Source organism: Ictidomys tridecemlineatus, chromosome 2, assembly GCF_052094955.1.
Source record: "Ictidomys tridecemlineatus isolate mIctTri1 chromosome 2, mIctTri1.hap1, whole genome shotgun sequence".
Taxonomy (NCBI): Eukaryota; Metazoa; Chordata; class Mammalia; order Rodentia; family Sciuridae; genus Ictidomys; species Ictidomys tridecemlineatus.
Genome location: NC_135478.1, coordinates 80,413,737 through 80,520,755, shown reverse-complemented (window position 1 = coordinate 80,520,755; position 107,019 = coordinate 80,413,737). Strand labels below are relative to the sequence as shown.

The window sequence follows — 107,019 nt, the reverse complement described above, 5'->3', positions numbered from 1 at the left end:
TTCTTGCTATTGGTTTCGATTCTCAATTTCTAGAGTTTCCCTTTTATGACGTTTAGAAACTGAAATTGGCTTGAGTTTGACCTTATAGAAGCACCTCCCTGAGAGATTAGGGTTGGATGGAATCATCAGTTTAATTGTCCCAACTGGTTAAAAGGAAACAGAAACTTGGAAGGAGAAGAGCCTTGCTTGTGGTTGAGTAAAGAAGGAGACCTCGGGAATTAGTGGGGATGACTTTGAATTCCAGTGTGCCCTTCACCAGATTCGTAACCTCACTGAACCTCACTGTCTTTATTCATAAGGTAGGTTTAATGATAATACCTACCTTGCCGGACACAGTGGCATGTGCCTGTAATCCCAGTGATTTGGGAGGCTAAGGCAGGAGGATTGCAAGTTGGAGGCCCAGCCTCTCCTGCCCCACAGGGCTGGCTCCCAGAGCAGTGGGTGGGTTCCTGGGGTCCAGTGCCATGTGTGCTCAGTCACAAAAAGGGTATGACAACCTGGCAGGAAGCCAGGCAGAATTTCTTTCGGGTCACAAGTGTTGGCAGACACCGGTTTGACATGATTCATAAAGAGTAAGAATCAGGTCCAAAGGGCACAGCGGAGATAAAGGCGGAGCGGCCTGAAGAACCCGGATGTGTCAGGGACTTAGGCACTGGATGTGCCTTGGTGTGGGGCTGAGGTGGGGAGAGGGGCTTGAGGGTGGAGGCGAGGAACGGTCCTGGAGTGCCACTCACTCATCTGCTCACTTAACAGGTGATTTCTGAACACCTACTATGTGCCAGGCAGGTGCTGGGGATGCAGAACAAAAAGTCCCTGCGTGCAGGGCGCCTGGTGGTGGAGACAGACAACAAGCAGGCCGAGTCGGTGAAACTATAGTGAATCCAAGGGGATGAAAGCCAAGCAGGAAAAGAAAGGGTTGTTTTAATCCGCTTGCTACAGTGACTAAAAGACCTGCAAGAACAATGAGAGGAGGAAAAGTTTATTTTAGGGCTCAGGATTTCAGAGGTCTCAGTCCCTAGACAGCTGGTTCCACTCCTTGGGGCTTGAGGACATCATGGTGGAAGAGTTGGTGGAGGGAAGCAGCTCACATGGTGATCAGAAAGGAGAGAGAGAGAGAGAGAGAGAGAGAGAGAGAGAGAGAGAGAGAGATCGATCTCCACTTTGCCAGACCCCACAGGCCCCTGCCCAGGGACCGACCTTCTTCAACCACACCGACCTACAGTTAAGGCTCTCCCAACCCAGGCATTTCTCCTCCAAGCCTCTTGCATTGAATCCCATGTGAGCTTTTGGGGGACACCCCACATCCAAACCATCACAAGTGTTCAGTCCTCTATGAAGTGGTCAGGGAAGGCTTATGGAAAGGAGCTATTTGAACAAGACAGTGAAGTGAAGAGCGAACCATAGGTATATGGTTTGTTCCCGGCAGAACAAAGAGCAAGTGCAAAGACCCTGTGGTGGTAAATGTGCTGGGTGAGTTTAAAGACCATCATTGTGCCTGGAATGGAGCTCAAGGGAGGAGATGAACGAGGATTAGGGCTGAGTAGTAAAGAGCAGGGAGGCAAATGGTTTTGGATTTTTTTTTTTTTTTGATACCAGGAATTGAACCCAAGGGTGCTTAACAACTGAGCCATGTCCCCAGCCCTTTAAGTTTTTATTTTGATATCGGGTTTCACTAAGCCACTTAGGGCCTCTTAAATTGCTGAGGCTGGCCTCAAACTTGTGATCCTCCTGCTTCAGCCTCCCAAGTTGCTGGGATTACAGGCAGGTGCCACTGCCCCTGGCATGGTATTGGATATTGAAGGCTACCATTAAGACTTTGTTTTTCTTCTGAATGAAATGGGGAGCCATTGGAGAGTTTTGAACAGAGGGAAGGACATGATCTGATTTTCATATCAACAGGATCCATCCCACTGGCTGTGAAGGGAGAATTAGATTAAAAGCAGGGGTTGAGAGGGGAGGTGAGAGGGGAATCAGAGGGGAGTCAGAGGGTTAGTGCTACTGTACAGGCAGGACATATGGTGGCTTGGATCAGAGTGGTAGCAGAGAAGGTAGGGAGAGTAGTGTGATTTAAACAGAGAAAAAACTGGAATATATCCATATACCATCAATTAGCTCTCACAATTATCAGCCTATGGAATCTTTTGATGATACACCATCCACATCTTTCCTTCGGTATTGTTTGGAATGGAACCCCAGGTTCCTCATTTTGATGGATCTACTTTGAGTCTAAGGCTAGGTCTTGTGGATGGATAGAGAGTAATCAATAGTGAGGGGAAGATCAGAGTTAAGATGTGTTCTAAGTCTGTGGGCTTTAGCAATCAGAAGGATGGAATTGTTCTTTTTTTTTTTTGTACTGAGGAGTGAACCCAGGGGAGCTTAACCACTGAGCCCCGTCCCCAGCCCTATTTTGTATTTTACTTAGAGACAGGGTCTCACTGAGTTACTTAGTGCCTCTCTGGGGCTGAGGCTGGCTTTGAACTCGAGATCCTCCTGCCTCAGCCTCCCCAGCCACTGGGATGACAGGAGTGCACCCCCGTGTCTGGCTCTGGAATTGCTCTTAATTTAGGGGGAAAATGTGGGGCAAGGGTGGTGTGTGGGTGTGACGATCAAGAGCTGTTTGGAACTGACCTGAGGTGCCCACTAGAGATCCAGGTGGAGACGTGGACGAGAGTTGGATGAAGGAGTTGTGATTTCAGGTCTGGACTTGAGATACAAATTCAGGAGTCACCAGCAAACAGGTATTTAAGGCCACGAGACTGAAGGAGAGAAGGAGTGTAGAGCAAGGAGGGAAAGGGACCAAGCACTGAGCCCCTAAGCCTTCAATGTCATGCAGAAGTTGAGAGTTGCAGAGCTAGCAGAGAAGAAGGAGAAAGAGTGGTGTGGAAGCTAAATGATGACTCCGTTTTCAAAAAGAGGAAATGAACCACTGGGTCAACCCAGGTGAACGGGCTCTGAGTCTATCCTGGGGACAGTGGTAGATGACAAGAGTGACTCGTGACAAAGTTAGAATCGGGAAAAATTGGTCTGGCTGCTTCTGTGGTGAGGATGGATTTTAGGGGGGCAAGAGCAGATGCAGAAAGGTGGGTCCAGACCCTGTCCTGTGGTCCAGGCGAGAGGCACTGGTGGCCTGGGTTAGGCTGGAAGCAATGGAGCTCAAGAGAGAGGCTTGGATCCTAGCTCCCTTTGAAGGAATTGTGGACGGGAAAGGGGTGTGTGTGTGTGTGTGTGTGTGTGTGTGTGTGTGTGTTTTGATATTAGGGATTGAACCCAGGGGTGCTTAACCACTGAGCAACATCCCCAGACCTTTTTTATATTTTAGAGACAGGATCTCGCTAAATTGCTTAGGGGGTCTCACTAAATTGCTGAGGTTGGCTTTGGACTCAAGATCCTCCTGTCTCAGCCTCCTAAACTGCTGGGATTACAGGTGTGTGCTACTGAGCCCGGGTAGGTGTGTGCAGTTTTATGGGAGATGTGGAAGCAGAATCCAGGTTAGAATGAGTTTAGGAGAAGTGGGGTGAAGGGGGGGGGTGGAAACCAGAAGTGCAGATAATCCTTTCAAGAAGTTCGTCAACCATGACAGTATTTCAATGTAAGCTTTCAAACTGGCTAACCCCAAATGGAAAGCATCATGTTTTTAAAAATGTAATACATTCCACAAAGTCCTCATGCTTCTACTGTTTGATCATACCATATTAAAATAATATTTTAATATGATTTGTAATAGTAAAATAATTTGATTTAAATTTAAGTAAAACTTAAATTGAATTATTTTAAAGTAACATTAAAATAATGTAAAAAGTAGTAGCAATTTCACAAACTTAAGTCAACAACAAAATAAGACTCTGTGGGATGAGGATATAGCTCAGTTGGTTGAGTGCTTGTCTTGCAAACACCAAGCCCTGGGTTCAATCCCTAGCACTCCCCCGCCCCACTAAGATCCCAACATTTTCATATGTTTATGGTGACAGAGGATGAACTCTGGGCTGGGGTTGTGGATCATCAGTAGAGCACTTGCCTAGCACGGGCGGGACCCGGGTTCGATCCTCAGTACCACATAGAAATAAAGGCATTGTGTTGTGCCGATCTACACCTAAAAGATAAATATTTTTAAAAAAAGATGAACTTCAAGGCAATGAAAAGTCATTCACATAAGAACCATTTAGACCTTACATATTAATTTTTTGTTCACCTTCAACAAATCTCTGAGGGTCGAACAGCTGTCAATCATTTGATCACTAATATATCAGATGCCATTTGAAAAAAAAATATAATCAGGATGATCTGAGTTTATTCACATGGTCACTAAGAGGGAAAGTTCCAATTAAATTATTTATTTATCCTAATTTGTTATACATGATGGCAGAATGCAAGTCATTTCATATCACACATATAGAGCACAATTTTTCAAGTCACTGATTGTACACAGAGTATTTTCACACTATTCGTGTCTTCATACATGTCCTTAGGGTAGTGATGTCTGACTCATTCCACCAGCATCCTACCCCCTTGCTCCCTCCTTTCCTCTCCCTCCTATTTTTTAAATAATGCCTATTTCTCATGCTAGAAGGTAGAACAAAATCCCTTCTCCCGATTCAGTATGGCAGATCAAACTTCTCATATGGCATTGACACCCCAGTCTCCAGGTAGACATATAACAGCTTGAATCAGCTCTGTCCACATAATGTTCATGTGAGCTTCTGTTTCCTATCAAACGGGAGCAGTGGTTAACAATCTAAGCTTCTTGTGATCATGAACTAAATGCCAAGCGCTCTGTGCTGATAATCCCAGAAAATACTCAAGAAGTAGCAGCACCCAGGCTCCAGAACTCATATTCTGATTGGCTTAGCCCAGGTAACGGGTTGAGTCTCTCCTGGGCCAGGTGATCTCTCCTAGTCCAGTCAGCTGGGCAGAGGGTGAAGCATTTGAAATGAAAAGATGAAAGGAACCGAAGTCTGGAACTCAGGTCAGTGTCCACTGGCGGAACCCAGAGAAGGTGGGAGAGGAAGCTCTTCCTTGAGACGGTGTACAAGAGCTCAAAAGTTCCCACTGAGGTTGTCATGGTACCCGAACTTCCCCGGAAGTTGCCCCCGGACATCATTTCCTATCCTCTAAGCCTTGAGATCCTCATGTGTAAAATGAGGAAGTGTTTTTATTTCTACTCGTTCCTCCATTTCCAGGGCAGCTGTGAGGATAAGAATCAAATGACATTGTGCCTTTGTATTAATTTTGCTGACCTGCTGAAACAGATCTTAGTCAAAGTTATTTTTTCTCCTCTGTTCTTCCTGGGGACTGAACCCAGAGGAGCTTTGCCACTGAGCCACATCCTCAGCCATTTTCACTTTTTTTTTTCTTTCTTTGAGACAGGGTCTCACTAAGTTGCTGAGGCTGGCCTCAAACTTGTGGTCCTCCTGCCTCAGCCTCCCAACTCACAAGGAACTGTGTCCCCATGCCTCGCTTTAGTCAAAGGTCTTGGGACAGAAAATATACCGATTCTGATGTATTCAATGGTGGCTGCTTACCCGACTGAGATGTTGAAGAAATTTAGGGGGAACTTGATAGGAAAAAAAAATGTCAGGACTGACATTCCCCATCTTCTCTTCTTAGGGATGGGGAAGGACCTTTGATCCTGTCTCTGGCTGTGTGTGGTTCCATTCTCTGGGCTGTTGACTCTCTTTACTAAAATATGGGCTTGGGTGGAGTTCTGCTCTTCTGTTTAACCACAGCAGGAGCTCACTGGACCTGGGTGCACTCTCCTGTGCTGCGAACCTGATTGGTGAAGGAGAGCAATGGATGGCTTCTATCCTGATCACCTTTGGCCCAGTTAGGGTTAGACAGAGAGGAAAGCATCATTGGCTATGAGCATGGAGACCAGATCCACCACTCTAGCATTGTTTTTTTTTTTTTTCCAAAAAAATATAAGACATGAGCTCAGGGGGGTACCCCAAACAATGTGGGCTCCAAGATGGCATTGGGACAAGACCCTCATAAAGACAATGGTGAAGGATTCAAACCCATACTTGGGCTCATTCCTTTACTCAGAAAGCATGGGCCAAATGTTTGCACTGGAGAGGGGCCATTCTAGGCCACGGGCACAGGAATAAAGCACAGTTTGTCAGGTTTCACTCGTAGAGGGCGACAGATGAAGGAACACAGGGAGGGTGCCCAGGTACTTCCACAGAAGTCTGATCTGGGTGAGGAGGGGAGGTAAGGGCAAGAGATGCCTTGGCCAGCTGTATGGGGCAGGTGTCAGGGGTTCCCAAACTGCAACACGCATCTTGGAAGGCTTGTGAGACGCGGCCCGCTGGGTGTCACCACCTGAGAATCTGACTCAGGTGAACTTGGGAGAGTTGCTGTGAGTTTTCCTGTCTAGGGAGTTCCCGAGTGCGGCTGGTTCTGCTGGTCTGAGGTCCACAGGTTGAGATTCATTCAATGACTTAGAAGTGTGAGCGTTAAAAGAGGGGAGAGACCCTGGGGATGTGGTGTGACGTGGTAGCTCGCTGGCCTGGCATTCTCGGGGGCACTGGGTTCCATCCTCAGCACCACATACACCTAAAATAGAGATATTGTGTCCACCAAAAATTTAAAAATAAATAAATAAAAGAGGGGAGTCATGAGAGAGGGGAGAGTTGACTCAAAGTGATGACATTTAGTGTTCTGGAATGGCAATTGTGTGGGAACATCTGGTTTGTTTTGAGTGACAAGGCAAATTGAGGGGTAGAGCAAGGGGTAAAAGTCAAGGATCCCGAATGCACAAGCAAAGGAACTTGAACTGCATTCTGAAGGTAATGAGGAGACACCGAAGGCATTTAAACAGGAGAGGGCTATGCACATATTCATATTTAGACTTCAGAAAGTGCAGAGTGGGTAGAAAGGGCTGGGATTGGGGGAAGGGACCCCAGGAGTCTACAGGGTGAGCCGCCTGACCATGGGCAGTCCTAGGGACCTTCAGCTTCTCTTAATGAGCGTGATGGTGTCACAGTCTTCTATGTCCAAGTCTTCAAGCCTGCGGCGATTCCACAGGGTCCGACCCTGGGCTTTCAGTATCTGGTCTTCTACTAAGGGTCCTCCAGCGTCCTCGATTTTCTCTTTCAAGTCACGGATGGTGTCATCAGGGTAGATGGCATAGGGTGTGCTCTGCCCATTAGCATCCTTCACAAAGACCTGGATCTCGGGAGGGATGGTCTCCAGCACGCGGACATTCACCTTAGAGAAGATCCCATAATCGGCCAGAGTCTGTTGGCTGCTGAGCAGTTGCCTCTCTCCCCCGGGCTCCTGGAAGGAGAGACGATACTGACTCTGGGGGCTACTTGCCCTATTTGTCCTCTTGATCTCTGCTTTCATCTTCCAGATGGGACTGTACGGGTTCACCGAGAGCGTCAAAGGCTTCTGACCGGTCTGTTTCACAGTCACCTGGACATCTCTTGCTCTCTGAAAGAGAAGGAGCAACCTAAGAAAGTTCTTGGGTGGACATGGCCATCTTGGCCTCCAAAGCTTCTCCCTTCTAGCTACTGATGATGTAATTTACCAAGATACTCTCAGAAGTCCAAGGAGGGGCTCTTAATAACTATGGGGGACAACAGGGCTCAGACTGTTCCAAGTGAAGGAAACTATTTGGTCCTTCTAGGCTAACAGATCCATTGGGACAAACTCTTGTCTTTTAACTCACCCAAACTCGAGGAACAACTGGTCTCAAAATCACACTCCTGCTACATGGACTATTCAAAGTCTTCACCTGTCGCCTGGTGACAATGTTTAGTATCTCCATGAGCACATCTAAGTGCTGATGTGAGGTTAAGTGATTTAACGTCGAGCTCTGGGAGACATGTTCAAGGGTATTCACTGTGATGGCAAAAGCCTGAAAGCATCTTCGAAATCTGCCCCACGGTACGGGTTACACAAATAAGACTTTTCATTCATTGAACTAGGATGTAGCTGCTGAAAAAAATTCATTGGTTCTGGGCTGGTTTTATGTTCATAGGGCAGTCCTGGTGTAGATCACTTGACCTGGCACAATGAATCTTCCCGATTTCATGCTCAGAAGTGTCTTGATTTTTTTTTTTTTTTGTATGGTTAGGCCTATTGGGTATATATGGGTGGATGGGGGAATGGTCTGTAAGATAATTTAATTTAGTAATGGAATAACCCATTGAATAACAATTCAAGTAAAGTCAAAATGCATCCGGACACAGGTGTGTGCTCGGGGGTCTGTGGTATGTCCATGGCAGTGGATGAAGTGATGGAAGAGTGGGCATTGGGAGGTGGTGTTTCATGAGACAGGGTATTGAGGTGCGCGGGAAACCTACTTTAATTCTATCTCCTTTCCAACAGTTTCCTTTGATTTTGTCTCTCAGGACCCAGGGTCCACTGGACATTCCCAGCCAATGGTGTGCGACTGGGTGATGGCTTCTCTGCAGTGGCTTAGTTATCTGCCTTGCTTCTGGTGCTGTGGGGTTGCTTTTGAGGCCAGACTCAGAATTTCCACGCAGGATACGAAGAGAGGGAATGGTGGCCAGATTTCTCTCCGAGTAGCCGGTTGGGCAAATCGGCCTCCTAGGGGAGCTCATCTTCAGAGTCCTGATCTCTGAACATGGATTCCTACTTAGTGTTAGACACCTGGGTGGGACCAGCTGTGACGACACAGCGATTGTCCTCAGGGGAGTCCCTGTGATCCTTGCTTAATTTTGGGGGAATTATTAAGTCTCTTGTATTAAGAGCAAGAATCCAGGCAGGGCCGATATTTTCCTGCCATTTTACAGGGGAATGAAACGAAGCCCAGACATTCACAGTACAAAGAGAAGAATTCTAGAGCTGATGGGTGGGGATGTCCACATGGGAGAGGGTCGCCTGTCCCACGAAGCCGTGGGTCCTGTGGCAAGAGTTGGGGAGTCTGTGTGGAGACAACCTGAGCCCTGACTTGGAATGGAAGTCCTACCTGGACATGCCAGCCGTGGCCGGGGTCCTCTGTCCTGCAGCAGGCCTTTCTCAGGCAGTAAACAGCCTCTCTGGCCATCAGGTCCCATCCTCTCCCTCTTCCCAGGTTGTTGGTGGGGTCAGCCGGGTCTAGGATAACAGGCCTGGGGGACAACAGGAAAGCAGAGCTCTGTCACACTTAGACCTGATGCACTCATGTTGTGCGTGCTTTGGTGTAGGAAGAACTATCTCTAAGATGAAAGTCTTGGTTTAGGATGACATTTGTAACCCAAGCTGGCCCAATCAGAGTGAATCTCTTGAGATTTTGCTTGGAAGGTTTCCTCTTGTACCAGAAGGTATATGTCTAAAGGAGAAGCCTAGAACTGATGTAACCATAAAGGAATGAACCTGATTTTAATGGTAAAGCCCTGGAAGGGGCAGAGCTGAACAAGTCATAGAAAGGGATTCGGATGACATAGCAAGCACCTAGATCATGCCATACCTGAAGCTTCTTTTACGTTTGGGTTTTCCAGTTGCAAAAGTCCTTTTATTTTAAGAATTATTCCAGTTGGCTTTTCTATTCCTTGAAGTGGAAAGTCAGACAATCAACACACTCACCTGTAGTCCTTCAACTTTTGTTTGATAAAGTTTCTGACGGTCTCATTTTGGAAATCATAGTACTTGGTCCAGTAAATGCAGATATCTTTATAATCTCTGAGGAGTTTCATGACAGCCACAAGCCCTTCGTCCATGTTGAAATTCTCACTTTCGTCTGTACCCCTTTCCCAGGCATAAATGGTCAGTAGCTCCAATGCATATTTTGAAGGCACTGCTTGTCCTCGGTATTTATCTTTCACGTACTGGAGAAGGTATATTGGTTGGTGTGGGGGGAGGAGAGAGGAAAGAGAGAAGGCAGGGGAGAGGGAGAGAGGGAGATTTATTATATAAGATGAGTGATCTTATATGGGCCATCAAGATTTCAATAAAAGAGGAAGTTAGGGTCACTTATGGACCTTCAGGGCCTCTGAAGTCCATTTTATTCATTTGGAATGGATGGAGCAATACACTATATTAAATATAGGAAATAATTGGAGAAAACTAAGTCACACAGACAACAGAAAACAAAATCAGAATAAACTGAAAGGCGAAGGGGAAAGAATAATATCAAATGATCAATTCCTCCAAAATGAAGTTAGACATTCATTGAAAATTTCAATTAGAATCTCAGGGTTGCCTGAAGATTCATATTAGAAGTACACATGCCTGGGAAAAGCCAGTTAATTATGAAAAAAAAAAGCTTGATTATTTGTCATCTTGGATATGTCACATAAAGCAGAGGTAACAAAAGCAGTGTGCTTTGGGCACAGTAATGAACTGAAAGGGTAAAGTTTCTAAGCTGGAAAGCTTGAATTAAAATATAAAAGATTAGGTATTATTGAGTTCCTCTGTTACACCCAGATTCCTGAGATAGTTAAGACAACGCCCTACTGGCCATTCAGCCTAGGGCCCTGTGCAGTTTGTCACAGGGCCTGAACCAATCAGTTTGAATGTGTATCCCGCTTAGGAATGACCGATCACCCCCGCCCGACCTGTTCCTGCCAATGAATGTGCCAATCACGTCTCAGAGTTGTTGTTCAATTTCCCCGCACCTCATGATGATTTGTTCTGATGTATGCAAAGCCCACCGCCCTCTCCAGAAAGTGTACTTAAGCTCTGCTTGACCTCAGCTCTGGGCTCCGGGCTGCTCTCCCTTCTTGAGTGAGCATGGGGCCCCAGCGCGCTGGAATGGATCCCCAATAAATCCCCTTTTGCAAATTGCATGGAGTCAGTCTCTTGCGTGGTCTCTTTCTCCGACGCTCTGCCGGACCCTTACAGAACAAGAGTCAAGTTCATGGAAAAAATGCACTAATGACACTACTACGTAATTCCCCCAATGTCATGTCCAATGGCAAATGCATTTGAGGACGGACTCAAAAGAAAATGATAATATAATTCAACTCGTGATTGTTAGCACAAGTTGTAGTCAGACACTCCTACGCCCAACTCTTAACCCCATGTTAGTTTCGAGTCTGTTTTCTTATCTCCAAAAAGGAGGATAATGAATAATATGTGGGAGCTGCTCTCAATGACCATACCTTCCAGTCCTGGTGCACCAGGCTCTGACCCACCCCTGCATTCCTTGTGGCTGGGGCGGTGACCCACTCAGATAGCAAGGCCAATCTTCTGAGCAGGCAGACGCCTGGAGTTGAGCTACACTTACCTGTTCCTTTGTAATCCTACCCCTTTGCCCTGTTTGGGATAGAATGTTCCATGGAAACTCCCTCTGTGTGTCCCCTTCTCTTGCTCTGCCCTTGGGTGTGGCCTTCCTAGATGTCAGTCACCTGCTGACTGTAGGTTACACAGGACTTCGGTCACACTCTTTCACTTACACTCTTTAACCCGCCTCATATCCTTAGACAGGTTGTTTCTATTTTTTTTTTCTTCTTTAAGAAATTTTAGGCTGGGCGCAGTGGTGCACACCTGTCATCCCAGTGGCTCAGGAGGCTGAGGCAGGAGGATCTCAAGTTCAAAGCCAGCCTCAGCAATGCCGAGGCACTAAACAACTCGACGAGACCCTGTCTCTAAATAAAATACAAAATAGGGCTGGGGATGGGGCTCAGTGGTCAAGGGCCCCTGAGTTTTGATCTCTTATGTGTCAACCTTCCTCTCCCCTTGTCCCACCCCTCCCAGTCCAATGCTGGCTCTTCTCACCTTCAGGTACCAGAACTTTACCAGCCTCAGGAGGTTCTTCAGTTTAAAAGGGCGGCTTTTCACAAAGTGTCTCTGCAACTGGGTGAAGCTTGGCGAGAACTCCCCGGGGTAGCCAGAGGCATTTATTAAACTTTCATAGATTTCTGGCTCTGGTTTAGAGTCTGGGCTAAAGGATCCTGAGGAGAAAAGCACCAAGTCAGGAAAACCTACCTTTAAGATAAGGAAGATGGGGAGAGGATGACCCAGCATAGCAAAGGTGTAAATTATGTCACCCAAGGCTCACCTATGGTGCTACTTCCCCCCTCTTATGCCTCAGTAAGCAGAGGCTAGATGGTGTGGTAGCTCACCCCCAAGTCACATAGATTTTAAATGATTCACATTGGCCAAAGATTGACCGTGTCTCAGGCACTGGGTCAGGCTCATGGGATCCTCAGAACAGCTCACTGAAGTAGTTGATTTAGGTGGAACCATAGGAAACTGCCCCCTTTTGCAGGTCAAACACGGTCAAATAGTGTCAGTTTCCTATGGCTCCACTCAAATTCGATATCATCTCATTTAATAGGTTGGCGTGTTCGGTCTTGGAGCTTTTAAATGATTTGCCCAAGGTCATACGAGTAATAAGTTTGGGAGTCAAAATTTTGTATCGAATGCACTGATTTAAAGATGATTCCAATTTGGTTCTGTGCAACTCCAAGTGCCTTGAATTACTCGCTTGACCTGGTGTTTCCCAGACAGGTGGGAGAGGAATCTTCTTCTTGGGTTGGGCAGGAATTTTATCATTGAGGAGAAATTCTCTTTCCCCAGGCCATATTGGGACAGGACAGCACATGCATTTATAGAAGGACTGAAATCTTCAGGATACGTATAGCTTCAGTGTCCGAAAAAGAACAATTCCATTGGTTTCTACTTCCCCACACCTCTCTCAAGACCAGGGAAAGGGGCCCTGACGAGTTTCTCTGGCCCTGATCCATCGCCATCTTTACCCAGAGCATCAAAAGCTGGGAGCACGTCCATCCGAAAGACATCAGTGCTCTTCCTGCACTGGATCTCTAAGGTCAGGGAACGAGGGATCCTGTTTCCCTCCCTGTGATGGATCACCGTGATGCTGTAGGCCAGGCTTCTGCTACAGCAGTCCAATTTCTCCTCAATGAAGTCAAGAATGTATTTTCGGACCAGTGACTGGTTTTGGAAGCTTGCAAAGCAGCTCAGGAACAGAATCATATCCAGGTCAGATCTGTGGTTCAGAGTTGTCCCTTTTCCTGAGGAGCCACCCTGTGGAGGACAAATGCCAAGCTTTACTTTTCTGCTGAGACTTGTTAACTTTGAGGCTGGGAGTGAAGCCAGAGACACTCATGTTAGGAAGTCTACAGAGACCTCCAGAGGAGCCCTTGGCCTCCTCCCCGGGTTGCAGGGTGAGCATCTCAGTCCCAAACTCAGAAATCTGAGATGCTCTAAAATCTCCAATTTTTAGTCTTGACATTGTACTACCCCCCCCCTGCCCAAAGTGTAAAACTACCTTTAGGCAGCACATATACTGAAGTTAGCTAGGCATGGTAGTGTATGCCTGTAATTCCAGCTTCTCAGGAGGCTGAGGCAGGAGGATCTGAAATTTGAGGCCAGCCTTGTGGCAACTTAGCGAGACCTCAAAATCAAATCTAACAAAGCAGTGGGATATATAGCTCAGTGATAGAGTGCTTTCCTAGCCTGTGCCAAGCCCTGGGTTCAATTCCCTGTTAAAAAAATTAATTTCGGGGGCTGGGGTTGTGGCTCAGCAGTAGAGCACTCGCCTAGCACGTGCGAGGTCCTGGGTTTGATCCTCAGCACCATATAAAAATAAAAAAAAAAATATTGTGTCCAATTACAACTAAAAATAAATATTTAAAAAAATTAATTCCTTTCAGACTAAGTGTATAAAGTATATATGAAACATATATGAATTTCATGTGTAGACTTAGGTCCCATCCCCAACATATCTCCTTATGTATATGCAAATATTCTAAAATCTGGGGGAAAAAAAACATAAAAAAATCCAAAATACTTCTGTTCCCAAGAATTTTCAATATTTAGAGGACAGTCAACTTGTACTACATCTTTTCACTGATTGAGAAAAATTAAATACCTCATGAACATTTTAAAGACATAAAAGAAATGTAAAATTCCAGCCCCCTAATGACCTTTAACTCCCTTCTCCAGAGGTAACCACAGTTACCAGTATTTTATGTGATGTTCCAAATAACTACCCAGGAGCTGGGGATGTGGCTCAGTGGTAGAGCACTTGCCTGGCATGCACGAGGCATGAGGCACTGGGTTCCATCCCCAGCATCAGGGGGGAAAAAAAAAGACCTGCCCTGTCTAACGTGGCAGCCAAAAGCCACATGTGTGTGTTTAAATTTTAATTAATTAAAATGAAATTAAAACTCAGTTCTTCAGTTACATTAGCTTTATTTCAAGTGCTCTATAGCTGCCCAAGATAGTGGCTATTAGATTTGATAACACACATACATTGTATTCTCATTATAGAAAGTTCTCCAGGACAGCTCTGGCTTGATAAACATATTTTTGTGTTTATATTTTGATTATATGCATATTTTGTATTATAAATGTGTATATGTACAATACTTGGTAGGCTTTATTTTGAAATAATTAGATTTATAGGGACCCATAAAGACAGGAGGGGTTGGAGTCTTCCCAATGGTTGTGTCTTATCTAAATAGAGTAGAATAGCAAGACCAGGAAATTGATGTGGATATGACGTATTTAGTTCGGTGAAATTTTGTTATGTGTGTAGATTCCTGTGACCATTGCTGGATCGAGATAGAGAATTATTCCTTCAGTATTAAGATCTTCCTCATGCAGCTTCTATATAATCAAATATGCTTCCCTCCCCTTCACCATCCCTCAACCCTGTAAAACACTAATCTGTTTTCCATTTATATAATCTTGAATGTTTTATACAGTTGTGTTGGTGCAGTGGTGCACACCTGCAATCTCAGGGACGCTAGAGGCTGAGACAGGGGGATGGCAACTCCCAGGCCAGCCTCAGCAACTGAGTTAGACCCTGTCTTAAAATAAAAAATAAAATGGGCCAGGGATGTAGCTCAGTGGCAGAGTACCCCTGCGTTCAATCCCAGTATTGGGGGATATAAAAAAAAAGAATGTTGTATACAGTTGTCCCTTAGTCTCTCAGGGGACTGGTTTTAGCACCCCCTCAGCAATCCAAATCCAAGGATGTTCAAGTCTCTTAATAAAACGGTGTAGTATTTGCATATACCCTATGTAATTCTCCAGTACACTTGAAATCAGCTCTAGTTTACTTATAATCCCTAATATAAGTGCTATGTAAATAGTTGTTATACTGTATCTTTTATTATTTTGTTGCTGTATTGTTTTACTGAATTATTTTTATTATTATATTGTTATTATTTAATCCCTCCTCCAATATATTTAGACCTTTGCATCTGAAAGTTCCACATGTGCAGATTCAACCAACCTTAAGTCAAAAACATTGGAAAAAAAAATATATGTACTTGTAGATGGATAGAGTACTTTATTTATTTATTTATTTATTTATTTTGAGAGAGAATCTTTTTTGTAGATGGACACAACACAATGCCTTTATTTTTATGTGGTGCTGAGAATCGAACCCGGGTCCCACCCATGCTAAGCGAGCACTCTACCGCTGAGCCACAATCCCAGCCCCCTTTATTTATTTTTTATGTGGTGCTGAGATCGACCCCAGCGCCTCCCATGTGTCAGGCAAGTGCTCTACCACTAAGCCACCGTCCCAGCCCTTTTGGCCTACTTTTATAAGCTATCAGTTCACTCTTTACTGTGCAGGGCGAAGTTCTCTGCACAGTAAAGAGTGAACTGATAGCTTATAAAAGTATATGCCTGACTTCTAACTCCTTTGCACAAGTGAGTTCTGTTGAATTTATCCTGTCTACTGTTTTTCTTTCAACAATACATATGAAAGGAAACATTTTCTAGTTATTTACAAATGTTTGAAATGTGCTTATAGTACATTAAGATGAGAATAGTGCTTGCATTTATATGACTTTTGAAGTCACTCATTTTGTAAAATAAGTTTTTGTATTTTCCTATTTTTTGTTACTGTTTTACTTGTGTAATTAAAAAATCATGGAGCAATTTTGACTTAGACACTTATGTGTCCTTGATTTATACATTTCTTTTCTTTTTTTGGTACTGGGGATTGAACCCAGAGGTACTTGACCACTGAGCAACACCCCCAATTTCCCCTTTTCTTTTTAATATATATTTTTTAGTTGTTGATAGACCTTTATTTTTTATTTACATGTGGTGCTGAGAATTGAATCCAGTGCCAGGCAAGTGCCCTAGCGCCCCCATGCCCTTTTTAGTATTTTATTTAGAGACAGGGTCTCACTGAGTTGCTTAGGGCCTTGCTAAGCTGCTGAGGCTGGCTTGGAATTTACAATCCTCCTGCCTCAGCCTCCTGAGCTGCTGGGATTATAGGTGTGGGCCACTGTGTCCAGAAATTTAGATATTTCTTGATCTGAGGACACAGAATAGTAAAAAAAAAAAAAAAGAACAGAAGGATAAGACAGAGGTGGTGATTAAATACAGCAAGAGATGTCCTTGTAAAACTTACTCACGGTCCTAGAAGACTCTCCAGGCCACTAATAGCAGAAAATCAAATGGAATTAGCATATTTGACACTAGAAATATACCACTCTCACCCCAATGATACCAGGAAAAATAGATGCAACTAAGAAAATTTCCTGCTGAAAAAGGTCAATGAAGGAAGAGAGAAAACAAATGTTGAATCATGTGCAAATGTCCCCCTTTCCTCTTAACATAGGATAGAAATGTAATTTAAAAATATGTCCTTGTTGTCATTGCTTGTTTATCAATGTTTATTCAGATAAGATCTTCAGTGTCAGTCGTATTTTATTCTAGGCATTTTCTATGCTGCTCAAAATAGGTGATGCTAATTATTTTAGGGGTGTTTTGACTTTTGGAAAGAGATTGTTGAGAAAGGAAGAGGAAAGATAAAATAACTTTTTTCTTATACAGAGGAATAATCTTCACTTGATGCATATACCTGTAAAGTGGGAAAAGGAACTTCAAGATATGGGTATTTGGGGTAACATAAATGTATATTTCCCATTGAAACAGCACATTTGAACCTGTACAGAGCTTTATTTAGAACGTATATCAAACCACCTTAAGACCCATCCTTAAGAGACTCTTGGCATTTCATTTCTGGTGTTGGTGGGGATTTCCTTTTTTTTTTTTTTTGCAGATCCTGGAAACAAAGATGGGCATATTCAGCTCTGGGGCTGAGGTCCCCTACAGTGAGGTCAGAGTAGGGAGTCCTCAGAGTCCACAAATGCAAAGCTGTATCTTTTAAAGCAACCCCAGGAGCTTGGATTTGTGTTTTGAAGGGCAGGTTGCTGATAACTGTCCTGAATCTTGGGTTTCAGCTCTTTTTTTTTAAAGATTCTTCAAAACTGCCTGTTCTTCCTCCCCAGTGCTACCCTGTCCAGTCATTCCTTTTCCAGGGAAAGCCAATTTACTTCCGTTAACGGGAGATGTCTTTCATTCTAGCAAAATGAACAAAATCTGGACTTATGGTTCCAATGTTGCGGGAAAACAGACTGGCTGAGAAGCAGCCAGCAACACTGAGAGAGGACGAGAACTCCAAACTTATTTTACACCCGCAGGCCCAGAGGAGGAAAAAAAAACAACTTCCAATGCTGAGCCCTGACCCACATTTTCTCACAATATTTAGAGGTTATTTGATATCATCTTAGACCCAGCCTATCACTGGGGCTTTTTCTTCTTCTTTTTTAATTCCTAGTCTAGGTGGCTGAAGGTCTTGTGCAGAGTCTCAGAAACCAATAAGAAGAAAGGGTTCTTCTCACAGTCTGCTACATTTCAAGAGGGAGTAGGCAGACCCTTAGGACAGTTATTTGCAATCCAAAAGGTAGGGACCTGTGGTTAATTGGGCTTCCTGGAAAAAGGCTGAGAGAGGGGAGCAGAACTGACCCCTTCCCCAGGCGTTGGTTTCTTACCATAAGGTTTTTGTAATTTCATTTCATTACCAGGTCTGGTTTTGCCATCACACATAAACACTTTTATTTTAATTTAATTTTATTTTTTTAGTTGTAGATGGACACAATACCTTTATTTAGTTTTTTTATGTGGTGCTGGGGATGGATCCCAGTGCCTCACTGTAAGGATGGCCTTAGGCCTGAGCCTAAGCAACTCCATTTTAAAACTCCAGTTTGAAACCTGCAGTCTCACCAGGCCACCCCTACGGTGCACAAACAAGTCACTTCTCCCCACAAACTCAGAGTGATGTCTCTGTCACACATCCTTGCCCCATAAGGGGGAGAGGCAAGAAAATCAGGGTGGGGGGGCTGTGGATGTGGCTCAAGTGGTAGCACGCTCGCCTGGCATGCGTGCGGCCCGGGTTCGATCCTCAGCACCACATACCAACAAAGATGTTGTGTCCGCCGAAAACTAAAAAATAAATATTAAAAATTCTCAAAAAAAAAAAAAAAAAAGAAAAGAAAATCAGGGTGGGGACCCCGAGACCAGATGCTTTAACCTCAGGGTGAATGATATCACTGAGAAACTGGTGGCAGCTGATAGGGATTTTGAAAGGGTGGTCAGAAGCCCCAGAATCCAGTATAAATGGAGGAGCAAATGACCAGACATTCAGCCAGCCCACACTGATGCCCTCAGGCTGGAGCTGGACTGACACCCCCCCTCTCCTCCTCTGCCTGATCCTTTTCGTTGCTCTCTCTGCTCTTGAACTCTATAGCCACATCTTGACCCTGGTGAGAGCTGCAACTTCTCCCTACAACCCTCTCCTCAGCCGGCCATCAGCGCCACCCTGGGAGAAGCCTGCCTGGGTCCCTGACCTGACCCCCGGGGTCTGAGTAAGTGGGCATCTGCTGGACTCGGAGCCTGAGGCTTGAGACTTTGGATCTGGCCCTTGAGCTCAGCATGCAGAGGGAATGTCTGTCACGGGCCTGTCATGATTAAGTGTGTTTGCAGTGCTTAGACCTAATCTAGAAATGTTTGTTGTGGATGGATTCTGTCGATGGCAGTGCCCAGCATTAAGGATTGTCATTTTCTTGATTAAAAACCTAAGAGTGAAATTGTATTGAGCGATTTGAGTGAATAAAGCATTGAAAAGGGCAGAGAGTGTGGACATTCTTTATTCCACCCCTAGAGTGCATAAGGTGCACCATTTGCCCATCGTGACACTCACGTGTGCTAGGCAAGTGCTCTACCACTGAGCCACAACCCCAGCCCACACATACACTTTTAATAAGATCCCAATGTTAAAAGTTGGATTAAAATATGGTACTTTCTTAAGATAAACTAGCCTTATAAATAGATGTTGGATTGTAGGCTCAGTTCTTGAAAACCCACTGAATTTATCAAGTACCTCCCTCTGGTATTACCTGATTGGTAGGTAGTTTCTAACATGACCAATCAGTACCATTTTAGAAGAAAAATATAGATTTTTATTGTGTGACTTTGGAAGTAAAGTGGGATTTCTTTTTTAATATTTACTTTTGAGTTTTGAGGTGGACACAATATCTTTATTTTCTTTTTATGTGGTGCTGAGAATCGAACCCAGTGCCTGACGCATGCTAGGCGAGTGCTCTACCACTTGAGCCACAGTCCCCAGCCCCAGGGATTTCTTAAACAAGAAGCAAAAAGCATAAATTTTATAAAGACCTGATATCTATGTTCCATCTGACTCCTTGGCATTCAGAGACTGAAAACCAAATCATCATCATCAATCACTCTTCAGCTTTGTAGAATAATTTACTGTGTTAAGAGCATCTTTCCATGCTCTATTCCATTTATTGCACGTAAGAAACCTAGGTTAAGAGGAGATGAAGTGGCACTGTTGCCAAAAGCTTGATCCTTGCACCCAATGCCAATAGAGGGACACTTTTGAGAAAAAGGAAAAAGAGGGTTGATTGTTTTGCTAGAAAAGGAGAAACACAGGGGACCTCTGTCCCAAAGGCTGATTCTGCCCATGGGGGGGGAGGGAGGAAGGGTGGAAAGAGGGGAAGGGGAGGGGGAGGGGGAAGGGGAGGGGGGGAGGGGGAAGGGGAGGGAGGAAGGGGAGGGGGGAGGGGGAGGGGGAGGGGGAGGGGGAGGGGGAGGGGAGAGGGGGGAGGGGGAGGGGGAGGGGGGAGGGGGAGGGGGGAGGGGGAGGGGGAGGGGGGAGGAGGAAGTGGGGGAGGTTTAAAGAGGTGATTGCAAAGGTTACCTTCCATGGGTTCTCTGTGAAGTTGTAATTTGCTTGTTAATTTGGGAGCTAGGCATTTCTGAGATCTTCTAGTGCCATCCCCCAAAGTCTGGATGACTTCGTTCCTATGGTGGGTGGGTGCTCAGGGGCAGATAAGTCTGCTTAACTAGGGGAAGAAAGGTAATCCTGTTTCCCTTGAGATTAGGGAGGGGCAGGGAGAGAGGAAGAGAAAGAAGCATGTTCTTTTAAATAAGTTGCAGTGGCCGAGCAGCAAGGGCTACTACATTCAAAGCATGGAGTGGAAAGGTCTCACAGGGCAGAGCTGGGATTTGAACCCTAGGACCCCAAGTGCTCACCTTCACCACCTTCAGCACCCTGACTTCTTGTCCCAGAAACAACTTATCTTGGAAGCACTGATCCCGAAAGAACCGCTCCATTCTTTGCCAGACATCCTTCGATTCTTCCTTCCAATCCTCCTGGGGCTGAAGGCTGTGCTTCAGTAAGGCGTCCAGCCTGTCCCCAGGGGTCTCATACAGGTCCGGGGAGGGATTCATCTCTGCAGGGCTAGGATGCCCCTTGCAATATATTCTTGGTGCTCCTGCTAGCCCAAGAGCTGCACAGCGTGAGGCGGAGGGGATCTGTCCCGTCGGTTTGCAGCTAGAGCTGGAAGACTTCTCCGGGCAACCCAGACTCCTCCCCCAGCGCCACAGGAGCCTCTCGCCACACGGGAAAACGAAACTGAGCTTTCTAAAGAAAGGAAACCGAAATTTTGCAGAGATGGAAATTTCTCTAAGGCGGTAAGGAATAATGGTTGGGATACTGGGCCAAGTGCACCACCAACCTCCCTGCAGGATCAGCCTGGGAAGTCCCCAGAGGGTCCTGCTGTGCTGGAGGAGATTCCCCCCACCAACACCCCATGCCCTACAGGGCAGAGACCCAGGTCAGGGGTGCTGCCTGCCTGGGGTGACGGTAGGGCCTGCCTGAGCCTGGGGGGTATTTTGAGCTTCTGGGATTGCCTGAGCTATTTATTTATTTATTTGAGAGAGAATTTTTAAATATTATTATTATTATTATTTTTAGTTTTCAGTAGACACAACATCTTTGTTAGTATGTGGTGCTGAGGATCCAACCCCGGGGCTCACGCATGCCAGGCGAGCGCGCTACCGCTTGAGCCACATCCCCAGCTCTGCCTGAGCTTTTTATTTTCCGAGGGCAAAAATGTACACAGCCTTCCTTGCTTTATTTAGATTTTTTTTTCCCTTTATCTAGGTGAACCCTCGGGCCCCCATAACCTATGAGAAGGAGGAGTCTTTAAGAAACCATCATCAGAGGGTGTTAAATGCTTGAGACTCGAAGATCTCTGAAATAAAGGGTTCATTGAGCTGTTACAAATACTAGCCCAAAGGAAAAGGAGAGATGATGGGGTAACTTCCCCTGCTACCAGCAACACGGCCAGATAGCCCTTGGAGAAGGTTCACTGGGTCTAAGGAGGGATTTTATAGAAGATTTTGGAGAAAAAAAAACATAAATGACTTACACTGAACCTACCTTGGCCATAGATTAGAGGGGCAGGTGAAGCTGTCACACTCCAGGATAGAAGGTTAGTCCAAAAAGGTTTTTGCACTTCTTTGTTGGTTGGTTCTGAAAGCAGAATGTGATATGACTGAGATGGCTCATCTTCAACACAGTGTGGCAGTTTTTTCCCCTATTTTATATTTTCTGTGAGAAAAAAAAATATATATGTATTTAGATCTTTCTTTGCTTATTTATATGTGGTGCTGAGGATAGAACCTGGTGCCTCACATATGTAAGCAAGTGCTCTGCCACTGAGCCTCAGCCCCTGACGTGGTATATTTATTTTTGATGTACTTGTGACTTTGGTTTCCATAGGGATTTCTCCTTCACAAGGTCTGAGACTTGCAGCTCCTTCTGCTGAAAACTGTCATTCATATGTGGAGGTCCTAGAGGCACAGGGGGAGGTGTGGAGGGAGGAAGCCTTCTTTGCTCCTGAGACCACTCAGTGCCTGAGCCTGAGATGCTGGGCTGTGACTTCCTCAAGTCCTTCTCGTTCCTCCTTCTCAGATGTGACTGGAGGAAGCTCTGAGGGAACTGGAGGTAGATATTCCCTTCTCCCAGGTGAAAGTCTAGTGGGGGGATAGATTTGCGTTCTTCCCTTAGTAAGATTCATGTTCTCTTTTCTTCAAAGTTAAACCTGTAGTCTGAGTTTCCTAATATGTAACACAAACATGTTTGTTGTAATCCAAAACCTAAATTTCATAGTGTGTAGTTAGGTGGAGCAATTTTTTTTAAAATTTATTTTTTTAATTGTAGTTGAGGTGGAGCTATTTTTATTTTATTTTTTTTAATATTTATTTTTTAGGTGTAGATGGACACAACACAATGCCTTTCTTTTTTTATGTGGTGCTGAGAATTGAACCCGGGTCCCACCCGTGCCGTGCCAGGCGAGTGTTCTACTGCTGAGCCACAATCCCAGCCCTATGGAGCTATTTTTAAGTTACAAAAATCACCTGCCTTCAACAAATGCATGGATAAAAAAACTGTGGTATATCTACACAATGGAATATTACTCAACCTCAAAGAAGAATGAAATTATGGCATTTGGTGGTAAATGGGTGGAGTTGGAGAATATAATGCTAAGAGAAATTAGCCAAACCCTAAGAACCAAAGGCTGAATGTTTTCTCTGATATGTGGATACTAATTTACAACAAGAGGTGGGGGGAGTATTAGAGGTATTTTGGACTAGACAGAGGAGAGTGAAAGGAGGGGAGGAGTCATGGGGATAGGAATGACAGTAGAATGAATCAGGCCTATGTGCATACATGATTAATGACCTATACAACTCTATATCATGGGCAACCAGACAAATGAGAAGTTATGGTCCATATAAGTATGATGTATCAAAATGCATTCTACTATTATGTGTAACTAATTAGAACAACTAAAAAAATACTTAAAAAAGCATGTGGTTGAAATGTACCCATTTTGAGCCCCCCAGTATATTTCCCTTTGTCATGAGTCTTCCAATCATAATGCCTGTAGTGTGGTTGGTGATCTGGTCATAACTAAAGCCCTTCCCCTTTCCCTCTCCAATTTTAAATGAATCGGTTGTGTAGATTATAACCCTGAACTCCTCCTACCAGAGCAAAGGGCAGTGCTGCAGTGGGCATTAAAATCTGGGCAGACCTCCTGCCCAGTGTGCTCGCTTGCTAAACTTATTTTGGTAGCACATCCTTCTGCATGTCTGATTTCTAAGCCCGTGTTTGATTCTTTCAACACCTGGGTCTCTTAACCCCCAGGCCAGGGAGACTCTGTTGGAAGCTGAGCTAGCTGGTTAGGCTCTGCTCAGATGGTTTCTCCTGAGGGCAGAAGTTCTTTTCATGAAAAGGAAAACAGCCAGGTGGACATAGCTCTGAACACTTACTGGAAGCATGAGGGAAGTTTTCTCTGATTTTTAGTTCTGAAAAACTGGTGGGGTAACTGGAGGTAAATGCGTGAAAGTGTGAGGAGCCCCAGGACATGGGTTTTAGTTGTCCATGTGACCACGCTGCACCTCCAGCTATTCACCAATGACAGTGTCAGCTTTCCTACACGACTACAGTCTCCAGCAGAGCCCCCGCTCAGTTAAGCTGATGGTTTGAGTTTCTAGCCAATTCAGTTTTGGAGCAGTGGTTGGCCCTTTGACCTCAACCCTCTGATGCGGCTGAGAGCTGTAGGGTTGTGACATGAGCACGATGACTGCAAAGGGGTTGCCAGCCAGATGATTGTGGGTCCCCTGTTGGTCCACAAATTGGAAGCATTTGAGTCATTCTTTAGCACTAAAATCTATCAAACTTTGCTGGTTTGCCCAGAAAGTAGTCTCCTACCATCCCTGTATCTCTCCTCCTTTGTCAAAGCAGGATGCCACCCGTCCCTCAAAAATATGGGACATATTTGAATACACTTGAATTAGTGTTTTCCTAGGTTCAAACCCAAAGTGAGTTTTCCATCCTTGTTCTTCCTGGCCCAGGTGCCCGGATGCCAGGCCTGCACTCTCTGGGTGAGATGTTCATGTCGGTGATTGGCCCAAGACTCACAAACAGCAAAAAGGATAAAAAAGAGGAAGCCACCTCAGGAAGGACAAAACATGTGCAGTGGAGTCCCCTGGTGGATATGACAGATAAGGCAGTGCATTCCTGGTCAGGTAAGTGGGTGACAAGTGGAAGCAATGACAGCAAGCGTGAGTTTTCTCTTTATTTTTCCAAAGGGTGCACTGGTATTTGGGCCACTGTCCCTTAAAACCAAGAGACATTTTGACTAGGCCAGCACCGGGGATGCCTCATTTTTCAAGAATAGATCTATAGGCCAAGAGACAGGGTCTCCCTTTGAGTGACGTTTGCATTCCACATCTGTTGGGGAGCCCAGTCTATTCGGTGGGGTGTCCCAGAGAAGTGATGTAGTGCATCAGGACGTAAGGCAGCTCTCATCCATTCAGCTTCTGCCAGTCACCATCTGGCTCCAGAACCTGCTCCACTGCCTTTTCCCAGAGTGACGTGAACCTCTGCTTGTCCTACAGCAGACATGTTTTCTCTTATCAGCCTCGATTTTGAACATCTCAGGACTCTCTTGGTTAGAAGGGGGAAGGAGGCATTTTGTGCTGGGCATGGCAGAATGAACTCCCTCTGAGTTTGAGCCAACTGGAAACCCTGCCATGCACTTAGATGGGCTGCCTGAAATTCCCCTGTTGGTCAGTGGCCAGCAGAGGGAGCTCTGCACAGTCCCAGCCATCAACCTGATGCTGGAGCCCAGAAGCTGAGGGCCCAGTCTGGAACTGCCTGGAAGTGAATCTGATCTGATTTAGGGAGGAGTAGAGAAGGTCAAAAGGAACAATAGTTGAACACGTGACTGGTTGAAATGTCCCATCTGGGGCTTGTCTCCTGAAGAGATAGGTGAGGTTTGGTAGAGGAGTTGCCAGCCAGCCAGCCAACCAGATGACTGTGGGTCCCCAAGATGAGCTGGGAGTCATCTTGTGTGTCTTTCCTCCTCAGGTGTGTCGAACTGTAGCTTATCACCTGTGTGGTCTTGTTATGTCTGAGGGGTTAGGAGGACATCGCGAGGGCCTGTCCACTTTTCTGTGAGTTGCAGGATTGAGTCTCCTGGCTAGAAGGGATGAGGAGGGTCCTGAGGAGAAGGAATTGTCCTAGATGAAGGAAACTCCAGTATTGAGGTTAGAATTTGTCTCAGATGTTGTACACAATGTTTGATCCTCTTCATATTCTAAATGTGGAGAAATCCTCCTTCTTACTGAGGTCTGAAGGGGTCTCCCCTGTGTAATCTCATAAGGGTTCAATTGCAGCCCACCTCTGGGGTCCACCTTTATGAGGAGAAGGACAGTAGGGAACACCTTTGCCCACCTTAGACCAGTTTCCTGACATATTTAAGCTAGAGTCGTTTTAAGGTGTGGCTCATCTTTTCTGTCCTCCTGGTGACTGAGGTCTTCAGGCAGCACATAGTCTCCAAAGAGCTCCTCAAGATTTCCTCAGCTGGTGCATTCCTTTGGAGACAAACGCAGGAACATAATTACTGTGAGTGGAGCCAGGTAAACTCTGCCTGGGGACACTGTCCACAGTCAGTCAGCCTCAAGGCACTTCTGAGGCCTTTCCTGTTCCTGTGGGACATGCCTGGACCCCATCATAGAGAGGGCCACTTACATCTCATAGTATTAATATTTCCCCCAGTCTTGGGCATTTAAGTGAAGTTCATTGCCAATCTTCAAACAAACATAATATCAGGCCCCACCATATTGGTAGGTCTTCATTTTCATCACACAATTGGCATCTTTGGTCACCTCTTTTGTCCTCGGGAGCAATCCCAGTCCTCTGAGGAGTGATCTTGTAAATTCTGTAAACATATCCGGCCCACAATGACAGCCTTGGTGAAGACAATCCACTACGGCACACTCCAGGGTCCTGGTAATAAAACAAATCTGTGGGGACTCACCCTGCAAGTGGCAGGAAATTCCCAATTCCTGGAAACCCTGGTCTGGAGCTCTCTTTAGCATCTGCTCCCAAATATTCAGGGAATGTAGTTCGATCCATTCAGGACAGGGGGCAGGATGGTGGACTGGAGGCACCCAGCCCTTGCCTGCTTGTCCAGAGATGAAATCCAGACAGGTTTGTGACCATGGGAGGATGCTGAAGTTCAAAAAGGACAGGCACAGACCCGAGGAACCCTGAGGAGTGTGCTGGACTGTGAGAGAGAGCACCCAGCACCGACCATAGGGAGCACAGCAGGGCTCGGGCAGTACTACCTCAGCAAGGGACTGTGACTTCTCATTTCCCTTGGTAAGATTCATGTTCTCTTTTCTGGTCAAAGAGGGAGAGTCCCAGGACCACGAGAGGCACAGGACTCAGCGCTTTGCTGCAGTGTAGTGCAAACAGATGGCAGACCTGGGGTGTGTGTGGTGAACTGGCTCTGGGGGAGTGCTCTACCCTTCTCTGCATATTGTCCTCGTGCCATAACTGGGAGCCACCTTAAGAGGGGCTCTGCTGTCTGAACTTACCACTCTGGAAGACAAAAAGCCCCTACATTTTTCTGTCTGTGGGACCTCACGGAAATATCGCTGCACGGGCTCAGTGGGTGGCATCCCTGAGACTGTTTGACCCTGAAGGGAGAGACTGTGACACAAACCCACGGAGTTATCCAGTTCTGTGCAGTGGCAGACTGGAGGGTGGCACGTGGTGTGGAATCTGCTGCCATCCCCACAGCCCCCAAGTAGAGATCGCTGAGATCCGTGGCTCCCTCCATCATCACAGGTAACTGCGGTCATGTCACCAGCTGGCGTTACCCCGCCCTCTGAGTGTACAGCAGAAAAGACAGCGAAGAGTGTGTGTGGAGATCAGCCTTCTGCACTTGTTCTCTGACACACTCCAGCAAGGGTGTGCACCCTGCCCCTGGAGGAACTGGCCCAGATAACCCCAAGCGGGCATCTTTACCTGGCCAGTTCTACACCCTGCCCAAGCTCCGACACACAAAAGCAGCCGAGAGGTCTCCCTGACTCCAGCCACCACTCACTCCTGCTAGGCACCTGTTGAGCACCCCCAAGGAAAGAATAGGGGTGATGAACCCCCAGACATTATTCTGTCCAAGTAGTATGAACCCTAAAAAGACATGGAGAGCAGCTTGGACTGGCCCAGGTCGTAAAATATAATTTTGCCCACTCATCCAGGGCCAAAGCGAAGAGGGATTTGTTACTTCTTTCTTATTGTTTTATGCTTATTTACTTCTCTCCCTTTTTCTCTTCTTTATATTTAATTTTGTTTTTTTTTTGTTTTTTTTGGAACTGGGAATTGAACTCGAGGGTCCTTCATCACTAAGCCACATCCCCAGCCTTTTTTCTATTTTATTTATTTTTTAAATTTTGAGACAGTGTCTCATTAAGTTGCTCAGGGCCTCGACAGGTTGCTGAGGCTGGCGATCCTCCTGTCTCAGCCTCCCTAGCTACTGGGATTACAGGAGTGCATCACTATGCCAGGCTTTAACTTTGATTTTACTCCATATTATTTTCCCATCTATTTCTGCTATTAATGATGTTGCTAGTGATTTTTTTGGGGGGGCTTGTTGTTGTTTGTTTGGTTTTTATCTGAATTTGCGAATTATTTTCTCTTCTTCCTGCAGTGCTGGGGACCAAGTGCAGTACTTTGCCCATGTTGGGGGGTGGGTACTCTGATGCTAGGCCGTGCTCCTGGCTCAGCCGAGAGAAATTGCACGTTGGCATAGCCATGACACTGTCCTGATCAATCCCTGGTGTAACTTCCGCTTGAAGAATGGCGGGGAGTGGGGTGGGTGGAGGAGGGTAAAAGAGAGAGGGTCCCAGCGAGCACCACAGGTACAGGACTCAGCATGCTGCAGCAATGCAGTTTAAACACATGGCAGACATGGGATGTCCCCTGGAGGCCGTCCACCCCAAGTGGGCACAGCTAGATGAGATCTGAAGTCCCTCTCTGAGACACTCACCACCCAGCAACAGTGGTAAGAAATAACACAACTACTGTGGGTGCCCCACCTACAGGGGGCCTCTGCTTCAGCTCCACCCACACCTTGGTCCATGGGACTGGAGGCAAATGCCACAGAGGGGCGGCGGAGGTGATTCTGGCCACCGCCTCTTTCTTTAACTGCACCAGAGTCTAAATGAGGATGAAAGCTCCAGGTCATCACCAAAACGAGAGCAGCCAGCAGCAGAAGTGATTTCAAGGAACCCAGCCAACAGTATCTGAGCCTGAGGAAACTCCTAACACCTAATAGGCGCTTCCCTTCCCATTGCAGGAATAAGTACGCGGAGGGCACACTGCGAGCACTGTGCTGTGTGCGTCATAGCACCTCAACTCTCAGAGGGTCACCACTCTTGCGAGACATATGGAGAAACTGGGTCCCTCAGACAAACTCTATGCCCAGAGTCAAATCTCACTAAAAACAGCCAGAGATGCAGCCATGAAAAGAGACGTTGAAGTGCATTTGAGTAAAACTCAACACTACATAACAGCATCCCCCCAGCCTTCAGCCTCAAGAGAAGCTTGCTTATTAAAAGTGGCCTCAAGGGCTAGGGATGTGGCTCAAGCGGTAGCGCGCTTGCCTGGCATGCGTGCAGCCCGGGTTCGATCCTCAGCACCACAAAGATGTTGTGTCCGCCGAAAACTAAAAAATAAATATTAATGAAAAAAGAAAAAAAAGAATTGGCAAAAGTTTTAAAAAAATAAAAAATAAAATAAATAAAAGTGGCCTCAAATAAAAACGCAAGAGACATCCACCTCAACGGGAGTGCAGATTCCAACACAAACACAAGAAGTTTCACAAAACAAGGCAACTTGACACCTCCTAAAGTTCCCAACTCTCTTGGCCCTGATGCCAGAGTTTTCAAAGAGGTTGAAAACTGAGACAAAGAATTCAGGAGAAAGGCTTTTTAAACATTCAGTGAAATCCAAGAGAATTTAAACAACAGCTGAATGAATTAACGAAATCTATGTGGGGTCTGAATGAGCTTGAATCTAGAGAGATATTTCCAAAAAGAACCATGTGCAAACCTTGCAGAGGAGAAGTTCATCATGTTACATAAAACCTCTGTTGAAACTGGTCTTTTGATCAACAGACCAGTTCAAGCAGAAGGTTGAGGACACCGTGGCTTGAGGACACCATGGCGGCTCCGAGGATGTGGGGTGGAGTCTGACCTCGGTGCTGTCCACAGATCCCAGGCTGGTGGTGACCGGTGAGCAGGGCCTAAGCGGCCCACAAGCCACTGGGGGTCCTGGCCTCTGAATTGAGAAATCACCCATAGGCTGTGTGCAGGCACCGGACTGGTCCTCTAGGTGTCTGGCCAGTGAGGAAGCGGGGATCCCATTGCCCGGGTTGCTCCAGACAGGCCTTAGACACTGGGTCCTTCGGTCAGTGCAGGTGACCTGACGCTTGTCTCTCGAGTTGCTCTGGGATGGCAGGTGGGCGGGAGGGAGGCTTGGATGCTTCTCTGGTGCAGCCATCCTGAGAGGGTGTTGGGTGCTGTTTGAGAGGAAGGAGCTATTTCACTCTAAAGCTTTCCATACTCAGCAGCACAGCGCTGGGTGCTGGGAGCTGGGTTCCCATCAACTGTCAATCACCGCCTCTTCATGTGGCAGGTGGAGTCCTAGACTGGTTATGGAAGGTGGAAAAAACGCAGGTGAGTTGGGGCCTGATGGAGGAGGGCGCCAATGCATTGTGGCCCAGGCCAGTGGCCATGATGTGCCTCCTCGCCCCTGCCTGCTGCTTGGGGTGCTGCCCCTGCGGGGACCCCGTGCCCCTGCGGGTCGCAATGGGTCTTGCAGCGCCCAGTCGGCTTGTGCTTCCTCACCCAGTCGTTCCCACCAAGGCACCATCACGTAGTCCTCCCCTGTACCAGCATGGGTGAGCTGGCAGGTCTTTTTTTTTTTTTTTTTTGGTACCTGGTGTTGAACCCAGGAGCGCTTAACCACTGAGCCACATCCCCAGCCATTTTTATTTTGAGACAGGGTCTCTAGCTAAGTTGCTGAGACTGGCTTTGAACTTACCATCCTGTCTCCCCAGCCACTGGGATTACCTGCGGGACCCATGGCACCAGACTGGCGCTTGCCTTGAACCTCCCTCTGGGACAGGCTAGATGGGAGGCTCAGGGGCTTGCCTGGCTTCTGGGCTCGGGTAGATCCACTGTGGTTGGGCATCCAGAGCGGTGAAGTCATAGTTCTGTGGATTCCGGGGTCTGTGACATCGGGCCTTTGGCAGAGACTAGCCATGATACCATAGCGGAACCTTAGAGGGACCCTTAATGCCCAGGAGCCAGGAGGATCCACAGGAGAGGAAAAGGGAAGTGCAGACTTCCATCAATGCCTGGGATCACCGCTCATTTGAACGGATATCTGTCAGCCTTTCCCAATTTGAACGTCATAGTTGTCAAGTGCTTTACCTTCATTTCAAAAATGCATTGTTAGTACAGTTGAAAGATATTTGATATAAAAAATCAAAGAGTGGGAAGATTTTAGTTGGGGAGGGACTGTTGGAGCGTTCAATGGAAATCACTTTTAGAAAGCTAAACTAAGTTTGATGGGTCGTGACCTGAATTGCTGGGAACAAATCAACCAACAAAGCCCCAAACATTTGGAGGACTGATAATTCAGTCGGTCTTGCATTTTGGCCAGATTATCTGCTGATTAGTATTTTTGTTAGGGAATGGAGGGAAGATGGGGAACAGATCTTAAATGTACCATTCATATTGTAAAGGGCAGGGTGGGCTTAAGTTATTCCACTGTCTTCTTAAATAATAATCCAAATAAGAGTAGACCTGAATGGAGGGTGCCAGTTAGGTGGTTTGGATTAGTTGTAAATATAGCTACCAGGTTAAGTTATTGGACAAACACCAAGGCTATTGAGTCAGCTATGACCTTCTGATTGGCTGTGCCCTTTTAGCCCTTGAGCTTTCCTGTAGCCTCTCTCAGGTCCACTATCACTTCCCTGCCACCCAAGTGCTGTTAGGGAAAGGGACAACAACCACTCTGGCTACTGAGAGCTCCAGAGTTGCATTGAAAGGGAATGACAGGTGGGGTCTCCCTACAGAGGCCTATGGGAGGAGGCAGGTGGGATTTGCATGACTATCTGTGGCTGGATGGACACTAGGCGAGAGAGAGAGAGAGAGAGAGAGAGAGAGAGAGAGAGAGAGAGAGAGAGAGAGAGAGAGAAGAGAGAGAGAGAGAGAGAGAGAGAGAGAGAGAGAGAGAGAGAGAGAGAGAGATTTGTGAATACACAAATGAGGAATAAGTAAGGGTCACATGTTATCAACTTAGAAAACCCTGGAACATCTGAATGAATTAAGGAACACATAATACTCAAAACAACCAGAAGAATGTCAATGAAATGACAAGAACAACTCTACACCTTTCAGAATAATCCTGAGTGCACAAGTTCTTCATTCTTCAATTCAAAAATGCAGAGGGAAGAATTGGATTTATTAAGAAGACCCCAAAATAAACTGCCTACAAGAAATTCCCCTCACCTGCAAAGCGGAGCAAGACAGAAAATGGAAAGATGGAAAATAATATTTTAAGCAAATGGAGTTGAAGGCCAGAAGAAGTCACCATTCTTCTATTTGACAAACACACTGGAAGCCAAAGCCAGGCAGAAGAAACAAATAAGGTCTCTCTGTGTTTATCAAGGGAAACACAGCAAGAAGATATCATGAAAGTATCACATGTATAGATGAACCCAATGTCGGAGCACCCAACTGCATCAAACACTACTAGGCAAAAAGGAAGCCATAGGCCCCGGAACAATAAAGTGGACTTCAGTGCCCACCCCTCACCAGGAGGTGGATCTTTCAGATGAACAATCATCAAGGAAACATCTATGTTAAGTTTCACTATAGATCAAATGGACTTAACAGAAGTTTACAGAATATTCCATGCAAAAGCTGCAGAATACACATACTACTCATTGGCACGAGGAACATTCCCCAAGGTACATCACCTATTAGGCAAGTGTTTAGATTCTAAAAAAGGCTAAAACAACACCTAGTATCCTTTCCAATCACAAGGAAATAAAGCTAAAATCAAGAGCAGGTGAACCCACAGAAACCTCACAAACTCATGAAGATTACACAGCAATTGGAACTTTTCTAGATTATACAACAATTGAAAATTCTCTAGAATCAGAAGAATATGGAAAAACAGCATACCAGAACTTGTGGGATACAGAAACAGCACTATGAAGAGGAATTTGCAGAACACGTGCCTACAAGTAAATTGCCTGAGGATGCATCCCCAAGTCTTAGAAAAATGAAAACAAACCAAGTCCAGAATTAGTAGAAGAAAAGAAATAATCAAGAACAGGGCAGAAATAAATGGAATAGAAACTAGAGGAGCACCACCAAAGTTCAAGGGAACAGAGTAGTTCTTTGAAAGGATAAAACAATTGGCAAAATTTAGCTAAATTAACAAAAGAAAGGTTAGAGATTAGAGAGATTAGACCCAAATCAATAAAATGGGACTTGAAAAGGGAGGTCTCACAGCAGATATCAAGAAAATTCAGTGGGACTGCAAATTGGTGCGGCCAATTTTGAAAGCAGTATGGCGATTCCTGGGAAAGCTGGGAATGGAACCACCATTTGACCCCGGACTATTCCCTGAAGACCTTAAAAGAGCGTACTACAGGGATACTGCCACATCGATGTTCATAGCAGCACAATTCAGAATAGCTAGACTGTGGAACCAACCCAGATGCCCCTCAATAGATGAATGGATAAAAAAAAAATGTGGCATTTATACACCATGGAGTATTACACAGCACTGAAAAATGACAAAATCATGGAATTTGCAGGGAAATGGATGGCACTAGAGCACATTATGCTTAGTGAAGCTAGCCAATCCCTAAAAAAACAAATACCAAATGTCTTCTTTGATATAATGAGAGCAACTATGAACAGAGCAGGGAGGAAGAGCAGGAAGAAAAGATTAACGTTAAACAGAGACATGAGGGCTGGGGATGTGGCTCAGTGGTAGCGCGCTTGCCTGGCATGCGTGTGGCCCGGGTTCAATCCTCAGCACCACATATAAACAAAAGATGTTGTGCCTGCCGAAAACTAAAAAATAAAGATTAAAAAATTCTCTCCTCTCTCTCTTTCTCTGTCTCTCACTCTCTCTTTAAAAAAAAAGTTTAAAAAAAAAAGAATTAAAAAAAAAACAAAAAAACAGAGACATGAGATGGGAGGGAAAGGGAGAGAAAAGGGAAATTGCATGGAAATGAAGGGAGACCCTCATAGCTATACAAAATTACATATAAGAGGTTGTGAGGGGAATGGGACAATAAACAAGGAGAGAAATGAATTACAGTAGATGGGGTAGAGAGAGAAGATGGGAGGGAAGGGGAGGGGGGATAGTAGAGGATAGGAAAGGTAGCAGAATTCAACAGTTACTAATAGGGCATTATGTAAAATTGTGGATGTGTAACCGACATGATTCTGCAATCTGCATTTGGGGTAAAAATTGGGAGTTCATAACCCACTTGAATCTAATGTATAAAATATGATATGTCAAGAGCTTTGTAATGTTGTGAACAACCAATAAAAAAAAAATTCAGAGGCTCATTGGGTTGGGGGTGGTTGAGCAACTATAAGCCAGTATGTTGGAAAATCTAGGAGAAACAGACAAATTTAGGGACCCAAATTGAATCAAGAAGAAATAAGCAAATAATATCAGTAACAAGGAAGGAGATTGTAGCAGGACCAAATTCATATGACCAAGAAAAGCTCAGTTCCTGAAGGAGTCAATGCTGGATTTTACCAGATTCTAAAATAAGCTCTAACACCAGTGCTCCCACAATTATTCTGTAACCCACAAGTGGAAGGAACTTGTCTAAACTGTCTTCAAGTCTGGTGTGGCCCTGATTCAAAACCTGACCAGGATAGAATTACAAATAAAAGCAGAACAATGTGAAGTGGACGTCCCTGCCCAGGAGGGGAACCAGGAGTTGAGAGGGATGGAGACAGTGGTGAGTGCAGTGCAGGTCTCCTAAGTGGCATGTGGGGCTGCAGGAGAGCCTGCTCCTGGGCCTTCCTGCTGCTCCTGTAACAGGCACAGGCTGATTAGACTTGTGTCTTGAGGGAAGCACCTGCTGGACTGGGGATTGTGTGGGGTGTCTGCCTGGTGAAGGAAGAGAGCCTTCATTGGGCTCTCATGAAAGAGGAGATCACTCTGGTCAGCAGTTTTTGAGATATAAATGGGACAGCAGGAGGCAAATATGTGCAAAAAGGGTACCATAGTTTCTGAGGGTCCCCATGCTAATTCTTCCTATTTAGCAGACCAGAAGATGAGATCAGGGGATATAGGTTGAAAGAGAGAGCCAGTGGCTGACCTTGGGATTGCTGCCTTGGGCTCACACCAGGTCCTGCAAGGGAGAAGGTGGATGCTGGCTTAGGGCAGCATTTTCCTCCTGGACCCCACAGGAGGGGGTCCTGACCTCGAGGAAGAGGATCTGGAAGCTGCCCCAGTGCCCCTGGTTCCAAGAGAGCCCTGGCCAGATGAGGATGGGTCCTAAAGGCCAGGCTCCTCTCCCCGTGCAGAGCTGCCTGGGTGAGAGGCCAGGACAGATGTGGAACTAGAGGCAGACTTGCTCCTGGTGGTGTTGGTCCCCTCAGGTGGACGTGGGGGCTTCTGCAAGGGGAGCCTTTGGCACTTAAAGAAGTGGCCCTCATGGCTCCAGGAACAGTTGTCCCTTGGCCTATGTAAGGTGGTCACCACAGGGATGGTCTGGATAGTGAGACTGCAAACATCGAGGCCCCTTAGTGTTCTCTCACGCTTCTTGTTCCTCCACTTTGGGAGGAGATGAACAAGGCCCCAGAGGCAGTTCCCCGGCCTCTGAAGGAGGAAGCAATGACAGGTGACAGGCCGTGTGCCAGCACATGCTGGTCCTGCAGGTGTGTAGCCTGTGTGCAAATGGGGATAGGTCTTCAGAATCTTGCTCACTGGGCCTGGGACAGGTTACTCTGTCCTCCTGGGTCCCAGCGAAGGTGTGAGCTAGTGTTTGTGTCCAGTCTTGTGTCCAGCGGGCGGGGCTGGGTTTGACAGCTAGGAGCTTCTGCAAGGGCGGGAATCCCTCCGCCCATGCCCCGCCTCTGAGCTGTCAGAGCTGTCAGCTGTCCCTCATGGGCCTGGCCAGAGGGAAGGGGAGCTGCCGGGGTGAGCGGCATCTGCAGGAATGACACTTTTGGAATCATGGCTGGGTTTTTCTGGCTTCCATACCGAGGGAAGACTGGGTACACATGGTCCCAGTCCCTCCCACCTGCCCTGCTGAAGCCCTCAGCCAGACGCTGGGTGGCGCCCATGATCTGTTCTCTTCGGATGCCGCCCCCCCACCCCAGTGTTCCCAGCGGAAGTGCAGGAAGACACACAGGCCAGGATACCAAGGCGGCCACCACCTGCACATGCTTCCCAACCAGGAAACTTGCTCCCCAGCAGGTCCTCTTGTGTCTGGCCAGGCCCTAGAGGGTCAGCTGACAGCTCCGACAGCTCAGGAGCGGGGCGTGGGCAGAGGATTCCCGCCCTTGCAGGAGCTCCTAGCTGTCAACCCAGCTCCTCCTGCCCTCCCCTGAGCAAGACTGGACAAACACTAGCTCACATTTCACTGGGACACGGGAGGGCAGAGTGTCCTGTCCCAGGTCTAGCGAGCGAGATCCTGGCGATGCCATGCCCTCTTGCTCACTGGCTGCACACCTGCAGGACCAGCCCTGACCCGGCACACCTCTTATCTAATGCCCTTGCTTTCCTCTTCAGAAGCCCAGGGAGGCTCCGCCTGCTGCCCCACTCCAGGCTTGGTGGCATGTGGGGTGCTCATATTGGCCCCGCGACAAGGCCAAACTTTCCAGAGAAGAGCCCCCCAAAGAAGCACGGGCATATCCCGTTACCGGAAGCCAGGAACTGCCAGCCAGGTACCCGCTTATGTCACCCTAGTCCCCATCTGCTCCACATCCCAAGAGCCACCCTCCACCTCCCAGCCAGAGTCTACTCAGTTGTCCTGCCGCCCCCTCCCCCGACCTCCACCGAACTTCAGTCCACTTGCGCAGCCATCCTGCCCCCCCCCCCACGCCCCACCTCCACAGTCCAGTCCACCTGCGCAGCCATCTTGCCTGCAGGACGCTGCACCAGACCGAGGGCAGGAATCCCCGCCATTGCTCTGATTGCGGACCCTCAAAACCAACATCCACAACCCTTCCCAGATGATCGGGAACCCTCACTGGGTCAGCGGTGGAGCAGCGGGATCTGGATCCAAAGCGCCAGCGCTCCGCACTCCCCCCAGGACCCACGCACACACCAGGCAAAGAGTTCCCGCTCTTGTGCCTATTGTGTCGACTGTGCGCACGCAAACCTTGCTCATAAACTCGTCCTTTCCTGGCGCGAGCCTGCCTCGTGCCGCGTGTCAAGGGTTTTCTGCACGTGCCCCGGGTTCTCTACTCAAACCTTCCAAAGCTGCGACCTGGCAACAGGTCTCTGACATTGCCACATCCTCTGAAGCCGCGTTGGCAGCAGCAGAAGGGCCCTTTGCCGTCGCCATTAAAATTTCGGTATCCCTCCTTCCCTAATGCTGCCATGGGTACTTTCCAGGGCAAGCTTGGTCCCTCACCCCTGTCCCTGTCCCTGACTGTCCAGCAGGAAGCCTGGTTACAGCGCCCACGGACTTCCCCACACTGATTGGCCACTCTGGGCTGCCTGGTCCCACGGAACACTCTCAGGTCACCCTGCCGCCATCCCGCGACTGCGCATTGGCAGTTGAGAAAAGCGCCTCCTAGGTGATTGTCCCAGGTCCTGCAGACCCTTAGATCCTTTCTGGGAGACCTGGACATCACCCTCACCCTCCGCATGCCTGGTCTCCTGAAGAAGATGCTGCTATCAGCTGCAGCTTTCACTGATTCCCCCAGACCACCCACTCAGCAAACAGACGCCTTGGGTGGCGCAGGAGCAGGGAGTGGCTCCCTGCCAGCTTCCAGCACCACAGGAACCCTGCCCAGGGAGGACTGTGATCACAGCCCCTGGAGACAGTGGCCAGTGGTGGCTGAGCAAGCGGAGGACCCTGCAGAGGGGCCCCAGGTCCTGGAGGAACACAGTCTGCCTTTAGGCCCCTGGTGGCCCACAGCAGCCTGCCTGCCTTTGTGCCCAGGCCTGGGGCTCTGCAGGGAAACCTCTGCACCCAGAGCTCCCAAGACAGAGCTGAGAGCTCCCAGACAACCTATAGAGCTCCTGCACCGAGAGAAATCCCATCAGCAGCTCATACAGCTCTACCCAGGATCTCTGAGCCCTGAAAAGGAGGGCTCCAGACCCATCCAACTGGGAGCTGCCCCTGGGATGTTCTTCATCCCCAGGGATTCCCCCAAAGAAGGCCCAGTGTGAGATGGTGGCAGAAGGCAGGCAGGACAGCCATTTCCCAGGAAGAAGTCCTCACCCATGGGAGACACTGGTAGGCCACAGAGATGGAAGTTTCCTCTCCAGCCACGCTGCCGGGGGTAACGTCTGATGCTGCCACCACTTCTGGAACTGGCCCGTCTTCTCACCACTGAGGACCTAGACTGGGATAAGGAGAAAGCCCTGTAGCCCATCAACCACTCTCTGATGGGTGAGACCCAGGCCATGCGGGACAGCTGTACCATGGCCCCACAAGCCCATGTGCGGCCCCCCTCTGCATGGGGAGGGGCCAGGCCTCTGTCATCAGTGGGCCTCAGCCAGACCTTTCCCCACCCCCCAGCAGCACCACCATGGTGGCCTCCACCCCAGTGTGGGTGGGCTCTGCTGTCCCCTCCCAGAGACACCTCCCACCTCCAACCTTAGGGGGCTGCTCTTCCCCAGCCTGCCGATGGCTGATTTGGCCCTCCTCCCAGGCCCTCTCCCAGCACATTGGCAGGTTGGCCCCACAGCCAGTGGCCCCCTTTGGGGTCACCCCCTTGAACACCACTATGCCTTCACAGAGCCCCATCTGGGGCCTCCCTCCACCTCGGGTAGGAGCTTCCTGCCCTCTCCCCAGGGCCCAAAGCCCACTAGGACTCACGGGCCCTCACCTGGAGACACTCCAGCCAGCTGGCTCCAGGGATGCAAAACACACCCCACAGGGGAAGCAGCCCCTCCCCCTGGAGCCACCATCCCACCCATCCCTGGGGTTCCTGATGGGAAGAAGCCCAGAGCCCTGAGCTTGGCCAGCTGTCAGCAGCTTGGACACCGGGAGCTCAGGTTCAGGGACAGCCTCAGTGCCACCCTTGATGGCAGGCCCCCCAACCTTGGGCAGCCCAAACCACTCAGCCCTTGGGGCTGACAAAGATAGAAAGGCCACCGTGGTGCTCATGCCAGCACCCAGACACATTCAGTGACCTCAATAGCAGCTGGGAGGACAGACTTGTTTCTGGCTCTGACATCTCCCATGGAAGTCATGAGCATCTGCCCAAAAAGTAGAGGGACCCCCCAAAATCAGAGTGCACCACGGGGCTAGCTTGGGAAATAACAGCTGCACTGCCCCCAGCCAGAGCACTACCATGGCACCAGGAAACACACAGAAAGGGTAAACATGGGCAAGGGAACACTGGTGTTCCTAGTCTGAGTGCCATCCCCCAAAGCCTGCCCACCCAGAAACACCTACGCTCACCTCTGGCAGACAGCACCACCCCCAGAGAGGCTGCCTGTACTTCTTCCTCTGTCCCTGCAACATCAATGGCATCCATGAGCCCTGACTTGGTCCCCAATCTCATTTCAGCCCTTTGGGGCCATGTGCATTTCCTCCCAAAGAGCAGGGACCCTGAGCAACAGACAGCAACACGGGGCAAGCTTGGAACAGAACACCTCCAGTGCCCCTAGGCAGAGCACCACCATGGGGACCAAGGGACAGAAGGCAAAACACACACAAGGGAAAGCACTGGTGTGGCACAGTCACTGCCATCCCCCAAACCCTGCCCACACAGAAAAGCTTAAGCTGTCCTGGGGGAACCAGCACCACACCCAGAAAGTCCACCTGTACTTGTCTGTCCCTCCAACATCAAGGGGATCTGGAGCCCAGACTTCCTCCCTGATCTTCTTTCTGCCCTTGGGGCCATGTTCATCTCCCAGAGAGGAGGAACAAGAAGCGGGACACAGCACTAAGGGGCCTCAATGCCCACAGCCCCACTATCCAGACCATCCCCATGGTGACCACCTCACACGGGACAGGACAACTGTGTTCCTAGAGACACCGGGGCCCACTATGTTAAGTGACAAAAGGCCTGCTTCCCTTGCAGAAGCCCCCATGTCCACCTGGGGGCACCAACGCCACCAGGAGCAAGTCTGCCTTTAGTTCCACATCTGTCCTGGCCACCCACCCTGGCAGCTCTGCTTGTCATGGGGGCACGGGGAGAGGAGCCTGGCCTTTAGGACCCATCCTCATCTGGCCAGGGCTCTCCTGGAGCCAGGGGCACTGGGGCAGCCTCCAGATCCTCTTCCTCGAGGTCAGGACTCCCTCCTGTGGGGTCCAGGAGGAAAATGCTGCCCTAAGCCAACATCTGCCTTCCCCCTTGCAGGACCTGGTGTGAGCCCTGTTTAGACACATTCCTCAGGGCTTGTCCTGACCTCTGTGATCCTGGGGCAGAAGGGAGGCTCGAGACACAGCCTCCCACCCACTTCCTTATTTGGGCTCACTGGTTGGGGTCCTCACCACTACAGACACAGGCCCTGGGCCTGGCTCTCTGGTTTCCTTGTGCTTTGCAGTTCTTTGGAGCTCTTTGGGCTTTAGCCATATTCTTGATCAGGGAAAGTGAAAATTGGCAGGTTTGGGGTGCCAGAGAGTGAGAAGGTGTGGAAGGCACACACAGGAAGCAGGCTTTTGGGGAGATGTCTGTTGTCCTGATTAACTGTGGTCAATGCTGAGCCCAAACCATCAGGAAGCTCCCTGGGGAGAATTTTCACTGACTGCTCTGCCTGTAGCTCTCAAGCTGTGAACAAGAAAAAGATGAACCCCTGCTGGAAGATGACATGGAGCAGGTGTGTGGCCGACCCATAGGAATGGCTCCATGAGTGACTATTGTATAGCTGGATATTGGGGTCAAAGTTCAGGAAAGTGAGATGGGATGCCATGTTCCAACCTTTCCCATCTTTAAACGATCAAGAAACTTCTCGTGGTGCAGGGCAATGGGCACCAAAAGAGAGGCCTCTGCTGGATGACAGCAGAGATGTCCAAGGGGAAGACAGAATGATGGTAACTGCTGTAACCCTGATTCCCCCGCATCCCAACAGGGCCTCCACTCCCCTGAGCTTGGGCTCCATGGACCCTGCCTCCACTCTTGAGGCCACTGGACATCCTATTGCCTCCTCCAGAGGATAGTGAGTCTGGCATGCTCTGTCCCTTGAAGACTTGTCAGGGTGCTCTATTTGGCCAGGGCACCCACCACAGTGGGCAGGGCCATCCCCACTAAGACAACAGCCCATGGGAGCAACCTCAGGGTCAACTACTGGTCTATCTCACCTGTACCCCCTCTGCTCTTCTGGTCTGCTGAACACAAAGAATCTTAACTTTCTTAACCACAATGACCCTGAGAAATAGTGGAACCCTTTTTCAGCATCTTTGCCTCCTGCCATTCCACTTACATCTCAAAAACTCTGACCAGAGTGATCTCCTCTTTCATGAGAGCCCAATGAAGGCTCTCTTCCTTCACCAGGCAGACACCCCACACACTCCCCAGTCCAGCAGGTGCTTCCCTCAAGACACAAGTCTAATCATCCTGTGCCTGTTACAGGAGCAGCAGGAAGGCTCAGGAGCAGGCTCTCCTGCAGCCCCACATGCCACTTAGGAGACCTGCACTGCACTCACCACCGTCTCCATCCCCCACAGTGCCTGATTCCCATCCTGGGCAGGGACGCCCACCTCACATTGTTCTGCTCATAGTTCTTTGCTTCTTTTCTGGTCAGTTTTGAATTGGGTCCTACTGGACTTGGAGATGGAGTTTAGACAAGTTCCTTCCACCTTTAGACTATGGGATAGTTTGGGGAGCACTAGAGGTCATTTCTTCTCCTAGGATCTGATAACATTCAGCATTGACCCAACTGGTACCTGAGCAATCGTTGTCATAAGAATTTGGTCCTGCTGCAAGTTCCTTACTTGTTACATTATTTGAATGATTATATCTTCTTCATTCAATTTGGGCCCCTAAATTTGTCTCTTTCTCCTAGATTTTCCCAACATACTGGCATATAGTCATTCAAAATGCTCCCTCATGAGGGCTGTGGTTGTGGCTCAGTGGAAGAGCTCTCACCTAGCATGTGTGAGGCACCGGGTTTGATCCTCAGCACCACTAAAAACAAAGTGAAGGTATTGTGTCCACCTACAACCAAGAAATATATACATAAAATGCTCCCTAAAGATCCTTTGAGTTTCCTTGGTATCTGTTGTAAAACCTCCTTTTTCAAGTCTAATTTTATAGATTTCAGTCTAATCTCCATTTCTTTTGGTAATTTAGCTAAAGGTTTGTCACCTTTGTTTTATGCTTTCAAAGAACTACTCTTTGTTCCCTTTAATTTTGGTGGTGCTCCTCTACTTTCTATTTCATTTATTTCTTTCCTGATATTGACTATTTTTTTTCCTCTCCTGATTTTGGATTTTGTTTGTTTTTCATATGACATCATTAGGCAATTTATTGAAGTCTCTGTCTTTTATAGGTACAAGTTTCTGCCAACTTTCCTCAAGCACTGAAAGAACAGAGGCGCCTTCCTGGGTGGGGTTTCTGGATTTCATGGGTTCTGTTCTGTTGTGTTTCCATATTCTCATGATTCTGGGGATTTTTCACTTTTTAGATGCTGTGTTGCATAATCTACAAGTGTTTGTGAGGTATTCGTAGATTCTTCTGTTCTTGATTTCTAGTTTCATTTCATTATGATTGGAAAGGATACAAGAAATTACATATATATATACATATATATATATAGCATTTCTTTTTTTTTACTATGAATTTTATTTTATTTTTTTTCTCTTTTTTTATTGGTTGTTCAAAACATTACAAAGCTCTTGACATATCATGTTTCATACATTAGATTCAAGTTGGTTATGAACTCCCATTTTTACCCCAAATACAGATTGCAGAATCACATCGGTTACACATCCACATTTTTATATAATGCCCTGTTAGTAACTGTTGTATTCTGCTCCCTTTCCTATCCTCTACTATCCCCCCTCCCCTCCCCTCCCATCTTCTCTCACTACCCCATCTACTGTATTTTATTTCTCTCCTTGTTTATTTACCCGTTCCCCTCACAACCTCTTATGTGTGATTTTGTATAACAATGAGGGTCTCCCTCCATTACCATGCAATTTCCCTTTTCTCTCCCTTTCCCTCCCACCTAGTGTATCTGTTTAATGTTCATCTTTTCTTCCTGTAATAAAGTGGAACTCCTCCAGTGACTTGTCTTGCGTTGGTTCTTCTTTCATTAGTGCTGTGACTTGGATAGACAAGTGAGCTCATTTTAACAGAGCCCTGTCTCCGGCTCTGCCGAGACTTCTTGCCCATGTCCACCTTTTCAGACGCTGGCTCCTTACACCCACCACTGATGGGGCTTAGGTAAGTTCCCCTCCCCGGCTCGTCACTCTCTTCGGGCTATAGCAGGAACTGCGACTGTGATCATCCAGCACACTTCTGATGCGCAATAGAGGAGAGAGACCCCACCCCACTAAGGTCTTTACAGCCGCAGTGGACTCTCTGATGACCCGCTTTCCTTTGGGGTGTGAGGCTTCTGGGTTCAGGTGAGAGACCCCTGTTTCTTCCTTCTCCTTCTCCTGTAACTGGTAAATCCTAGTACTAGGTTCTTCGTGGCCTTCGGCTTTTGTCTCTGGCTTTTTGCCTCCGGAGAGTTGCAGTTCGGGTGACAACCCTCACTGCCTCTTGTTTCCCCAGCTCTTCCTAGAGTCCCGAGATCCCCAAGGTCCTAAAAGGGCCCTTTTGGCCCTTGCTGATTTTTTCCGGCCCGAAGATTCTCTCTTTCTCTCGCTCTGTCTTTCTGTGAACATGGGCGCCTCCTCGTCCATACCTGAAACCTCGCCCCTCAAATGTTTAATAAAAAATCTGACCACACTCTCCCTCACACCAGACATCAACCCAAACTTCTGATCAAATTCTTTACCCAAGATTGGCCTACATATCCTCTGGATAATGGCAATCATTGGCCTCCAGAAGGCTCATTAGATCCAAATCTTCTCCGGGACCTTTTTAACTACTGCCAGCGTCTGGAAAAGTAGAGGGAGATTCCCTGCGTTGAAGGTTTTAGCCTTCTCGCACAGCACCCTGCTCTCTGCTCCTCCTGTTCTCCCTCTCAAGTCCTCCTTGCTTGCAAACCCCTCCCTTCCCCTACTTCCACTCCTGACCTTGCAGACTCTTCCTCATTTGACCCGGCAGACAAACCCCCACCTTATCCCTCAGCCCCACCTGCTCCTCCTCTCCCACCAACCCCTCCTCTTCCTCCACCTGATTCTGCAGATCCTCAGCCTTCCGTTTCATCCCCCTCCCCGCCACTCTCTTCCGCTGCTGCCTCCACCTCCTCCTCTGAGGAGACATCCCCTTCCTCTCTCTCCCCTTCCTGTCCACTGCTGACTGCCTCCTTCAGTCCTCCTGTTACCAGGTCTAAGGGACCCCTTCCCGCTCCCATGATGATTGCACCCCTTTGTGAGGTTGCTGGTCCCGAGGGTGTTATCAGAGTACATGTGCCCTTCTCCATGTCGGATCTCACTCAGCTAGAGGGGAAGTTAGGCTCATTCACCACTGACCCCACCACTTACATTCAGGAGTTTCAATGGGTCCTGCAAGCCTATAGCCTCACTCATCACGACATTTACATGCTCCTGGCCAATACACTTCTCCCTGAGGAAAGGCGACGGGTCTGGGAATTGGCCCAGGCCCACGCTGATGAAAATCATAGAACCAATCCCAACCACCCTACGGGCCCACACGCTGTCCCGGAGCAGGATCCTCTATGGGATTACAACACCCCTGGAGGCTTACAGTCTCGTGACCTTTTTGCATCCTGCCTCTTGGCGGGCCTGAAGAAGGCCGCCTGCAAGGCCATTATTTTTCAAAAGATGCAGGAGGTCATTCAGAAGAAGGAAGAAACACCTTCAGAATTCCTGGATAGATTAACCAAGGCTCTCCAACAGTACAAACCTCCACCCAGAAACCCCTGACTCGCCATGTCTTAATGACATATTTCCTGGCTCAAAGCTACCCTGACATTAAAGCCAAACTTAAGAAGCTTGACCAGGGCCCTGCTCCTTCTCAGACCAAAATCCTTGTGGTCGCTTTCAAGGTTTTCCATGGTAGGGAGGACGAAAGCGAACGCCACAGGCAGAAGGCCAAAATCGCCAAATTCCAAATGTTGGCCCAGGTCATTCAGGGAAGGTCATCACCATGCCATCCTAATAAGACGCACCCTGGAGCTTGCTTCAAATGTGGTAAGGAGGGACATTGGGCCAGGGATTGTCCTTCGCTGAGGACACCCTCCACCCCCTGCCCAAAATGCCACCAAAGGGGACATTGGGGGTCAGATTGCCCAACAACTTGGCGGGGAGGCTGGTCAGCTGCCCCGCAACCCCAGCCTCTCCTAGGCTTGGCAGAGGAGGATTAACGGAGCCCTGGGCCTTCCCTCCTGACTATTACCATCAAGAAGCAAGAGCCTAGGGTCACCTTTCTGGTGGATGGACGCTTCATTACCTTCCCCTTGGATACTGGTGCCACTTTTCAGTCTTGAGGGAGTATTGGGGTCCTACCACGCCCTCGAAAACTCCTATTGTCGGGGTAGGAGGTAAACAAAATTTCCCACGGAACCCCCACCCCCTTATCATGTTATATGCAGGAATCCCTTTTATCCTTCACATACTCCTTTCTCGTTATGACCCATTGCTCCATTCCCCTTCTGGGAAGGGACATACTCTCACTATTGAAGGTCACCATTCACATATCACCCCCCACCTCCCCCGCCTCTCATTTCCTCATGATGATCCTAGGGACAGATACACCTCTATTATGCACTCTCCCATGCCTATCTGAACAGTTAACCCCGAGGTTTGGGACATGACTACGCCCTCTGTGGCTAAATGCAGTCCTATTCAGTTTGTTTCACAAGGACCTCTCTCACGAAATTTGTCTTTGCCTCTCTTGTTTCAACTCCGCTCGGAACTTTGGAAATATCAGGACTGGCTTCTTCCAGACCCAGACTCCTCTTCAAACACTCCTCCCTTAACACCTGGGAGTTTGGTCTATTATAATACCCCGGAGGGAAAAGGGCCTCTTGCCCCCAAATGGAAAGGCCCCTATCCAGTCATTCTCTGTACCCCCACTTCCGCCAAACTCTCCTTACCAGACAACCGTCTTACCCCCTGGATTCACATTTCTAGGTTGAAGCCATACCTTCAAGAGGTCTCATCTACTGATGACAGGACCATCCCAGAGGAACTCCAAGAGTCACCTCCTAAACCTCCCCTTTACTCCTGCTCTCCACATCCATCTCATCCCTTTAGGTTGCGGCTCACACAGTGTTCCGCAGAGCCCAATTCCTCTTAAAGAAGGCACAATGAGCTCTCCCAACACTCTAATTCTCTTTCTTTGCTTATTTTCTGTGCTCTGTTGGGCCTGGTCTCCACCTTCCTCTCCTACTATGTACAATTCACCCTTCAGGAACGATATTTAGAACATGGCATGCAGAAAGTCCGCAGTTGATGCAAACACTTGTTTCATCCACAACTGCACCTCTGTGTCCCTAATAATGTCACCTTCCAAAACCCTTTCCCCAGATTCCTGGAATTGGCCTTTTGTTTGCTTCCTTTTTGATCAGACTGAAGATTATTGCCGCTAGTGGCCAGAGGTATATAATGGGTGTCCTTACTGGTCATGTAAGATTCACTATGAGGATCATTCATATAAAGCCTCTAATCAAGGTAAACTTTTCACAAGGCATGGCCCACATGGTATACCAGGAAGGTGGAATACACTAGACATACCTGACCTCAAGGCCAAATATTGGGGTTATGTTGAAATTGCTGTCTATGCTCAACAATTTGCAGTCAAACCCACAGGATGGATGACTGTTTCCTGCTCCCTGATAACGCCACCAGAGGCAACCATCCAAGTAGTCCAGCATATCAGGGAATCAGAATCAAAACTTTGAGATCTTATCCATAGCCCAACCAAAGGGGATGCAGAGCCTTCAACCCCCTTAGGCGCCCCTCCCACATGGCTTAATTTGTTGCATCAAATCCTTTGATTACTAAACTCCACAACTCTTTCTGTGCCCACTTCTCAGTGATTCCTCTGTGCTTCACTTAGTCATCCACTTCTAGCAGCAGTCCCATTAGCAGCAGGAAATATTTCAGCAAAAACCTATAATTTCTCTAAGAAAGGACAACCCCTACATGTGGCATGCATCCCACTGTGGGAAGGTTATTCCACCAATGCTTCATTCCCTTTCATCTGTTTCCACCTGTCAACAATGAATCCTTTACCCATTTGTTCCTTGAGCTATAGCACCCCATCGAGCCCTGCGTTTATGCAACCTGGACATTTCCTCTGGTGTAATAGGTCTTTAAGTACCTCAATGACCAATGTCTCTGGCACCTGTTTCTTGATTACTGTAGTTCCTCAGCTGTCTTTGTATACTCCCACTGAATTCTGACAATTGGCCCTACCTTCCCGCACCCGTAGGGCAGTCTTTCTGCCTGTTCTTGTAGGCCTCACTTTAACAACCTCAGTGGCGAGTCTTGGACTCGCTGGTGAAGCTATAGGTCATGCTCTATGGGCATCCAACGACTTTCTTTCTTTCTTTCTTTTTTTTTTAAAGAAAGAGTGAGAGAGGAGAGAGAGAGAGAATTTTTAATATTTATTTATTTTTTTAGTTCTCAGTGGACACAACATCTCTGTTGGTATGTGGTGCTGAGGATCGAACCCGGGCCGCACGCATGCAAGGCGAGCGCGCTACCGCTTGAGCCACATCCCCAGCCCCATCCAACGACTTTCAACAAAAACTGCAAGAAGCGCTCAATACCACTGCTGAATCTCTGGGCTCCTTGCAGCGGCAGGTTACTTCATTGGCACAGGTGGCTTTACAGAACCGAAGGGCAATTGATCTCCTCACTTCAGAAAAAGGGGGTACATGCCTGTTCCTCAGAGAGTAATGTTGCTACTATGTTAATGAGTCTGGGCTAATAGAAAAGAATGTTGTTAAATTGCAGGAATTATCGGCCCAATTGTTCAAACCCACCTCCCCTGATCCCATAGCGGGGTTCTTCCAATCCTCTCTTGTCACAGACTTGCTACCTTTCTTGGGGCCCCTTATTGGGATGCTCCTTTTTTGTTCTCTCTTTTCCTGCATAATAAAGTTCCTTCAAACCCAATCACAGAAAATTTCTAATCAAACTCTCAACCAGCTTCTGCTTAGGCACTACCAGACTCTGATGACAGATGAGCCCCCAACATCTTCAGGAGAACAGCTCACTCAGTGCTGAAGCTTACCAGGCACAATGGGAAACAACGGACATCGGACAGTGGGAGACAATGAGCCCGGAAGACCTCTTGGCCTGCCATCCTGGATTTCTGAGCCTTTATGTCCTTTTATGCCTCCACCTGGCCCTTGGCCTCATCTTTGTCAGTCCCCCAACATGGAACTTCTGCCAAAAACTGACCTTTGCTTTAATTTTTATCTTCATCCTGTTTCTGTTTGCTCTGCTCTTCTTCAGGTGCTGGTGACGCCATGTCAAGGCAATGCTTCCAATACTTCCTAGAGTCTCTGTTACAAGACCAGTGGCTGATACCAATAATCTCCTCCATCCAGGACTGGTTCCATGCCACCAATGACTTGTGGCTTCAAGGAACTTTTATAGACTTCACCCCTACCTAAGTAGCTGTCTATAGCCACTGGGTTTTATTTCTGGTTGCCATGGTATCCCCAGATCTGCCGCCCGAACATTCTCCACTTCCTCCTTCTAGGTCCCATGCAGCCCCTGCACAGCAGGAAGCAGCCAGATCTGACTAACGACGCCCCAGTTCCTAAGAAAACAAAAAGGGAGGAATGTTAGGAAAAGGTATAATGGTAGCCACACCTCAAAAACCCCAACATGGCACCTGAGGAGATTCTCTTCCTGCCTTTCTCTTTCCCGCCGGCGCCAATATTCAAACCCCGCTAGCGGGAAACCTTAGCTCCAATAGGAACTAATTTCGTGGGCCCCAGAACCGACATCTGGAAGAACTTACCAATAAACGAGTGACCCATCATTATCCTAAGCCCTGCCACCTCTCTTTAGATCTAATATAAGCCCACAGCCTTTTGTAATAAATTGGAACTCCTCCGGTGACTTGTCTCGCGTCGGTTCTTCTTTCAAGAATCTCTAAGGCATTTGGATCACCAATCATACAATTTGGGGCTTGGTATAAACTGGAGAATATTTCATCAGGTCCTTGCCAGTTCTGACTAAAATTCAAAGTTCTCTTCCCTTAGTAGGCATCTCTTTTCAGGCCCTTTTAGCATATACACTTTCCTGCAAGTAAGTTTGTAAATCAAAATTTACTTGTTGCTCTAAATTAGCAAATTGTCGGGCTGAGGATGTGGCTCAAGCGGTAGCGCGCTCGCCTGGCATGCGTGCGGCCCGGGTTCAAGCCTCAGCACCACATACCAACAAAGATGTTGTGTCCGCTGAGGATAAAAAAATAAATATTAAAAATTCTCTCTCTCTCTCCTCTCTCACTCTCTCTAAATAAATAAATAAATAAATTAGCAAATTGTCCTGCTCGGGACAGCATACTTCCAAGATAATATTTATTCCATGCAATCAATTAGTCTCTATCTGTTCAGAGCAATATTTTATCCAATTTGATTTCCATAACAAATATTCACCCCCAAAAGGTGGGCTCTAGCCAGTGTAAGCCAATCATTAGGTGGCAGAGCCCCATTACTCAGTGATTCTAAAAAACTTCCCACAAATGGGGAGTTTGATCTGTAAACAGAGCAAGCAGATTTTAACTCTTTCAATATTTTAAAAGGTATAAGTGAAAGTGCCCCTATTCATTGCTCAGGAATCTGGGATCTAGTTGCTGAAAAATGGGATATAACCTAAATCCAATTACAGCCTCTCCTGCTGCTTCAACAGTGCAAATATTTATAGCCTTTGTAACACTGAATTTCAGTTGTGCCTGAGGCAGTGGGTGAAGTACTGGAGCCAGAGCTGTGGCAGGAACATTCATACTTAAATTATGAAAGTATAGTAGGGATACATGAGACTAGACACCAAAGAATTATCAGGAAGCAGATTTATTTGGCTGTATCTAGGTTCAGAGGGAAAAGCTTTCCCTGTAATCAGTCAATCCCCCTGAACCTTAAGTTCAGGCAGTTTCAGAACTTCATACCCTGTGTGTAAGGGGGAGGGGCTCAGAAGTTCACAACCTACACAAGTTCACCCCAAAGCAGCTTCTTTTTTCACTATTCTGGGTAAGTTAACCCTTCAAGGACAGTGCTTGAAAGGGGGAGAGCTTCTTCTTCCCTTTCTTCCTCCACCCTTCTAGCTGTTACCATTGGAGCCCAATTACTAACATTTTCTCTTATCTTTGAAGTGTAAATATCTCTGTGAAGCTCTGGCCCAGAATCTTTCTTTCTTATCACACTTTGCATTTGCAAACACACTTCCTGCTTGAAAACTTTCACAAACTATTATATATTGTTACAATACTAGTTAATGCATAAATTGTGAAAAACTAGTAAAGGGGTGTTCAGCATCTGGAGCGTTGGTCTCTTTCAGGCCCTTTGCCAAGTAAGATAGAGAAACAGGAAGTAGGAAGCTTAACTATAGTGAACTCTTCTGTAGAGATTCTGATAGTCCCAAGATCAATTATGGTGTGGATTTCTACAAAAGCTGAATTAAGATTTTCTGTGAAGGAGGGGGTGCCACTACAAAGATTACTAGTTAGTTCACCTTCTTTTGGCTCAAAATCTTCCCTGAATTCGTGCTCAGGTTTCCTTCCCCAAGCCTCCCAAATTCAAGTTCTTCCACCATTTCCTGCATTGCGCTCTTGGAGCTACTGATCAATCTTCTGCAGAACATATTGTACTATCTCCATCTGAATCCAAACAAGTTTGTATCCAAGTCCACATCCTCTCTTCATTTTTAATTGTGCACCTGGGCATATCAGCTGAATTGCAGCCAGCATGCAACTCTGCTAAGTCTTTTCCAAATATACAAATCCAGCAATTCCTTTTTAAAGAAACAAAGCCCAAGTAGAACAAACTGTTTATAAATTTCCCATTCTTAATGTCTAGCTATCTTAAAGGTTCCTCCCTCCTCACTCTCTCTCAACTGATGAACATGTCTGGGAGGGCCAGACACCCACCTGATGTTTTTCCTTCTGAATTACTCAGGAGGGTCCCTCTTTCAGGCTCCATGACCCATGGTGGGAGGGAGCAGGTAACATTTGGAGGTGTGGGCCAGCTGGAAATAAAGGCTAGGAAAGTAAAATTAAGAAATAAACACAGAAGTCTAGGAAAGTAAAATTAAGAAATAAACACAGAAGGTGCAGGAAAATATTTGAAGCAGAGTTTTGACAGGTGGAAGAGCTCTAATGGGTCTGATTCTAACAAGAGAAAAGCCCAAAAGTGCTTTAGTTATAGTAAAAAAAAGGGTGAGGGGAGTTTCATGAGGAGTTTATTCAGAAAAACAGGATAAGAATGGGAAACGCAAGTTGTCTGGGGCTTGGCAGGTTACATCTATCTCTGGGTGGCTGCATTTGAACCCAGGACTGTGAGCTAAGGCAGAGGTCCACCATGATCTGGGCTTTCTCAAACCAGGGAATTTCATCAGATTTCCCAGAAAAGCAGCCTCCCTCTCTAATAATGGCTCAAACAAATCCATAGTTCATACTTAACTTCCAATATATCCCTCCTGGCTCTCCTGGTCCTGAGAGTGTCTGATGAGAAATCTGTTGTTTGCACATGACTTTGCCTTTCAGTGTGACCTGTGCTCCTCTCCTGCAGCAAGTGATTGTTATTAAAATTCTTTGTCTTGTCCTTTCTGCAATGGAAGTATCAGTGGTGGAGATATTCTTTTGTGTTCATTGTTATTTGGGGTCCTTGATGCATCTTAAACATGCAAGACCATGTATTGCCCCAGGTTTAACAAATGTTATTTTATAATTTCTCCAAATATGTGTTCTCTGCCCTCAGCCAGTAGCTTTTCTCTGTGACATGCCTGGTATTCAGATGTTTGGCCATTTAATGGTGTCCTTGAGGTCTCTTATGTTCCCTAGGTTCTTTCCTATTTTGTCCTCATTGCTGTCTGCAGGTACCAGTTTGGCAAAGCTGTCCTCAAGCACTGACGTTCTGTCTACTGCTTGATCTGGACTGCCATTGAGTCTTTCAACAGAGGTTTAATGTGACATGTTTAGCTTCTCCTTCCCAAGGTTTATAATTGGCTCTTTTTCAAAATCTCTCTCTCTAGGTTCAAGTGTTCATTCATGTTCTGCCTTAAACCCCTTCATTCTTTCAACTGTTACATTGATGTTTTTAAAAAATTGTTCTTTGCATAGTTTGTCTGGCACTTTGAAATCTTTGGCATCAGTGCCAAGAAAACTATAGAATGTAGGAGGTGCCAGTTGCTTTGTTTTGTGAAACACCTTGTGTTTTTGTTGAAATTTGAACTGTCAATAAGATGGATGTCTCTTCTGCCTTTTTTTTTTTTAAAGCCAGGGATAGAATCCAGAGGAGCTTAAACACAGAGCCACATCCCCAGCACTTTTTCTTGTTTTCATTTTGACACAAGCTATCACTAAATTCCTCAGGGCATGACTGAGTTACTGGGGGTAGCTTTGAACTTGTGATCCTCCTGCCTCAGCTTTCCGATCTGCTGGGATTAAAGGCATACACTACCCTGCCTCGCTCTCTCTCCCACTTGTATTGATCCACTCTTATAAGCAGCCTGATCTTGGTGCTGTAGGCTAGGGGTGGTTGGGTGTGTGGTGTTGAGTTTCACTCTAGATCATTCCATTGCCTCTTTTCCCTGGAGCATCTCTAGCTGTGACTAGTGAGGACTGACTCTGGGCATCGAGTTCCACAGTGTGAAGGACTCAAGTTCTCTGTTTGTCAAGAGAGTGGGGACCCTCTGGTAATCCAGTGGTGTTATGTACACAGAAGGGCCTGTGACTGTGCTCTTTGTACTTCCTCTTGCAATAGGAAGGGAAGCTCCCACCAGCATGGGACTGTCCTTGGGCTCCGTTGCCACTGGCTGAATTCCTTGAAATCAGTGTTGATAATGGCTATTCCTGTTGTGGTTAGGGACCTGGGACTGTGATCATGTGAAACAGAATAGAAGGACCACAGATGCAAGGCTGAGCTTAAAACAAACTGAGCATGAGACATCTATGACCCAGAGGCCAGGCCTCTCTGGAAAGGACAAGCTGTAACAGTGTGACTTAACCTGACTGGAACAAATAGCACTTGAAGAGGACATTGTCACTGAATGCCTTACTCAGGACTGGGCCAGGGACTGATTTACTTGACCTATTAGATCCATATAAACTCCAAGACAATAGCCACTCTGTGGCAACCCTCTTGGGACCCCACCCATGAAGGAGATCTGCTTGCTTTCTATTATTTTCATAAGTTCTGACACTTTGCCTTCATCCTTCCACTATTTGTGTCTGTGAAATTCATTTATTGAAGTCACAGGTCAAAGAACCCACTCACTTCCATGGTGTGTGTTATAAAAATGACTGTAGACTAAACATGTCAGGAAACTAGACTGATGTGGGAAATGCCCAGCTCCGCATCTTGGATACCCAAGAGTTGGGGTGCAATTGAGCTCTTATGAGATTGCATAGGGGAGACCCCATCAAACCTCACAAAGAAGGATGCATTTTCCATGTTGAAAATATGAAGAGAGAACCAAATATTTGGTACAACAGCGGAGAGAAATTCTAACCTCCATATCATCTTCCTCTAGTACAATATTCTCCCCTCCTACCGTTTACATATTTTCCAACCAGGAGACTTAGTTTTGCTTAATACATGGAAAAACCAGGCATCAGAAGGGCAACTCATGGAGAAGTGGACAGGCCCTCATAATGTCCTCCTAACTACGCAGACATCTCTAAGCCTCATTCATCATGTCTGAGGAGGAAAGACACCATCAGAAGATGACTCCCCTGCTCATCCTGGGGACCCAAATTCACTTGGTTAGCTGACAACCCATCTATAAAATCTCACATATCTTTTCAGGAGACAACCCCCCCAGATGGAACTCTTATCCATTTGGGTGTTCAATTATTCTTCCTCTTGACCTTCTCTATCCCTCCCTAAAACAGATCAGATTTGCTTCCACCCAGTTATGGATTGGGCCCTCAGCTGCTGGGCTCCAGCATCTGGTTGATGGCTGGGACTGTGCAGAGCTCCCTCTGCTGGCCACTGACCAACAGGGGAATTTCAGGCAGCCCGTCTAAGTTCACAGCAGCAGTTTTCTAATTGGCTCAAATTCAGAGGGTGCATTCTGTTAGGTCCAGTGGAAAATGCCTCCTTCCTTCTTCTAACCAGGAGAGTCCTCAGATGTTAAAACTCAAGGCTGAGGAGAGAAAACATGTCCATTGTAGAAAGAGAAGTGTTCCACATCACCCAGACAAAGGCAGTGGGTAGGTTCTGGAGCCAGATAGCTACTGGCAGCAGAATGGATGGGAGAGCCGCCTCCTGTCCTGAGGCACCACATCACTTCTGCGGGACTCCATAGGGAATAGATTGGGCTCCCCAACAGATATGGGATGCAACTGTCACTCCACAGGAGACCGTGTGCCTTGGCCTGTAGATCTATTCTTAAAAAATGAAGCATCCCCTGTGCTGGCCTAGTCAAAAGCTTCCTTCAGTTGGAGCATGGTTGGTGGCCTCTGATTGAGTGCACCCACTGGAAGTGTAAAGGGAAAACTCACACTAGCTGTTGGAGCTGCCACCTGTCAGCCATCTCTTTGGCCTGGAGGGGGTTTATCATCTTTCACAGCCACCAGGAGCCCCACTGCACATGTTGTGCCCTCTCTGAGGTGGCCTCTTCTTTTTTTATCCTTTTTGCTCTTTGAGAGTCTTGGCCCAATCACCGAAGTGAATATCTCACCCAGAGAGTACAAGCTTGGCATCAAAATACCTGGAACAGGAGGGACAAGAATAGAAAATTCACGTTTGTTTTGAATCTAGGAAAACATTAATTCAAGGATGTAACATATTCTTGAGAGATTGGTGGCATCCTGATTTGACAAAGGAGGAGTGCCCCCCTATCCCTCTTTCCGGTATTGGGATGGTAGTAGAGTGTTTTCTGTGTGAACATGCAAACTTAATCAGATTTTATATTCAATAGCTTTCAATTTATGGACCAATGTACGTGGAGCTCTGTGGTCACCATGCCCATCCTCACAGCCCTCAAGGGAAGACCAAACTACAGCTCTCAGCCCCAACAGTGGATGGAGGGCCAAGGGCCAACCACTGATCCTGAACTTGGGTCACTGGAAATTTGTACCATCAGCTTAATTGAGCACGGGGCTCTGCTGGAGACTGTAGCTGGTAGGAAAGCTGACACTGTCACTGGAGAATGGCTGGAGGTGCAGTGTGGTCCTGCTGCATAACTAAAAGCCCCCAGGGGAAGACCCAGTCTCCTGGAGCTCCTCACACCTGCACACAATTACCTCCAGTTACCACACCAGCTGTTCAGGGTGAAGATCAGAGAAAGCTTCCCTCATGTTTCCAAGTGGGAAGAGAGGAAACCAAGGCATCGACATCCATGTGCACCTGGCTCCATTCTCCTTTGCATGAATGGAACATCTGACCTCAGGAGAAACCATCTGAGCAGATGCTGACCAGCTTGTGTTCCCACAGAGTCTCCCTGGCCTGGGGGAAGGGAAGGCTTCACATCTAGCCCCCTCTGGCCTTTTACCAGGTACAAGGGAAATATCTACCTCCAGTTTCCTCTGCACTTCCAGTCACACCTGAGGAGGGGAACGAGAAGGACTTGAGGGAGTCACAGCCTAGGGTCTCAGGCTCATCACTGAGTGGTCTCAGGAGGAAAGAAGGCTTCCTCCCTCTACACCTCCCCCTGCACCTCTAGGACCTCCACATACTAACAGCAGGTTTCAGCAGAAGGAACTGCAAGTCTCACACCTTATGAGGGGAAATCCCTATGGAACCAAAGTCACAAGCCCTTCAAACATGAATATGACACATCACACCACAACTCTGAGCCAACAAAATATAAGAACTAACACTAGAGGCCTAAGGGTCTCACTACATTTTCCCCAGTACATCAAGCCCACATAGGCACCAAATGTAAAAAGAGCACTAAAAAAGGGCATCATTTGAAGAGCCAGAGCCAGAACCAGAACCACCCTGAGATGCAGAGGGAGGAGAGGCTTGTCCAATTGAGAAAGAAACAGCTATGTTAATATGCTAGGGCTCTAGTGGACAAACAGGGGACAGTGCTAGGGAGAGGGAGAACACAGTGTGAAGAGAGAGAGCCAGCCTGAGAGCCATGTTCCAGTGGGCAGAGGTCTTGCAATGGTAAGGCCAGGACAGTAAAGTCACTGACCAACAGGGACCTGGATCTAAAGTGAAAGCAGGCGGCATGCAAGAACTGGTGAGGGGTGGAAAGAGGACAGTGGAGACTCGAGTGAGAACACAAATATGGAGGTTAGATGTTACACGTCCTCACAGGAGGGGGCATTCCCCACACGGACTCCTGCATGGACTGGGCAGTGGCCAGGAGAGAATCTATGAGACCAGGGATTCAGAAGAGCCATTTGAAGTGAACACAACAAACTCTGAGAAAACAGAGAAGCAATAGAGGAACCTGCCAGAGAAGGTGAACCAAGGGAATCCACTAAGGTTCCCCAATCACACCAGAAATCCTGCCCCTGAGAATTACAGGGAACGAGCTCCCAAACATACAGAGCCTCAGAGCAGAAGTGATCACCTGGAGGGAAGAATCGATGAGCTCCACACAGTTCAGGAGAGGAGAAACAAATGGAAGAAAAACAGAGCAGATTTGGGGAAGTAACACAAAATGCCGGCTCTTAAGGTAAATAGGTTCTCTCATAAGCAAACATTAAAACAGCAATGAAACTAGCAGGGTATAAAAACAGTAGGGAATAAACTGGCCAAATTTCAGTGGAAAACAAAGAAAATCTTGATGAGCATTAGAACCCTAGGCATGTTACATTAAAACATCAGTTACATTAGTTACACATTTCTATCTGATCACTGACACAGACAATATGCTAAAGAATTCCCACAACACAGTGCTCTTCTCTTCAACGATCTGCTTGTGACCATCTGAAAGATGCTGCATCCTTCTGGTTGCCTCAGTCCCTTCAAAGGCTGTAAGTGAACAGAAGGTCAAAATACCTGAAAAACACGAGCCTGATCTCAAAGTCCATAAAGCCCTTGATGAGAAGAACAGCCTCCTAGACCCACCTTGCAAACCACGGCTGGAAAGCATCCTGCCCAAAGCAGAAACAGACTACAACCAGCTTTATAAGAGTGGTGATTGTTGTACAGTGGAACACATAAGATGGCTTTCTAAATCCCTGTCCTTGTTCCTCAGTCACAGCAGAATACACTAAGATGTTCATTCTGCACCTATCTTATAATTTTTATGAGAAAAAGTAAAACCATCATATTGCTACCAAAAAGGGAATGCAGTGCCAGGAGCAGCTCTCTGTTGGGTCATCACCTCGAGGATTTCCAGCTCTCCTTTAGCTTGACTTCCATTCACAGAGAGCCGCGTATCTGCCTCAGAAGGCTGCCACTTGTAAAGACTAGGGCTGTGTCCTTTCAGTGCCTCCTCAGTGTTCATCACACAAATACCTTGTGTCTGTCCTTTGGTCTTAAAGGGTAGGCTGACTGACACCCTGTAACAGCAGTTCAGTGTGAATTCTGACACCTGTCAGTTTTAACAGTTGTCCCATTACCAGGGTTGAGGTTAGGATCAAAATGAGATTTCTTGGAAATTTTTCTTTTTTCTCAAATTTGTACTGGTGCAGTATAGTTGTACATAAAGGTTGAATTTGTTATAGTCATACATGGAATATAACAATATAATTTGGCTAACATCACTCCACACCAACCCAGCCCCTCTCACTCCTTGGGCTCTTTTCTATAGTGATTTTTCCTTTATTTCCATGAAATCCACCCCAACTTTTTCTTTATCCTCCTCACATAAACATGCAGCCCACATTTAAGCATTAATTTCTTTGGGGATGTTGCTGTGTAGGTTTTTTCCTTGTTGTGTTTTTATGTGGTTTTGCTATGTGTGCAATGCTGACTTCATAAATTTGGAATGTGTTTCATCCATTTCTATTTCATGGAGTAGTCTGAGGAGTCTGGGCATTAGTTCTTTAAAGGTTTTTGGTAGAACTCAGCTGGGAGTCCAGCCAGGCCTGGGTTTCTCCTTGTTGGAAGGCTTTTCATTTCTGCCTCTATTTCATTACAAGTTACTGGTCTGTTTAGGTTTTCTTTTTCCTCTTGATTCAGTTTTGACAGATCATATTTGCTGCAGTCTGGCTGGGCAAAATAACCAGGAGGTGACAAGCAAGTTGAAGGTTGAAGCGGGAACTGCTTTATTGCAGAACAGCAGAGGTATATATACCTAACTGATTACACACAGCTTGACTCAATCAGCATCATCCAATCATAGCATTGTTCCCCTACAGATACAGCAATCAGCCAGTAAGGAGTCCCCACCATCTTGATGGCTCGGTGGCATTGCTTCACAAACCACTCCTCCTGGCAAATTGCCAGGTGCCATCTTGACTTGATCACGGCCTCCAACATCTCCCCCTTTTTGTTAAACAAGTATGTGGTTTAGGGACCGGGCCTGTCTTAGGTAGTCCAATACTACATATGGTCCTTACCTGTCACTGGATGGTCTGACCTCAAATTGTCAGCCTCCTGGCTTAGATTGGTGTTGGGGTTTAAGTGTGCAGAGTTTAGCTCCCTCAGCCTGACACTTTGCAAGAAGCTGTGGCTGTGATTTAGGTCAGCTGAAGGCATGCCTCGCTAGGAGGAGGAAAAGTCCTCTTCCCCTTATCACAAGACACAAGCTTCTGCATGGTTTGGCCTAGAGAAAGAGGCTTTCTGCATACTGGACCTGGGAACAGTACATTCGGGGATTAGATAATGTCTACAAAGAACTTTGGGAGGGTACTTATCAAATAAACAGGAACAATCTGAATTTAGCTCTGTGTACCCGCTGAGACATGATATTTGTGCAATGTAGATGAAATGTCACTAAAGAATTGCTTGCTTTGTTAGAAGAAGGATATAAAAGGAACTTGCAAATAAACCTCAGCATGCAGTTGCAATTGCTGCCTTGGCTCTGCAACCCCTGTGTCCCGGTTATTTTGTGACCCTTACCCAGGGACCCCAACGCACTAGACGTTCACAGATTGGTACCATTGTTATTGGATCTTACCTGTCTTTGACTACCGGCCCAACATATTTAGCCATACATGTGGATCTTGCCCTGTTTCTAAGGCCATAATGGCCTGTTTAACAACCTTAGTGGTTTCTTTTTGTTGTCTGTGTAATTTACACAAACACCATAAACAACCTGCCACAAGCAGAAGGAGGAGAATACAAAATGCCACAATTCCAAGCCATTGATGGCTCCAAGTGAGAAACCCCTGGAAAAACTGTACCACCAATGACACCATCAGCAAAGATACCCTGGTACTATTAAGAGTTACAATTTGTTGTCTCAATAGATTAGTTAATTTTGAAACTTTACATTCCATGTGCCATTAAGCGTGGCTCCTAATTGTCCGGAAAGATTTGCTGTTCCAGAAGTAATATAATGCATAGAAGTGACACACAGTCTAGGTAAGTCCTGCAAGCAGCTTAAAGCAGAGGAATCCATTAATATGTCTTCTTGAAGTAAATCAACTCTTTGGTTGAGCATCAGAATTCCATTTCTAGGATGATCATTAATGTTTTGTGTTTGTAAAGCTTGTGCTATTGTTGAGTTACATTATTTATTGATGCAGCAGTTTGTACAGTTTGTGTGATAGCTATCGAAGAAGCTGATGCAGCAGCAGAAACAGCAACAGCTGTAATGATGGAGCTGTAATTCCAAAGTCTCGTTTGGTTTTCAGTAATACTAGAAATTCTTCTATTTTTGTCTTCACTGGCACTGGGATGAAGGTAGGAATTCTGGCAATAATGGCCAAAGAAAATTGTGTAGCATTCAAGCAGGCACTAAGAAAACAATTTTCTGAATAATTTAGTACATTATCCTGAACATAATTATTAGACATAATGAAAAGGAAAGGTGAAAGTAAACAAACAGGAGTTTTGTTCACATTTTAAAACAATCCTTGTAAATTTCTGAATTTAGGTAGATTATTTCATAGACATCAACATTTTATTTTTTGAACACCTAGAAAAACTTGTGTGAGTTTAATTTTAAAGACATCTTTCATCTGTTTACCCAATTTAAATTGAACTGTTTAAATCACGTGAATAAAAGATATTTGGATACATTTTTTTCATGAGTGCTCCTCATATATCTGCCAATTTTCATATCATGTGTATGACATATGGACATATGCACATACAGACATACAACACATAACACAAGTGTGCACACATAACACAATAGTAAAGGCCTTGTAGCTTTTCACAGGTGAAATCTCCATTGCAATGTTTAAAAACTTCACAGTTGATCAAAAAATAGAACTGATCAGGAAAACATCAACTTAGGTCTGTAGGATCGAATTTATAAAATATAAATTTATAAAATTTTTATTTTATAAATTATAAATTATATGAGCTCAAAAAATAAAAACTCCATGACATGGGAGAGGGCATAATAGCAGAAAAACCATTTTGGTGTGCCAACTTTGGAGCATATGAGTGGTTTTGGGAAGAGCATAAGGCAAAATCTACTTAAAAAAGGTACTGAAAAAAGCATCCTGGCTACCACCTTTTTGATATCTCATCCTTCTTTCTGTAACTTGCATATGGGTCTGAAGGTATTCCCACAAGTAAGCCTCAAGGTTTTTTACATTTGAAATAGGTCTCAATGGTGCTCATTATTCATTAGCCTCCAGGTGTGGAAGAACCATTGTCGCAGATGTAAGGATAGCTAAACTGGAGTTCTGGATATCAGCTGTTATGGATTTGAGCCAAATTGTCTTCTTTTTGGTCTGTAGAAATCACTTTAGTTAGTCTCTCTGGAATCCAGATCGGCTGCTGTTCTCCCTGTGGAAACACACAAACAGACCCCTGGCTCCAGACAATCACTGGGTCAGGACCTTTCCATTGTCCAGTCAAAATGTCCTTCCAAAGTACCTTGGGCTTATGTACATTTTTTGGACACGTGTCTTTCCGCAGCACTGATCCCTCATAAATCCAAATTTTACAAAAGCTTGTAATACTGCATTAAGCTCTACCTTTTGAGTTGATTGGGTACTAAAAATGTAAAAGCTTGATCAGGGGTAACTACTGCTGCTGTACCATTATTTGACCCATCAGTGAATATATTTGGAGTATTCATGATAGGTGTATTTCTTGTCATTTTTGGAAAAAACTACAGGATGTGAGGACCCAAAAGACAACAAAGGATTAGATGGTAAGTGGTTATCAAATGAACAAATAGATTTGCACTTGATAATTGCCCAAGTATTTAACTCATTAGCTAACTCATCAATTTGATTCATAGTATATGGAGTAATAATTTTATTGGGAGAAATTCCAAACACTCCCTTTGCTGCTTTTATTCCTTTGAGTATTAATTGTCCCACAGCCTCAGGATACCTAGTAAGAATAGTGTTAGGAGAATAAGATAAATGTATCCATAATAACGGACCTTCTTGCCAAAATACTCCTGTAGGAATATTTTCAGTAGGTAATACAATAAAAGAGGCAAACTTATATGAATTCTATCCAGATGCATATTTTCCATATATGTTTCTATGAGTTTTAATATTTTTCTCGCTTCAGGCATTAACATGAGGGGTAAATTTAGATCCGATGGACCTTTTAGGATATCAAATAAAGGTCCCAACTCTCCTGTTGGTATGCCTAGATAAAGCGATGTGTTGAGAGCCACAGCTGAAGGGGCCCCAGCAAACTTCCAGCTGCCAGCAAACTTCCAGCTGCCAGCTGATGATTGGCTCACAGCGGCCCCAGCAAACTTCTAGCTGCCAGCTGATTGGCTCCTCTGCAGTGATGCCCACTGAGCTGTTTCCCCGCCCTTTCAGAACACAGAGCTGCTCATTGGGGGACTTTTTTTGGCTCTGCCCATGTGACCCAGCCAATCGGCCTCAAGAGCAGGAGGAGTGGGGGTTTGAGAGGCTTGTGGGAAGCCAGTGGTGGCAGTTGGGCTCTCAGGGAATTCCTGAAGAGCTTGTGTGGTGGGGCGTATGTGTTCTAAAAATAAAGTTCATTTCTGCTTGATAAGTGGCTTGTGAATTGTGCCCAGCCAGACTGCGGCATTCATTAGCCCAATTACTCCCTCTATGGCATCATGGGCAAATACCCGATATTCTACTCCTTTGATACCTAGTTTTGTTAAACCTACCTCCTATGGGGCAATTCCTTTTAAAATGTCCTGTTTGTTCACAATTGTAGCATGTTTTTGGCCTGGCATCTAAAACCTGTTGTACTGCAGCTGCCATGACTTGCCCTTGTTCATTAATGTCTCTACATAATTTAGTATATGTGTTTATCTTATGAGCCTTTGCTTTATTGAAGAGATTATTATGATCCCTATCTCCTCTCACATGAGACAGATTGTTCTTTTTTTCCAGTTTCTTTTTTTTATTGGTTGTTCACAACATTACAAAGCTCTTGACATATCATATTTCATACATTAGATTCAAGTGGGTTATGAACTCCCAATTTTACCCCAAATGCAGATAGCAGAATCACGTCGGTTACACATCCACAGTTTTACATAATGCCCTATTAGTAACTGTTGTATTCTGCTACCTTTCCTATCCTCTACTATCCTCCCACCCCTCCCCTCCCATCTTCTCTCTCTACCCCATCTACTTTAAATCATTTCTCTCCTTGTTTATTTTCCCATTCCCCTCACAACCTCTTTTATGTAATTTTGTATAACAATGAGGGTCTCCTTCCATTTCCATGCAATTTCCCTTTTCTTTCCCTTTCCTTCCCATCTCATGTCTCTGTTTTAATGTTAATCTTTTCTTCCTGCTCTTCCTCCCTGTTCTATTCTTAATTGCTGTCATTATATCAAAGAAGATATTTGGCATTTGTTTTTTAGGGATTGGCTAGCTTCACTTAGCATAATCTGCTCTAGTGCCATCCATTTCCCTGCAAATTCCATGATTTTGTCATTTTTTAGTGCTGCGTAATACTCCGTGGTGTATAAATGCCACATTTTTAAAAATCCATTCATCTATTGAAGGGCATCTGGGTTGGTTCCACAGTCTAGCTATTGAGAATTGTGCTGCTATGAACATTGATGTGGCAGTGTCCCTGTAGTACACTCTTTATGGTCTTCAGGGAATAGTTCGAGAAGGGCAATAGCTGGGTCAAATGGTGGTTCCGTTCCCAGCTTTCCAAGAAATCTCCATACTGCTTTCCAAATTGGCCGCCCCAATCTGCAGATTCACCAGCAATGTACAAGAGTACCCTTTTCCCCACATCCTCACCAGCACTTGTTGTTGTTTGACTTCAGAATGGCTGCCAATCTTACTGGAGTGAGATGGTATCTTAGGGTGGTTTTGATTTGCATTTCTCTAACTGCTAGAGATGGTGAGCATTTTTTCATGTACTTGTTGATTGATTGTCCTCCTCTGAGAAATGTCTGTTCAGGTCCTTGGCCCATTTGTTGATTGGGTTATTTGTTATCTTATTCTTTAATTTTTTGAGTTCTTTGTATACTCTGGATATTAGGGCTCTATCTGAAGTGTGAGGAGTAAAAATTTGTTCCCATGATGTAGGCTCCCCATTTACCTCTCTTATTGTTTCTCTTGCTGAGAAAAAACTTTTTAGTTTAAGTAAGTCCCAATTGTTGATTCTTGTTATTAACTCTTGTGCTATGGGTGTCCTATTAAGGAATTTGGAGCCCGGCCCCACAATATGTAGATCAGAGCCAACTTTTTCTTCTATCAGATGCAGAGTCTCTGATTTGATATCAAGCTCCTTGATCCATTTTGAGTTAACTTTTGTGCATGGCAAGAGGAGGGGATTCAGTTTCATTTTGTTGCATATGGATTTCCAGTTTTCCCAACACCATTTGTTGAAGATGCTATCCTTCCTCCATTGCATGCTTTTAGCCCCTTTATCAAATATAAGATATTTGTAACTTTGTGGATTAGTCTCTGTATCCTCTATTCTGTACCATTGGTCCACCCGCCTGTTTTGGTACCAGTACCATGCTGTTTTTGTTACTATTGCTCTGTAATATAGTTTGAAATCTGATATCGCTGTACCACCTGATTCACACTTCCTGTTTAGAGTTGTTTTTGCTATTCTGGGTCTTTTATTTTTCCATATGAATTTCATGATTTCTTTATCTATTTCTACAAGAAATGCCGTTGGGATTTTGATTGGCATTGCATTCAACCTATAGAGAACTTTTGGTAATATCACCATTTTGATGATGTTAGTTCTGCCTATCCATGAACAGGGTATATTTTTCCATCTTCTAAGATCTTCTTCTATTTCTCTCTTTAGGGTTCTGTAGTTTTCATTGTATAAATCCTTCACCGTTTTTGTTAGGTTGATTCCCAAGTATTTTTTTTTTTTTTGGAGGATATTGTGAATGGAGTGTTTTTCCTCATTTCTGTTTCAGAAGTTTTGTCGCTGATATACAGAAATGTCTTTGATTTATTCGTGTTGATTTTATATCCTGCCACTTTGCTGAATTCATTTATTTGTTCCAGTAGTTTCTTTGTAGACCCTTTTGGGTCTTCTAGGTATAGAATCATATCATCTGCAAATAGTAATAATTTAAGTTCTTCTTTTCCTATTTTTATGCCTTTAATTTCTTTCGTCTGTCTAATTGCTCTGGCCAGTGTTTCAAGAACTATATTGAATAGAAGTGGTGATAGAGGGCATCCCTGTCTTGTTCCAGATTTTAGAGGGAATGCCTTCAGTTTTTCTCCATTCAGAATGATGCTAGCCTGAGGCTTAGCGTAGATAGCTTTTACAATGTCAAGGTAAGTTCCTGTTATTTATAGTTTTTCTAATGTTTTGAACATAAAGGGATGCTGTACTTTGTCGAATGCTTTTTCTGCGTCTATCGAGATGATCATATGGTTCTTATCTTTAAGTCTATTGATGTGGTGAATAACATTTATTGATTTCTGTATATTGAACCATCCTTGCATCCCAGGGATGAATCCTACTTGATCATGGTGCACAATTTTTTTTGATGTGCCTTTGTATCCAATTCGCCAGAATTTTATTGAGGATTTTTGCATCTAGGTTCATTAGAGATATATGTCTGTAGTTTTCTTTCTTTGAGGTGTCTTTGTCTGGTTTCAGAATCAGGGTGATGTTGGCCTTATAGAATGAATTTGGAAGAGCTCCCTCTTTATCTATTTCCTGAAATAACTTGAAAAGTATTGGTATTAATTCTTTTCTAAAGGTTTTGTAAAACTCTGCTCTATATCCCCCCGGTCCAGGGCTTTTCTTGATTGGTAGTCTTTTGATGGCTTCTTCAATTTCCTCCTTTGTTATTGGTCTGTTTAAATTGTGTGAATCTTCTTGACTGAATCTGGGCAAATCATATAATTTAAGAAATTTATTGATATCTTCGCTATCTTCTATTTTATTGGAATGTAGCATTTCAAAATAATTTCTAATTATCTTCTGTATTTCTGTAGTGTCCATTGTGATATTGCCTTTTTCATCCCGTATGTTAGTAATTTGAGCTCTCTCTCTTCTGTTCTTTGTTAGCATGGCTAAGGGTCTGTTGATCTTATTTATTTTTTCAAAGAAGCAACTTTTCGTTTTATCAATTTTTTCAATGTTTTTTTTTGTTTCAATTTCATTGATTTCCGCTCTGATTTTAATTATTTCTTGCTTTCTACTACATTTGCTGTTGTTTTTCTCTTTCTTTTCTAGGGTTTTGAGATGAAGTGTGAGTTCATTTATTTGTTGGTTTTTTTCTTTTTTTAAGGAATGAACTCTAGGAAATGAATTTCCCTCTTAAAACTGCTTTCATTGTGTCCCATAGATTCTGATATGTTTGTCTGTATTTTCATTCATCTCCAATAATTTTTTGATTTCCTCCTTTATGTCGTCTGTAACCCATTGATCATTCAGTAACATATTGTTCATTTTCCAGGTGATGCAGGATTTTTCCTTCCTTCTTTTATCATTGATTTCCAGTTTCATTCCATTGTGATCAGATAAGTTGCATGGTATTATCTCCACACCTTTATATTTACTAATAGTTGTCCTATGGCATAATATATGGTCTATCTTTGAGAAGGATCCATGTGCTGCTGAGAAGAACATGTATCCACTTGATGATGGTTGATATATTCTATATATGTTGGTTAAGTCTAGGTTATTGATTGTGTTATTGAGTTCTATAGTTTCTTTGTTTAGCTTTTGTCTGGAGGATCTGTCCAATGGCGAGAGCGTTGTGTTGAATTCACTCATAATTATTGTGTTGTGGTCTATTTGATTTTTGAACTTGAGGAGAGTTTGTTTTATGAATGTTGCAGCACCATTGTTTGGTGCATATATATTGATAATTGTTATGTCTTGTTGGTGGATGGTTCCTTTTAATAGTATATGCTGTCCTTCTTTATCCCTTTTGATTAACGTAGGTTTGAAGTTGATTTTATCCCTGGGGTCAGTGGTCAGGCACACCCCCACACGGATGGGCTCTCTCATCAGGAAAGGTCCGGGAAAGCTTCAACACAGCCAAAGTGCGTCAGACCCTTAACGGGAGTCACCCAATCACGTGTCAGAAATGGCTTCCCACAAAATATGGTGTAGAGTCACACCAAAAGTGTGTAGGGTAATAATGTCCATTTCTTTCCACTGTCCTTCCCTTCCCCATACCCTGTTCCCTCCTCTCAATCCCCTCTGCACAATCCAAAGTCCCCTCATTCCCCTCCCTTTATGGATCAGCATCTGCTTGTCAAAACAAAACAAAACAAAACAAAACAAACATTTAGCCTTTGATTTTGGAGGGTTTGACTTATTTCACTTAGTATTATCCGTCTCCATCCTTTTTCCTGCTAATGCCATAATTTCATTCTTTTTTAAGGCTAAATAATATTCCTTTGTGTATATGTACCACATTTTCTTTATCCATTCATCTGTTAAGGGCATCAAGATTGGTTCCATAGTTTAGCTATTGTCAATAGAGCTGCTATAAACATTGGTGTGGCTGCATCACTGTAGTATGATAAATCCTTTGGTTATAATCTGGAGTGGGATAGCTGGGTCAGCTGGTGGTTCCATTCCAAGTTTTCTGGGAATCTTGATGCTGCTTTCTGGAGAGGTTGCACCAATGTGTAATCCCACCAGCAATGTATGACTGTACCTTTTCCCCCACTTCCTCACCAACATTTATTATTCCTTGTGTTCTTGATAATTGTCATTCTGACTGCAGTGAGATCTCAATGTAATTTTAATTTGCATTTCTCTAATTGCTAGTGACATTGAACCTTTTTTCATATATTTGTTAACCATATCATATTTCTTCTTTTGTGAAGTGCCTGTTCAGTTCCTTTGCCCATTTATTGATTGGGTTATTTGGTTTTTTGGTGTTAAGTTTTTTGAGTTCTTTATATATCCTGGAGGTTAAGGCTCTGAGGTGCAGATGGCAAAGATTTTCTCCTATTCTATATGCTCTATCTTCACTTTTTAAATTGTTTTCTTTGCTGTGAAGTTTTAGTTTGATATCATCCCATTTATTGATTTTTGATTTTACTTCCTGCACTTTAGGAGTCTTATTAATAAATTTGATTCCTAAGCTAACATGATGGAGAGTTGAGCCTACTTTTTATTCTAGTAGGCACAGAGTCTCTAGCGTAGGTCCCTGATTCACTTTGAGTTGAGTTTTATGCAGAGTGAGAGATAGGGGTATAGTTTCATTTTGCTACATATGGATTTCCAGTTTCCCCAGCACTATTTGTTGAAGAGGCTATCTTTTCTCCAATGTATGTTTATGATGCCTTTATTTAGTATGAGATGAGAGTATTTATGTGGGTTTGCCTCTGTGTCTTCTATTCCATTTTCTTGGTCTTCATGTCTGTTTTGGTGCCAATACCATTTTTTTTTACTATAGCTCTGTAGTATAATTTCAGGTCTGGTATTGTGATGCTTCCTGCTTCACTTTTCTCACTAAGGATTGCTTTGGCTATTCTGGGCTTTTATTTTTCCAAATGAACTTCATGATTGCTACTTCTGTTTCTATGAAGAATATCATCAGAAACTTAATAGGAGTTGCATTAAATCTGTAAAGCATTTTTGATAGTATGGCCATTTTGACAATACGAATTCTGCCTATCCAAGAACATGGGAGATCTTTCCATTTTCTAAAATCTCCTTCAGGACTCACTGGCAGAACAGGTCCAGCAACCCGCGCAGGGGCAGAGCCACCCCAGCCCTGCTAGGTAGGCAGATCTGAGACTCACTGGCAGAACAGGCCCAGAAACCCATGCAGGGGAAGAGCTGTCCCAGCGCCTGCTAGGTAGGTGGACCTGCAACCCACTGGCAGAACAGGCCCAGTGGCCTGCAGAGGGGCAGAGTCACCCCAGCTTCTGCAAGGTAGGTGGACCTGCGACCCACCAGCAGAACAGGCCCAGGAACCCGCCCAGGGGCAGAGCTGCCCCCCCCCCCGTGCCTGCAAGGTAGGCGGACCTGCGACCACCCACAGAACAGGCCTAGCGGCCTGTGGAGGGGCAGAGCCACCCCAGCACCTGCAAGGTAGGCGGACCTGCGACCCACTGGCAGAACAGGCCCAGAAACCCGAAAATGTCAACCAAAATGTCAACTATACCTTTTCATGTTCTCCATGGAAGAACCACTTTTTGGGAAAGGAAGAAACAGAAGTACTCAGTGACAACTTCTGGAGACCATGGGCTGGGTGGCAATTGGGGAAAGTACCAGGACCAAGAGCTCAGCTTCTCTTACCTCCTGCCTGGCCTGGAGTCACCAGAGGAATGTCGGACTATGCCAGATGATGAGAGGTCAAGAACCCCATGCTGAAAGCACCATTTCAACTCTTGTTTCAGCTTCTTACACACAGAAAACAACCACAAATAACCACAGCACTATACTCAGAACAAAGTAAATACATCTGACATTTGGGAGGGATTTTATGAGTCCCTCATTGTCTTTTGATATTCACATATCACTGATAATTTTGGCTTAGGTTGGATAAACATATTTTAGTTATGTCTGAACTTTCCAGAACAGAAGTGGAGTATTTGCAGATGAAAAGACAAGATGTCTGGCATTTATGTGAAAATATCACGTAAGCGTGATGTTATTCTGTTGTGGGTGGATCAAAATCATCTGTGAATTGATCATTTTGATAGGTGGTTGATGAGACCATGGGGGTCATTGTTATTCCTGTTTTCTCTTTATGTTGAAAATTCTCACCATAAACACCAATTTTTAAAATGAAGAGGAGATTATTCTTGGGGCAGTGTTTTGGGATGGGGTGGACCCTGGCATTATATTCACTGAGGCCATTGATAGGGTGTTGGATAGTCTCAGCTTCTATATCCATACCTTGGAGTCAGTTTAGTGCTGAGGCATATTAAAGATGAGGTTTGTGATCAGGTGTGTCCATAATCAAGGTCAAGGAGGACTTCTTTTCTGTCCCATTGTGACACCAGAACTTCCTATCTTTGCAACTGCTGTCCTTGTTTTGGCAGCTCTGGTGAGGACATCTGCCAGGTTCTTGATGAGGTGGACTCTCAGAAAGTGGGTTCTGTGAGCACTTTGGGCACAGAGGAGTAATAGAGACAGCAGGGATGCATATTTAGGTATCTAACCTATTGTCATGGCCCCTGAGAGTGTGTCTCTGACTTTGGGCTGGAGGTGCACATGATTGAGCCATATGAGAGAGGAAGGGTGTGGGCCTTGTGGGATGGAGAATCTGGGAGCTCTGAGTCCCCATGGAAACTAGACTTTACTTGTAGCTATTTTGATGTATTCAGCCTCCCATGATTTACTCTAACTTTACCCAGTTCTTGTATTTAAATGGTCTCTGACACATCTTCCTAGGGACAATCAATGAATGCTGGTTCTGTGCTCAGTTTGGTGACTTTTCTCACTTGCCTAATTTCTTTCATATCTTTTCCAACTGTTTCAATTTCCTCCTTTAACAGGCTGACCATCACACAATTCTAGCCATCAACCAACCATAAACCTTCATCCTGGAAGCTTGTGGTCCAAACTTTCAGGGTTTCTTTCCAACCCCATGATATTGTCAAACTTAATCTCGATTTCACATTCATTGGATCATACAGTGATCATTCCTGTATGCTTTTGCTTTACCCTATGTTCCCCCAACTATCTCCATGAAATATGAGTCTTTTTGAGAGTATTATAGGACTCCCAAGAGTGAAGAAGCAGGTGAACACAGTGTGGAAAATACTGTTTCATTATATAAGCTTTTTTTCCTACTGCAGAAGTTTGTAGCTTTACTTAGTTAACATGCAATGTGAAAGCCTTAGGAATGCACATGTAGGTTTCATTTTCCAAACCTTTCCATGGGATTCCTGGTGATGATGACAAACTATGGAGAACTCACTTGGTTAAAAGTCTCCCAAAATGGTTCCTCATAGGATATGGAAAGTTCATGACTTTGGCTCAAGGTTCTTCTTTATCTTCATGTTTCTACCTCTAGCTTGTAGCTGAGCATCAGGATTCCCTTTAATTCTCCCTAATTCCTCATTATGGCCAATGCCATTGTTCTAACAGGCCTCTCTCCCTTCCAGATAGGCAAAGCCATTCTGCAGGGATAAAATTTCTGCTTACAGTCCCCATCAGCATAGGGAACTCACCAAGTCTATGGTGGGTTTGGTGGATTGGATGAGCAGGAGATGGCATTTCATGAGCCTTTGGCTCTGCTGTGTTCTTGGGAGTGCCCCTCACCCCCAAACTGTGAGGCACAGCAGTCCTTACCCACCCTCTCAGTCTCTGATGACTCTTTAAAAACAATGCAGTTGTAGATGTACAGCATGCCTTTATTTTACTTGTTGATATTTATGTGGTGCTGAAGATTAAATCTAGTGCTTCATGCATGCAAGGCAAGTACTCTGACCCTGAACTACAGCCCAGTCCTTGATGACCCTTAATTTCAACTAGCAGCCATCTTGTTCTCTGAACCTTCCATTTGCTTTCTCATATCTCATCTGCTGAGTTTAGCACACATGCATTCCCTTTGAAGGAGGCAGGAGTCTGATGCATGAATCAGGAAGGCCCCCAGCACCAGGGTTCAGGGGATCCAGGCCCCTAAGCAGTGACCTTTCTGCTTAGAGATACAATGAGTTACCAGTGTCACATTAGAAATATGAAATGATGCACGATTATCAGGTCTTTATTGATGAGATTTAGGAATGAGGAACATGTGAGATATACATGGTGTGAACTTAGGTGTTGGGGGCTCAGGAATACAGTAGAGAGTTGGGGAAATGGGTATATGATTGAAGAAGGTACCTCCTGGGGTTATTCCCCAAGAGATGATCCAAAAGGCCCTAATTTTCCTACTGGGTGCCAGGATTCCCTTCACACTACACTGAGAACTCTGAGACCACTGCAACTAAACTAAAGATAAGAACAAATGGGACAGAGCAAGTTTTCTGATTCACAATGGGATATTTTATTGAGCAGTCAGTGGGTTCAGAGATAAAGGCTTAGTGGGAAGACTAGGAAAAAGAGGAGTCCCTCACCAGGGTCCTTCACTTCCAGGATCATTAGAATGGGGTGTGGGAAAAAAGGTTAAGAACATCCTGCAGGGGACACACTCTTATCCACAGTGTTTCCTTTATGTGTGACCTGGCAGCTAAAGTTTTTGTGATATTTTCACTTGTCAGGTGTAACAGTCAGGTAGCTGCTGGCCATGTACTTGTTGCTGGTCCATTTAGAGGCCTGGGTAGTCCCCACACCCTGGGTGATTGTGGTACTATCTTGCTTCCAGGCCACAGTCACAGCAGGTAGAAGTCATTGATCAGACACACCAGTGTGGCCTTGTTGGTCTGTGGTTCCTCAGAGAAGGATGGAAATATAGTTATCAAGGGGGAAGCCTTGGGATGACCTGTGTGGATAGAGAAGTGATATGGGTGAGCAGAGGACAGCCAGGCTGTTGGGGATAACCCCCAAAGTTTCTGTAACCATTTTTATTGTGGTTTTCTTCTCCCCTTGGGGACTCTCCTTCCCTCTTCTTTCCTTTCTTGTGAACGTAAGCCACCTGGAGAACAGACAGCCCTTTCCAAGTTATCTCTCCCAGATAGTCTGTGTCCCTCCCCTTTGTAACTGTAGTTTACCAGATATCACCAGAGTATGTTGTGCACCCTCTCCCCTGGTCTCAAGTCTGAGTTTGGACTTTGGCCCTGACTTCTAGAGCCCTCTCCACAGTCCATATTTCCACCTCTCTTTCCTTCTAGTGCCCAGAACCTCCTCTGTGAACTTCGTCCATCCAGGATGGAAGGATGGTTCTGGTGGGTGTGGGGAAGTTTTGAGCCTGTACTCAGTTCACAGGATTCCTGAAATTCTTGTCCTCCTCTGCATCAGGTTCTGCTCCAGCCTGTTCCTCTCAGCTCTTTGGCAAGGAGTTGTGCTGTACCTAGACAAGAGGAGGCTCCTTCAAGTCTGCCATCTCCTCATTATAAGTCCATTGCCTCTGCTGTGTTCTTGGGACCACTCCTTGCCCCAGACTATGGGGGCACAGAAGCCCTCACCTACCCTCACAGTCCCTGATGACCCTTGAATTCACCTATAAGCCAAATAGATCTCTGAGACTTCCAATTGCTTTCTCATTTATCATCTCCTGAATTTAACTTGTGCTTTGAGGAAGGCAGGAGTCTGATGCAAGAATAATCAAGGTGTCATTCCCTGTGGTAAAGGGGCTCCAAGGACAGAGGAGTCTTTGCTTCTTTCTGAGGACCACCCTCCCAGGGCTGGACTCTGGTCATCTTGCTTAGTCTCATCTGGCTCTGAATCCCTCTGCCCACATGGCCCATTAGAGGACCAGATAGGTGCACCCTAGAGTGAGCCAGATCTCTCTCTATCTGTCTTGTGTTGGTGTCTATTTGGGATAACCTCTTGAGTTCCCAGGGGCTAGGGTTTCTACTCCAGTCTTGTCACTGAGTATTATGTGAAGCTTTGCAAAACTGGATGAACATTCAGCCCTCAGCCTAGATTCTGAGGTCCTGTGAACTCTCACTATGGCCTAGTGCTCCCTAATTAGATCTAGTCCCTGATCCCCACTTGGTCTTCAGCCTCAGAGGAGGGAAAGGGACCCCTCTCCCTGTCTTGCCCAAGCTTCCAGGACAAGGCCATATCCAACTATTGGAATCTGAAGGTGGCTTCTTCTGTTGATCAATCCTTCCTGTTGGCTACCACATGACCACCAACCTCCCCTATACCCCATGGAGAAAGGTATGTGGTCTTTCCTTAAGACAGGGTAGGGAAGAAGGTTAAAAGCCCTTAAGGAGAGAAAATAGACTTTCCCAAGATAGGAGGGGTATATGACAGAGTGAGAAAAGTCAGAAGAGCCACTTACCTAGAACAGTGAGCCGGGTCCCACTACCAAAGACATACCACAGTGATTGAGGCTTGAACTAAAACCCATAGCGTCAGCACCTGGGGTCTGCCCCCTAGGGGTTGGGCAATAGTGGAAACTATTGGGTGTGATGGGTGGGGTTTTGTCTTTGGCGTACTGCAGGTTGTTGACTGTTCTCCAGACACTCATCGCCCTGTCCCAGGCATGTTTTGCACATGGCCTTGGAGATACCCCATGTGTGTCCCCTATCTCTGAGGTTCTCAGTGCTGACAGAAAAGATAAGCATAGTTACTGCCAAGAATCCCATAGTGGAGCGTATTCTGAAGTGGCTATGTGATGTGGGAGAGAGTCCTGATCTGGCTTGGACCTGTTCAACCTTTCCTGGCCTCATTTTAGAACTTCTTAATCTCCTTTAGACAAATACCCAGTCCTCCAATCCTGAAAGTTTCTTCGCTGGACCCACAGACACTGGGTCATGCCTGACTTAAGGAACTTCCATATGGAGACTCTTCTACTTGCATTTCTCTCCGTGGAGACATAGTGCAGTCCCGCCACATTCATGAAATCTTCCCTGATCTCTCAGACCACTCTTTGTATTTACTCATACTTCCATTTATTAATCCATGTATCCATCTATTCATCCATCCATCCATCCATCCATCTATTAATCCATCCAAAATGTCTATGAAACACCCAGATACACCAGGAACTGTTTTACATTCTAGAACATGGTAGGATTCCCTTGGCTCTCATCCTCGTATTTTCCTGAAACTTCTCAAGTCTTGGTCTAATAGGCCATTGTCTCAATCTGTAGGTCTTTCCCAGTAACCTGGGGTCTCTGCAGGAGTTCCCTTTTTCTGGACATTCCTTTCTCCTTGGTTATGGAGATGGTCCACTCTCTTGTTCCTATAGCTTTCTTTTCTTTCTGACCCATGCATAGCTGATGACCCTAAACCATGACCACGTGGTTTTCCTCTGTATTCTTCCCACTGTGTTTGATTTGACTCTTATTGATGCACTCCACAATTGCCCAGGGGTCTCAGATCTCTATTTCTTTCTCTGACATTTCTTCTCAGATCCAGATCTACATTTATTTTGATTCCTTAACCTATCTTTGCTTGAATGTATGGCAGGCACCTGGAAATCAACAGCTTTCAACTAAATACATTTCCTTGAAAATCTGATCCCCTGCAATGTCCTCATTTCAGCAATTTGTCTCCAAGTCAGAGGCCTGGAGTCATCTTAGAATGCTTTCCCTGATTCAATCACCTTGTGTCTCCTAGACCTTATACCACAACACAATAGACCATTAAAATTGTCAAAAGAAAAATAAAAAGAAAATTACAGAAGTTATACTCTAAAAATTGATGGTGTCTTTGACAAATGTGATTTCATCTTTAAAATAAAGTACATTGGAAGATTATGCATTGCATTGGGATCACCATGATTTTAACCTTAGCATCAGGACTATTTGACAATGGATGTATTAAAGACATGCACCTAATGAAATTAGTGTAGAATTTGTGTACAAGTCATACCTCAATCACTGTGGTATATCTTTGGTGCTGGGACCCAGCTCGCCATTCTAGGTAAGTGACTTTGCTCAAACTGTCCCTATACCCTCCTATCTTTGGCAACTCAGAATTTAGTGTAATATTAATATGAATCCAACTCTTGTTTCTAAATAAGAAAGGAAACATTTATCCTTGCAAAAACTTATTCAAGGAAATTTCCTCAACTTATTAAATGATGTCTTCCAAAACTTACAACATTCGTACGTAATGGGAAAAAAAAAAGACATTTGTGTCAGAAACTAGGAAAGTTGCCCACTCAAACTTTTCTTTTTTTTAAAAAAAATTCAATGTTTATTCTAAAGGTTTAGGTGGACATGATATCTTTATTTTACATTTATGTGGTGCTGAGAATCAAACCCAGTGCCTTGTGCATTCTAGACAAGCACTCTACCACTGAGCCACAAATCCAGCCCCTCACCCACAATTTTCAATATTCAACAGATTCTACACAATGTAAGGAGTGAAGAGGGAAAAGTTATAAGTATTAAGAAAAGAGAGTGAAAATGTTTTCTGAAAATGATGTGCTTGTCTGCTAAAAAGCAAACCAACCTACTTAAGATAATTATTTGAACTGTTAGAATCCATACAAGATTTAAAGTGGCTGAACATAAGAGTGACATGTAAAAATGATCAGGTTTCTTTGCTACATAAGCAGTAACACTTTAGAATATAAAATTTGGGGAAATTTTTAATTAAAAAATATATTTGACTCCTGAACCTATCTTTCAAATAAATAAGATTTATAAATTAATAACTCTAGACTTTCAATGAATTAAATATAAGACTACTTGACTAGTGAACATAAAAGTGAGTGAATGGAAAGCGTGTCATGTTTCTGGATGAAAGTGCTGAGCTTTATAAAGGTATCAGTTCACCTCAAGTTAACCATATATTCCTAGAAATTTCAAACATAACACCAAAAGAATGATTTTTGAGAATTAGTGAACTGACTCCAACGTTCAACAGGAAGAAAGATCGAGAGTATGTGTGGATATTTTGCAAAACAGTAATTATGATGGGTTGTTTCCCCTAGAAGATACAAAAACATATTATAAAACTAAAATAATCAAAACAAAATAGAAGGATACAGGAATAAACCAATACTTCAAGAGAAGCACATAAAGGATGTGATAAGTCATTATTTATCATTTGATAAAAGTCTCATTTATATTCACAGATGTCTTTCCATTTAGCAAATAAACAAAGTTATATGCATATAGCATGAACTCCAGATAAAGTTAAACACACATGCACCCAAACAACAAAAGTAATAGATCAAAATAGAAGAGTGATTTTATCATATCCAAATAAAAATCACCTTCCTAAATTTGACATGGATCACAGAAACCATCAACATAATGCTAAACCAATGTGACACAATAAGATTAACAACCACTTTATGGTGGAAGACCTCATAAACCAAAGTTCTAAAATAGACCAAGGGAAAAATATTTAGAACACATTTTCTAAACAAAGGTTAAGTTTCTATAGATAATATAAGCAGATACAAGCAATGGAGTAAAAAAGCAGGCAACTTTATGACTTCTTAATTAACAGGAGGAATACACTAAGTAAAAAATAAGAAAAGATAAACATTTAACCAATAATTCAAATAAATAATAAATAAAACACATTCCCTTTATTCTCTACACAAGGGTAAAGTAAAGAAAAATCAACAATAGCACATTATTGGCAAGGAGGTAGGAGAAAGGGCACTCTAATTCACTGTAGTGAGTATAAATTGGAACAGCCTTTTGGAAGTAGTTTGGAACTATCTGAAAAATTTCAAAAGAGTTCTTCTAAGATCCAGAATTTCCACTTTTAGGCATTTAATCTTTAGAGATACAGAAGTACACTAAGGTCACCTTCAAAACCCAAATTTTCAATGCATCATCACTTGCGTATTTTCTAGTGGAAACAATCTACATGATCTTTAAAAGGGGAATTATTACAAAATTCTGGTACACTTAAACTTTCCCTAGATAGCTATTTATATGAATACCATAGATACATAGGAACTAACCTAGAAAAATCAATCATAGATAGCTTAGAAAGCTAACTGCAAGGTAATATAAAGAGTGTGACTTTATTTTCAAAAAATAAAATATCAACACCAACTCTCTTCCACTGAGCATGTGTGTGTGTGTGTGTGTGTGTGTGTGTGTGTGTGTTTCAAGAATGCACATACAGTGAAAGAGTTGAACTATACAGAAAAACAAGACAGTGTCCATGGAAAGTGGAATAGGTTTTCAGAGAAAAATGTTAGAAGAGAGAGGGTAACAGAAAATGTCTGCTGTTTATTTTTATACTTCTGTATATAATATACTTCTTTCTTTTCTTTTTATATATTTTTGAGTTTTACATGCACATATACCTTCATTTTATTTATTTATTTATTTTTATGTGGTTCTGAGGATTGCACCCAGTGACTCACATGTGGGAGGCAAGTGCTCTACCACTTAGCCACAATCCAGCCCCTACTTTTTTAAAAGGAAAGTACTAATATATTTACAAAAACTGTTACTATTTTATTAGAATTATCTTAGAAAAAATGAAATATTTCTCCTTGAGAACATTTTCATAACATCAGAAAACTAAAAACTAAAATTTAAATGAATTGAAACTACACCAGCTGGAGACAAATTATGAAAATTTTTTAAAAAATTAAAAAAAAACTTCTTCAAATTTAAAAGACTGGCTTTTCAAAATGCACACATATATTAAGAACATCATTAGTAACATTCTATAAGTTACCAAATTATCATTTAAAAATGAGTTTTCTTATTACTAAAGATGCTTCAGAAACAGTTTTTATGAAATTGATTCCTTTCTCATGATATTATTAAAATAACATTATTAAGCAGTGACTTGTTGCCAGTTTCAATCTTTCAAATATAGTTTTGAAGTTTGTGAAAGATGCTTTATTATGATGTGCCACACTGCTATGTCACACCTTTTCTCATGGTTATTTGGGTTATCTCCAATTTTTCCCATTATCAATAACATTGAGGTAGATAGATGGCCTTGTTTATAAATCTTTGGTTATGGCTTTATTTCCCCCCTTCAGAAAAATTTTGAGAAATGTAATTACACACTTTAGATAAACCCAGTTTCTTTCATGACTTGCTGCCTATTCCTGAGTTTGTTGTACATTGAAACCCTTATAAATAGTCCATGAAAGTGCCCATTCCTCCCAGGTATCATTGCTCTGAATTCATTTATTAATTTCATAGCAATTTTGGCTTGTGGACTGGTGCATTCTCCCCATGCCCAGGAGCAGTCTGTGGTCCCAGTTCACCACCTTCCAGATCCTCTGCTGCTGCCCCATCTCTGTCTTCTGTCTCTGTCCCTGGACTCAATTCTGGCCTCACACAGACTCCAGACCTGAGTTGGTTTTTCCAAAACACAAGTTTGACTCGGACTTAAATCCCCCAGAGCCTGCACCCAGACAGCAGAACCTAGTCTGGGGCACCAGACCTAGGTGTTACACCTGCTTCGTCCCAGAAGCTCCCTGCTTTTCTTGGTGCCCACCCGCTTTCCTCTCCATGGAACTCTAGTGTCTCTCCTGGGCTGTAGCATCACTACCCAGCACCCATTCATCTGTGAGACCAGATTGGGCTTCAACCCACAGAGGGAGCACCTCTTCTCTACCTCTATGGCTTCTAGAAGGACCACAAGTCTGTCTCTCATAACTAGACAGGTCTCTTGGTGCAGGCCAGTCCTCTCTGTTGTCTCCAGGCCTGGTATGCAGGAAATGTTAATGAACAAGGCAGTGAGGGCACATGCTTGGGGGAGATCAAGTGAAATCCATACTTCATTCTCAGGAGAGGGCTCTGAAGAACACCCCTTCTCTTAGACCATCATAGGACAGAGCTGGGGATGTAGCTCTGTGGCAGATGTGCTTATCATGGGCCAATCACTGGGTGCACTCCCCAGCACCTCCCTTTTTTGTTACAAAATACAAGACATGATCATGCATCTACAGCTCTGGGGAGGAAGCAACCCCCAAATTCAGCCCTGGTTGAGAATCCTAGGCTAAGGGTCTGATGACTGGATCCCTGATTCCCGCCTTCAGTGGTTCAGCCAAACCATAAGGGTGTAGAGTACAGCCAAGAGGAAGCAGGGAGAAGGAGGAGTGGAAAGGCTGAACCCTGTGCAAATGGGAGATGCTAATAATGGACTAGGGGGAGTGAGTGAGGCACTATCCTTAGTGCAAAAAGACTGAGGAACCAAGATAAATAATACTTAAATAGAATGTTGAAAATTAATTCAAACAAACCCACAATGGACAAAAATCAGCACTTTAGGCCAGTGTCTCAGGCTGATCCTTTCTTACCACTTTTGCTACATCTGCTGCCCTCCTCCTCTACCACCAATTCCCAGCTTCATCTGAGACTCTCATGTTACCCCAAGACTCCTTACCTGCTCCAAGGGCTCTACAGGTTGGACAGACTGCTTCATGGTCAGGCTACTGGGCTAGGCCCGCTCCCAGTTGCTGCCGTTGGGGCCTCTATCATGGGCATCTACTGCCAGGTCCAGCAGCAGCAGGAGGGTCCAGTACCCGGTGGCCTACCCTGAGCCTTGTCTGCTCTCAGGGTCAGAGGCCCTTGTGGTATGGGGTCTGTGGAGGGGATAGTCCTGGTCCTCCTGATGGCAGTGGCTGCTACAGTATATACAGTTCCATGAGGCCCTTGGCCCTTTCCTCACCCTGGACTGGTTCTGGTCCCTGTCCTCAGTTGGCCTGATCCAGGGCCCATAGCTGTTACCCCTGGGGTCTCCTGTAGAGAGACAACTGCCAACTACCCTGCTATGATAAGGATCCAGGGCCCAACTGCTCCTCAGGGCAGCCACCAGTCTGGCCCCATCCCTGGAGCCCTGGATGGGGCCATCCTGAACCACATTTTGCATCTCTCCTTAGTTCCTCCAAGGGTGTCATGGATTTGTGAACTGTCACCCAGGGGCATAGAGAGGATGTGGAAATTGGCTGAGTGCTCATTGGAACAGGAGCCCCAGAAGACTGGATGTTAGAAGGAGGGGACAAGGTTGTGGCTTTTCTGATCAGGCCCCAGGCTGGACTCCTACACTTTGCACTCTGGTCAGTTTAGACCAACCCTACCTTGGCTGGGTTGGCCAAGCCTGGCCTGTTCCTGTCTGGCTCTCTCTTGAATCAGGAAAGGATCCTCCTGCAGGGCATGATTCTGTACCTCCCAGACAATCAGGTGGTGAAATCAAGATGTTGAGTCCCTTCAGGCATAGGTCACTTCTGGGCTTCAGTTTTCTTGCCTGTAAAATGGGTAGAATGTTATTCTGCATAAGGGAGATTATGAGGGTTACTGAGACCAGTAGGTGTCTGATGAACACTGGCTTCCTTGTTTGCTGTCTCACTTTGGGTTTCAGAACAACTCTTGGGTTACCCTTGGGGCAAGTGTCCCTGTTTTACAGGTGAGAAAACTAAGACCCAGAGAAGATGAATGTAGGGTCTAAGTTTGCTCATTATGTGGGGTGCAGGATGAGCTAGAAACTAGGACTTAACTTCTTCCTTGCATTTCTAGTCTTTAGTCCACCTGTAAGACTTGTGCCTGGTTCCCTGTGGAGCCAAAGTTTGAGTTCTGTTAGGCAGTGATAAAGGAGGAGGAGGGGAATAGGCACAGGCTTAGAGTTGGGGTGCATTGAGGGAAAGGTATATTATTCATAATTTAACGGTTAATAGTGATGCTTTAGCACTGGCTGAGTGCTTTACACACTTTAACCCTCCCCTATTTGAAGATGAAGAAGTTGATGTTCAGGCAGTTTCCCTACTTTTGTGATGCCATAAGGCCAAGACCAAGGATGTTTGTAGAGTGAGCAACCTTGGAAGGTAGAGAGAGTGTTTCCCTTTGGAGCAGAGAACAGCTAGTCTTGATGTACTAAATAAAAGGTTGTATTTTGAAGCCTGGTGTTTGAATGGCACCAGGACATTCTTTGTTGATGATGACACTGTTCTCCAGATGGTGTCAGGCTGCTCAGTTCATTGAAAACTCAAATTTCAGAGTCAGGCCTATGATAGCTGCTCAGTTAAACATGGGCCCAACCTGGACATGATTGAATAGAGTTTTCTTCTGCCTTACTTGTGCACTTGTGCCATTTGGGCTCCTTCACCTCTCTGCATTCTGATGCCCTGAAGACTAGTATACAGATGTCTGAGTTCCTTAGGACTTTGGACTTTAGATCCTGATGAGAAAGCTCCCTGCTGTGCTGCTCTTAGGACTGCAGTGTGGATCTGTTCTTTTGTTTTCCTGATGCTTTTTCTGCCAGGAAATTCATTGAAAAACATTTAATGTTAATTTATACATAATATCTGTACACATTTATGGGTTACAGTGTGATCTTTATGTATGTGTATTCATATTTATACATATATTTAAAATGACTGGATCAGGGTCATTGCAAATGCATTGTCTCAAACATTTATAATTTTTTATGTGAGGAACTTTTAAAATCCTCTCTATTAGCTACTTTGAAGTATTCAATGAATTGTTGTCAACCATAATTACCTTGTTATACCATAAGATCTTAAATGAATCTCTTGTAGTTCAGAACTGCAGCCCTGTGGGAATTTTTCTTGTTTTGTTTTAGCAATGATTAAAGAAGCCTCCTAGGACCAACCAAGGTAAATTTTCTGAAAGACTTCTTTGAGGAGTTGTTTGGTCTGTGCTTTGAGTTATAAACTAAACAAAATACCTGCTATGTTTGGTCAAAATCAGTCTAGCCGTATCCATGGGGTGTGGTAGTGGAAATGGTATTTCCAATTGTTGGTATAGATCATGGTTGTCAGAAAAATCTTAATGGGGCTCTGCATTTCTTCATTTCTCTTGAGCCATAGTGTTGAACACCTTCATTCTGGGCTGTATTACCAAGGATGTTTGAGAGTGAGCAACCTTGGAAGGTAGAGAGTGTGTTTTCCTTTGGAGCAGAGAACAGCTATTCTTGATGTACTAAATAAATGGTTTAGGGTGCTCAACTCATGTGCAAAAATGCCACCTGACATTCTTTGCATGGCTTTGTGGAAATAGTGCAACAAAATGCTGCTGTTTGGGCACCTGCTATTGCTGTGAGTGGCAATATGTTCTTTGTTTCTGATCTAGGAGTTTTTGTGTTCTGCAGCATCTGTGAAACTGTGGCTGGATAGCATTTTAGTTTGAAAATATGGTAAAGTCTCAGAACCTTCACAATTATCAATGATGATCATGAAGAGAAGGAAGAACGAGATAAAGTGAAGGATGGTAATCATGACTGAATGATTTTGCTTAACTCATCAGATCAGATTTCAGGGATCTCCAGGCTGGATCTTTCCATTGCACAATGTTGTTTTCTCCTTTTCTGAGGGCCAGGAGTGATGCTAATAACCCCACATATCACTGACCTTGTAGATAAACAAGGTGGCATAAAAGATGTCATGCAGTGCTCAGGGGACAACCCCTGGGAGTTCCTTGAGCCAGCTCAGCTTCTCTCCTGTTAGGGTGTATGTCTCACTCCTGCCTCTGTCCTTGGACTCCTCACATCCTGGGGACTAGTTGCTGGTTCCATCCTAGGAGTCTGGGCTGCACAGACCTTCCAGAGCACTCCCCATATGGGCACAACTCTCTCACTACTCAGGACCCAGAAGCTGTGGCTTCCCCCAGGGACTGTCCTAGGTCTCAGGGAGAAAAAAAAGGACTGTCCCTAAACATAGCATCCCAAGCTATACCATCACCCAGCCACAAGTCCCCTATCCACCTCTAGCTCCTGCACCTGCAGCAGATGTCTCACCATAGAGCACATCCTCACATGGTGGCCACACTCAAATTTGGAAATCTGGGACTGGCTGGATTCTGGGAAATTCTCAGGGGACTGGGCAGGGGATCTCCCCAGCTGTTGCAGGTGCAGCTCTAGATGCCCATGACTTCCCCTGCTCCAGACTGACATACACTGAGAGCTGAATTCTGGCAGTGACAGAGGAGTCTTGGTCTAGCTGGCCATTTTCTCAGTGGAACCTGGCTTGTCTCTCCTGGGGAAAAGGTTTAGGTATGCCCTTCTAGTTTCTCTCCTGTCAAAAAGACTTGCTCTAGCCTCCTGCTGCCTGATTTCTACTCACAGGCCTCAGAGTCTCTGCCTGTGGCTATAGGACATGCATCTTTCCTAGGCCCAGGTGTCTTCAGCTTCCTGCTCCATTTTATCCCCAATGGTTCTTCTCATGTCATGTGATTGTCCCACTGCAGAGTAGAGAATTGCAGATTCTGAGGCAGAGGATGACTGAGTATTTGGGTGGGGGCATAACAATGGTTCTGAGTCTCACAATTCTCAGTTAGGGTCTAGCTCTCTAGATCCAAGTCCCCTTGGAGCGGCCTCTGAGAACCTAAGAACCCTGGCACCTGTGGTAATCTTTGGTGATATGAGTAGACCCTTTCATAGCTCTCCCTCAGGTACCAGACTTACCATCCTGGCAAGGATCTTCTAGTTTCTTATATTGATGAGTTAGTGGGGTTACAGAGAGGGAGGGTTTCTCATGTTAAGACACAGAGCATGTTTGTGTAAAGTCTGTGTCCTGGCAATTGGCCAGTACAAGGAAGAGACCTAAGAGAACAAGGCATTTTATACTTGGGATGGAGTCAGCCTGAAACCCAATGGTGGTTTTTAGGGCAATTTGAATTCTTTAACTTCAAACTCTCCATCCAACTGCTTAGAATGCTCCCTGACAGAGAGAGTTCAACAGGGGGCAGCAGCAGAGACCAGCCGGGAACTGAGGAACAGAAAGTGTTGAAGCTCTTCTGCAGGGAGGAGGCCTGGTATCCAGTGGAAGGCTGCAGGGGCAGCTACAAGAGAGGGGATGCAGGGATTAGACTGTGGTTCTGCATTCTTGCTGTGTTAGCTTCCCATCATTCTAACAAACACCTGAAATAATGACCATTTTACCATATGAGTTAAAAGACAGGAGAAGTGCTCATAGGTTGAATCAAGAATGGGAATGAGCATAAAAATGTTAGTATGCACATCATACTTGTGACAACAGCATCATATGCAAGAATAGATGAGGGGAGGAGGAGAGGGAACATGGTAATAGAACTCAGGTAGCATCATTGCAAACTATGTTGGTATTGATTTTTTTTTATTTTTATTTTTTATTTTTATTTTTATTTTTTTATTGGTTGTTCAAATCATTACAAGGCTCTTGACATATCATATTTCAAACATTAGTTTCAAGTGAGGTATGAACTCCCATTTTTACCCCAAAAACAAATTGCAGAATCACATCGATTACACATACACATTTTTACATAATGCCATACTAGTAACTGTTGTATTCTGCTATCTTTCCTATCCTCTACTATCCCCCCTCCCCCCCATTTCTCTTTTTATCCCGTCTACTGTAATTCGTTTCTCTCCTTGTTTTTTTCTCCCCTGTCCCCTCACAACCTCTTATATGTAGTTTTTTATAACAATGAGAGTCTCTTTCCATTTCCATGCAATTCCCCTTTTCTCTCCCTTTCCCTCCCACCTCGTGTCTCTGTTTAATGTTAATATTTTCTTCCTGCTCTTCCTCCCTGCTCTATTCTTAGTTGCTCTCATTATATCAAAGAAGACATCTGGTATTTGTTTTTTAGGGATTGGCTAGCTTCACTAAGCATAATCTGTTCTAGTGCCATCCATTTCCCTGCGAATTCCATGATTTTGTCATTTTTTAATGCAGAATAATACTCCATGGTGTATAAATTCGACATTTTTTTAATCCATTCATCCATTGAAGGGCATCTGGGTTGGTTCCACAGTCTAGCTATTGTGAATTGTGCTGCTGTGAACATCGATGTGGCAGTATCCCTGTAGTACGCTCTTTTAAGGTCTTCAGGGAATAGTCCGAGAAGGGCAATAGCTGGATCAAATGGTGGTTCCATTCCCAGCTTTCCCAGGAATCTCCATACTGCTTTCCAAATTGGTCGAACCAATTTGCAGTCCCACCAGCAATGTACAAGAGTACCCTTTTCCCCACATCCTCGCCAGCACTTGTTGTTGTTTGACTTCCTAATGGCTGCCAATCTTACTGGAGTGAGATGGTATCTTAGGGTGGTTTTGATTTGCATTTCTCTGACTGCTAGAGAAGGTGAGCATTTTTTCATGTACTTGTTGATTGATTGTATGTCCTCCTCTGAGAAGTGTCTGTTCAGGTCATTGGCCCATTTGTTGATTGGGTTATTTGTTTTCTTATTGTCTAATTTTTTGAGTTCTTTGTATACTCTGGATATTAGGGCTCTATCTGAAGTGTGAGGGGTAAATATTTGTTCCCATGATGTAGGCTCCCTATTTACTTCTCTTATTGTTTCTCTTGCTGTGAAAAAACTTTTTAGTTTAAGTAAGTCCCATGTGTTGATTCTTGCCATTAACTCTTGTGCTATGGGTGTCCTGTTAAGGAATTTGGAGCCCGACCCCACAATATCTAGATCAGAACCAACTTTTTCTTCTATCATATGCAGAGTCTCTGATTTGATATCCAGGTCCTTGATCCATTTTGAGTTAACTTTTGTGCATGGTGAGAGGAGGGGATTCAGTTTCATTTTGTTGCATATGGATTTCCAGTTTCCCAACACCATTTGTTGAAGATGCTATCCTTCCTCCATTGCATGCTTTTAGCCCCTTTATCAAATATAAGATATTTGTAACTTTGTGGATTAGTCTCTGTGTCCTCTATTCTATACCATTGGTCCACCCACCTGTTCTGGTACCAGTACCATGCTGTTTTTGTTACTATTGCTCTGTAATATAGTTTGAAGTCTGGTATTGCTATACCACCTGATTCACACTTCCTGCTTAGAATTGCTTTTGCTATTCTGGGTCTTTTATTTTTCCATATGAATTTCATGATTGCTTTGTCTATTTCTACAAGCAATGCCATTGGGATTTTGATTGGCATTGCATTAAACCTATAGAGAACTTTTGGTAATATCACCATTTTGATGATGTTAGTTCTGCCTATCCATGTACAGGGTATATTTTTCCATCTCCTAAGATCTTCTTCTACTTCTCTTTTTAGAGTTCTGTAGTTTTCATTGTATAAATCTTTCACCTCTTTTGTTAGGTTGATTCCCAAGTATTTTATTTTTTTTGAGGATATTGTGAATGGAGTGTTTTCCCTTATTTCCATTTCAGAAGTTTTGTTGCTGATATAAAGAAATGCCTTTGATTTGTGTGTGTTGATTTTATATCCTGCCACTTGGCTGAATTCATTTATTAGTTCTAGTAGTTTTTTTGTAGACCCTTTTGGGTCTTCTAGATATATAATCATGTCATCCGCAAATAGTGATAATTTAAGCTCTTCTTTTCCAATTTTTATGCCTTTAATTTCTTTCGTTTGTCTAATTGCTCTGGCCAGTGTTTCGAGAACTATATTGAATAGAAGTGGTGATAGAGGACATCTCTGCCTTGTTCCAGATTTTAGAGGGAATGCCTTCAATTTTTCTCCATTCAGAATGATGCTAGCCTGGGGCTTAGCATAGATAGCTTTTACAATGTCAAGGTAAGTTCCTGTTATCCATAGTTTTTCTAATGTTTTGAACATAAAGGGATGCTGTACTTTGTCGAATGCTTTTTCTGCGTCTATCGAGATGATCATATGGTTCTTATTTTTAAGTCTATTGATATGGTGAATAATATTTATTGATTTCCGTATATTGAACCATCCTTGCATCTCAGGGATGAATCCTACTTGATCATGGTGCACAATTTTTTTGATGTGCCTTTGTATCCGATTCGCCAGAATTTTATTGAGGATTTTTGCATCTAGGTTCATCAGAGATATTAGACTGTAGTTTTCTTTCTTTGATGTGTCTTTGTCTGGCTTCGGAATCAATGTGATGTTGGCCTCATAGAATGATTTTGGAAGAGCTCCCTCTTTTTCTATTTCCTGGAATAACTTGAAAAGTATTGGTATTAATTCTTCTTTAAAGGTTTTGTAAAACTCCGCTGTATACCCATCCGGTCCTGGGCTTTTCTTGGTTGGTAGTCTTTTGATGGCTTCTTAAATTTCATCCATTGATATTGGTCTGTTCAAATTGTGTGTGTCCTCCTGACTCAGTCTGGGCAAATCGTATGTCTTAAGGAATTTATCGATGTCTTCACTATCCTCTATTTTATTGGAGTATAGGTTTTCAAAATAATTTCTAATTGTCTTCTGTATTTCTGTAGCATCTGTTGTGATATTGCATTTTTCGTCCCTTATGCTAGTAATTTGATTTCTCTCTCTTATTCTCTTTGTTAGCATGGCTAAGGGTCTGTCAATCTTGTTTATTTTTTCAAAGAACCAACTTTTAGTTTTGTTAATTTTTTCAATAGTTTCTTTTGTTTCAATTTCGTTGATTTCCGCTCTGATTTTAATTATTTCTTGCTTTCTGCTACATTTGCTGTTGTTTTGCTCTTCCTTTTCTAGGGCTTTGAGATGAAGTGTGAGCTCATTTTTTTGTTGGTTTTTCCTTTTTTTGAGGAATGACCTCCAGGCGATGAATTTCCCTCTTAAAACTGCTTTCATTGTGTCCCATAGATTCCGATAGGTTGTGTTTGTATTTTCATTTATCTCTAAGAATTTTTTGATTTACTCCTTTATGTCTTCTGTAACCCTTTGATCATTCAGTAACATATTGTTCATTTTCCATGTGATATTGTATTTTCCCTTCCTTCTTTTATCATTGATTTCCAGTTTCATTCCAGTATGATCAGATAAAATGCATGGTATTATCTCCACCCCTTTATATTTACTGAGGGTTGCCCTATGGCATAATATATGGTCTATTTTTGAGAAGGATCCATGTGCTGCTGAGAAAAAAGTATATCCATTTGATGATGGTTGATATATTCTATATATGTCAGTTAAGTCTATGTTATTGATTGTGGTATTGAGTTCTATAGTTTCTTTATTCAACTTTTGGTTGGAGGATCTGTCCAATGGTGAGAGAGGTGTGTTGAAGTCGCCCATAATTATTGTGTTGTGGTCTATTTGATTCTTGAACTTGAGGAGAATTTGTTTTATGAACTTCACAGCACCATTATTAGGTGCATAAATATTGATAATTATTATATCTTGTTGTTTAATGGTTCCTTTTAACAGAATATAATGTCCTTCCTTATCCCTTTGGATTAATTTAGTCTTGAAGTCGATTTTATTCGATATGAGGATGGCCACACCTGCTTGCTTGCGAGGACTGTGTGCGTGATATATTTTTTTCCAACCTTTCACCTTCAGCCTGTGTATGTCTTTTCCAGTCAGGTGTGTCTCCTGGAGGCAGCATATTGTTGGATTTGTTTTTTTAATCCATGTTACCAGCCTATGTCGCTTTATTGGAGTGTTTAAACCATTAATGTTTAGAGTTACTATTGATATATGGTTTGTACTTCCAGCCATGTTTGATTATTTATCTCTCTTTTTTTTTTTCAATTTAGTTTGTTTCTCCATGATTTGCTTCCCCCCCCTCTGTCTGTCTTTACTGAGGTACTTCCCACTGTTGGATTTGGTTATTGTTTTTCATTTCTTCCTCGTGGAGTGTTTTGCTCAAGATGCTTTGCAATGCTGGTTTTCTGGCTGCAAATTCTTTGAGTTTTTGTTTATCGCGAAAGATTTATATTTCGTTGTCGTACCTGAAGCTTAATTTTGCTGGATACAGGATTCTTGGTTGGCATCCATTGTCTTTCAGTGTTTGGAATACGTTGTTCCAGGATCTTCTTGCTTTCAGCGTCTGTGTTGAAAAATCCATTGTTAACCTTATTGGTTTACCCCTGAATGTAATCTGTCTCCTTTCTCTTGTAGCTTTTAATATTCTCTCTTTGTTCTGTATATTGGATATCTTCATAACAATGTGTCTTGGCGTTGGTCTACTGTGATTTTGTATGCTCGGTGTCCTGTATGCATCTACAATTTGTACATCTGTTTCCTTTTTTATTTCTGGAAAGTTTTCTGTAATTATTTCATTTAGTAAATTACTCATTCCCCTGGTTTCAATTTCTATCCCTTCCTCTATCCCAATGACTCTTAAATTTTTTTTTATATTATCGCATATCTCTTGTATGTTTCTCTCATGATTTTTAACCATCCTATCTGAGTTGGCTAGACTGTTTTCAATTTGATATATTTTGTCTTCATTATCAGACGTTCTGGCTTCTAGTTGCTCCACCCTATTAGTGATACTCTCATTTGAGATTTTAATTTGGTTTATAATTTCCTTCATTTCTAAGATTACTGTTTGATTCTTTTTTATAGTCTCTATCTCCTGATATAGATGCTTCACTTCTTCTTTTATCCTTTTATGTAATTCCTTCTCAATGTGTTCTTTCGCTGCTTGAATTTGCTGTCTTGTGTCCTCTTTAAGGTTCCATTCTATCTGTCTAAGGTGTTCCCTGAGTTCTTTATATGAGCACTTTTCTGATGACTCTATGTCGTCCTGAATATTTGGGCTGTCCTGTGTTGTTTGTACTCCTTTTCTTCCTTGCTTTTTCATACTGCTCATTTTGCTTTTTGTTCTGTTTGACTGTTGAGTTACTGTCTACTCCTATAAATTTATTTGATGCTTGGGAGGAAAGGTATTAGCAGGGAAGGGAAGAAATCACCAAAGAGAATGAGAATAACCAGGTAGAATTCAAGGAAGGGGGAATAAGAGAATTGAAAAGAAATGGAAAGACAGAGGAAGAGAAGAAAGAGAAAGAAAAAATTGAAGATTTAAAAGAATTAAAAAAAATAACAATAGTAATAATAGAGATGAGGATTAAAATTAAAAAATAAAATAAAATAAAATAAAATGAATTTTAAAAACACTTTTTTTTACAAAACAGCAACAACAACAACAACAACAAAAACCCAACAACTACATCCACAAAAAAAAATTAATAAATGCAGTCTTAGAGTCTGATTCACTATTCTTCCATTAGGTGAAGCTGTGCCCACCAGGCTAAGCTTCTCTTCTTAGTAGGCGGGAGCCTGTAACTGTGCAGCAGCCTTTCCTCCCCGACTGGGCGGGTCTGCTCACCGGTAATGCTCACCACAATACTGGCTACACACCAGGTCTGCTGCTCCTGTGTGCCCTGTTTTCATGGCCACCTGGGCACGCTCTCCCTGTTTGCCATTCCCTGGAATCCTAAGTTTGTAGGGCTTGGGGTTGAGGACCCGCAGCGAATTTGCTTGCCCTCTGGTAGTCACGCCCCTGGAAACTGGTTTAAGAGACCTCAGATGTTACCTCTGGTGGGAGCCGTAGCTGGGAGTTACGTGCGGTGGGTCCCGCGCCACTCCTGATTCCCCCGTGCGGGCAGGGCTGTTCGAAGTGCCCGGTGGTCGGGACTATTTGTCCGTTTGCCGTGTGGTCGGGGCCCTTTGCAGAGCCCAGTGGGCAGGAGTTGTTCACAGGAGCGGGGTGGGGGTGGGAGTGGGGGGTCGTGATTTGCAGCTCCGAACCGGCTGGGGGTGGGATGGGGGGGTGGGGGTGTTGTTTGTAGCGCCAAACCGCCAGAGGCAGTTCACAGACTCAGGCCTGCGGGCCCAGTCCAGCCGCGGCCATTTGTATGTTTGCTGCAGTTCGCTGCAGTTCGGCGGTGGCCGGCTGGAATGTGTCCCTGATCCGCATTGTTCCGAACCGGCTGGGGGTGGGGTGGGGGTGTTGTTTGCAGCGACAAACTGCCAGAGGCAGTTCACAGACTCAGGCCTGCGGGGGCCCAGTCAGCCGCGGCCTTTCGTACGTTCGCTGCAGTTCACTGCAGTTCCTGCCGTGGCCGGCGGGATTGTGTCCCTGTGGGATTGTGTCCCTGATCCGCGTTGCCTAGATTCACTCGCCTGAGACAAACTGACCCCTCCCACAGACTTACTAGTTATCGGCAGGTCTCCTTTCAATGGAATATTGTTAGAAGTTCCTCAGCAGGTCCCATGCAACTGTATTTATGTGTCTCTCTGATCCCGTTACTGCGGAGGCACAGAAAATGCTGCCTGCTCGCTGGCCGCCATGTTGGAACCCGTATGTTGGTATTGATTTAAAGTAGTTGGTGTAAAGCATGTAGAAACCATTATGAAAATAAATTTAAAGTGTATATAAAAGGCTATGAAAGGTAACCAAATTGATATGATGGGGAAAAAATAAACTAATCACAATGGGAGATGGTAGTGAATAAGTAAGAAACTTAACAAAAGGTAAAACACGTGTAGAAATCCGCACATTGGCAGAAATCTGTCATTATCTGGGATGACATTAGATGGAACACATAAGTCTTGGTTTCTCAGTACCTAAGAAGCCAGCATCTGCACAAGGTTTAACAAAATTTCTCTAAACTCGTGCATGTGGGGAGATAGGCTTGAGTTTGAAAGATTGTCCTCTAACAGAAAGAAAGCCCCTGGTAACAGAAACTTGACCTGCCATGACTTCGAGTGCATTGTGAATGCCACCAATCTGAGACATAGGACAGGGTACGTTTTGGCACAACTGGCACAGAATGAGGCTGGGCATCCTGACAACAGGCTCTCCAGTGACAGAAGATTTGGGGTCCTCTGGAGAAGGGCTGCTAGTCTGTTAATCCTCAACCAGCAAGTGTCAGTGGAAGGGCATTCAGAGGAAGCCAAGAGAGAAGCTGGGGTTACATAGGCAGAGTTCAAGAGTGAGGCCAGCCCTGGGGGTGAAAAGGAGGAGTCCAACTTAAGTCCCTGAGTGGGCATCAGGAGAGTTTAAACTGTATCTGGGGCTGCAGTGACCACATTCCGAGGGTCAGATTAATACAGAGTCACCCCCAGGACACAGGCAAGAGCCAAGGCACAGAGGACCTCACCTGTGAAATGCACTGAAGGAGGCTGATCATATGTGTAAGCATGGAAGAATTTCCATGAATTTCCTTATGGAGAACACGCTGAGGTTCAGATGAGGGAGCACAGTGTGAGAAGATGGGGCTCTTAGGGTCTATTTTCTTCTCCCAGCATGTCTGCATGTGCCTCTTGCTAATCTCAGGGAACAATTTACCACTGTCCAGAAGTCAACGCTGGGAAGGCTTCTCTATCCTAGGGCCTTCCGAAGACGCCTGCACAGTCTTCTCTGGAATTTCCTCCCACCTCCAGCCAAATTCGTAACTCAGGAAGAATTTTCTATGTGGTCTTGCATGAGAGAAGGGGGCACTTGTTCACTTCTCCCTGCATGGAGTATGGACAGGCTCCTTGAGGAGACTCTCAAAGTGACACTGACTCTCATCAGCCTCAATTCATAGCCCTAAACCTGGAATACACCTTGGTTCAGAGACAGGATCATCTCTGCTTTAGGAATCCTTGAGAAATTATCTTTAAGAGCTCAGCCCTAGAAACTATGACACTGATGAGCTTCACAGACAATAAAGGACCTAAAGTTGATTTGTCCATTAGGGCTGAATTATGGTGCTTTTAGACATGCCACATAAAACATGGATGACTAAAAACATGGCTATTAATGGTACATTGCAGAATGAGATGTGTCAAACACAATGTTTGAGGCTAAAATTGGTAGTAAATCCACAAAAGTATAAACAATGAATAAGTAAATGAAAAAGTAATGAATAAGTTGAATAAGTAAACAATGCAGAACATGTGAAATGCTTAAAAGCATGTCAACAACAAAAGGAACATTAAATGAAATGTCAAAGAGGAAACTAAAGTCCATCTGGGAGCTACTGAGAGAACTATGAGGAATGTGAGGGTCCATGGTGTCCTTATGCTGAGTCACTTGTCATCAGTGGTCTCTCAGCAGGGAATACCCTGCCCATGGACAGAAACATGGAAGGGCAACAGACTGTCTGAACTAGACCCAGATTAAAAAAAAAAATAGCTCAGAAGAATTGGAAGAATGTTAAACGTGTCAACAACTGGAAATTGACTATAACCATTGTTCAGGGAAGTCAAGGATGATACTTTGCTCAAAGAAGCTTGAAGAAGGTTGAATGCTGAACCTCCAACTCCTCAGAATCTTCTTTTGACCTCACAGTTGATTCGAGTGTCTTCCTATCAGTATTATGCCCAGGGAATTCACAATTTGCATGGTGACCAAATACACAGTTACCCTAAAAATCTATAGATGAATGGCTCTCAGAGAGCCCAGCTGTGATGTGCATTTGAGGACAGAAATCAATGAAGAGAGATCTCCCACATGGGCATTCAGGGACTCTTATGTTTTGGATATAGATGTCCCACAAAAGCTCATGTGTGAGACAATGCAAGAATCTTGAGAGGAAAAATGAAGAGGTTGTGAGGTGTAAATTAATCCATGGTTAATCCAATGATATAGGTGGTAACTATATGCAGGTAGACTATGGCTGAATGAGGTTATCACTGGGGATGGGACATTGTGGTTTATATTTTGTTCTTGGTGAGCTGAGGTCTCTCTGCTTTCTGATGGTCATGACTAAAGTTGCTTTTCTTTTCCATGTCATCTGGCCATGGTATTCTACCTCACTTTGGGCCCAGAGCAATGGAGATGGCCCTATATGGACTGACACTTCTGAAAGCATGAGGGGGAAAAATTCCTCCTCTAAATTGTTGTTGTTGGGTTCTCATCACATCAGCAACAGACATATCTGACTAATCATGGACCAGGAAGGCCATTCTATACTCAGAAAGCTGCTCTAATCCTGCTAAATTCTGTGGTAAATATACAGATGCCTCATCTAGTACTACTCATTCTTTGCATTAGATAAAATGAACATAGAGTCAGATGTTTTAGTTACTGTGAATTATGAAAGAATTGAAGTATCAGAACCATGCTGGAGGTGAATCCAAGGACATGTGAACAACCTGAGCTCTCCTCTCTATGTAGTGGCTCAACAGATACACATATGCATGCATAAGTCACAGGATTGCAGGGCTTCAATTTTATCCTCCGTGGCTAGTATAACAGAAAGCATTCCTCCTATTACCAGAAATAAACATATAATCAATTTTGAGAAATAAACTGAAGCTATGAAATTTGTAACTAAAAAAGGCACCATATCCCACCTGGGATAACCAGAAACTCATTCCTATATCCATATGATATCCAGGCCACATGCACTAAGATAATATTATCCAACAAACCGCCCAAACAAAAAATGCTCATCTTTTCCCAATAAGATAATAAAATATATTTTTTGACCTCAAGTATGTTCATTTCCCTCCATTTTGATATCCTGTAAGTTAAATATTGAAATATAAAGTTAACTATTTTTTTTTTCTTTTTGGTACCAGGGATTGAACTCAGGATCACTAGAGCATTGAGCCGAGTCCCCAGAACTATCTTGTATTTTATTTAAAAATAGGGCCTCACTGAATAGCTTAGTGCCTTGGTTTTGTTCATACTGTCTTTGATCTCATGATTCTCTTGCCTCAGTCTCCTGAGCAGCTGGAAATACAGGCATGTGTCACCATGCTTGGCTAAAGTTACCTATTTTTAACACACCTATGTTAGATGACACTAGGATCACACAGAGGAAGGAAATCATATTCAAACACATTCACATTAAAATAAATATTTTCTCATAGAATTCTAATTCCTGTGTTCATCATTGATACTTTCTTCACTCCCCATTTCTAAGTCCCTTGATCACCAAAACGTGCTTTGGCTAGTGTTGATCTCTAGCTAGTACTGCCAGGTGGAATGGCCCAAATCATCACTGCAGACAACACAGGTGCACCAATAGCCCTGCTGAAGTGAATTGTGTTGGTTTTCTGACCTTAACTGCAGTCTAATGAAGGAATAGAGAACATGCTTCTTTCCATGCATTGCCTCCTTATTTTGAGTCAGCCGTGGCAACCTAATTCCCCTGATTATCAAACCAATCATGTCCCAATAGCCCCAACTTGGTCTAATGATTCCTTGTCATGAGTAGCAAAAGGGAGGCTTGGACCCAGGTTAGAGCAGTCATTCTTGTGTCATGTGTGGAGCTAAGTCCTCTGCACTAGACCAATATAGGGTTGAATTACTGAACTGGGAAGCAAACATTGTGCTAGTGGGTCACTAGTGTGTGGAGTCACTCCCAGTCCCAGGCCCTCATTCCAGCTCCAGGAATCCTGCCTATGCCACAAACATCATCATGTATTGAATATGGGTGAAACCTGTCACCAAAATTCATCTTTGACTCCTCAAAATCCAATCAACCTTTTTTGTCAGACCTGGTGTTTTAGGATGTTGGAGAAATGTAAGAGTAGTAATGGCAGGGATATGGCTTGATTACTGCCCTTTATTGGCTGTGACATAAGCATTGTGCTCAGAAGCCCCATGTTGAATACCACAATGGTGGTTAAGGTGTTCACTAAGTCCATGGATAACAGTTTTGGCAGAAGCACTGCAGGCAAGGAAAAAAAGCTCCCTCAAGGGTAAATGCATGTTTCACTGAGAACTAATGTCAGTCTGCCATGATAAAAGGTCTAGTGTCATCAAACTGCTCTGAGGTACCTGGCTGCTTCCCATAGGAAATAATCTCATATTAGAACTCAGGGTTGGATTTGGCTGTTGCCACCTGGCTGTAGGCAGGTCACCTCTGTGAGTGGAAATCTGTTTTCATGACCACATGAATAATCTCTCTTCATGAAAGCATGGGCATTGTGTTCATGACTTGAATGGGAAAACATATTTGTGTCTAGGGATGGAAGCCATCTGAGATACACCAATTGAATTAAGAACCACCTCATCATCAGGATCATTTCCTTCTCAGGTCACTCTTTGTTGAATATGACCTGGCACAAAAATACCTTCATGTTGTTTTTGACATTGCAAACACAGAGTTTATTTATTTTTTACTCTAAAAGCTTGATGATCAAAAAAGTCACTTAAAATCAACATTGCATTTCTATGAACACAAACATAACAATGGCAGAAGCTTGTAACAGTGAATAGTGAAAAGACTGCTTTTTTATACCCCCAAATTAGATTATTTATATAACTTCTATTTTTATATATGAATATACAACTAGTGTAACTCTGCATCATGTATAATGACAAGAATGGTCAATTATATTCCATTTATATATATATATATATATATATATATATATATATATATATATATATATCCCAAACCACTCTACTGTCATGTATATCTAAAAAGAAGAAATAAAAACTTAAGCAATTAGGGCTGGGGATGTGGCTCAAGCGGTAGCGCGCTCGCCAGGCATGCGTGCGGCCTGGGTTCGATCCTCAGCACCACATACCAACAAAGATGTTGTGTCTGCCGAGAACTAAAAAATAAATATTAAAAATCTCTCTCTCTCTCTCTCTCTCTCTCTCTCTCTCTCTTCTCTCTCACTCTCTCTAAAAGAAAAAACTTAGGCAATTATACTATGTAGATTTAGAAATGTTGTGTTATTATATTACTTAAATTATGGACTTTCATAAGACAGTTGGTCAAACTGTAGTTTTGAAACAAACATCATTTTCCTTCAAAGTTGAATTTATTCTAAAAATCATGAATCATATTTATATTATGTGCTTGTAAATATGAAAGGGTAAATGTTATTTCTGCTAACAACTCAGTGGTTAGAAAATTACCAATCATGCTTTGATTATTTGGTTAAGTAAATCTACCTTAACAAATGTAAATGAGAAAATAGAAAACAAATCAGACATTTCTGAGAAAATTTCACTGTCCAAATTAACATGTAACATATTTCAAAGAAACGACATGAGAAAAAGAATGTAAATTATATCATAAATAATGTTCATTCAATCTTTGTGGAAATGATACTTCTTTGTTATAGTGGGTTATGTAACATTATTAAAATAATTATGCATGCCTTTTTAATTTTAATGTGGTTAGGAGTCGTTGCATAATCAGGTTTCACTGTATTATTATTAGACATTGTTGAACTGGAGCCCTCAGGTAGCAGTAGTGTCACACTCACCTTGTACCCAAAGCCTCATCTCCACCCATGGGACATACATGGGACTCCTGGGAGAGTGTCTGGTACTGGAAACTTGGAGATATGGGGCCTTTACCACGTGCCCATGCAGAGTACTAGGAGCAAGCCCTGCTGTTGCTCCTTCCCAGATGCAAATTATCCACTATGCTGAACCTCCTTGACCTTCTGACTGGAAAATCACACAGTTATGGCCTCATGTTCAAGTGATGACTGGTGTTGTTTTGTACCTACCAGGCTTTGCCCCATGTGCTGTAATTCAAAAGGTGTGTAATTCTCTACATCAGGTGACATGACTGTTACAAAACTCCCATGGTGACATGACAGTTCCAAAACAATTAGGATTGTTCTGTGGGGCTTTCCCTAAACATCAGATTTTGTCTCCTATCACCAATTCCTCTATTAGCATACATCTAGGGCATAAGATTGTCCATACAGCTGGGCCACCAGAATCACTGTGGCATATGTCACTATATCTCCTTATAGTGTAATATATACACATTCCTCAACTTTCACTGTAATTCATAGACAAGCTTCCAGAGCAGGGGCCAGTGCAGAGAGGCACACTGAGTCCTCAGCAGACAGTGCCCAGGGGTTGCCCCTGAACATTCCTCCTGTCTGGTGCTGGTGTCATGGCATTGGGTGAAGTGATCTGTGGAGTCTGGAATATGGTCAGGGGAAGTGGTAATCCCAGAAAACCTGATGGAGTAGGTGAATGACAAGAAGCTTTTGAGCAGCCTGTCCAAATTCTGGAGGATGTTCAGCCACTTCTAGCAGTTGACAGCGGAAGAAATTAGCAAAGTACCTAAAGACATGTACACACATTAAATGGCAGTACAAAAAAGAAAAAAGAGTGCAAAATTGACTGATTATGTGGGAACTATTGTTCAGTTATGACAGAAACTGAATGTGTCTGTAAAAGAATATTCAGATTTTTGCCACTAAAAAAATGGAGTGACCACTTTGGAAAGCAGATTGGAGATTCCTTAGAAAAATTTGAGGGAACCACCATTTGACCCAGCTTTCCCACTCCTAGGTGTATATGCAAAAGATTTAAAATCAGCACACCATAGTAATGCAGTGACATCAGTGATCATAGCAGCTGAATTCACAGTAGGTAATTCATGGAAATAACCTAGATGCCCTTCAACAGTTTAATGTATAAACAAACTGGTACATATGCAGAGTGGAATATTACTGAGCCTTAAAGAAAAAGGCATTGGCAGGTTAATGGACAGAGTTGGAGACTATCATGGAACAAAATAAGTTCCAAATATATTCTCTGATAAGTGGATCAGGTCCATAATATTCTGGAGGAGACTCAAGGAAAGAAGGAGAAATTTTGAATTGAGCAGATTAGAGCAGGTTGAGGGGAGGATGTGTGTGGGTGAGATGGTGGAATGAGAAAGGAATTACTACCCTTTGTATGGTATGATTTAACAAATGGAGTGATTCTGCATCATGTACAACCAGAGAAATGAAAAGATGTGCTCTATTTGTGTAAAAAAATTCAAAAAATTTAAATATCTAGATTTTAATTTTCTTGTTAGGAACTTTGGCCCCAGAGGATTTACAGCTAAAGAGCTTGAGACAGTAAATGGAGGCAAAACAACGGCCTGAGGCAAAGGCTCAGTAAGAGATAAATTCAAGGAGGAGGAAATAGAACAAACTGAATCAGGGGCATATACATGAAGATTCAGATGTACTAATCAATGTAGAAGATGCTCAGAATAGAGCAAAGTAAAACTAAAGACAGCAGGTATGAGCTTCTGATTCTGAATGACACCTGCAGAGGTGTCAACATTAAATCACCAGCCCTTGCATTTTCTCTTGTGGCAACAGCCCTGGTTGCTCCAAGGATCATAACTGGAGCTGCACATTTTCTCTCACCAGTGACCCTGAGTTATTGTCTCCAGCTGACCCTACCATAATTCCTTTGATCAGACAAATACAGACCTCTGTCATGCCAAAAGGAACTCCTCACACTACTGCTGTGATTATCCCTCCAGGGCCAGAGGCTGGGTTGATCTACACACCCTACAAATACCTTACACGTTGGCACCAGCCACTTCAGTCCTTGAGTGCCCTATTGAACTGCAGTGTCTACTAAAGTTTGAAGGCACAATATGTGTCTCCATCCTTTCCAAAGGGTTGTGACCGAAGGTGGAGTTCATAGGCAACTAACCTATGAACTTCTATCTCTGAACTCTTTGCCCAATATGACTTGACCATCCTGCCTGCTGATCACTTAAGTGATCATTTCCTTTGCTTGCCTGTGGTCAGTGCAACAAGATGAGGAACTTCTTTGTTCATTTGTCTTACCATCTAGGCAAACAAAATACAAATAAAACATTTTCTTCCAGCTCAGCTTTTTGTCCACCAAGTCCACCCTTGTGTGGATGAAAGTGGTTCTAGAACCTGTACTGAATAATAGTAAAGTATTAGGGACCAAATCATTCCAAGCACTGATCATCTTTCAATGTCTACCCCAAGAGACTGGTAAGAAGGCTTCCATGGGAGACAATGGCCCTTGACTACACAGTGACAGAGGGAGTTACAGTGGAAGAATTTTAGGAAACTTTTCTTCTCATAGAAAAGTCATACTCTCTCTGAATGAACTGTGTGCTGATGCAACATTCATGGACTCAGTCAGGCAAGTCATTGGTGAAGTGATTTGAAAAGTATTACAATTTCATGTACTGTTCAGTCACTATAGTGACCTCCAAGGGCAGAAGGCATTTTTAAAAATACATTTCCTCTCATATCTGAAGTATACGAAGATTATGCCCTGAGAGAAAAACTTAAAAAGATGTTTTAAAAGTAATGCAAAGAAGAAAAGTCCAAAAAACAATTTTTAAATTTCAGAGTTATTTAAGAGCTAAAATTTAAGAGTTATTGGGATAGAAGAAGGCATAGAGGACCAAATCACAGGAGTATACAATCTATTCAATGAAATAATACCAGAATCTTTCCAAACATGTAGAATAAATTGGAAATCCAAATTCAAGAAGCCTACAGGAAGCCAAATGTACAAAATCACAACAGATTCACATCAAGGCACAGTATAAGGAAAATGCCCAACATACAGAATAAGGAGAGAATTTTAAAAGCCACGAGAAAAAGGAATAAGATTACATATAGGGGAAAAACAATTGTGATAATGGCAGATTTTTCAACCCAGACCCTGAAATCCAGAAGATCCTGGAACAACATATATCAAGCTGTGTAAGATAATTGGTGCCAATCAAGAATCTTGTATTCAGCAAAATTAAGCTTTAGATTTGAAAATGAAATAAAAACTTTCCATGATAATCAAAAGTTAAAAGTATGCATAACTAGACAACTGGTGCTACAAAACATCCTTGGCAAAATATTTCATGAACAGGAAATGAAAAACAGCAATGAAAATCAACAGAGGGAGGTATGCAGTAAAGGAAAAAACTAATCAAAGAGGAAAACCAAGTCAACTTAAATAACAAAAATAAAAAAATATGGCTGGAAATACAAACCATGTCCCAATAGTAACCCTAAATGTTTTTTTTTTGGTCATTCACAACATTACAAAGCTCTTGGCATATCATATTTCATACATTAGATTGAAGTGGGTTATAAACTCCCACGTTTTACCCCAAATTCAGATTGCAGAATCACATCGGTTACACATCAACATTTTTACATAATGCCCTATTAGTAACTATTGTATTCTGATACCTTTCCTATCCCCTACTATCTCCCCTTCCCTCCCCTTCCATCTTCTCTCTCTACCCCATCTACTGTAATTCATTTCTCTCCTTGTTTATTGTCCCATTCCCCTCACAACCTCTTATATGTAATTTTGTATAGCAATGAGGGTCTCCCTTCATTTCCATGCAATTTCCCTTTTCTTTCCCTTTCCCTCCCATCTCATGTCTCTGTTTAAAGTTAATCTTTTTTTCCTGCTCTTCCTCCCTAGTCTGTTCATAGTTTCTCTCATTATATCAAAGAAGACATTTGGTATTTGTTTTTTAGGGATTGGCTAGCTTCACTAAGCATAATCTGTTCTAGTGCCATCCATTTCCCTGCAAATTCCATGATTTTGTCTTTTTTATTGCTGCATAATATTCCATAGTGTATAAATGCCACATTTTTTATCTGTTCATCTATTGAAGGGCATCTGGGTTGGTTCCACAGTCTAGCTATTGTGAATTGTGCTTCTATGAACATTGATGTAGCAGTATCCCTGTAGTACGCTCTTTTAAGGTCTTCAGGGAATAGTCCAAGAAGGGCAATAGCAGGGTCAAATGGTGGTTCCATTCCCAGCTTTCCCAGGAATCTCCAAACTGCTTTCCATATTGGCTGCACCAATTTGCAGTCCCACCAGCAATGCACAAGTGTACGCTTTTCTCCACATCCTCCCCAGCACTTGTTGTTTGACTTCATAGTGGCTACCAATCTTACTGGAGTGAGATGGTATCTTAGGGTGGTTTTGATTTGCATTTCTCTGACTGCTAGAATGGTGAGCATTTTTTCATGTACTTGTTGATTGATTGTATATCCTCCTCTGAGAAGTGTCTGTTCAGGTCCTTGGCCCATTTGTTGATTGGGTTATTTGTTATCTTATTGTCTAATTTTTTGAGTTCTTTGTATACTCTGGATATTAGGGCTCTATCTGAAGTGTGAGGAGTAAAGATTTGTTCCCAGGATGTAGGCTCCCTATTTACCTCTCTTATTGTTTCTCTTGCTGAGAAAAAACTTTTCAGTTTAAGTAAGTCCCATGTGTTGATTCTTGTTATTAACTCTTGTGCTATGGGTGTGCTATTAAGGAATTTGGAGCCCGACCCCACAATATGTAGATCGGAGCCAACTTTTTCTTCTCTCAGACGCAGAGTCTCTGATTTGATATCAAGCTCCTTGATCCATTTTGAGTTAACTTTTGTGCATGGCAAGAGAAAGGGATTCAGTTTCATTTTGTTGCATATGGATTTCTAGTTTTCCCAGCACCATTTGTTGAAGATGCTATCCTTCTTCCATTGCGTGCTTTTAGCCCCTTTATCAAATATAAGATAATTGTAACTTTGTGAATTAGTCTCTGGGTCCTCTATTCTATACCATTGGTCCACCTGCCTGTTTTGGTACCAGTACCATGCTGTTTTTGTCACTATTGTTCTGTAATATAGTTTGAAATCTGGTATCGCTATACCGCCTGATTCACACTTTCTGCTTAGAATTGCTTTTGCTATTCTGGGTCTTTTATTTTTCCATATGAATTTCATGATTGCTTTATCTATTTCTACAAGAAATGCCGTTGGGATTTTGATTGGCATTCCAATAAACCTATAGAGAACTTTTGGTAATATCGCCATTTTGATGATGTTAGTTCTGCCTATCCATGAACAGGGTATATTTTTCCATCTTCTAAGATCTTCTTCTACTTCTCTCTTTAGGGTTCTGTAGTTTTCATTGTATAAATCTTTCACCTCTTTTGTTAGGTTGATTCTCAAGTATTTTATTTTTTTGGAGGATATTGTGAATGGAGTGTTTTTCCTCATTTCTGTTTCAGAAGTTTTGTCGCTGATATACAGAAATGCCTTTGATTTATGCGTGTTGATTTTATATGCTGCCACTTTGTTGAATTCATTTATTAGTTCTAGTAGTTTCTTTGTAGACCCTTTTGGGTCTTCTAGGTATAGAACCATGTCATCTGCAAATAGTGATAATTTAAGTTCTTCTTTTCCTATTTTTATGCCTTTAATTTCTTTCATCTGTCTCATTGCTCTGGCCAGTATTTCGAGAACTATATTGAATAGAAGTGGTGATAGAGGGCATCCCTGTCTTGTTCCAGATTTTAGAGGGAATGCCTTCAACTTTTGTCCATTCAGAATGATGCTAGCCTGAAGCTTAGCATAGATAGCTTTTACAATGTCAAGGTAAGTTCCTGTTATCCCTAGTTTTCCAAGTGTTTTGAACATAAAGGAATGGTGTACTTTGTCAAATGCTTTCTCTGCGTCTATGAAGATGATCATATGGTTCTTATCTTTAAGTCTATTGATGTGGTGAATAACTTTTATTGATTTACATATATTGAACCATCCTTGATTCCCAGGGATGAATCCTACTTGATCATGGTGCACAATTTTTTTGATGTGTTTTTGTATTCGATTAGCCAGAATTTTATTGAGGATTTTTGCATCTAGGTTCATTAGAGATATTGGTCTATAGTTTTCTTTATTTGAGGTGTCTTTGTCTGGTTTCGGAATCAGGGTGATGTTGGCCTCATAGAATGAATTTGGAAGAGCTCCCTCTTTTTCTATTTCCTGAAATAACTTGAAAAGTATTGGTATTAATTCTTCTTTAAAAGTTTTGTAAAACTCCGCTGTATACCCATCCGGTCCTGGGCTTTTCTTGGTTGGTAGTCTTTTGATGGCTTCTTAAATTTCATCCATTGATATTGTTCTGTTCAAATTGTGTGTATCCTCCTGACTCAGTCTGGGCAAATCATATGACTTATGAAATTTATAGATGTCTTCACTATCTTCTGTTTTATTGGAATATAGGTTTTCAAAATAATTTCTAATTGTCTTCTGTATTTCTGTAGCATCTGTTGTGATATTGCCTTTTTCATCCTGTATGTTAGTAATTTGAGTTCTCTCTCTTCTTCTCTTCATTAGCATGGCTAAAGGTCTGTCGATCTTATTTATTTTTTCGAAGAACCAACTTTTAGTTTTGTTATTTTTTCAATAGTTTCTTTTGTTTCAATTTCATTGATTACCACTCTGATTTTAATTATTTCTTGCCTTCTGCTACATTTGCTGTTGTTTTGCTCTTTTTTTCTAGGGCTTTGAGATGAAGTGTGAGCTCATTTATTTGTTGGTTTTTTCTTTTTTTGAGGAATGACCACCAGGTGATGAATTTTCCTCTTAAAACTGCTTTCATTGTGTCCCATAGATTCTTATATGTTGTGTCTGTATTTTCATTTATCTCTAATAATTTTTTGATTTACTCCTTTATGTCTTCTGTAACCCATTGATCATTCAGTAACATATTGTTCTTTTTCCATGTGATGTAGGATTTTTCCTTCCTTCTTTTATCATTGATTTCCAGTTTCATTCCATTATGATCAGATAAAATACATGGTATTATCTTCACCCCTGTATATTTACTGAGGGTTGCCCTATGGCATAATATATGGTCTATTTTTGAGAAGGATCCATGTGCTGCTGAGAAAAAAGTATATCCATTTGATGATGGTTGATATATTCTATATATGTCAGTTAAGTCTAGGTTATTGATTGTGGTATTGAGTTCTATAGTTTCTTTATTCAACTTTTGTTTGGAGGATCTGTCCAATGGTGAGAGAGGTGTGTTGAAGTCGCCCATAGTTATTGTGTTGTGATCTATTTGATTCTTGAACTTGGGGAGAATTTGTTTTATGAATGTCTCAGCACCATTATTCTGTGCAAAAATATTGATAATTGTTATGTCTTGTTTGTGAATGGTTCCTTTTAACAGTGTATAATGTCCTTCTTTATCCCTTTTGATTAACTTTGTCTTGATGTCGATTTTATTCGATATGAGGATGGCCACTCCTGCTTGCTTTCGAGGACCCTGTGCGTGGTATATTTTTTCCCATCCTTTCACCTTCAGCCTGTGTATGTTTTTTCCAATCAGATGTGTCTTCTGGAGGCAGCATATTGTTGGATTTGTTTTTTGAATCCATGATACCAGCCTATGTTGCTTTATTGGAGAGTTTAAGCCATTAACATTTAGAGTTACTATTGATATATGGTTTGTACTTCCAGCCATGCTTGATTATTTATCTTTTTTTCTAAAAAATTTAGTTTGTTTCTCCATGATTATCTTTCCCCTCGCCCTCTGTCTTTACCGAGGCACTTCCCACTGATGGTTTTTGTTATTGTTTTTCATTTCTTCCTCGTGTAGTGTTTTGCTCAAAATGCTTTGCAATGCTGGTTTTCTGGCTGCAAATTTTTTTAACTTTTGTTTATCATGAAAGATTTTCATTTCGTTGTCATACCTGAAGCTTAATTTTGCTGGATACAGAATTTTTGGTTGGCATCTATTGTCTTTCAGTGTTTGAAATACATTGTTCCATGAACTTCTTCCTTTCAGCGTCTGTGATGAAAAATCCATTGTTAACCTTATTGGTTTACCCCTGAAAGTAATCTGTCTCCTTTCTCTTGTAGCTTTTAATATTTTTCTTGTTCTGTATATTGGATATCATCATAACAATGTGTCTTGGCATTGGTCTACTGTGATTTTGTGTGCTCGGTGTCCTGTATGCATCTTCAATTTGTATATCTGTTTCCTTTTTATTTCTGGAAAGTTTTCTGTAATTATTTCATTCAGCAGGTTACTCATTCCCTTGGTTTGAATCTCTGTACCGTCTTCTATCCCAATGACTCATAAGTTTGGTTTTTTTATGTTATCCCATAACTCTTGGATATTTTTTTCGTGATTTTTTTCCAGCCTATCTGAGTTGGCTAGACTCTTTTCCAGATGATATATTTTGTCTTCATTATCTGACGTTCTTGCTTCTACTTGCTCCACTCTTTTAGTGATACTCTCAATTAATTTTTTAATTTGGTTATTCGTTTCCTTCATTTCTAGAATTATTGTTTGATTATTTTTTATAATCTCTGTCTCCTGATAAAGATGCTTATCGTCTTCTTTTATCTGTTTATGTAATTCATTCTCAGTGTGTTCTTTCGCTGCTTGAATTCGCTGTCTTGTATCCTCTTTAAGTTTACATTCCATCTGTCTAAGGTGTTCCTTGAGTTCTTTATATGACCATTTTTCTGATGACTCTAGGTCCTCCTGAATATTTAGGCTGTCCTGCATTGTTTGTACTCCTTTTCTTCCTTGCTTTTTGAAGCTGCTCATATTACTTCTTGGACTGTTTGACTGCTGAGTTACTGTTTACTCCTATAAATTTATTTGATGCTTGGGAGGAAAGGTATTAGAAGGGAAGGGAAAAAGTCACTAAAGAGAATGAGAGTAAGCAGGTAGAATTCAAGGAAGGGGGGATAAGAAAATTGAAATGAAATGAAAAGACAAAAGAAGAAAAAAAATAGGAAATAAAAAAGAAAAAAAATTAAAAAAATAATAAAAAAATAAAATTAAAATTAGAAGAAAAGAAATTTAAAAAAATTGTAAAAAAAATTAAAAAAATAAGAAAGAAAAATGAAAATGATAGAAAAAACCCAATCAAAAAAAAGAGAAAAGAAAAAAGAATAAAAAATTTAATAAATGCAGTCTTAGAGTTTGATTAACTTCTCTTCCAGTAAGTGGCACTGGGACACCAGGCCAAGTTTCTCCTGTCAATAGGTGGGAAGCAATCACTCTGCAGCAGCTCCTCCTTCCAGACTGGGCGAGTCTCCAATCCTGAGTGCCTAGGGCCTCCTCTTGTGTCTATAGTCACTTCCAAACTTTTCCTCTAGCCAGGCCCCTCTCATGGGTGCCGCTCACCACAATACTGGCTACACGCCAGGTCTGCTGCTCCCGGGAGCCCTGTTTTCATGACGATTGGGCACACTCTACCAGTTTGCCTTTCCCTCAGACCCTATGTTTGTAGAGCTTGGGGCTGAGAATCCTCAGCGAATTTTACTTGCCCTCTGGTAGCGACTCTCCCGGTCGCTGGTGGAAGAGACCTCAGATGTCAGCTCTGGTGGGAGCCGTAGTTCCGCACCACGGGTCTGCACCATGTCTCATTCCCTCGGTCTGGCTCTCGGCTCATGGGGGAGCTGGGAGGGCCCCTTAAGGGAGAGCTGGGAGGGTCCCTTAAGGTTTCCCCAATGTGTGGAGAGGGAAGGGATTACACACCTGTAGCTGCAGGATTCAATGAAGTTATCTCCTCCGCCACACAGTCTGGTGACGTCAGTTCTCTGCCATGGTGGTATCTCTTGCAAATGGCGACAGTTCGTTTCCCTTTGCCGGGTGACCAATGCAACGAGTGGGTCCTTACTGTCTCTCCCAAGCCCTGTTTCAAACCTGTGGCCACTACCTATAAAAGCTCGGTAGGCATTTACCTCCGTGGGATCAGAGGGGCTGACCAGTTGTTTCAGCTGGATGGATTAGTGCTGAGTCACAGCTGTTTGTGTGTGGGAAGCAGGCAAATGGGAGCTTGAATTCAGCCGATCCGGGCTCAGTGTGTGTTCTGAGAGGCCCAGATCCACATCAGCTCAGCATTGCCTAGTGATTCTGAGCAAACAGAATTTAGGTTTTTTACGACTCCCTATGCCCGCGTAGCTGAAGAGGTCAGAGACTTGATCTCTCCGCGCCTGCCACCATGTTGGAATCCTAGTATATGTGTTTAAATCTTCATGTTTCCATGGTCTAATGACTTCTCTGTCTTCTTCTTTTCATGGTCTAATGACTTCTCTGTTTCCATGTTGGAATCCCTAATTAATGGCTTATACTCACCAATAAAAAAAAAACATGGGCTTTTAGATTGGACAAAATAAAAGACCCAACAATATGCTGCCTCTGAGTAACTCATCTGATATAAAAAGACATATACAAACTAAAGGTAAAAGGTTTGGAAAAATCATACCACTCACATGGACTGTGTAAGCAAGCAGGGGTTTCCATACTCATATCAAATAAAGTAGAATTTCAAGTCAAATTTAATCAAAAGGGATAAAGATGGACATTACATACTGCTCAAGGAACCCTACACCAATAAACCATAACAATCATAAATATATATGCCCCAAACATTGATGCAGCTATGATCATCAAACAAACTCTTTTCAAGTTCAAGAGTCAAATTGACTACAACACAATAATCTTGGTTGACTTTAACAGACCTCTCTCATCACTGGATAGATCTTCCAAATATAAGTTGAATAAAGAAACTATAAAACTCAATAGCACAATCAATAACTTAGACTTAACTGAC

The 107,019-nt window shown here is 43.8% G+C and overlaps 1 protein-coding gene, 1 long non-coding RNA gene and 1 pseudogene across 7 annotated transcripts; 2 read left to right on the top strand and 1 right to left on the bottom strand.

The window, feature by feature from the left end:
- Positions 1 to 6,626: 6,626 nt before the first annotated feature.
- Positions 6,627 to 20,475, bottom strand: LOC144375189 (2'-5'-oligoadenylate synthase-like protein 2). 2 transcript variants are annotated; one of them, XM_078038983.1, is made up of 6 exons: positions 20,278 to 20,475; positions 12,645 to 12,933; positions 11,662 to 11,837; positions 9,529 to 9,770; positions 8,933 to 9,074; positions 6,627 to 7,428 (listed from the first exon to the last, which is right to left on the bottom strand). In XM_078038983.1, the coding sequence occupies exons 1-6, from the start codon at positions 20,473 to 20,475 to the stop codon at positions 6,946 to 6,948; spliced, it is 1,530 nt and encodes a 509-aa protein (XP_077895109.1). In that variant the 3' UTR covers positions 6,627 to 6,945. The 2 variants fall into 2 exon arrangements, with proteins under 2 accessions (XP_077895109.1, XP_077895110.1); XM_078038984.1 differs by lacking the exon at positions 20,278 to 20,475 and having other exon boundaries at positions 9,529 to 10,778; positions 11,945 to 12,779.
- Positions 20,476 to 20,558: 83 nt separating this feature from the next.
- LOC110599271 (uncharacterized) lies at positions 20,559 to 42,362 on the top strand. 5 transcript variants are annotated; one of them, XR_013434672.1, is made up of 7 exons: positions 20,559 to 20,718; positions 21,191 to 21,521; positions 22,302 to 22,383; positions 23,950 to 24,123; positions 35,738 to 35,892; positions 41,138 to 41,276; positions 41,624 to 42,362. It is a non-coding gene; the product is annotated as an uncharacterized LOC110599271 (long non-coding RNA). The 5 variants fall into 5 exon arrangements; XR_013434671.1 differs by having other exon boundaries at positions 41,138 to 42,362; XR_013434673.1 differs by lacking the exons at positions 35,738 to 35,892; positions 41,138 to 41,276; positions 41,624 to 42,362 and adding exons at positions 21,812 to 22,036; positions 28,245 to 33,073.
- Positions 42,363 to 44,146: 1,784 nt separating this feature from the next.
- Positions 44,147 to 98,353, top strand: LOC110597011 (KH domain-containing RNA-binding protein QKI pseudogene; annotated as a pseudogene).
- The last annotated feature ends 8,666 nt before the right edge of the window (positions 98,354 to 107,019 follow it).

Coding starts and splice junctions, on each gene's coding strand:
- LOC144375189 (XM_078038983.1), bottom strand. CDS start 20,475: ATGAATCCCTCCCCGGACCTGTATGAGACCCCTGGGGACAGGCTGGAC. Junction 12,934..20,277: donor GGGTGCTGAAGGTGGTGAAG/GTGAGCACTTGG, acceptor TGTCCTCCACAG/GGTGGCTCCTCAGGAAAAGG. Junction 11,838..12,644: donor CCCAGCTTTTGATGCTCTGG/GTAAAGATGGCG, acceptor TTTTCTCCTCAG/GATCCTTTAGCCCAGACTCT.